Source organism: Elgaria multicarinata, chromosome 1, assembly GCF_023053635.1.
Source record: "Elgaria multicarinata webbii isolate HBS135686 ecotype San Diego chromosome 1, rElgMul1.1.pri, whole genome shotgun sequence".
Lineage (NCBI taxonomy): Eukaryota > Metazoa > Chordata > Lepidosauria > Squamata > Anguidae > Elgaria > Elgaria multicarinata.
The window spans coordinates 126,135,408-126,274,286 of record NC_086171.1 but is presented as its reverse complement, the minus strand read 5'-3'; the positions used below and the strand labels follow the sequence as shown (position 1 = coordinate 126,274,286).

The following is a 138,879-nucleotide window of genomic DNA, read 5'->3' as shown; positions in this document are numbered from 1 at the left end:
CAGCTTATTGTCACACAGGGTGGTGATAGATCTAGCAAATGGCAAATGAAGAGAGAGGTATTTCTGGGCTTCTTAGAAAGGTTTCTTAACTTGAAAGAAGTGTGCATTTGTAGATTCTTATTTCAAAATGTTTGTTTTACACAGTGAAATAGGTATGTATGTCAATACAAGATCTCATATTACCTTAAATCTATTTTTCTCTCTGTGTGTGTGTGTGTGTGTGTGTGTGTGAGAGAGAGAGAGAGAGAGAGAGAGAGAGAGAGAGAGAGAGAGAGAGAGAGAGAGAGAGAGAGAAGGAAACGGGTTACATTTGAACCAAAAAATCACGTTGGGCTCTCATTTTGGGATTTTCTCTATATTGTGCATCCTGGTTTCTTTCTTACTAGTTCCAATAAGGATGGAACGTGAAGTCAGACAAAAGTTTCCTTGTGCCAACATGTATGCCCAGAGCTTGGGGCCGAGTGGTGAGGTGCTATGGACTCTGTGACTCCTCTACTCTCCTCCAACCCTCCCAACATAACTGGTGGCTTCGCTTTACAGTAATTCAGTACATCCCAGCTGGCTGCATTTCTTGCTGGGAAGCTGCAGTGCAACTTTGTTGCACCACTGTGCACAGCAGTTGCATCAGGAGTACCCAGTACCATGGCAACAAAAACAATTAAGAACCCAGAAATGGCGTATCAGGGTAAAAGGCAGACAAGTTGGTTCTTGTTGGCTGAGAACAGCACACATGATGGAGGAGGAGTTGGGGCAGCAAGGCAAATTCCCTGGCAGGCTGTGAGGGTTAGCGTGACCTAGCCTGAGCAAAAAGGTGGGGGGAGGATAGGGAAATGTGGCTGGCCTGCCACTTGCCCATTGTATTTCATTTATTACGTTTCCTATTTGGGATTTCTATTGGGTTTGGGGTGGCTCTGCTGGTTCCTCATCTGTGGGGTGCATTATAGTCACACAATGCTTGGGCACCATATACGTTATCACTGAAATCTTTGTTTTGTTTTAAATTCCTGATTCCCATTTAGATTTTCTATCATGGATAGGCTTTTAATAAAGGTTGGTATTCATCTAGTGCCTTCTTCTTCTGTTGCATCGTCTATGGTCAGTTCAGGGGGTGGTCATCTACATACCAGGTTCATAGGAAAAATGTTCCCAAGTACAATGGGGATGTAAGCAAGACACAGCCTACACAACTGTATCTACCCCAGCTATCCAAAAGCCAAGGTTGAAGCCGGCTTGCACGACCACTACAATCCACTGTTGTGGGTGGCTATTTTGAATATTCAACCCCTGGTGGGAAGTTGCCATGGATTGTCATGTCATCTAAACCTAGGCGACAGGGGTTGCTAAACAATCTCAAATAACCCTCAACAAACCATGGCCCTTTCTACACCTAAGAGTTAACCCAGGAAAATGAAGGGATCGTCCCTGCCTGCTCCTGGGATCTCCTGTGTGGCATTTGGATGCACTGGGATGATCCTGGAGAAAAAGGCAGGTGTAGAAACGGCCCATGGGTTATTTGAGGGTTGTTTAACCCTCAACTCCTGTTCCCTGGATTCAGCTGACTTGACAAGTTGAGCCTAAATAGGGAAGCTGACACCCATGGGCATTGCAGCTCATTGTGGCTTGATAAGCCGCAGTGAACTGCAATGATCATGCAAACCAAGCCAGAGAGAGATGCCTTTAATAGTCATTGTTGCAATGGGTGCCCCTGGTTGGAATATTCAGTTTCCAGTGACAAAGTTCTAACAAAGACTGCTGATCAAAATGTCAAATTATACTAATGTGTGCATAACAAGCTGCTGCATAACGAGGGGATTGAATTTGGCAACTATGTTACATAAATCTACATTTATTGAAAGCCTTATCCAAGTACTGTGTAACATGCGGAATGCATTGGGTACCCTCATTCCAAATAAAGTTTTGTTTGAGTTCATCTCTTGCGTGAAGCTTGAATATAACAGTCGTCTACATTAGTGCTGACAATTAGTTCTTGGTATTTTCTGCCCTATTGTGTAGACTTCTCAATGTCATGGACTGTGACTTTAAGCAATGACATGTGTGCACATGCAAGGAAAATGCACAGGGGTTCACAACCACATACTACTGTGCTGTTCAAAATTCCTCTAAAAACAACCCTGCTGTGTAGCAAGAGCACTGTACTTTTGCTTGGGGGTGTGTGTGTCAGGCTCTGCTTTGATCCCGCACTCTGTATACATGAAGCAGCCAGGAGTACACCTGCATTTTATCCAAATCCAGTTTGTTTGACCCAGTAGAATATCTAGGGCTCCACCATGACATTTTTTCTGGATATACTTTAATCCAACTTGAGATATTCAATCCTTTTAATTGTAAAAAAAAAAAAAAGCTTTTTAGTAATGCCTCTTAGAAGCACAGCTTTTGAAGGATTCATAGAGTCTTCATTAATTTAACATTTTTGTTAGATTTAGTGGATTATCTTAATCTTACAAAATCCTTCTACAAAGAAAAAATTAAAGGGCACTTTCCAATGAAAAGAAAATACAAGAAGATAACACTAACAATAATGTTCCTGTTCAGATGACATGCTAAACCACAGTGGTTAAGCATTTTGAGCTAAACATGGATTAGTGTGTCACGTGAACCATTCCTACCATGGAGGCTACATAACCAGTTTAAACAAGCTCACTCTTTGCTGCAAAACAGTTAGCAGCCTAACCATGGTTTAGCGTGTTGCCTGAACAGGCCCATTAACTAATAAAACTTTTTTTAAAAAAAACTAGTCAAATATTAAAAATGGCAGAAATAGTAAAATGATCATGATCTAAAACCAGAAGAGGAATAAACATTCATTGATAAAGCCAACTCGAAAGATGTTGTGGAAGACCTGTGGAAATTCTTGTCGTTCAAATCAGCTCCCTGTGAGTAGCCACGCATGTCGACAAAAGAAACACTCCAGTGGTAGTTTGAAAGAAACTTTAGGAGTAAGCGACTTTCCATCTTCGGATAAGATGGCTCAGTTCAGTTATGTGGTCAGCAACCCATGAGGCAGGGAACAACAAGAAGAAAGAAGAGGGGAGGAGACAGGAAAGGGGGAGGGAAACATCCCAGTAACCACTCCCACCTTGTTCAGGTACACATTAACCCTTTCGCTCCAGGTTCAGTGACCTGCAGCCCGAGTTCTGCTAACAGAAATACAATTTGGTGCCAGACAAGCTTGCCTGGGGAAGATATTCCACGGGTGCCGTGCCAGACACAAAAAGACCCATTTCCCTGATCTCCTCCTGCCTCACTTCAGATAGTGTAGGAGATTTGGAGAGCTGTCTCAAATTAGGATCTTTGCATTCAGGCAGGCTTTTGTAGGCAAAGCTGGACAGATACCCAGGTCTTCAAAGGTAAGCACCAACGTTATGAATTGTGCACAGAAAGAAAGCAGTAGTCACTGCACTTGTTTAAGGGCTGGTGCAACGTGATCCATTTGACTGGTGCCACTTAGTTCAAAATATCATCATTAGGCTACCAACTTCTTTTGGAGAAGTATTCTAACGTACCCCATTTACGTATTGCAGCAGTCTAGATATCAATATAAGGTATGCAAATATTGGTAACTCATGTTTTTCCATTTTCTCCAGCAGTTAGATTCCCTCCCCCACAAAACAGAGGTGACAGACATTAGGATTTATTTTGCATTACAAACACATGTTTTGTGCAACGGGAAGGGAGAGAGTGTGTGTGTGTGTTAAATGTGCCTTTGACACTTTTTGACCATTTTCAAAGAACTAAACTAAACATTATTAATCAGACACTGAGGTCAAGTAGACCCCAATTATGTCGTAGGTTTTAAAAAGCAAGTGAACAAAAACTCAACAACCCCACCTACCCATGACCTCTATTTGACAATGACTCCAAATTAATGTAAATCAACCTGTGCCCCCTCAGATAATAGGCAAACTTTTCCCCAAAATAATTTGGCCTACAACTCACATCATCGCTCACCAAGTTTGCTGATGGGAGTTGAGGCTCCCCAGATGTTTTGGCCTACAATTTGCTCACCCCTGCCATAAAGAGATACAATATTGTATAAAGGATTGTAGTACAGGGGATATCAAGAATCAACCCTACCATTGTATAAAGTGAGGCAGCTGCCTCTGGCAGCAGATGGTATGAGTGGTGCTGAAGTTGTGCGGAACACAGCTGTGAGTGTCACATTCCCTGCACCCCTTAAGTAAGCCTGCTATCGTTGGGTGTGGTGGAGAATGCTGTCCCGTCAGTTACGAGGTGAGAGTCAACTACCAGTCTGATCAGCTTTGATACATGGGAAGGGACACCTTCGCCTTGGGCAACAAAATGTCTTCGGCCATCCCTGTCTATAAGACCCGCAATATTAATTCAGTATGGACATATAAGCCCTAGTACTTTTCTCTGGAACTTTTCCCTGAAACTGAATATCTCCTGGAGATAGGAAATAAAAGAATGGACAAGCAACTCTTTATCATAATAGCTGCACCCACATAAAATAACTTTTGATGTTAAATTTCACTATGTTAAGGGTCATTTAGAGGCATGACCACTCTATACTTTGGATGTGTAATCTTGTATTTTTCCTCTCTGACTGACTGCAGTGTCATTTTAATTAAATCATGACATTATACAAAAAAAAACTTTGTGGGAGTGAGTTGGAATTGAAACACTACAGGGTAAATGAACACTTAGCAGGAAAATACATAGAGTGTGAAGACATACAGATTGGGGAGTAACCTTTTTTTATGCCCTTGCCTTTAGTTATACTTTCAATAGCATGGGAACAGTTGAAGAGAGAGGATTTGGCCATTCAGACAAATTAGTTTTGCTCCATTCTCTTGCACAATTTCTCAACTTGTTCCTGGAAAGCCATATAATGAAGCAGAAACTTTGCTCCAATTTTCAAACTCTTTAAAAAGTAGGGGTGTGCACGGACCCCCAATCCGCTTCGTGGCCCAATCCGGAAAATCCAGATCGGGCCCGATCCTCTTCGCGCTGCTCCGCCCGTCTCCCGCTCCGCTCCGCGGAGCGAGATCCGGTTTCGCCGCTGTCACTATATGGGTGGCGGCGACTGCGCAAGATAAGCCAGCCACCCACCCCACCTCCTTACCTTCCTCCGTCACGGGCTTCAATTGAGGCCCTGGTTGAAGCCAGAAGAGGCCTCGGCCTTCACTTCCGGCTTCAACCGGGGCCTCAATTGAAGCCCGCGACGGAGGAAGGTAAGTGTCCCTCCTCCCTGCTCCCTTACCTGGTGCTGCCGCCGCCACTGCATAGATGGCGGCACCGGCAGCACCAGATTAACCCCCCTCCCCCCCCACTTACCTGCAGGCGAAGCTCCGGATTGAGGCGATCCTCTTCGCCTCGATCCGCAGCCCCCCTGACTCTCTTCGCCTCTGCCTTTTTCGGAGGAGAATTAGGCCGCCTCGCTCCTGCTTCTCTGAACCGAAGAGAAGCGGAGCACATCCCTATTAAAAAGCATTATGACATTTTTTTGCTTTAGTCAATGTTTTTCATTAATACCAGCTCACATACATGAACCTGCAAACTTGAAAAATGAATCAGCCTCTTCATTCTGTTCTCACCGACTTTTGGGACCGACTATAATCCTGCCCATGTAGGTATCATATGTTCTTCACAATTCAGCAGCATTATGGGATACACAGGTTCTTGGGTGCGATGAGGCCATGCTACCTTTACAATTACATCATTCTGAAATGGTGGGTGGTAGTTTTGTACGTACAGAGGCAAAGCAATAGTTTACTGTCCGCTCAACTTGTTTGCCAAGGAGAATTGATGAGGCAGTTTGAGAAAAGGGGTGAAATGTAGCAAAAATGCACATACCTATGGCAAAGGGGAAATAGGTATGGTAGTCGTCTTTTTGCTATGAGCAATGGTAAGTGGCATCACTGTGCAACTTCCTGCCCTTGTGCTAGTTTTAGTTTGACGTTAATTGAATGTGTATCTTGAAACAGTATATCATTCCTCCTGAAAAGCTGTGCTTGTGTGTTTTAATTTTGAGCTAGGAGATGATGGACATGCTGTGCTGAGGATCCCAAGGCCTAGGTCAGGGATGGGGAATATCTGGCTTTCCAGGTAGCACTAGAATTCCCATCATCCTTCACCATTGGCTATGCTGGCTAGGGGATGACCTCTGTCGGGAGAGAGACAGGGGGAGTGCGACCCTGTTGGTTCTCCTGGACCTCTCAGCGGCCTTCGATACCATCGACCATGGTATCCTTCTGGATAGGTTGTCTGAGCTGGGAGTTGGAGGTACTGCGTTGCAGTGGTTCCGCTCCTACTTGGATGGCCGATTCCAGAAGGTGGTGCTGGGGGATTATTGCTCTGTGCCGTGGCACCTAAGCCATGGGGTTCCACAGGGCTCTATCTTATCCCCTATGCTGTTTAACATATACATGAAGCCGCTGGGGGAGGTTATCCGGAGATGTGGACTGAGGTGTCATCAATATGCGGATGATACCCAGCTCTACCTTTCCTTTTCATCAAACCCAGGTGAGGCAGTGGCTGTTCTGAACCAGTGTCTGGGCACGGTAAGGGACTGGATGAGGGCTAATAAACTGAGACTCAATCCAGACAAGACGGAGGTACTGTTAGCGGGTGGTTCTTCTGTCCGGCGAGGTGATGTTTGCCCTGTCCTGGACGGGGTTGCACTCCCCCTAAAGGATCGGGTCCGTAGTTTGGGGGTGCTCTTGGATCCAGAACTGTCACTTGAGGCACAGGTGAACTCAGTGGCAAAGAGCACCTTTTATCAGCTCAGGCTGATATACCAGCTGCGCCCTTATCTGGACAGAGATAGCTTAGCTACAGTTATCCATGCTCTGATAACCTCTCGTTTGGATTACTGCAATGCGTTATACGTGGGGCTGCCTTTGAAAACGGTCCAGAAACTTCAACTGGTGCAAAACAGGGCAGCAAGGTTATTAACAGGGACTGGCCGGCGAGATCACATTACGCCAGTCCTTTTACAACTTCATTGGCTGCCAGTCCAGGTCCGGGCCCAATTCAAAGTGCTGGTATTGACATTTAAAGCCCTAAACGGTTTGGGGCCAGGTTATCTGAAGGAACGCCTCCTCCCATATGTACCTACCCGGACCTTAAGATCATCTACAGGGGGCCTTCTCCATGAGCCCCTGCCAAAGGAAGTGAGGCAGGTGGCTACTAGGAGGAGGGCTTTCTCCGCTGTGGCACCCCGGTTGTGGAACGAGCTCCCCAGAGAGGTCCGCTTGGCGCCTACACTGTACTGCTTTCGTCGCCAGCTGAAGACCTTTTTATTCACTCAGTATTTTAACACTTAATTTTAACTTAAATTTAAATTTTACTGTTTTAACTCTGTATTTTAATCCTATATCAACTTTGCTGTGTGGTTTTATCCTGGTTGCGCTTTTTATACTGTATTTCGTAATTGTGTTTTAAACTGTTGGGTGTTTTACTGTGGTTTTAATTTTTGTGAACCGCCCAGAGAGCTTCGGCTATTGGGCGGTATAGAAATGTAATAAATAAATAAATAAATAAATAAATAGGGCTGATGGTAGCTGCAGACCAACAACAACTGGAAGGACACATATTCCCCAACCCTGGTTCCCCAGACCTGCCTTATTGGCCTAGAGATCAATGACCCAGTGCTATCCAATGCGTGGGGAAATAAGAATCTAATGGTTAGAGAAAGGAACATGAAAGAGCACTTAACATAACTTCTAAGTGCAAAATGAAACAGTTTTACTCCTGAGGTATTGAATCATCGCTAGCTGATCCTTTGAGTTCCTTCCACTAGATCCTCCATCCTGAAGAAGTATGTTCCATATCCAAATATTTTCCCATCAGACTTTTACCTGATAGAAACATATGCTGCAATGCAGTCCTTTGAGCTTTACATGTAGCTGGGAGCCATAGCGGTATCACAGCATCCTGGCATGTGTCCTCGTATGTTTCTTGATATTTGTACCATAGGCTTGAATAATTTCCATAGATGCATACTGTATATACCTTTCACAGCTGCTTGAGGAGATGAAGGTTGAAAATGCATGTTAAAGTTTGAGCGATGTGCTTTCACATGACTGGAAGAACCGGACTTTTCCCGCACAAAAATATTTCGCTATGAGGGAAGGAAGAACCTCAATCACAGCAGGACATACTTGACGTCATCCGAGTCCTTCACAGCGAAAGCAGACTATAATATCAGCGTCATTTGAATATTTTGCATAGAATTCACTGCAGCAGCACAATATAAGGCTGGTGGGATGAAGCCCTAATTCAAGGTAAACTCTTATGACATGCTTTATATATTTGTAGAGATTATCAAGTTAATGTTGAAGCACCTTGAACATTTTACAGTGCTTTATAAATGCTAAGTATTAGCATTATTTACCAAACATGTCTCTGACCTTGGAGCCAAGAAACTGAACTAACCCGTACGTCCCTCCCCAAGACATAGGATCAGTCCCTTTATTATAGAAATTATTATAAATCAGCAGGTGCAAATTGATGTCCTCTTTTCTCCTTTGTTTAGTGCCTCTAGGCTGAGATCCAATACACAGAGGACCTACAACTCTGAAGAGTTAAACATCAGAAATTGTCTGTCTCCTCCAGCTTACACACAGAATAAAATTAAACAATGAATTCAAATTCACAACTATAAATAAGGGGAGGCAAATGTTCCTGTCTTACATGTCTACCAAGTGAAAAGTAATAGTTGCCACATTATTATATTTCCCCACCCCCATCTCGTTCCCACAATCACCACAGCCCACTGTGGCTTTTTTCACCCATGATGAGCCATGATGCCCACAAGCAACAGGTTTCATAGTCCTGACCCGTCGCAGCTTGTTGCGTTGTCCAAATCTGGGCTGCAGGAGTTGAACAACCTTCAAATAATGCATGGTTTGTTGTAGGGTTATTTAAGGGTTGTTTAACTGTCAAACAACCTTTGCCGCCCAGGTTTGGACACCACAACAAACTATGGCAACCCCTCGTGGGAGATTGAATATTGGCTGCCTGCCCACACTGCAACCCACCATGGCTTAAATAGCCACTGTGGGAGAACAGACAAAGATAGGAAAGCCAAGGAGATACGTAATGTAAAACAAACACATAAATAAATAAATGCCATGTTGTTAAGGCTGCAATCCTATACATAGTTACCTGAAAGTAAGCCCCATTGAAATCAATGGAACTCGCTTCCGAGTAGGCATGTATAAAATTGCACTTCAAGTGTATCTACCTATTTTCACATTTCTAGGCTTCCTGCCAAGCACACTACTGTTAGAAAAAAAATTGTTTAAAATTACAGGCTTTACACATAATCAGCAAAACAAAATATAATTGATCTTTTGTGAAAGCTTTGACCCTGCCTCCAAAGGGCTTTCAGCCTGTTCCTTGCATAATCTGAGTTTCTGTATTGAAAGGGGAAATCTGATACCGTATAATTTATTTAACATCATTCGCATTGATTTTTTTTTTTGCAATGCTTTAGATTGGAAGTGTACCTAACAAACATCATAACAAACAGTAACATACACCATTTTTATTACAACAATCTGTAGTAACCTTACTCCTTACCGTAATGTTCTCTACAGTTGTTGTTTTTAAACAACTGCTTGTGTAGATTACAGAGAAGCACCACTCAATACTTATTCTTGCATAATACTTCAGATGGGCTTTGTGGTTTTAGTAGTGATTATGCCTGCCAGCTAATATTTTAATAATTAGATCTTGTTTTAGTATTTATTTGTGCAGCTATGATGGATATAGCTACAGCAACAATCTATTAAGCAGGTCCAGTCTTTCCAAGGAACCTTGAAAACTAGTTTTTTTTAATGAGAACTGGGGAACTTGTTTCAGCAGGACAAGTTAAGTATGGGTTTGTAAGAAAAGAAATGGAAGGAAAGAATTGAGCCAAATCCAGAGTTCTGCATAAGGACCTGGTAATATTTCCATTGGCAGCAGAGTGGCTAGAAATCACCCACCAATAGAAAACATGTAGCAAGTCCTCTATTAATCAATGATAGCAAAAACTGTGAAGATAGCTTAATTTGAGAAACTGAAACATAAAATATGATCATCTCTGGGAGAAATGAAATCAGATACACACACACACACTGTGACAAAGCTTTATTTTAAAAAAAATAAAATTAATTCTGTACATCACATCCAGCCACCCACCCCTCTCTGCAGACTCTCTGGACAAATGTGGAAAGGAAAGACACACTGGGATGATGGAGAATATTAATTAGCTTGTTTCACATAACAAATGTTATTTCTCATATAAAGTTGGCATACTGATTTCTATAGGATTTGACCTCCATTTATGAACATTAATTTATTTTTGCCCCTTTATAAACAAACGTAAGCCATTTAAAGATCCAGATTTAGACAGAACAAGTTAAAAACAGAAATGTTCTATGATAGGCTCTTCATGCTCAAGTTGTAATGTCTCCCACTGAGGCGAGAGGGTTTTCTCACTGGTGTACATAGTTAAATGTATCTGTAAATGTAAAGTTACCTATTGACTAAAGTCTGTGTTTAAAAAGAAACCAAGAGGACTGTGGGAAACTCTGCAGGTGGCCCTGACAGCCACACTGCACTCCTTTGAGGGAAGGGCCCTCAAGAGCTGGGCCCAAAAGCCTTCCCCTATTCGCCAGGTTAAACGACAAAAGCAAAATATGCAAGATCACACTTGGACTCCATTTTAATTAATTTGGAATTAATTACAAAACAATCCTGGCTTTGTAATCACAATAAATTAACGCTGTTTAGAATTCTCACTTGTAAGTATATGATATTGAGTGGGTGGGGAAATCCTGTTTTTATCTATTTATTAAGTGCCACTCTTTTCTGACAATTCTGACAGAATAAACCTGCTCAATTTCTGCCTGTCAAGGTACTGTTATCAGTTAAGTAACAGATGAACTATTAAGTAATAGATTATTACATTTTTATTCTGCTTTTCCTCGGTAGCGTTCATGGCTTCTCATATAGCCCCATTTTATCCTTAGGATTAGTCAGGTCAGTTTATGGGAAGGCTTGAAAAGAAACAGGGAGGGCCCCTAGAAAATGGTATATAAGGTGTGGGTGTGGCTGTATGTGTGTTTCCTCAGATCTTCCAAAAAAGGGGGGATTAACATTGTTGTTATTTTAAAGACAACTTCTGGTCCCCCCTTTTTTCTGGTTTCTTCCTCAGGCCTTCACATCTCTAGGTAGGTTAGGTTAAGAAACAGCAACTAGCCTCAAATCACTTAGTGAGTTTCAACACTAAGCTTGACTTGAAGCTGGGAGGTGTAAATTCAATCCTGTATACACTTTATCACCCTGTTAAAGGCACAGTGCTTCTGTCAAATAGAAAATTGGGAAGCCTTGTCTTTAACCATCATAGTTGTGAGGTCAACAGAGTTGGAAATGTGAAGAGTAAATTAATCTGCATGAAGTGATCGTGCTATGTCCTCTGTACGCTTGGCTGAGTGTCGTAACATTTCTCTAATCATGCAAAACAGAGAGAGGGCTGTTTACCTACATGAAAAGGTGACCCACCTTGAATTACCACAGTAGCTTCCTGAGGCTTGCCTTCCAAATGTTACTGACAGCCTTGCTCACAGCTAGTTTTTAAACTCTGTGAAGTCAGGTGGCTGGGAGCCATACTGCTGAGCTGGGCCAAAGCTGTAAAACCTAGAAATATCTCCACACATTACAGTAGGGGAGCATATGTAATTTTGTGGCAGAATTTTTGAAAGACATATGTGGTTGGTTTTATTTGATCAGAAACTACCTTTAGAAACATAATTTCCATGGTGTCACTCTATGGGGTGTGGCATGTAGATCTGATGATGTCATCATAATGGCCACTCTCAAAATTCACTAAATCATCAATACATAACTAGTGTGATGGCCATGGGCATATCTTAGCACAAGGGAAGCCATGTTTTGAGCACAAGGGAAGCCATGTTTTGCTGGATAGAAAGGTCAGACATCGGGCATTATCTTAATAGCTGAGTAGTAACTTTTAAAAATCTGTCTGTGTCTCACAAGACACCCACATATGCACCTCACTTGCACAAACTGAAAGAATCTGTGGTCAGGCCACACTTCTCTTTTTTCCTAGATACCAGGCCAGATTTCCCTTTTTCCTAGTTGCCAAGGTAACCGGCCTGCTACAGGAAGGTTGTGGTTGGCTAGAATTTCCATCTTAGATTTCTGCGCATGCTCTATTTACTTTGCTAAACTGCACCCAACATTGGGCAGAAAGGTGCTCCTTGACAGAGGTGCATTTCTCTCCATTGCAATGAACAAAATTCCTAAAGTCGTGTTGAAACCTGGAAAGCGTCTTCATAATGTTTGGACCATGACACTAGTGGATGGATTTTAACTTATAAGGTCTCATTTTAAAGATAAATCAGAGAGCTACAGAATAACTGATGTGTGACACACAATATTGACTATTACTACTGGTGCCCCGTTGCCTCAAGGCAAGATTTAAATCAGCCTCCCCCAACCTGGTACCTTCCAGATGTATTGGACTACAATTCCCATCAGCCATGATAATTGGCCATGGTGGCTGGGTGTGTCCAACACATTTGGAAGACATCAGGTTGGGAGAGGCTGATGTAAAAGAGCAGAAGAGTTGGGACTGTGTTGGTGTGATAGAATTGAATGAGTGATGGCCAGGGGGTAGGCTTATGTTGGGGGAGATATAGGCCAATAAAGAGTTTGGAAAGGCAATAAATTTGTGCTGAATGAGAAAGACGATGGAAAGACAAAGGGAATTATTTGTATTATGATAAAGCTGCAGTCATATAAATCTCTGTCATTTGTTTCAATCCAGCAGTAATCATGCAATATTATACCTTCCCAAGGCACTTTTGTTTGGCTTTTACCATTATTTTCGCTATAATAATGGAGTGGGTGAGGACATCACTACAAAGTCACCTGTTACATTAGTGCTGTTTGCCAGGAGTTGGATCCAGAATTAATCATGCTTAGAGTAATTCCATTTAAATCAATTTAAATCAATGGGACTTAAGCTAGTCGTGACTAACCTGTCACAGTGATTTCAATGGGTCTGCTCTAAGAATGACCTATTCCAGATTGAACCGAACATGTGAACAATATTTCTTCTATTTTTCTCCTACAATAGGTAATGTTTCCATAAGCATTAGAAGATTGTTGCCGAGATTGTATTGCACAAGACTGTGTCAAAATGGCGGAAAGTGGTGAGCGAGAAAAGACACGATGGATTACAACAGTAATTGTGAGTTCATCGCTTCAGGTACTGTATACTGCCATTGGTTGTAAAAATTGTTAGAGCCGTGAGTCATCACTTAAAAAATAATCTCCTAGAATTAGAGCATTAAAAATACATGGGACCTGTGTGTTCCAAAACCAGCCAGCTTACAATTCTGTTCAAGAACACCTAACATGGAAGATACAGCCAATTTCCATAGCATCAGATCTTAACTTCAGCAATGACTCAGCCCTGAAAAACATGCATTTTAAACAAAATGAAGATTATACATGGAATAAGGAACACTTGGGAGTGTAGAAACTGTCTGGATAGGAGGGACAGTGGGAAGGAAAATGGGACTGCTCTACAGGAGTGATTACAGGTTGGGAATGGCATGGGATGGGAAGAAGGAAGAATCAGTAGTACAGGAAATATAGCTGGGTGCAGGCCATCTCTTATGACAAGATGGAGATTCTATGGGTGGGTGGGTCCCAGGTGTGGGAATTGATGAGTTTGCCTATTCTATACAAGTTTGCATTCCCTCAGAAAGGACAGATATGTAATTTAAGTGTGCTCCTATATTCATCATTGTCATTAAAAGCTCAAGTGACTTCTGTGGTGAGGAGTGCCTGTTACCAGCTCCTGTTGGTATGTCAGCTAAGCAGGGATTTTTTAAAGCAAATTTTCCAACTGCACAAATGCCCTGTCAGTCACCACCAACACCATCCCGCCCAGGCCAAACACATTATTTGTCTTTCACAACTGGACAGATTATCACCAACATTAGTAGCACCTTAAACTTAGACAGATTGACAGGGCCATACGGATACCCGGGAAGGACGACATATCAAGAGAAGTACTCCATTGATTGTCACCTATAGCCCCCAAATGAAACCACTGCAACAGGTCATCAGTGAACTCCAACCCATCATCAACACAGACACTTCTCTCTCAGAAGCCTTGCGGGGCAGACCAGTCCTGGCCTACAGACAACCTCCCAACCTGAAGCAGATGCTAACCAGCAATAGTACACAGGACAGAGACGCAGTCAGAGGGACCAGACCATGCAATAGACCCAAGTGCCAACTCTGCCCCCACATCTATTCAGGCAACACTGTCACAGAACCCAACAATATCAGTCACACCATCAAGGGCTCTTTCACCTGCATCCTTATATAATTTGTGTTACATGCCATCCATGACTTTGTCTATTAAGTTCTTAATAAACACATAACCTATGTCTTATTTTTTTCACCACTTTTTTCAACTGCACATTATCAGATTTCCAAGTGCACATTTTCCCCCAACTGCACATTTTGTGTCCATCTGAACACTAAAAAAAAACCTGCAGCTACTCTCTTTCCTGGACAAGGATAGACTGGTTCATGCACTGGTATCCTCATATTTAGATTACTATAATGCAGCTGGTGCAAAATGTGGCAGTCAGGATGCTGAGTGGAGCACCTGACTGTGCACATATTACACCAGTGTTGAAACAACTACACTGGCTCCCTATTAGCTGCCAAGCCAAGTAGAACAGCTTAGGACCAGGTTACCTGGCAGATCGCCTTTGCCAATACAGACAATGATGCAATCATTGACTGATGCAATCATTAATGACTGATGCAATCATTAAAATAATCAGAGAAGGCGTTGCTAGTTGTACCAAGGCATGAAGATTGCCATCTTACAGCAACCCAGAAGCAGGCAGACTTTCTCTGTGGTGGCGCCTACCTTATGAGGTGACCTCCCCAGTGGCATGCAGAAAGTGCCAACTGTGGCATGCCAATTAAAGACCCATCTCTTTATCCTGGCCTTCCCTGAGTGAGTGTGCTGCTCAGTTTGTTAATTATGGCCTTGTATTGGTTTTAAATTTTTTTATCAATATTTTATATAAATGTTTTAGCAATTATTATATACTTTAATGTATACCACAATGTATTTTAATATATTTAAATCTTCTTGTAAACCGCTTAGAGATATTTTTAAATATGGTAAGTGGTGTATAAATCTTTCATCATCATTATCATCATCATGTGTAGAGTGCATTTCTTGCACTATTGCATTAACCATGTCCCCACACGACTGGGATTACAGTCTACAGATTAGAGCCTTAAGACCACTACCTTTCTTTTTTTAGAAATTAAACATTTGGGGGTATGAAAGGATTGACTGAAGCTGAAGAATATTTTCATTCAGCCAAGATTGGTGGCTGCTGCAGAAATATGTCTGTTGAAGAGTGGGTCTATTCCACTTCCTATGCTGAGCTTCTTCTACCCACGCACTCCCACAAAACACTCTGTAGCTGTTCAGTTGTCATGACCTAAGAGCATCGACCGTATTAGCACCTTCAGTTCAAGAAAACCAAAAACGTTGGTGGCCTGCCTAGCACTATGTACTTTTGCCTAGAAAGTGATACATTGAGGGTTATAGGATTAGTGCAGTATAGCTAAGGTGTGTATCATTGCACCTTGTGCATTAAAGGATGGAGGTGTGAGTTTAAACATCCCCATTTAAACATTCCAAAAACTGCATCTGGGCGCTCATGTAAGCTGACAGAGGAAACAATATGGCGGTATTGTTGATGGCTCATAGTTGGGTACGAACATCCAGCCTTCTTGGGACATTCCTATCTTGTAAAAATGACAGAAAGTTAGGGTATGTGAGCCGGTATCTATATTTGTTGTATTTGCACATAGAATACCTCCATGTTAGGGTGAGGGAAGCACTTCCTTAGCATTGTTAAGTGCTTCTTCCTAAGGTGGAAAGGTGAGTCTCGTCGTCGTCTTCATGCCCTTCCAGTACCACCTCTGTGACATTTGGAATTGTTACCCACTGGAGGCCACCTCTGCTTCCTGACAAATAAAGTGGTTTTTGCATTGACTTTTCATCAGTACAGTTGATGCTCACCAATGTGTTGCCCTTCCCTTCGTTTCCCCCTGGAGTCTTGCTTTAGTTCGTTAATAGCAATTGCAGCATGCAGAGAGCAGTCATAATGACAAATAGGCGATGCAGAAAGTGCTACAGAGGGTTTTATCTGGGTTTTCCTTGCTTTCAGGAAGCATCCTCATCGATTAATCTATAATGTTGATCTTTGTTGTTGCTCTTTTTTTTTAATGCAGCTGAAAGGGTGTTTATTAGTTTTTCTTTTCTTGTTGGTGGGATTGGTTCTCAAAGGCAGTGCATTGTCATTGCCTTTAAAAGTTGCCATTCTCACTTAATTGATAGAAAAGAAAATAGATATCTAGGAACTTGCCCAGTTTATCCTAGGATGAAAGGAACTGATGGAACAATGGTATACCTATCCAGCTTGCAACTTTTCTTTTCTTTTTCTTTTTAATGGCAATGGGCCGTTCAAAGGACCCACCACATTGGACTGGTTTGCACGACACAACAGCCCATTGTGGGTTAATTTATCGTTGAATTGCTGTGGTGCATGCTGGATCCCATTATGATTATGCAATCCCTGACAGGGTGTGTTGTGTTGTGCGAACCCAGTCAACAGGCGTTATTTGAGAATTAAACAACCTTTGCATAACCCTACAAGCACGGGTTATATTTTTTTCTGCCGTCTGAAACAGGCCTTTGTCAAGTCTCTGATCTCTCAGTCACACAGGGTTGCCCAGTGGTATAGCTGAGGAGGAATGCAGCTCTGGCAATTTTTCCAGAGCAGGAGCAATGATATCATCTGCCAAAGCAGTATTTGTTACCTATGCTTTGCATCAAGTCCAGATAATAATAGTTCAATCAGGGCAAATGGCCCAGGGATGAAAAGGCCTGTTTAATGGTCTGTCTCCTGTCCTAAAGGCAGGTCCATCCATCAAGCAATCTGTATACTCCACACCCAAACGGAGAGTGGGTGCAAGCTGAGCACATAGGTAGACACATTGACTATGGAACAAATTGCTCCAGATAACGTGAATATGTTAACGAAGCCACACACACACACACACACACACACTGTAGAGTAGCTTTCTCCAACTTGATGCCCTCCAGATAGGTTGGACTGCAACTCCCATCACCTCTAGCCAACATGAACCTAGCTGGGGTTGATGGTTGTTGTAGTCTGATACACCTGGAGAGTGCCAGGCTGAGGAAGGCTACTATAGAGGGGAGAAAAAGAGAGAGAGAGAGAGAGAGTTACTGTAACAAGTGCCTTTGCAGTTCAGATTTAACTATAGAAGTAAGTCCTAAACAAATATGCTTAGGCCAGAAGCTTTCATTTGATGCTTGGGAACTTCTCTTTGTGGGGGTGTGGCTATGTGGACTGTCATGACAAGCTCCTGCACATCAAAAATTACCACTACACCACTGCAGTTGCCCGATTGCAACTAAGAGATCTGTACATGTACGTTTTAAAATCCCCCTGTTGCAGTGGGAGACAAGGCAGCCATAGCTTCTCCTCTTCATTCCTCCTCTTGTTCTGTGTCCACCTACTTCCCTTCATATTGTAATGAACAAGCTTCAGGTTTGCAACCCCAGTGGTGGAGGTAGAATGTGGATGACAGGATCAAGAGGAACTGACAGGAGAGGATTCAGCTGTTTTCTCTCCCCACTGCATTGCAGAGTTTAAATGTACAGCACAGATCTCCATGCTACAACCTGGTGACACTTACATTCCATTGTATGGCAAGCTGAACACAAATTATCCTAGAGCATCATCACATGGGGGGAAATTGCGTTTCCTTACTGTCACTTCTCTGCCCCCCTCCACGTGTTTTTCCCCTCATTGCTTCCTCTTTCTGTCCAGTGTATTGCATCACTTTTCCTGCACACAGCAGGAGATCTCGGCACATTCTGTTTTAAAAAAATAGTTGGATTAAAAGGGGTCTATTTTGCGACGGAAAAACAAGTGGGGGGCGCAGGAGGCAGAAGTTATCATCTAAAGGACGTGCGCACATCCATAAGTGGGCAGTAGTGAGCATGCAATAAAATGCTCATCTGATGAACCTCCTAGTTATAATGTCCAATATTTAAAATAAAAAAAAATGCATGTTCCATAGTGGCCCTATTCACACATAATACTAAGTCACTATGGTTAGAGTTGAGAAGTGAACCACGGTGGCTTAGTATGTTGTGTGTGTTTGTGGGAGGAAGAACCTAACAACAATGTCTAATTAACCACCCTGCGAAGCCACCCCTCTGCAGTGGGGTTAAGGAGCCCTGTGGTGGCTTACTGTATTGTCTGTCAGGCTCCGCATGGTTAAAAATGGCCACTCTATGAAAACAGTGCGGTGAACATAGAATTGGTTACCTAGAACAGCTGGTCAAGATCAACGTGCATCAGCTACAGTGTCTGGTATGACTCAACTCTGGCTGTTGAGGCTGCTGGGACACACGACCACAGGGACGGGAGGACGATGGAGTAACCACAAGTGGGGAGAGGTAAGGGAACCACATGGTGTGGCGTGATTCCACGTGTCATTGCTTCGTCAATTACAGTTTGATCCATTCTCTCATGCTAAATCGACTAAATGGGGAAAACCAGATTTAAAAATTGGAAAGAAAACATTTATGTGGAGGACATGAACAGATGGTTTTTATTTTGGATCAATTAATAGGCTCTGATGATGAGTTTTTGTCCTTTTCAGATTTGTGTGTTAAATATAATTTACCTGCTACGGCTCAATGGCAATACTTGCAATTGCAACACTTGCTGGAATCTAGCATTGTTAGAAACTTTTTCAACAGCTGAACTGGCACGTAGATCCACAACATACATACATACATACATACATACATACATATATGTATTTAATAGCAACGTGTAAATATGATACTCATAGTTTAACACTCAATTGGAATAGAGAATTGGAGTGCCTTATCTTGCCTAACCAATGGATGCTCTAGCATCTGTATCTGAAGCTTCTACGGATCTTAGGTTATGTCTTATTCAGCAATTTTTTTTGTTTTGGGTCTATTGGACTCCATAACGCCTTTTAAATAAGGATTTGTCTAACTTGCATAACTGTTGGAGATGTAATGCATCTAATGCTTCTTTAACTCACATGTTTTGGCAATGCCCAGTAGTTGCCCCCTTTTGGGAGGAGGTTATAAGGATGAACTTTGTACTGAAACAATCTATAATATGGAATAATGTAGTTAAGGGGGATTGAATTTTAGCTTAAATGCCTGAGTTTAAGGCAGCCATTAACATGTAAATCATCTTTTTTTGTTTGTTTGTTAAAAGAATGTTCCTGGCAAAGTAAAGCCATCAACCCAAAGTGCCTTCTTTTGTTATGATTATGTTTATGTCTGGCCATAAGCACCTTTGAGGGATGGGTGGGAAGATGACATGGTTCCCAAGCTCCAACTAGAATCTCTCCCAAGGGTATCCAATCACTACACCAGACCCCTACACAGAGGGTTATAAAAAGTGATGCTTGTGGGGAGCTCTTTCCATTTCCTGCACCCTGAAGACAAGATCCAGAATATCTGCTACATGTGAGTATTCTTTATACAACCCCTTCCCTGAACGCTGTAGCATTCTTGTAGATGGTTGCATTTTCAGATAATATAAAGCTATCTGCATCAAAATGTATGTTTCTTTCCCAATTAATTCCCACAGAAAAATAAAACTTCCCTCAGAACTGTTTTCTATAGAACAATCACTAAAAGCCAAGGGGTCAAGGGGTCTTATTGGGAAGTATGTGGCAGGTATTTTATTTAATGCTGAATGCTTTAAGTGTGGGTAATATCAAACAAGGTGTGTTCCAAAAAAATAAAAAGGGGCAAATTTTCTTTTTAATGGGGGTTTGAGACAGATATCTCTGTGTTACATGGTATGTTTTAAATATGGATGTAGTAGCTCTCTCTTGTGTGTAAGCAGTAATGAATCCATTTTGAAGTAGTCCAAAAGCCATGGTGTCTCTCCCCCCGCCTCCCAAAATTAAATATAGTAAAGGGAAATGCTGCTGGAATATTTTAAAATATTTATTTTCATACAGAGTTGTTGCTGGTAGCTCTACGCAGGGAATAACAGCTATTTTGGGGGAAAATAATGCTTGCAGGCAGCTATGATTTTTGTTACGTTGTAGAAGGATAGCCATGGTTTTCTGTCTTCAAATGTAGCCACAAATCCTTTTTCCTGCAATAAAATTAAAATGGTGTTTTGACAGAACATTATGGTTTGTAGCTAAATAACATATTACTATAGCGCCATGCTCACCATAGGACCCACCCAACATAGTTTCTTAAACAATAAAAATATTAAAAGAGTGCATGTATGTAGAAAAGCATATGGAATAATAATAATAATATTCTTTCTTACCTGCCTCTCCTTCTGGAGCGAGGTGGGGAACAACAATAAATACAATGTAATACATAAAACTGGTTAAAAGAGAATATTCATTAAACAAAAACCTACGGTTTACAAAACAACATTAAGGCTCTACAGTTTTCAACCAAGCACCAAAAATCAGGGAAATTGGGAATTAAGGCTGACAAGCCTTAATGCCACATCCTCCCTAAGGAGGCAGGAAGTGCAAGTGAAATTCTCATTCTCCCAAAGCAGATAAACCATGAGGAGAGGATGGAGAATATGATATGCAGAGGTGACTGGGGTTATGATGACGAACAACTTAGGGCCACCTACTTCTCTTTTTTTGTTTAGAGCAGCCCTGGTGCTCTCCAAAGGTGTTGGACAACAACTCCCAACATTGCAAATCAGTATGTCCCGTGGTCAGGAATGCTGGGACGTAATCTGTGTGAAGAAGTACCTCTTTTTACTTGTCCTGCATCTCCCACCAAACAGCTTCACGAACCTGGGAATCCAGTATTATGAGACAGGGAGAAAAAAAAGTCTCTCTATTCACTTTCGCCACACCATGCATAGTTTTATTATACACCACTATCATGTCTCCCCTCACTCACCTTTTCTGTAACCTAAAGAGTCCCAGATTTGATAAGCTTTCTTCATAGAGGAGTTGCTCCTGCTCTTGGATCATTTTAGTTGCTCTTTTCTACACTTTTATTTCAAAAACAACAACAACTGTAATTAAAGATTTGAAAGCTCACAAAAAATTAGGGTGAAAGTCCCCCAGACTTTTTTTTTATGCAGGGGGGTGGAAATTGGGGGAATTGCCCAGCTTTAGATTATGAAATATTTTTCTTTAGAATTTAATTTATATATTGTTGCCCAGCCTTTACTCCCTCCCAAAAGGATTTCGAACAAACGATATAATAAAAGCACTTTTAAAGAATGGCTAAAGATTTAAACTGCCTGGAAATAATAAAGCCATGGGGGGAATGTTTGTTCTTTTTAATTATCTGTATAAGATTCCCAGCATAGTTAATTCTTTCATTCCTTATTGAAATTATTGATCTAAAATATATTTTTACACACACACACACACACACACACACACACACACACTGCACTTCCCCGTTTCCCAACTCAAGTCACAACCTACCCAAAGCATGCTCCCACTCAGGAGGGAAACGACAGCAGCTACCTCCCTGCCAGAGAAGGAAGAGCGAGGTTGCTTTGGTGGTTATTATATAGTCACTGATAATATTAGCAAGATGGTCCATATTCTCTCTCGTCAGTGAGCTGCCTTGTGTCTGTAGCTTCTTTGCAATCAGTCCTCCAAACAGAAAAATGGTTAATATCTGACCCCAATTGATTTTACCATCACCAAATTCTGTATAGCTCACCAGCTTTTAAAACTCAGCTAAAAACTTTTCTTTTCCCTATAGCTTTTAAATATTGAGTTTGTTCTGACTCTATACTGTTAGCTTCACCCCACCCGGTACCTGTTTACACTTCCCTGTACCTGTTTGCATTCTCTTTCCCTCCTTATTGTTTACTACAACTTTATTAGATTGTAAGCCTATGCGGCAGGGTCTTGCTATTTACTGTGTAATCTGTACAGCACCATGTACATTGATGGTGCTATATAAATAAATAAGAAGAAGAAGATGAAGAAGAAGAAGAAGAGGAGGAAGAAGAAGAAGAAGAAGAAGAAGTTTGTATTTGAAGATTACTGATGAGTGGAGTTGGCATTTCTTCAACTTCATCTTGAATTTTTGAAGTTATTTTTCGTAATGATATTGTTTTGCATTCTGGTGTTTCATGGAGTATTTGTCCACAAGCCATGCTCAAATAAGCATGAACTAACATAGCTGTTAGACTCTCCATTATGGCTCAAACTGCTGCTAGAAATGAGTATAGCTCTCACACTCTATGTAGTGTTTAGGTGTCATGTCCCAACATTGCCTTAGTATCCATAAACTAGCAGACTCATCAAATCACCCTTCCTGCATAGGTACCCACGCAAATTAAGTGAAAGGATGGAAAACCAGCTAAACTGCATCCCAAGGAAATCATGTGACACAGATGATGAAGACTTGGGTATGTTGTTGTATAAATTTATTTTAAAATATTTCTAATGTAAAAGCAGCATGATACTGGTTCTGAAAGTGGTGAATATATGTTATTTATAGAAGACTTCATTACCCCCACTCCTCCTTTTAAAAAACAAGCCATGGCGGCCCCTACAGCAGCATCTGGTCATGAGGGTAAAGTTGTTGTTTTAGTAATTGTCCAATAGTTTGTAGTTCATTCCTGCATAGTTTAAAACGTTTGTTTTGTTTTGTCTGTTTGTTTTTAGAAAGTACCCCTGCTGCTCAGGAGACTGTTGTGATTAATCAACATAAGAAAGCTGCACAAAAAATGAAACACCTTATTGATAATGATAATGATGAAACAGGTACAGTAGCACGGGGTGGGGGGTTGGTGTGTGTGTGTGTGTGTGTGTGTGTGTGTGTGTGTGTGTGTGTGTGTGATATAAGGAAGCCTCCTGATGTTTACTTTTTATTTATTTATTATTTTTACAGTGGATACCCTATCTGATAGAACGCCTTTGAAAAAAGCACAGGCCACAGGTGTGCCAGTCTGCAAAAATATTGGTTGGGGTACGGGTTTGTATTTGGGATAGAGAGAAATTTGTACATAACTAATGTGCCTGTCTTTGGTTTTTAGACAAGAAATCTATGGCTATGAAAAGAGACTGTGTAGAACCTCAAGATGATGTGGGGCCAAAACCAAAGAAACAGAGAACTGAAGACCCCCTACGGTTACCGACCTTTGAACGTCTTGAAGAGATGTCAATTGCTGAGCTTGCTGCCTGGCTTGAACCTGCTGTTAAAATAGTGCGTGAAGGATGTGCGCTTCTGATACGTAGAGTTACTGAGCTCACCTCTCGCTTTTATAGGGGTAGCGTTGTGACAGATTCTTCTCAGAATATTAAAAAACATCAAAAGTGCTCTATGCATGGCAACACATTATTCAAACATGTACAAGTAGGTGGAGGCCAAAGGTTCTGGAAAAGTGGGCGACTGAAGAAGATCCTCAACTATCATTGGCCGTATTGGAGTAGCAGTAGTAAAATATTAAAAGAGCTTAAAAAACACTCTCTGGTTACAAAAAAACAAAAAACAAAAAAACAGTTTAAGAAAAGATGTTCTCAGGTTGCCACAGCCGGGGCTGAAACATGCCCAGGGGCTGAGGCTCCAGAGATACCCTCTCAAGATTCCTCACAGCACTCTGTAGCATTCAGGGATTCAACCAATGTGACCCAAACCCCCCATAACTCAGATTCCTCAGAGGAAGATGATAATGAATCCCCACAGGTATATGCAGAATGTGTGCGGAGCTGGGAATGAGAGCAGGGACAGTTCAGGGCCCTACATATTGCGGAGTAATTTAAATTTGTCCATCTAGCCATAATTGTACAATGTCTTCTGGTGAAATTCTCCTATTGACATCATCAAGGATTTGCTGTATAACGGTGTATAGCGCAGTTATGGCCTGGGAGAAAGATTTTATACGGTCTAGATAGACAAATCTAAATTTACTTACATCTCCTAAATTTCCTACCGGCTTCTTGGAAGTTGTCATATGGTCAGTGCAGATGGATCTTCAGAGCCCTTATGACAGCCAAAAGTCTTATATTATATTGGAAGGACAAATTCACACTTCCCATAATGCAATGGATTGAGGACCTAATATTATCAACTTTTGAATGAGTGTTATATAGACGCAGCTTGCAAGTGGATAAATATACCAATATTTGGTCTGCTTTTCTTGAAACCTTTGTATAACTTTCTCCCCCCCTTTTTTTTTTGAACGGTTCTTACAATGGAAATGATGATAATTCTATACACAATATATGGGGTCCCCCCCATTTTCATGATGTATTTTCTGTTTTGTTTGTTGATATTCACAATAAAAAAAGTTTTTTAAAAAGTTTTTTTTAAATGTGCTTTGTTAACTCTCCCCACTCTGTAGTTAGCCTAAACACCCTCTCCCTTTCCACATGGGAATAGGGCCACCATCTTGTTTATTATTTATTTATTTATTTATTGCATTTCTATACCGCCCAATAGCCGGAGCTCTCTGAACTCTCTTGGCCCTTGCATCGAGCGCATTGAAGATGGCCTTATAGGCAGGGCCAGTGCCAGACTATTTTGTGCCCTAGGCAAGGTGAGCCACTTTCACACACACACACACACCCCAAAAAAATGCCAACTTTGATTTTTAAGAACATATTAACAAATAAGAAGCACAAAACTTGAAACTGCTAAATTTATTTTAAAGTGCAAGAAATAGGTCATGCCAATTTTAGCAAACAAATTGGAAAGGAACGTCAATGGGTCTAAAATGCATTATTTAATAGGAATATCAACTCCAAATCACCCCCCCCCCCAATGCACACACACCCAGCATCGCTCACTCCAAACAAACACACGCATGAACACATGCATTCACTCAAAGACCCTATGCACTCCACTCACGTTCCGGAAGTCCAAACGGGGAGCCGCCCACCCCAGCGTCCCTGATTTCGCTTCGGTGGGCAAGATGGCGCCCTGTGCCCTCCCAGCTGAAGTGAAGCCAGGGACGCTGGGGTGGTGGGGTGGGGCAGCTCCACGTCAGACTTCCACGCTCTGGGAGGGTGGCTTCCGGACAGAAGGCTGAATGTGGAGCCGCCGCCCCCACCCCAGCGTTCCTGGCTTTGGTTGGGCTGGGCTGGGCGGGCGCTGAATCCTCGGCCAGGCTAGCTCACAGCCAATGTGTGTGAGTGCTGCGCTGCGCCCGGCACCCCTCTTAGCTTGGCACTCTAGGCGGCCACCTGAGTGGCCTTTATGGTAGCACCGGCCCTGCTTATAGGCCCCTTCCAACTCTACTATTCTATGATCCTATGATCTTACTTGTGGTGGGATGGGAAGAGGAGAAAGAAGTTTAAAAAATATATGAATAGTGCGAATTATTTCTCTCTCATAATACTAGGACTTAGAGTAACCCAATTAACTTGATTCAGGACAAACAAAAGGAAGTACTCTACAGAACACACATTTTTCATGTATAATTGCCTTCCATAAGATATGATGATAGCCACAACCTTTATTTGCTTCCAAAAAGACTAGGAAGAATGCATAGATAGGTCTACCAATGCCTATTATTTATGACAGCTGAATGAAATTTCCATGTATAGAGGCAGTGCAGATTCTAGAAGCCAAGACAAGAAGGTGTCCTTTGCCTTCATTTTCTGATTGTGAGCTTCCAGAATCTCCTGTTTCACAGCTTTTGGAATGCTGCAGTAAATGAAACTTGGACTGATACAGCACATCAGTGATTGTGGTTAAGTACATATTTCAAGTTTCTTTTGAATATCAGAACATTTTCTAATAGAAATTATATCTAAGGAACAGAATAGCAAGTCAATAAACATTTTTTTAATATATCTATAACAGGATCAAGAAATTTCAATGTCCCTACAGAACCAACAGCATCGGGTTCGATACTCAGAATCAGTGGAAGATGGATCAATTATTTTCTCTCTTTCTGGTATAGTATCTTAAATTGTGGCAAAGACAGACTTTAAAAAAATCCTGATGATCTGCAAGCATTTAAATTGGGAACAACTTTAAATTAGAATGACAAATGACAGACTATTGATCTGCATGGACTACACCTGCCATCATCTTCAGACAGCATGTTGCTGGCTGGGGATGATGGGGGTTGTAGTACAACACATCTGGAGGGGGTCAGCTTGGAAGGCTGTTCTACACTATTTGAGTTGAATTAAAAATACTCTATAAGAGGGGTGGGGAGCCTCAGGCCTTGGGGCAAAATCCAGCCTCTGACTCCTGACTTTTGTGCATTTCCCCCCTGTTCTAAAAGGTTGAAATGCCTTTCCTAAGTCTTAGAGCTCCATCACACCGCACGTTCGCCCTGGTTTACCTTCAAATTATCCACCCTCGTTTCCATAGCGTGTGAAAGCCTGATAAACTTACACCTTTGCACTTTTCCGTTTCAGTCATCTTTACACCTCTCCTCTACTGTGCACCAGCCTATTGCTGTTCTTCTGTTGAGATGCACATCCACTCCAGATCTCCTTTGTACCTCCCCCTACAGTTCATTGGCTGGTGGTAGTTGGACACCATGCCCTCCCTACATGGTTATTCCCTGTTGCCCAGGCTACGCCTGTTCCCCTCACCCTGTCTGGAAGCTTTGGAGCATGAACATACTAAAATCAGATACAGACTTATCTTTGAGTAAACCCCATTGAACAGAGAGAGACTTACTTCTGAGTAAACAGAAATAAAACCTCAGAAGTAAGCATGGGGTTGCAGAGCACTTCTTTCCAGTTTGCTGTTTTAAGACTTAAAAAAGAAAACTTCTGAGTGACCACACTATTAAAAATCAGTTTTATATGTGTTTACTCAGAAGTAAGTCTCTCTGTTCAATGGGGTTTACTCAAAGGTAAGCCTGCATGTGATTTTAGTATGACTGGGATGTAAATGCAATTGAAATAGGATTTACTTTTGAGTAAGGGAACCAGCAGATCTGTAGTTTATGAACTTGACGATGCACAGCTTTACATAATCAAATCCATGGAAGATAGATCCTTCGAACTTGTACACTACCAGGAAAAGGGTTTAAGGGGGATTTAAAAATTCATTAAAAAATCAAGGGATGACACAATCTGATTCAAACTTGGCATGCTGAAAGCCCTCCTTAAGAGCTATTACTGTGCCAGTTTTGATTTCTTTATCTTTAAAAATGAGGGAGCTGCTGGCAAGGAGGTTACATTTTCCACATTTCTTTTAAGTGGAAATGCCTACTCAGGAGTAAGAACATAGTGTTCAATGGGACCTCTTCTTGCTCCAGAGGGACTGCTTATAACTAGGGTGACCATATGAAAAGGCGGACAGGACTCTTGTATCTTTAACAGTTGCATAGAAAAGGGAATTTCAGCAGGTGTCATATGTATATATGGAGAACCTGGTGAAATTCCCTCTTTATCACAACAGTTAAAGGTGCAGGAGCTAGAGTGACCAGATTTAAAAGAGGGCAGGGTACCTGCAGCTTTAACTGTTGTGATGAAGAGGAAACCTCACTAGGTTCACCATATATACAAATGAAATTCCCTTTTCAGTACAACTGTTAAAGATAAAGGAGCCCTGTCCTCCTTTTCATATGGTCACCCTACTCAAACCCCCCTCCCGCTTTGGATACTGAGCTGTAGAAAGGAAGGGAGGGGGAGCCCAGCTGCTATCCTGAGTGCGCTTACTTGGGAGTAAGCCACATCAGAGCCTTGGATTGAGGGTGACTTACTGCCCCCCTTTTATTGAAAAGGATTGGGGAGAAGGCGCAGTGAGGGGGAGCAGAGGATCCCTGGCTGGGTCATGCGCAAGGCGGGCCGCCTAAAGTGGGAAGAGCTTGTCTGACAGTCCCGTCCCCCCAGTAGGGGTGCTTTCACTCCTATGTAAGCATGGCTCGGGCTGCAGCCCAACGTGAGTTGCATTTACTCGGAAGTAAAGGGCAGTTAACTGCCAAGTCCACGTGAATCTTTTGGGCTGTGAGAGACAGAGAAAGAGATGCAGGAGGAGGGAGGGATGGGGAGATGGGGAGAGAGGGAAAGGGGAGGGGAGAGAAGCTATGCAGCCAGCCCAGTACAGCTTAACACCTTGGTGGGGAAACCAGCCCAGAGAGCATGGCAGGTAGCCTCTTCTAACCTCCTAGAGAATGAAGGTGAGGAACACCCTCACTCACTCCGCCCCTCCTCTCTGATGTCACCAATGCATCCCCCTCTCACTTCCCCGCCCGCCCAAAGCAAGTCATGAAGCAAACTTTAATTCAACCCAGCAACCAGGAAGCAGGAGGAGGAAAGGATTTGAACTGGAATTTTAAAACACCTGCTGGAGAAAAGGCACACCCCTCTCTTTCATCATCAATATCGCCCCTTGAAAACATGCCCACAGAACATCGGCTTGAAAACGATGGATGAAAGTACACGTTGAACTTTGAGCAGTGTGCTTTCACATTACTGAAAGAACCAGACTTTCGGCACACCCAGAAACATCGCTAAGAGGGTGGGGGAAAGAACCGTGATCACAGCAGAACATGGACAACATCATCTGAGTCCTTTGCATACAATGCACAGCGACAGCAGGCTATAATGCTGGTGTGATGGAGTCCTTAGTTACTGGCAGCAAGAACTTCAAGCTACAACTTGCTGGAATTTTTGGCCCTACCCTTTTTGCCTTTGGCCCAGCACCAGAATGCACCCCCCTGAGAGCTTGTCCCAAAATTAATCTCACTCTCATGCTACTATATAAGAAACACACTAGGGCTTAGGGGAGGTTGGGAGCCTTGGTTTTCTCAATATAGACAGCATACTTATCTCACATTTGGGTTCTTTAAAATTCTCTGTGGCCAACAAACTTTGTGGTGGCTGCTATCCTCTTGTTAAGTAGGGTGACCATACAGAAAGGAGGACAGGTCTCCTGTATCTTTAACAGTTGTATAGAAAAGGGAATTTCAGCAGGTGTCATTTCACTAGCACCTGGTGAAATTCCCTCTTTATCACAAGAGCTAAAGCTGCAGGAGCCAAGCCCTCTTTTGTATCTGGTTTAACTGCTGTGATGAAGAGGGACTTTCACCAGGTGCTGCATGCATACAAGTGACACTGCTGAAACCCCCCTTTTTATACAACTGTTAAAAGATACAGGAGCACTGTCCTCCTTTCCATATGGTCACCCTACTTAACAAGAGAATAGCAGCCTACTTATATTTGAGCTTAGGCACCCTCATGTTATTTTGAATTCGTGGAGAAGAAGGCTATCAATGGCTGCTGCTCTTGATGGCTATGTGTTACCTCCAGTATCAGAGGCAGTAAACCTATATACACCCGTTGCTAGGGAACATGGGCAGGAGGGTGTTGTTGCACTTATGTCCTGCTTGTGGTTTCCTGGTTGACAGCTGGTTGGCCACTGTGTGAAAAGAGTGCTGGACTGGAGGGACCTTGGTCTGATCCAGCATGGCTCTTCTTATGTTCTTATATATTATTACATTTATATCCCGCCTTTTCCTCTCTTGCAAGGAACCCAAAGTGACTTACATGGTCCTGATCCTCTTCATTTTATTCTCAAAACAACCCTGTGAGATAGGTTAGGCTAAGAGTCTGTGACTGACCCTAAAGTCACCAAGTGAGCTTCAAAATAGAGCGGAGGCTAGAAACCAAATCTCCTGAGTCCCACTCTAACTACTAAACCACAGTGGTTCAGTGCGGACATTCTAGAAACCATGAGCCCAAGATCCACCTAGCTGTTCTTTCATCCCTGACTTAGAGCTCCATTAGACGAGCATTTTATTGCAAGCTCGTTACTGGGCACTCACACATTTTCGCAGGTCCCTCTCATGACGTTGTCTGCCTCCCGTGTCTTCTAGCCGTCTTCACGTGACAAAAAAACCACCCCAGTAAGTCTGACTTATTTTTTGAGATGGAACTTGCCACTATCTCCTGCTGTGTGCAGGAGAAGCAGCACAATGAAAACAGCCCACTGAATGGGCCACGTACACGTTGTGTACTCCCTCTTTCTTGAGAATGAGGAAGTAATGAGGGACAAATGTGCAGGTGGAGAAGCGATGTTAAGGAAACACAAATTTCCCCTGTGTGATGATGCTCTTAGACTGTCTGACTTGGTTATCTCATTGATTCCAGGCACATATGTTTAGGGTTTCAACAAACTCTGTATCAATAATTATAGTACATACCCCACTTAGATATGTATTTTGTTTACTTTTTTTATCAACAGTTAAAACTATCTTAATAACACACTGTCTTCTTTCCCAGGTGTTGCTTTTTTGTTGGCTGATGTTCAAGACTTGTTTTTCACAGACAGAGAGCTGTTTTTTGAAAGAATAAAGAGGTTTATGACTATACATAGGAATGGATTTTTGCTTTTGTCAGCTGCCCTTCATGGACCTAAGGAGTGGGATGTGATGTTCAAAGTTCAGCAGAGGTATGAAGTAAATAAATCATCAATCATTTGTTTTATTACTAAAGGAATGGAAACTAGCCAAGGAAGAAAAGCACTGTAACTTCACCTTGTTGCTATATTGCAGTTTGTAAGAAAATGTCATCCCTCGGTCACTGTGACATGTCCAAGTCATTTTGATTATATGAGGCAATTTTTGAAATGTATCAAGTTAATAGTCCCCAAGTACAATGTAATTCAATTTAGTGTTCACTTTTTATTTTATTTTTTTTTAGATCTGGAGCCCTGTCCTAGTAAAGTTAGCTTGGAAGTAATTCCTTTTGATTTCAATGTGACTTGCTTCCAAGTAAGTAAAGTTAAGACTGCAGCATAAATTTACTTGACCTATGATTTAAAAATTATAATTGTACTCCTAAACTCCAAGTCATATAGACCTTTATACCAACACCAACACAATCAAAAGGGGTAGTGCAACCTTCCAACATGGTACATGCCACTAGAATGGCAAGAACAGAAAAAAATCCTAATGATGTAACAGGGGTTGGTCAGCATAACATTTACATTCAAAGGGTAAATGTAGTGAGTTAAGGAATTGTCATCCAAGTTTATTTGAATATATAATTACATTCAAGATTTCAGAAGATCATGGATTTGCTGTACTGCTACTTTTAAATTACACAAGAGATTGCTAGCAGAAGCATGGCATTTAATATTTAAATAAATAAATAAATAAATAAATAAATAAATAAATAAATAAATAAATAAATAAAGGTAACTTGGACCAGGTCAGACTCTTTGTCCATCTAGGGCACTATTATGGTGGATCAAAGGTTGCATTTATGTGTGAGTAAAGAGTACGTGGATGAGCTTTTCCATCACCTGAGCCTTCTAATTAAAGATTCCACTTTACCTATGCAAACTGTGTGCTCTGCCACTCAGTTATAGTCTCTCTTATAGACATTGTTACTTGAGTAAATAAAAATGTAATCATTATTTATACACTGCCATCAACGTTCATGAACAGAATAATATAAGCAAAAAAAGGTAGTTTGCTGTTTCCATGGAGCTTGTAATTAACTTTTCATTAGTAGGAAGAAAAGAAAGGAAGAGGCAGTAAAAAAAATAATGCACAGCTAATAATGGATGGATGTGAGCACATGCATTTACATGTCTTTAGTCTTTCTTTTGGTTTAGGGGGCAGGGAGAGGTTGTGCTACACAGAAGGGTGTCTAGTACATACTTGTATACAAAATGCTGTTTTAAAAGTAATGCAACAATTATTGTATATTCTTGCACTGATAGACAGGAGGGATAGAGTATGACTTTACAGGAGCATGATCACCAGCTTTGAAAGCTGTGGAAAACCTGGGGCTTTCCAGGTGTTGATAGACTACAACTCCCATCAGCTCCAGCCATTATGGTCGATGGACATGGATGATGGGAGTTGTAGTCAGAATATCTAGAGGGCCACAGGTTCTCCATCCCTGTGCTATGGCTTCAGAGAAAGCAATAGATTCAGGAGACCCAGATAACATTTGCCCTGGGAAGGTATGGGCCTGTGTTGGATGCTGCTTTTGCCCAGACTCAGGGAGACCGTAATTCATCTTCTGACACACTGAGGGGACTTGAGCTCCCTACCTCTAGAAAAGGAGACAGGAGACAGGGGAGCGATTGCTCAAGGGCAGCACACGTCTTGAAGAAGGTCCCTGATTTGATCCCTGCCCTTTCTAGTCAAAAGGATTTCAGATAGTAGGACTGGGAAAGGGTTCTGTCTGATACCTTGAAGAGCCGCTGTCAAGCAAAGTAGACAAAACTAACTGGGCAAAGTGGACCAGTGGTCTAACAAAGGCAGTTTTGAAAGACATCTCCTAAAGCAAGTCTCTGCATCAGCTTTCCTATAAGTCAGGCCAGGGGTGGGCAACTTGTGGCCCTCAAGACGTTTAATAACTGCAACTATTATCAGTCATAGCCAGCAGTCCAACAACATCTGGAGGGCTGCAAGTTGCCCACCCCTGGCCAATACCAATGAATGATTTGAGAACTGTTGTCGACCATCTATTAAACTAGGGGCACATCTACACTAAGCAGGATATTTCACTATGAAAGTGGCATGAAAGTGATATATAAAAGGCAGGAGCCACACTACTGCTTTATAACAGTATTGAAGTGCACTGACGACTGTTGGGGCCCATTGACACAGACCATATACCGATTTCATAGTGTTATATCCTGCTTGGTGTAGATGTGTCCTGGGCCCCAACAGTTGTCAGTGCACTGCAGTACCACCTTAAAGCAGTAGTGTAAATTTTCAGTGCACCTCAATACCGCTGTAAAGCAATAGTGTGGCTCCTACCTTTTATATACTACTTTCATACCACTTTCATAGTGGAATATGTAGATGAGCCCTAGATGAACAGTAAAGCAACTTGGTTCAATTGTTTAAACATTTTCCAGTGATCTCCAGTAATGTCTGAATATTTAATTATAGCTTAGTATTTTGCTGCTGAGACGAACATCAAAACCATAAACATAGCTCAGTTCCAATTGTAGGGCACATATATTAGCAGTCCGGCTGCCATTTATGTTCTTCTCTGCATCAAAAGAAGCAACTATTCTAATGGAACGTTTGATTTCCAGATAGCTGAAGCTAGAACCAATTTAGATAAAAGTCTTGTGCAGACTACCAATTGCTGCAGAGCGACAGAATATGCAAAAGGAAAATAGATGGCTGCCATTGATACATGCAAGTGTTTTGTTCAGTTTAACAAGCAGTTTTTCAGAGACCCTTCCTAGCTCTTCTATAACCACACACATATACACATTTAATGCCTATGTAAGTGAGATTCTCAGAATCTAACCACGTGTTGCTTTATGTGCATGATCTTGTTTAATGTGATTCCTTTTTTTTTAAAAAAAAAGCTATGGCATAGAAGACTCAGAACATGATATGGAAATGGGGCTTAACCATTCCCCCATCCATACTGCAGTCCTAACAAAAATCCTTTGTTCCCAGAAGCTATTTGCCATGGGAACAACTTCCCTCCAATGGCAAATAACAGCTTGGGGCAATTTTCATCAGGACCACGGTATGACAGCGGAAGCATGAAAAAGCCCTCCAACAATTGCTCCACAATTGCTATTTCCCAAAATACCCAGATACATGAAATGCAATCTTACATTTAACATAATAGGTAGTTTAACCCTTCTTAGTCTGAGGCTATTCTCTGCTATGGGATAACATTATACCGAAATTCCTAAAGCAGCATCCTACTCTCCAAGTTGGTGTGAGGAACTTGGGTTAACTTCCTCCATTGCCAAGGACAAACAAGGACCCTCGTGACTGACTTTTAAAAACTCTGATCCGCCCAAAGGTCTTCCTAGCCAATTTGTTCCTACTTTTCTCCCAGGACAGAGCCAATTCCCATCTCCTTGTATGGACAACCATCTGTCAGGGATGCTTTAGGGTGGATTCCTGCATTGAACTCGATGGCCTTGTAGGCCCCTTCCAACTGTGCGATTCTATGATTCAAACCTGTACTTACCTGTTTATTTCCTTTCACCCTATTGCTATGGCCATGAGGATTACCAGATCTACTTTAGCTAGGTGGTTAAAAGCACGTATGTCTTTGTCCTGTGAGGCTTCACACCTCCCCAAGCTGTCAGAAGTCACAGCTCACTCCACTATGGCAGCAGCCACATCTGCCATCTTAAGTAATAATGATCCCTTGGCAGAAATCTGCAAAGTGGCCACCTGGACAAGTCCTAATTCCTTCATAAATTATTACAAAATAGACACACATGCCTCAGTGGACATCTCCTTTGATAGGAGAGTCCTCCAGCAGCTAAGAGCAATACAATAGACTCGCCCCAATATCTTTCCTACCCAAATAAGGGCTTAAGCTTTAGCATGTGCCATTGTGGGGTGCCTTCCTCACACCAACCTGGCGAATGGAACACTGGTACTTACTGAGAAGGTTCCGTCTGGGTTAATGTGTGGAAGGCAATGCAACCACACCCTGCAACACCACCGAATCTATTTGCATAGGTTAAAAGGACACCCGTCTATTCTGCTCACTTGGCTGGGCTGAACTTCTCCTAAAGATTCTGTGTGTTTTCTGACTGGTTTCTATGTATTTACTATCTGTTCCTCTGTGGTTCTTCCCTACTTATGATACAAAGCGATGTCCTTCTCCCTCAATTTCTGAGCTTTAGCCACAGACAGAATTGGCTAACAGGAGCTTCAGACCGATAGTGTGTTTAAAACTCAGTCACATGGGTCCCTGCTTTTCCTGGGCAATAGGGAGAGCTCACCTATTATGGGATGGCTTCTGCACACCAACCCAGAAGGAACTTTCTTGGTAAGTACCAATATTCCGTTCTGGGCAGGTGCGGGTAGAGTCCTTGTAGTGCCCCATTTGCCTCTTCCTTAATGTTTAGGTACCCTTATCACACCTTCTGACTACTCTGAGAGCTCTTAGAATGGACCACAGGGTGCTAACAGCTGTTCCAGCCCACGCACAACTTTGTGCTGTGCTGTTCAGGGGCTTCACCAGTGTTGCACAACATTGTGCCAGTGCTGGTAGCCCAGTCCTCTGCTGCCCTAGTGCAACAGGGTATATGACTGGGTTATTGGATGGAGCATGAACAGACTGTTGAGTGCAGTTGGTGTAGAAGCATGTTCCTTGTTTATCAATGGCTTCTAAATCTGATGGCTATATGCAGTCTCAGGTACAGAGGCAGTGTGCCACTGCATTAACAGCTGCTTGACGGCTTCCTTGCGACATCCACTTGACCACTCTGGGAAACAGGATGCTGAACCATTGGTCCAATTCAGCAGGCCTCTGTTTCCATTCGTATCCAATATTTATTTATTTATTGCATTTCTATACCGCCCAATAGCCGGAGCTCTCTGGGCGGTTCACAAAAATTAAAAACATTCGAAGTATAAAGTATACTTTTATACAAAGTATAAAAAAGGGAATCAAACTGTGAAAGTGACATAAAAAAAGGAAGCAGCTAGAAATATTCTCAAATTAAAATGATCTCATTTCAAGACGCTCCTCCTCCCTACTTTTTGTTTTTGTTTTAAAAATCACATCGCGTAAAGCTTACTAGAAGGTGTTTCATTCCAATTGTGCGAAGAGAGGAAAGCAGGACTGTAACCTAGGTTGATCAGCAATAGAGCTGCCAGGGAGGGGGCAATCAGATGTTGAGGAAGGAAAGTTGTTTGTACATTTACTGAACTTTTGCTAAACACACACACGCTACACTGTGAGTCTGCTTAGTTATACCTAGATATAATCCAGGAATGGTGGGTTGGGTAGTGGAGCAATATTAGGGAAGGGTTTGAGGGGCTTCAGCTTTTCCTTTGTGTTCCCACATGGCTTATAGCTGTCCTCAGTCTATCTTTACTACTTACCTACCTACCATTATCAGAAACCTAGCAACAAAGAAATGCCAGGTTTTCTAGCAATCCCAAAATGCTGCAATAAGATTAAAATGTATTTATTATTCATTTATTTAATGCCTCATATAATAAAAAGCACTAAGCTATTCTTTATCTAATTGTATGCTACTATTCAGGACTATTTTGTAAAATTGTAAATTCCTTATCTGGCATGATTGTCATTATGAGCATTCTGTGTCTCAGATTCTTAGGGAGTACTTTACGAATAATCCCAGTCCACAATACTGCAGAAGCTATTAAACTCATGCTGACTATAGCAAAGGTAAGTAGAGCATTTGTTTTGGCTAATTTTAATTACTTTAGAGCTTACCTTGCTGTGAGATCAGAAAAAATAATTAAAAGGTTAAGGATATTTTAAGCTATGCTCTAAAAATAGCTGCTGCTGCTTGTTTTAAAGCTACTTCAGATTAAACCCATGATGTTTCCTAAGTCACACCAATATGAACTCATAGCCAAGGTGTTAAATTTGGTGCCTGCTTAAACTATCAGTCACCTGAAAATGAGACATCTGGGATGCAATCTTATGTATATTTAGTCAGAAGAAAATCCTACAACAGCTAGCATGGTTATCTGGGGAATGCTAGGAGATGTAGGATTCTTTTCTGTCTGAACGTAAGTAGGATTGCACCCTTATAGACTCACTTCCATGACTGTCAGAATCATTAGGATACTGAACAAAAAGATTCTAAAGTCATTCTCAACTCTTTTGGTATATTACCATTACTATAACTCTCTCTCTCTTTCTGCGTAGACCACTTCAAAACCACACGTGGACAACATTCATTATAGAATGTTAATGGCAAAAACACAGATTGTAGAACAAAGCCCTGTTTGGAAAATGCTTCATCAGAGCCAACTGGATTACAGTTTATTAAATACCACTTAATGTTTTATTCAAAACGTTGGTCATGTTTATTTGCAAAATACAATCTCAATTCTGTGCTTTAAAAAGCTGCACCTTCAAAGAAATAAGCATGTCAGTTTGGAAAACACGTTTCAGTATCAGATACATTTCGAATGAAAATCTGTGTGTAATTTGTTAAAAGTTTAATTTCCTGTATAACCGCCAAGGCCTTAATACTGTTCACTTTAGGTTTATTTTTTTTTCAACATTTAAAGTATGAAAGATACTGTTTATATTTAAGCTTGAGTGGAAATGGGTATCCCAATATCTTTAAACAATACTATGGGAGAATAGTTATTAAAGAGCAGCTTTTGGGAGGGTCTTCAAATGTCATGGTAACAATGATGTAATTTATGCCAAAGTAGTTATTTACTCAGTTCTACTGCTGCTTTTCTGAGATTTATTTTTACTTGTTATTAGTTTACCTCATGAATGGAAATAAATGTATATTTGTTGTTCAACGGTATTATTTCAAGACATAAACACCATCTCCCAGTGTCTTTGTTCAGGACTGAGTGTATTGGGGAATGCTCTGGGTAAGACATGTTCAGGAATAATCAGGCAAATTTGCATGGAGGAATTTACTCCCAGGTGAAATCACTGTATCACCTTGGATAGAATCCAATGTTACTCCTATACAGAGTCGATCCTTTGAAGTAAATGAGACTTAAGTTGCGATCAATTTAAGTCCCATTCATTTAAATGGATCTACTCTACATAGGACCAACATTGGATACTACCCCTTGACTACATTTGAATGTGACATCGTAGTCTTAGGTTGTGGTGTCATAGATTGCGGACTGATCCAGTTCTTTTCACTGCCAGAAGACTTTAGGCAAGTAGTAGTTCAAGCTGTTCAACATGTGATCAGACTACTGTATACTATGCTGCTAGATACCCCAAACCATTCTCCATACAAGTTGTAAGACAGAATAAATTCCCAGTTTCTATACTAACATATACTATTTGTATATGACTAAAATGCACTCTTTCCAATCCATTCCCTCTCTGGGGGCATTTCCCTAACTGCTCCCATATTTTCCTTGTGGATATGAAGTGAAAGTAAAAGAACATATCAGTTACTGACTTATTCTTCAACCTTAATTTTTGCTGGATGCTTCTTTTTCCTTGCTGTTTTGCTGAACTGCTTGGAGGGTCTATATCATATACCTTTGGAATTCATTCCACCAGTGCTGTGTTTTGGGTGGTGAGAAGTAGAGTGTCAGCATATGGTGTGTATAAAACTGTGCCATCCAAGTTATACAAAGATAATATGCCAACCTTCTGTAGGTCTGTCCACTGGACTGGGGCCTAATTCAATAGGATTGGATACTTCCATTCACAGAACAGATTCAGCAAAGACTCCTTGCTGAAGGAGTGGGGTGGGGATATGGGGTGGATAAAAAGGGAGAGAGAATTTTTCCAATTCCTTTGTTCTCCTTCAGTCGCCCTACCCCCGTGGCTGCCTATCATATTGTGCCACAACCCTCCAGAGCAGATTTACAGGGGACTACAGGGGGAAGAAGGGACTGGCAAAAGTTTCCTCATTTTCCTTTAGAGTTTGGATCACCGTCAAGTGCACATCTGGTCCAACCCATTGAGTAAAACTGCGTGCACACTTACAAGTTTCTGTTCACATCCCCCATCATTGTTACAATGAACTGAATGTCTATGTCACATTTTCTTATAATCAGGTTGTGTTATGCAAAGCCTAGTATGTTAACACATGCCATGAAAACTCACGGTTATGCATGCTCCTGGGAGTTTTGCCAACCAAAAAACATAGCCCAGATCTCTGGCAGAGTGGTGTTTAATTAAACCTAACACACACTTTACATGTATTTTGCAAATATGCCAACCAAGCTAACACTTCCTTGAACTTCTGAAGGTGTAAAAATATTCTTGGGCCTTCTTTTCCAGCAGTCAGTATAATTACAACTTGGTACATATTTAAAGCTTGGTACTTTATATTTTCAAGTCATAATGTCAGAAGTATAAACGCAGTGCATGAAGTGAAACATTGACAAAAGGGAGACAAAATGCTTCATTTGATCCCAGTAGTTTCTCCAATTGCAGGCTGTGTTTTGGTTTCAATGAGTTCTTCTACCCTGGCCAGAACACTCTCAATTAAATCAAATGTGAAAAGGGCTGAATGAAGAACCTGAAATATTAGGGGGAAATTAACGTTAATTATATGTTAAGCAGTTACCAGTTCTCCTTCCCCAAAGTAATTCTAAATAAAAAGAAACACAAAGTCTGTCTTCATACATTTGATCTTCATAATTTGAACAGTTTCACCAAAAACAAGCCACTCACTTTAAGTTCCATTTCAGTTGTCATAGTAGGCATCTTTTCCCCAGGTACTGTTACAGAGCAAATCTTAGAAGTGCAGGATTCTGTAACAGGAAAGAAAGTTTATTACAAACACATACACAGAGACATTGTACAGTGTTCAGGATGTTGGAGATATCTGCAACAGACTAGCTTTTTCCAAGTTGTGTGGACTTGTTGTTCTTTTGCTTTTGGGTGGTGGATTTGCACTAAAGAGCACTGGCACAAGTGGAACGAAATTTTCATACATCTCTCTAAAAAAAAGAAGAAGAGTCTATCAAAAGTTGCCTGACAGTCCGCAAAACACTGACAGCATGGATTTAACTAATCCATTCATTCCTAGCAGTAATTGCTGCTGCCATCACTACCATTTGGAGGCTATTCAGACAGCCAATACCACCATCGCCAGCTTCTACACTGTTACCTGGTAAATATGGGGAGGGATAGGGGAAGGAAACACACAGGCCCCTTTTCCTTTCTCCCCACCACCAAACTTTCCATACAAAGGTGGTTGGGCATGTTCAACCTTTGCTGCACCCAACAACCACTGTAAAAAGTATGAAACAAGAAAGGAAAAGAGATTTATTTATTCTCTTCTAGCTACCTGAGAAGCTGTGAAGGTGAGGGCAGGGAGCAAGTAAGTGAGCATAATTTCTTACATGGGGTGGGGGAGGGGAGGGAGGGGAAGAGAAGAAAGGAGGTCAGAAAGAGGGTATCTTTCCTAAAGCTCTCAAGCCTGGGAGTGACACTTCATTTGGCAAACATGGAGGTTCCACAAAAACAATACTGAACACAATAGATGTTTTTTCCAAAGGAGCTAATGAAGGTGTCCTGCTACGTGTGCCTGGATCTTTCCACATTTAAAGGTAGTTGTATAGCTGTACTGGGTCCTTAGTTTGGGATTTTTCCAGGTTTTGAATGTGAAAACATGATAACACTAAGATCGCGTTCATATGCAGTCTCAGCATGTAAGATCTACATGCAGCTGGAGCATGGGAGAGAGCCCGATTTTCACATTTTCCACCCCCACCCCGGACCACACTTGAAACCTGCAGCCAGGCCCAAAAGAACCAGCCACCATTTTTTTTGTATGAAACTGTTCAACCCAAAGAGTCTTCTTGTATAGGTGTTAAGCAAATGTAAGCCACCAGTTCACACTGAAGGTTTTGTGCATAATGTAGGGTGGGGGAAGCACATGGGCCTGAAAGCTTGCTCTCATGGATCACTTTATCTAAAATTAACAAAATATTATGTTCTAGGGGCTCAGATGAACTAAATCTACAGCAAGCACAGTGCAACTTTCAGTATCCAACTATTTACCTTGGGAAGTAGTATACACCTAGTATTTTAGAACTTAAGCCCGGAATGTACAACCATGAAGGCAAAAACATGAAACAATGAGCCCTGGAAGTTACTACAAGGTGTACAGATAAATGAGCCTGGGATGCTGTTGAAGGGATGTACAATCGTGCGAAAAAGAAAGTACACCCTCTTGGAATTGTATGATTTTACATAACAGGACATAATAACAATCATCTGTTCCTTAGCAGGTCTAAAAATTAGGTAAATACAACCTCAGATGAACAACAACACATGACATATTACACCGTGTCATGATTTGTTTAACAGAAATAAAGCCAAAATGGAGAACCCCTGTGTGAAAAAGTAAGTACACCTTATGATTCAATAGCTTGTGGAACAACCTTTAGCAGCAATAACTTGAAGTAATCGTTTTCTGTATGACTTTATCAGTCTCTCTCATCGTTGTGGAGGAATTTTGGCCCACTCTCCTTTACAACGTTGCTTCAGTTCATTGAGGTTAGAGGGCATTTGTTTATGCATAGCTCTCTTAAGGTTCCGCCATAGTATTTCAATCGGGTTGAGGTCTGGACTTTGACTGGGATATTGCAACACCTTGATTCTTTTCTTTTTCAGCCATTCTGTTGTAGATTTGCTGGTGTGGTTGGGATCATTGTCCTGTTGCATGACCCAATTTCGGCTAAGCTTTAGCCATTGGACAGATGGCCTCACATTTGACTCTAGAATACTTTGGTATACAGAGGAGTTCATGGTTGACTCAATGACTGCAAGGTTCCCAGGTCCTGTGGCTGCAAAATAAGCCCAAATCATCATCCCTCCACCACCGTGCTTGACAGTTGGTATGAGGTGTTTGTGCTGATATGCTGTGTTTGGTTTTTACCAAACGTGGCGCTGTGCATTATGGCCAAACTTCTCCACTTTGGTCTTGTCTGTCCAAAGGACATCGTTCCAGAAGTCTTGTAGTTTGTTCAGATGCAACTTTGCAAACCTAAGCCGTGCTGACACGTTCTTTTTAGAGAGAAGAGGCTTTCTCCTGGCAACCCTTCCAAACAAACCATACTTGTTCAGTCTTTTTTAATTGTACTTTCATGAACTTTAACATTTAACATGCTCACTGAGGCCTGTAGAGTCTGAGATGTAACTCTTGAGTTTTTTGCAATTTCTCTGAGCATTGCACGGTCTGACCTTGGGGTGATTTTGCTGGGACGTCCTCTCCTGGGAAGATTGGCAACTGTCTTGAATGTTTTCCACTTTTGAATCATCTTTCTCACTGTAGAATGATGGACTTTAAATTGTTTTGAAATGGCCTTATAACCCTTCCCAGATTGATGGGCAGCAGCAATTGCTTCTCTAAGATAATTGCTGATGTCTTTCCACCTTGGCATTGTGTTAACACAACCTGAATGCTCCAGACCAGCAAACTGAAAAAACTTCGACTTTTATAGAGGTGGTCATACTTGCTGATGATCAATTAATCACAGGCATTTGATTAGCAGCACCTGTCTGCTACTGCTATGGAAGCAGTAAGGGTGTACTTACTTTTTCACACATGGCTTCTCCATTTTGGCTTTTTTTCTGTTAAATAAATCATGACACGGTGTAATATGTCATGTGTTGTTGTTCATCTGAGGTTGTATTTACCTATTTTTAGACCTGCTAAGGAACAGATGATTGTTATTATGTCCTGATATATAAAATCATACAATTCCAAGAGGGTGTACTTTCTTTTTCACACGACTGTAAGTAATCTCTGCTTTACTCAATTTCTCAGGGACAATGCATACAAGGTACTTATCATGTGGAGGTCATTTGAAATCAAGCTCTGCAGCAGCTCTCTCTATACAACAGTCAGTCTATATATGGTACCCAGAAAACCTCTCTTCCAAAGAAAGTACATAAGAAAATTCCTTGATCCCATGGTGAGCTATTTCACCTAAACATTTTGCCACATATGGTAGTCATTTCATGTGCACCGAAATGGATGGAATTTAATGCTGGACTGAGTTTATATTGGAAAAATATACAACTTTTCATAAGCAAAACTAGATTAACTCAAAATATCAGGCAAAATAAATTATTCTAAACTTTTTAAAACTCAAAAGTTATAGATTTCTGACTAAGAAGGAGTTACTTCTTTTTCATGGAGAAAGGCTACCATTCAGTGACAGAACATGTGCTTTGCAATCAGAAGCTTTCAGGTTCAACCCCTACATTTCCATTTAAAGATCTCTAGGAATGATCTCTGTTTGAGATCTTGAAGTGTTATTGACAGAGAAGACAATACTGTGGTAGATGGACATCAATACTACTGTGGTCTAAACCCAAAAAACAGCCATGAAAATAATGAAGTCAACTTACCTTTTTTGTTTTGTTTTTTGTTCTTTATTTCTGCTTCATAGTGTGCTCTTGACATATTAAGTCCAACATGTAAGGGCTTCAAGAAACTTCTCTCAATTTTGTAAAGTTCTGTCCACACACACGTCTCATGAAAAAGAAAAGAAAAAATCATTGTACTGTAGCAATGAGGTCCATAGGTCTAAATGAGTATTTTCTTCAGCTACATAACCAGCTAGTTTAAGGAAGGAAAGGAATTTAGATGTTACCTATAATGCTGACCTGTACCTTAATGTGTTGAATCCTTGTAGCCTTCCCAGACCTCATAATTCAGCATTTACCTTACTCATAAACTAGACCAGCTTATCTTCTCTGGTGTGTCATGAACAACTTATAACCCGCTACATTAAGTACAGCCGACTAATCTTTGGCTGTGGTGTGACAGATACTTGACAGCCACTTGGTTTTTGTAGTCCAAATGAAAAACAGGAGACCTATTGAGTCCTTGTTGGGCCACTGAACACGACTAACAGCCCATCAAACCAAGCACAGCCTACAAAGTGTGCAGACCTGTCATAGAAGTTACCCAAGATTCTCATTTTTGGATCAGCTTCCTTTGTAGGGGTTACTTTTAATTTACTGCATTTTAATTCTTGATTTATGTTTTAGACTGTCAAATGGAAATACTGCTCTAAGGCAGCAGATAATTCTTGCTATAGGTAATTCCAAAAACAAATATACACTGTATTAGACATGTAGTAATTCTTTCATCTTCAGTTTCTCTTCTATCACAGACAAGCAATATAGGAAATTCTGTAATATGCAAGCTACAGTTGCTCTCCTAAGTCACATCATTGTTGGGATGCTCTCCATGAGCAACGTGGTTAAGGAGTATTGAGCAAACGTTTTCTTGTAGGTATGTTTTAAATTTAAAAATAAAACCCAACATCCAGTGAAATAATAGTTATTTATTACAACTGTTCTATTTGAAGCATTAGGGATAAGACCAATAAGCAGTAAAATACACAGCAGTCCAAAGAGACAAATTTTCTTTTTGTTTGCCTTGTATTAACTTGCCATTTCCTGGTTAACTAGGTATTTGTCCCCATGCAGACATGGAAGTTACTGGTGCTTCTGGGGTAAGCGGCCTTCCCAGGACTGAAACAGCCAGAAAACTGAAGTTATAATGGCTTGTCAGTGTTTAATGAACCTCAGCTAGAACAGTGCATGCTCATAGAATATGAGAAAATAAAAAGCGGATGCTAAACCTGCTGCAAAATTTAAATATAAATTGCTCCCTTGACTATTTCAAACCATTTGTCTATCAAGATGCAGCAGCTGGATAGCGATATGAGCATGCAAAAGCCACCATATCAATCATAAGACATTTCTATGAAAAGCTACTATAACCTTTGAATGTTAAGTTACCAAGACTATGAATATTGGATGTTGCAGGAGGCATAAGGAAGGAGACAGGCAAAGAAAACTGGGGTGGTGAGAAATGGACTTTGGAGAGGGTGAGCAGTGGTAAATCACTGAAATCCAAACAGATTTTTTCTACTGACAGGGTTTGCCTACCAAGCTTCAACTGATAAAATCGGAAAATCTGTCAAAGGCAATATCTGAATAGCTTTTTGCCCAAATTATCAAAGACTAGTAAAACCTGTCATTTTCTATTGAACAATTCTACTTCTGTTTTGCTTTTTTTAACTGTCCTAGTCTACCTCTCGCTAAGTTAGAGCTCAAAGTTCAGCATTTATTCACCATCCATTTCCTTTAGGCTCTCTACTCTAGATATTTAGGAAATTTCCAGTAATGCTTATAGTCGGAGACCCTCTTTTGCTAGTATGAGTACAGCTTTGCTATATCTTCCAACACTCTACCTAAACTAGCCATCTACCTGAATATTGCAGTCTTACTCTTAACATTACCAAGTAGAGAAAAGAAGGCATTTTTGGATTCAAATATTGAACATCAGAAAAATGAGAGCAATGCCAAATGATTAACAATGGAGTAGAGCCTGTCTATTTCCATGAACTAAAGTTTCAGATGCTTTGAATGTACCATATACACATATGCCAGAGGCCTCCCTGCAGCCTCAATTTGTCTCAGTCTATATGGGACCATCTCTGTATTTTACTTACTGAGTTAGGAAACTCCCAACCAGGGCTAGAGGGGCTTGAAGCATTTATGCCACACCATACACTAGAAGCCACCCATGTTTTGATACTATGGCCCCTAGAATCCTGGCCACCCCTAACTCTTCCATGGAGTCATCCAGGTATGTGGGGGTGGCAGGGGCTAAATATATAAGCTCCAGTGTCACTGAGGTTGCAGCTTCCATTATGGAAGAGGAACACTGGGTAGGCAGGGGAGAGGGCAGCACATCCAAATGTGCTGCCCTCACCCTTCCCTTAACAGGTGATGTGCTCTCTGGTGGCCCGTGCAGTTGCTGCACTGCAGAGATAGAGTTGGTATATTTTGGGGGAAACTGGCAATAGCCCATGATTAAGGTCCCAGTCCAGGTTGAACTGGGGTTCCTTACAGGACCCAGTACAAAGGTCCTCACATCCGTCTCCTTCCTCGACATGCAGTGATCCGCTGTGTCCTGACTGAGCAATGTGATACTCCCTTCTCCTACAGTGGGCCTTGGGGTAGGTGGGGCTTAAGCCAGCTGGTGCAGAAGTGGCAGAGCTCAGGCAGCAGCTGAGCCCAACTGTAACAGGCTCACTGGCTGAGCTGTGATGGCAGCTATGCCAGGCCATTATAAGCTCACCGGTAACTGTGGGCACTCCTAATTGCCCAAAAGCACTCTGGTGGCTTTGGCAGGAGTTCAAGCAGACTGTGACGGAAACTCTAGTATACGTCACAGGCTCAGGCTTTCCCTTCCCCTTTGCAGATTTTCTGTCCTTTTCGCCCATTGCTGAGGAACAGAGGGAGAGAAGAGATTGGTGGGTGGGGGAGCCTTTTTAAAAAGCATAGAGAGAGAAGAATTGAAAAGAAGAACTGAAAGGGATAAAATTCAAGAAAATAGAGGTATACAAGGCCTGGAAAGAGTTGTTGGAGAAAGAAATATGTACAAGCTCTGTCCTGGGCAAAGGCAGAGAATGAACAGGAAGGAAGAGCCACCAAGGATGAGATCAAGGCATAAAGATCTTGGTCATAGGATCCCCGTGTTCCTGAATGGTAGGAGACATATCCCATTCTGATGCCTCCTCACACCAAACAGAGAATATAGAAGCTCCGATGTCATTGGGAGTGTACCAAGGCCAGGAGGTTATGATAATTTTAAAATACTGGAAAAAGCAGTGTTTGGGGGATATCTAATAGACCCTGTTAATTAAACCAATTGTTAAAGAGATAAATTTGAATGCTAATTATCTATATTAAACTTCAACTACAGAAACACCATAAGAGAATAATCCAAAATTAAGTGCACGACATCTCAACAAATCAATTCAACATAAAGCATGTAACTGTGCGCTTACATTCCATACATTCCCATTGAATCCATATTGTACACAATCCCTAAAATAGTTCCAACTCAGTAAGTCCCACTAGAGTCAATCAGTTTTACTTCAGAGTAAACATGATTAGGATGAGCCTGCTCAAATGGATAAATCTTACTTTCAAGTTAGCATTTTTAGTAAAGCATATGATTAGAACTGGGATGCAACATAGCTCACATGATTAGCATATGTTAACTGCCTATTTGTATTAAGCAAGGAATTAAAAAAAACAGGTCAGGGTGCAAAGCCTGCATAATGAGATGCAAATGTCCAGGGCAAAAATATTAAATAAACACAGAAATGGAGGTGAAGCTCTGTTTGCTGCTGGAGAAGCATAAATTGTCTGCCAGATCAGAATAGAACCTTCCAAGCTGGGTTGCCTTCAGTATGCTGAGAGCTATTTGCCCTCCAGCAAAACAGAATTTAGCTCAATATGACAGTTCAGTAAAGCATACCAGCAGCAATTATAATGCTGTGATCTGGCTCCATTGCTCTCTCCTTGTTTTTCTCCCTCATTGATTTCAAGAGCTTTGCCTGCAATGCTAAATTTAGCCCACTCCTTGTCTTGACACAACAAGCCAAGATTTCACATCTTATATAATAAGAGGTATGTTAAGCACTGCTGTAGAGGCTCTCAGAATAGAAGATACAAAGGAGCACTCCCAAATCATTTTACTTATGGGGTTGGGGGGAACACTTAAGATGATTAGATGGCTCTCCTGTTATAGAAACTGATGTTTTTCCTGTTATAGAAACTGATAATTATTATAAATAATCTTCATATACATTCAAAACAGACCTATCATTCCTGCTATTGCTTGAGCAGGAATATCCTAACAATAAGCTGAAATTCAGGTCAAATACCCCATAGTACTGATGACCTGTTTATAGAATGGAACTACAAGGAAGGATTAGAAAACCAAGGGACTTCATTCTAATGCAATATTAAAAAAATAATTTGAGGCAAAGTTGTCAAAACACTCACAAAACACCTGGACATTACTATAATCCCCCCCACATGTGGGAAGAGTACAGAACATTCCTTAAAGCTGTGTGATGAAGTGGCATATTTCAAAAGGGAAAGGCACACCCAATATCCAAATGGCTTGTAAGAGCCACATTGTTGGGAGATATTCAAAATGCAGGAGATTTTAAGCTTGTTTCTATCAAGGCAAGTTAAATTATTTGTAAGGACTGATAGATGTCAATATTCAGTTATTGCAAAGTTATGTAGAATTATGCATTCTGATCTGGGCTACTAGTATATGTAAATGACGAGAGCAAAAAGCATGATGGCATTTAAGAATAATTCATCAGTGTATTTCATCTGTACCAGTTTTCACAAATATGCAGTGGTGTTAACACATATTGATCTGGTCTACATGACATGCCCGGCTCACTGTGAGTTGTTTAACCCATGATGAGCTGCAGCGCGTGCAGCCACCATTATGAATACATAACCCCTAATGGGGGGGTGTTGTGTTGTGCGAACCTAACCACCTTGAGTTATAAAAGGGTTAAAGAATAACCTAGGGTGGCCAAGTTTGGATGACACACCGCAACCCCATTGGGGGCTGCATATTCATAATGGTGGTCACAGATGCTTGGCACACATTGCAACTCATCAAGAGTTAAACAACGCATGGTGAACCCAGCATGTTGTGAGAGCTAGCTCCTTGTCTGTCTCTCTCACACATACCCTTTCATTCACATGCCACTGTTAACAGAAAATAAATGTTTTTTACTTATCACTTACTCGATTTTCATCTTCTTTATCTTTAATGATTAAATATCGCAGTAAATTTAGTGATGCCATAATCCTGCAAATTAGAGAAGTTAAAAAAATAACATCAGCTGAATAAGACAATTTTTTTTTATTCACAGAAGGATGCTTGTGGAAGAATTAGTGTGAATTAGGTGCCAGAACACAAATTCCACAGTCTACAAGGAATTCCCCAGAAGTTGGTACAAGCAAATCTAGCTTCTCTGTACTCTCAACTTATAGCTTTTCCCCTGACTTTCCAAGAAAATCTAGTAGTTTCTCCTATTGACTTCTGGCAGATAGCAGGTAGGTCCAAAAACAATGCCTCATATAGGGTGAACCAGATCCTTTGAAGGTTTGCAAACTAAACCATTCCTGACTGACCAGAGATTCACAGATATCAGCTTTGCTTATAGCCAAGCCTTCATTTGCTACCAATACCTTGAGCCCTCAAGCAAGCACAAAGAGGTCAAGGGAAATGCCTGGAGGCATAGATAAAGAATAATAAGAAAAAGGAACCCGGAAGCATGCTTGCCTTGCCTTCTCCAAACTGCAGCACAAATGTCAGAGGCTTTTGAGAATCTCTCTCGCCAGATGGTAAAGGGTATTCGCTCCTAGCAATCAGATTTGTGGATACCTTCCCCCTCCTCCATAACCGTCCACTAAACCCAGCACAGGGACTTCATCAGAAAGGATCCCTAGTTCCTTTACAGGGAAAATTTCTAAGCAATTTCCAGTCACTTCGGTGGCACTTTATGCTGTCTGGGCACTCCCCATCAACACAGATGTTGAGTTCCTGTGCCTGGCATAAAAGTTCCATGCTCTGCTCTCCAACTCAAAGAAAAAGCTAAAATCTGGATCACATTTCAAGGTTTACAGTAATGATCTGAACATATGATATCAAAATAAGATACTTGAACCTATGAATACATTATCCCCTAAACAGTAGATTTCTGTGGCTATTTTGTAATTTTAGCGCTTCTGACCACCTGCAGATCTTAGCCTGCATGAGAAATCTTGAAGGAAGATTCCAGTCGACTAGGTAAGCTCTAGTAAAATGTATCTTAATTGTCAGCATTGTTGCAAAAACATCAATGGAGGCAGCTTGGGGTGGGTGGGTAGGGGTCCTCAGCAAAATAGTTCTGCAGTGACTATTAATCACATCTCACCTGTCGGAGTTCTGGAGAAGATCAGTTTCAGCACCATCAGGAAGGGAAAGAACTGTATCTAGTAGTGAGACCAAAGCAAACCCAGTAAAAAACTTGCTGTCCTCTAACCTCTGAAAAGCAACAGATGAAAAAAAGAAACATTTAGCCAAAACACTCTTTAAGCAGTCTGTACCAAGCCTGAGCAAGGTCCAGAAATGAAGTCACTGAATTTATATTCCAATTGAACAATATCATGTTTTGCAATGGTAGCCTTATATTATTGCTTCTCCAAACCTCTTAGTAAAGATTGTATTCTAACAATGTCATATTGGCCTTTGTTTCCCCTCCAAGTTACAATTCAGTTTTTACAAATAAGTCTGAGGATATTTGTTAGAATAAGCCTCCCAACTACAGAATGACCAAAGCCCAAAACGGCAGACAGAATAAGTTACATATGGGGGTCATAGATCTATTTTTCCAGAGATTTTTTTAAAAAAGCATTTCTTCAAAATCCTCTTAATACCAGGCATAGAAAGGTGAACAACATGAGAATATCTCTACAAGTGAAGGGATACGTGGAACATGTGCACCACTTGATAGTTGTACTATGTGAAAAAGACACCTTCTATGACCATTTGGATTTTTGTGAAGAACCACTTTCTACGTTAACAAAACTTGCATATTTTTGGTACGACTGTGTCGTTAGAAGTTTGCTTATTAAAAATAAAAGATGTAGCATCTGAAGATGCCATACAAGCTCCCAGTTAGGTATTCTTGTAGGAGGTCTTCAAGAAGGCTTGTCCTACTGCTGCTGGTCATATTCGTCATGCTCTTCAATTAGGATCCAAAAGATAATACGCAAATTTCCTTTTTGGTCACCCCCCTCCTACTGTCGTGAACACCCTTTCCTATGTGTGTCCAGAAGCAACGTGCACTTACAAAGACCTCTTTGGATTCCAAACCAAATGCAGACAAATACATTCCTCACTGTTTTACATTCAATAACCTTCCTCACCCGCAAGGCTAAATCAATTTGATTCTTAATATTTTGAATGATGTATCCTTCTACACCAGAATGGTTGCTTGTCTTCAACAAGCACCTGTAACAAAAGACAGAAGATGAAAGATTATGACCTAAAACAGCTTTTCCTAATCTGGAGCCCTCCAGATATTCTGAACTACAACTTCTATCAGCCTTGGCTAGCATGGCCAATGGTCAGTGATGATGGGAGTAGTAATCCAAAACATCTAGAGGGCACCAGATGGGGTAGGTCTGCCCTACGTATTACTTTCAGTTAGAATCAAATTTCTAGAAGATACAAAACAGTAAAAGGATTAAAGCTAGTGCAGTGGTCTTCAATTGCTCCATACCCGAGACCCACCTGGGACTCCCAAACTGCAACATAGGACCCACTTTCACAACTGCTCAACATGGTGGCAACAGTTTTGCTGCGACCCATCTGGACTGATCTCATGACTCACTTTTGGGTTACAACCGACTGTTTCAAATCCACTGAGCTAAACTATCCAAATTAAAGTACAGTTACAGTACTCTTCATATAGCTTACTTAATTTTTGGTCATTCTACAACACTGAGACATACCTGAACAATGTGTATTTTCCCTCTTCATCAAATTTATCTATATACAGCTGTAAAATCTTTAAACTCTTCTTTCTCTACAGAGAAATACAAGATGAAGGGAATGAATGAGATGAACTATACTTAAGAAATGACACTTTTAAAGTCACATGAAACTGTTACATACCAGAGGTTCAAAAGGACACAGTGTAATGACTTTGACCAAATCCTGTCATTAAAAGGAAAAATAAAAACACAAGTTATTCAAGCAAATGCAGACAAAACAAACCCTTTGCAAGCAAATGTGGTGTAAAATGCTATTGAAATAAACGAACTAACTTCAACTCACAAAAATAAAAGGAAACAGAGTAGTAAAGCTGTAACTCCATCCTTAAGCCACACTTCTACACACATACTTATTGGAGGGGACAAGGCAGTAAGTGATCTGCAATAGAGGCAGAGAGAAGTGGATTAAGGAGAGAGTGGCAGACATCAACTCAGATATAGAGCTTTGCCCAAGACAGCAGTAAGGTTATATAGCAAGGAGCAGGAAGAAGAAATAATAATCCAGGAACTGATTAACTCCCTATGAAACCTAATCAATTCCCTATGAAACCTACAGCATACATATGCAAGAGAATGGATTAGCCTCATTTCTATATTCCTGATGGAATCTTCTCACAGGATTGTTCTGAAGAAAACAATCATGTATATAATCCCATTCTGATGTTTCATTCTGGTTTTATAATTTCACTTTATAAAGTAATTACAAAGATGGGAAAGGCATCCTGCTCACTCTCTGGATTATCTGAGTGGTTCCTCTAGTTATAAGATTCTATTCTTTTGTTCTTATATGTCGAAGGCTGCAATTCTAACCACATACTTAGTAGGGAGTAAATCCTACAGTGGGAGTTACTTCAGAGTAAACAAGCAGAGCTTTGTGCTGCAAGTTTTATAAATAGTCAGATTCAATAGTCAAGGAAGTAATTAGCAAAGCAGTGCTCAAGTGTCTTTTATTCAAGAGTCAAAATACTATCTATTTTGCATTTCCTGAGAGTCCTTCAAAAACAAATGCAGAAGTCAAGCTGGGGTCTGTACTTAAACGTATGGAGTTGAGTTCAATCCCCACGCAAGCAGATGTCCATTTCACAACTGGACTTTCCTGTTCTCACCTCCTCCTCACATACCCCTCTTGAGCAAATTTGGGGGGGGGGTTGTGGTGGGAAGGGATGTGCGGAGGACAAGGTCCGTTCTCTGTCAGTGGTTCCCTTCCCCGGGTGGAACAACACCATTAGATATAACTGAGAGTTATTCTCTGGATCTGCGTGCTACCTTTCGTACTAGTTTCTCAGTGTTCTCGTTGCATTGTATCTTGCATTTTTTTGCCAGCATTTGAAAACTGGGGCAGGGCTTGAGATGCTTTCAATTTTGAAACATACAATACGTGTACCAAATCTTAGACTGGTGTCTCACTGTTCTTTGACATTATTGAGTTAGAATTAAAGCATCCAATGGGCTAGGTTAACCACAGACATCACTTTGCTTGGCCAGTTACCAATACTATGCAGGAGAATCGCAAATGGCTGGAGTCTAAGCTTTATTTTTGGTCCAAACACAAGTTTGGACAAAAGGATGATTTTACAATAAAATTACAGAAACAAAACCTGAAAAATGTATGCTAAACAATATTTTTCTAAAAAGCCACAATGGGTATATTTAGACATTTTTGTATCAGCCCATTTAACGTTTAATTACCTCCATTTAAAGTACTGAGTAAATACTTTCAGTCTACATTCTTTTGAAAACATCTTAGAAAGTGTACAATATAGAGCTAACAACATAATGTTTCCATCACATTACCTGAGGAGTTGTAATAAAGCCTTTGAACTCCAAGTGCTCAAGGAAAAGGCTTTTGTCTTCCAGCCTCAGCAGACAGTTCTCCAATAGAGCCTACAAATTATGTTTAATGTATTAATTTTATGGACCGTGGAAATGATCTACTTCACATGCCGGGAGTATTCCCCAGTTGACAGAACAGAGTAGCCAATGAGTAGGGAAATGCCGTGTGTTCTCATTACAACATTTTGTGTACAATAAAATGATTGGACCAAGGGGAACGTAACTTTGCCTTGGAGGACATATGAAGGCAGGACTGTACAATTAGTGGACAAACTAGAATACATTTAACTAGAAGCCCCCTTTTTTATCTTGCAAAATGCCAGTAACTATGATAGATGGCATGCATGTTTAGAGACAGGGCCTTTAATATACAAAGCAGCTCTGGAGCCAGGGATGCACTACATCATCAGTGGGATCCCCATCAGGGGGGATCAGGTTTCGCCTTCAAAGTGCCATGGTGTTGTTGTTGTTTTTGGCCATATTGTTTAGTTAGAAGACCTAAAAACAGTAGCGCTGGTAACTTCAAGGCTCAACTTCTGCAGTGTGCTCTACATAGGGCTACTTTTGTACCTAGTCCAGAAACTTCAACTAGTTCAAAATATGGCAGCCAGGTTGGTCACCGGTACAGCTAGTGGTGACCATATTATACCAACTTTAAAATCACTTCACCGGCTGCCAATTAGTTTCCGGGCGAAGTATAAAGTGTTGGTTATTACCTTTAAAGCCCTACATGGTTTGGGTCCAGGTTCCCTTCGGGATCGCCTTTTCCCGTACAATCCGCCCCACACACTGGGGTTTACTCCAGTCAGCCACAACTAGGGTGACAACAGTTACCCAGAGGGCCTTTCCTTCTGCTTCCCCCAGACTGTGGAATGGCCTGCGGAGATTCGTCGCCTTAACATTCTTTCTAAGTTTAGGACAGCCATAAAGACCAGTCTCTTCTGGCAGGCCTACCCAGATGAATTTTAAACCTAAGAATTTTAATATGTTGTGATTGTTATTTTAATATTGTATTGGTTTTATATGCTCTTTTAACTAGTTTTATGTATTATATTGTATTTAATGTTGTTCCCTGCCTCGATCCAGAGGGAGAGGCGGGTAATAAATAAATAAAATTATTATTATTATTATTGAGTGAATGGCAAGTATTAACTTATATGGAAGAAAGCAAGATAGTTATTTAGGGATACCACTAAGATGGTAGCGAAACCTACTCCCTAGTGATCCCAGCCATTGAGAATTAAGCCTCTTCTAGCTGAATACCCATACCAATTTTTTTGGGGTAGCCCCATCCTAGGATCTGTTTCTTGGGTATGCTTGACAGGTTAGGATGTTTGGAATTGGCAGATTAAATAAGACAAGTTCTACCTATTTCCAAGCAAGTGTAATAGTGCATGTCCATTTTCAGACCTTGCCACAATAGCCTTTATTAAGATGTCCCCAGGGTTTTGGACAATGCATGTAAATGACCTGCAAACACAAGGCAACCACAATCTCAATTTATTTCAACAGCAATCCTGGTACAGCTACTCAATAAGCCACATTCAAATCAGCAGTGACTTGTTGCTTAGCAACAGTGCTTAATGAATTAGGCAGGGAGGGACTGTAGTTCAGTAGCAGAACATGTGCTTTGGATGCAGAAGGCCCCAGGTTCCATCCTTGTCATCCCCAGTTAAAGGGATCAGCTAGCAGGTGATATGAAAGACCTCCACCTAAGCCCCTGCCAATCAGAGTGCACAATTCCAGGCTATCTGGATAAAGTCTACCCTGGTTCCTTCGTTCCTTTGGTTGCTGGGGCAGCCAGGCATACAAACTACTCATGTGCACATGCCAACAATATTTATTTATTTATTTATTATAGCACTTTTATACTGCCCTTTAGCCAAAATAGGCTCTCAGAGCGGCTTACAAAAATAATTCTTAAGGCAGTCCCTACCCACAGGCTTACGGTATACCCATTTCTAGTGATATAACCGAAGTTAGGCTGCAACTATAAACAAACTCCAATGAAACCCATGTGACTAATTGTCAAGAAAATTATATGTAGGATCAGGGTGATGTATAATAATCCTATACATGGTTCTAAGGAGACAAGTCCTACTGAGGTCAATGAGACTTAATTCCCAAGTTAAGTGTGTGTACAGTAGTCCAGCCTTAGTTATACATCTCATCCTTTAAGGAAAGAAAACAGATAGCCAGGTTGAGCTTATGCTTTCTGAAAACACAAGGAATAATGATTAATAAATAAATGTTATACTTACAATTCCTTTCGATAAAACAGGTTCTTCTTTCCTGCAAGAAATTAAGATGCTATCGGTTTTTAAACACCAAATGTAAAGTTTTGTTGCTTTTTCCAGAAACAGCTAAGATTCTTTGTCACCAGTATATTATATCTGTGATGTTTGCCTCAGATCTCCTTCCAAAGCCATTATCTAGGAAAAGTCTTCAGATAGGGCTTACCCACAAGCTGCTTTTGTAGGGCAGCTTACCAATTTATTTGAGAATCCTGTGTGAGTTGCACAATACTCTTGTAGGTCAAGTACCTACATGACTGCAGTACATTTCACCAAAGTTTCTCACACCTATTGGAATACAGTGCTGTGCAAACTGGCCCCAAACCCAAATGTATGAATGTAGGTGAGCTCTCTAAGAAGAGTAGTTATAGGTTGTTGCAACCTCGTACTTTGAAGTTGGAATTTTGACACTTTCACCGTGGTCGGGACTACATTGTCTCAAATACGATATGGCTTCAAAAATAACCTGAGCCATAATTAAGCTAGTTAAGCATGAAATAATATATCCCCCACCCCCAAACTCCAACTGTGTTGTTGTTAGTGTCTTTTACTGTACGTTTCTGGAAGTGTTGTTCCCTGCCCTACGCCCTTGAAAAAAATTGAGATAAAAACTGAAATAAAAAGGAAGAATAACCTTACCTTTTCAATAGAACTCTGATGTGCACCATGTTGCACTGCAGAATATATGACGGCCTACAATAGAAAGTCAAGCATTTCATTTCATTTATTATATTTCTATACAGTCCTATAACCGAAGCTCCCTGGGCAGTTCACAAAAATAATAAAAAAACACATTAAAATATATTATATAAAATATAAAAACCATTCATATAAGGACATAGAACAGGTAACAAACACAACAACAACAAGTATCTAAAACAATTTCAACAACAAAAACAAATATCTAAAACCATTTAAATCAGCCAGAGACAATTCAGGAACTGATAAAAAACACAAACTGTAATATGCCTGAGAGCAGAGTATAACTTACAAGACAGTAACTTGACATTTTTTTAAAAAAGACAAAACAAAACCTCAGTCTAGGTTATGTTAAGCGTATCACTAAATATGACAAGCCAGAATGTACAGGAAGTCATCCTCACAAGGTAAATTCACAAAAGTTATTAGCCCACTAAAATTTTTGCTGGCCTGTCCACCCACACACATACGTATATGCCTATGTTACTAATTTCTACCACAAAGGAGAACCACCTGCTGTTAAGTTGCCTTACTGGATCTCCTGGAAGAGAAATTCTTCCATGCCTCAGGCAACCAAGTGAATGGCTGTTTATAAGCCTGCAATTAAAAAGAAAAAACTTACTTGAAAACTACCGGCAGGCAGTCCATACCAAAGCAGTCCTGAACAAATACCAAATAAGACAGACAAGCCAAAGAATCTGCAGACTGTTCTTTGTCCATTTCCAGTAGGTCCTCATTTTCCCAGTTTTCATTTTTGTATCCATGCCAACAGAACAGTTTTGGAAACAATTCTTTAATATCCACCAAAATGTCCTGTTAAACGAGAAGTTTTTCCTCATGATTAAACATTGCGACATTATGAATATGTTTAAAAGCACACAGGGAGAAACATCTGAGAGATGGGAAGAAAACAGAGGGGGTTTGCATCAACTTGGTTTCTGTATATGAATATAATGAAAAATAGATGTAATTGAAAGGAGAAGCTAAGGTATATCCTTTTTGCTGCAATATTTTTATGCACTTTTAAGAATAGTTTGAGGATTTTGCAAGACAGGACAGGACAGGACAATTCCCATCATCCCAGGCCATTGGCCAGGCTGGGCTGATGGGAGTTGGAGTTCAACAATATATGGAGGGCCGCAGGTGTCCCAACCCGCTGTAATGTGTGTAGCAAGGTTTTATGTGTTTTTGCATAATAACAATAACAACAACGGCAATCCATGCTAATGCACCAAATACTTTGTAAGTGGCTATATGGTAGACCTACAACAGGTGAATACAGGTTTACAACAGATATGTAACCATCTATACAAAGCTGGAGCGTGTTCAGAGGAGGGCAACCAAGATGATCAGGGGTCTGGAAACAAAGCCCTATGAAGAGAGACTGAAAGAACGGGGCATGTTTAGCCTGGAGAAGAGAAGATTGGGGGGGGGGGGAGAGACATGATAGCACTCTTCAAATACTTAAAAGGCTGTCACACAGAGGAGGGCCAAGATCTCTTCTTGATCCTCCCAGAGTGCAGGACACGGAATAATGGGCTCAAGTTAAAGGAAGCCAGATTCCAGCTGGACATCAGGAAAAACTTCCTGACTGTTAGAGCAGTACGACAATGGAATCAGTTACCTAGGGAGGTTGTGGGCTCTCCCACACTAGAGGCCTTCAAGAGGCAGCTGGACAACCATCTGTCAGGGATGCTTTAGGGTGGATTCCTGCATTGAGCAGGGGGTTGGACTTGATGGCCTTGTAGGCCCCTTCCAACTCTGCTATTCTATGAGTCTATGAAGTACCATATTGAAAAATCTATCTTCGTTTACTGAAGTTAAAAAGAGCCAAATAGGGGGCAGAGTGGGGGCAGGGTTGTTAGACCGAATAAAGGTAAGCTTTGTGTGACTGAGGATTCTATATTCCTCCCCCTAAAATCAGACCCCTCCCACACCTCTTTTTCTACTTGGTTTGGAGAGATTTGCGTTTAAACACATAGGCATCCTGCTGTCATGTCTAGTATGGCCCTTAGCTTTCCTTTATTTCTGTTTTTTTTAAAAAAAGCGAGTTCCTAGCATTTAGAGCTGTCTGAAATATGTCGGTTGCGTCTGGTGGTATGTTAAAACTCACAGGGGGAACTAGAGGGAAATAAACGGCAATAGGAGAGGTGGGGTGGTGGGAGAAGAACTGTACTGGAGACTGAAACTTGCCCCACTTTCTACACGGTTATTGTATATTAGCTGTATAACCAAAGTGTCTAAAGCTCCCATAGACTTCCCTTCTTCCTCCGGTTCTTACAGGGAAAAACAATTCAAGTTTTTGAAAACCTAAGAAGCAAAATAAACAGATGTGGGGATTAAGAAGAATTTAAGAAACAGCAGAAATGACATTCAAATGGGATACTAATGCCTAGACAATTTGACAGCTATGATGGGGCATACATCCAGTGCTTCTATGAAGCCCTTGTTTTCAGCTTAAGGGCAAGTTAATTATACTGAAAGGAAGAGTAAGAGGTACACAGCCAGGCTTGAGATACCTACTCCTTGCCTCTGGTCAACTCCTGGATATAGGAATTCTCAGTTTCATTGGCATAATTTAGTCTAGTTACAGAATTAGGAGTGTGCATTCATGCACACAACACACATCTTAATCACCCACATGTTTAGTTGTTGTTTTTAACGGTTTTTAATGCTATATGTGTGTATGTTCTGTGTTTTAGAATTTTAAATTTTATATACTCGTTTTTATCTAAATTTTAGAATTTCTATAAACCGCCCAGAGAGCCCTGGCTATGGGGGCGGTATATAAGTGTAATAAATAAATAAAATAAATAAACAAGAGCCTTGTCAACTGGTTTATATTTCAGCAACAAATAAGCCATTTACAAGAGACACTGCAGATGAAGCAGCCAAAGGCAATTTATCACAAGGACTGAATTTGGACCATTAAGTGTAACCCTTCTGTAGCATTTAAAGTTTTCGGCTCTCTTTAGATGCTGTTCCCAGGCCTTTCCTGAATCAGCACTGCCTCAGTGAATCCAATACATGAATCTTGATAATCAGGACAGGAAGCCAATGTTTGTAAGTTACTTTGCAAGTAACTGTAAAGCATTTTATGACTGGGGAAATACACACACACACACACACACACACACACACTCTTAGGGTGCACTTACTAGTATGTCAGCAGCAAACTGCCTTAGAGGATGCTTCAGAATGACTTCAGGCAGTTGATCAAGCTCTGCCATTAACAGGGGGTATTTCAAGCTTTTCAGACAACTGTAAACAAAAGAGGTTGAGCATATTACAGAAGCATTCAAGATCTGCAATAATAAAAGCATCATTACAGGATCAAATGGGTTCACACAACACACTAACCCACTCAGTGTGGGTTGTTGTTGAACTGTGAGTTACCGTGTTATCTGAATGCAGTGTTTTTTTTTCTGCAGGGTGGGTTATTGTGTTGTCTGAATGCAGCGTTTTCCACAGAGTTGCTCATTAACCATGCAGTGTGGCTTGTTAGCCACTCTGAACAACCCAACAACAAGCCATGGTTTCTCAAGGTGGCTTGTTTGAGAAAAATAAACCACACTGCATGGTTAACAAGTCACCCTACGGAAAAAGCACTCCTTTCAGACAACACGATAACTTACCTTGTGGAAAACACGCTGCATTCAGACAACGCAATAACCCATGGTAGGTTTGTGTGCTATGTTGAGTCCACTTTAAAATGATTACCGTATTTCTTTGATTGTAAGACACCATCGATTGTAAGACGCACACTAATTTCAGTACCACCAACAGAAAAAAACCCCTAAGACACACCCGCGATTCTAAGACACACCCCGTTTTTAGAGATGTTTATATGGTGGAAAAAAGTGTGTCTTAGAATTGAAGAAATATGGTATATCATGTAACTGGGGGTGGGGAAAGGAAAAAAACCCTCTCAGAATTAGGAACTGGTACAATGCCTGGAATTTTGGTTTTTCACTATGATAATACAGCAGGGAAACATCCCCTCCAGGTAAAGGCTACTTGCTTGCCTTCATACTAGGGAGCTACCAGGCCTTGTATATCCTAACTTTTCCCCTTTAGTTTCTAAATAAAAAGAATTACCTAAAACAACTTTTTGGCTGTTTTTCCTAGTGGATCAGAGCCCACTGAGTAATCACAGAAGAGCAAAATTATGGGACTTAAGCAAAGATGAAGTCCACAACAAGTGTCTTTCTCTGCCCTCCAGCAACATATTTGGTAACGACTGTAAGGAAGGGGCGATTGGTACTGGGAATGGCCTGTCTTTTAATGTGTTAATTTTACTATGGTTTTATTATGGTTCATAGGATCTGGGAGATAAACGGCCCAGCTGCATGGCATGGGGGAGTCGGGTGAAGCCCGGAATCGCCTGGGGCAAGTTGGCCGGCCTTGAGAGAAATTAACATCTCAGGCGGAGGTGTGGAAAGATCTTTGCCTGGAAAGCCAAAGGGAGGGGGGAAGGAGTTGGGAAAAAGAAACTATAAAGCATACTTGAGTGGGGGGAGTTCGGCGCGGCTGGCTGACTCCAAGGTTGGGTGATGTATGAATTGTAACTTAGTTTCTGGCTTGCTTTCTCTGGGTTCTTATATATATGCATGTTTTAGTGATTTTAGTCTGCTATTCCTATGTAACCTACCCCTATCCTGAAATAAAGGTCTTAAACCTCCAAATTTGTGAGCTGTGTGTGTCCGTTCTGGGGATCTGTGCTAAATCCAGTCTAAGGGCCAGGTTGCGCTGGAGTGTGCTTCCTTTACAACGACAGGTGTAGCTGGTAACACCAACATGCACAAAACTCAGGCATGCACTCTTGAGTTTTATACTTCAGGATGGAACTACACATTCAGTGGCAGAACCAGATCAATGCCAAACAACTAAAATACCATGGTAAGGGACAATTTGCAGCAAAGCAAAGCAAAGTAGAGGGTGTTTAACTTTTCCTCGCAATTCCCCTGTCTTCTACTTCCATTCCATGATGTGGCAAACATGCATGAAAAGTAGTATGGGATGAGGGTTTCAGGGCAAAGGCCATGGGAAAAGGCTTAAGCACCACCCATCGCTTCTCTACTGCAAAGCACCCTATTGCAACTGTTTATGAGAGGCCAATTCCCAGTCTAAAGTATGCCAATAAACTCGTAATGCTGTGATTTATTACACAGCAATTCTAAGCAAAAATAAAGTACTTACAATCCTAGCAATTCCTCCTTCAGATCTTTGTAATCGTCACCTAATGAAGCCTCTATCTGTTGAACAACCTCATCCACAAAAGGTTTAACAAAATCTGCCAAAGCATTGCAACACTGACAGAGACCATGCTTGTCTTCTTGGAGTTGCTGTTTTGTGTAAGGTACTGGCAGATGTGACAGCTGGTTCAAAATGGTAGACAATGACAACCCCACCGAATACGCTTTCTTATAATGAAGTTTTAGAAGCACTAAAATACAAAAATAAAATAAAATAAAATACAAAATACTTCTTATAAAATTTACATTTTTACTTATTATTGATTGTACATACTATTATACATTTTTGCCATGTAGGTTCACTGTTGTGTTTCTGAGCTTCAGCAAGATCTGTCTCAGAGATAGAAAATAATCTTTTGTATGAGGATTTCTGCAAAGCTCAGAAACTTAGATGCTCTTACCATTAAAAGCTAGTACAATTTGGAATAAATTGCCTTTTAGCAAAATAGCCAGTTTTCAAAACTGTATCATCTCCCACTTACAAATAGCAACATCAAGCACTTATCCAGGGGTGCAAAACCTCTTTCAGTCACATTTCATTTTGGAGAAGGTTTTTGGAGCTGTATTCCAGTGGCGGGCAGAGCTAAAGGCAGTGGGAGAAAAATGCCAGCATAATTTAGGTTAAAAGTCTTATTGCCAGTAAGTAAGCCTTAGGAGATGCATTTCAGACTTTTTGAATGGTGGAAAACTGCACAAAAGCCAGGAAATCACCAAACGGTGGTTGGAAGAAAGAGGGTAGAGCCAAAGGAAGGGGTGTGGCCATTTGTAGAATCTAGAGGCCTGAATTTGGCCTCTAGGTCTGAGGTTCTGCATACCTGAGGTAACTTAGAAAGTGTCATCTAAAGCCCTGTTATGGAATTCTTGTGTTCTATTTTTGAACACAAACTCCACAAGCCATATACAAACTATTTTTGAAAGTCCCATCATGCAGTAGGAATTGTTACTCAGGTTCCTTTTTGGGTTCAAGTCCTGAGAACCGAGGTCTTATAAGGAAGCCATGGAATGGAATAGGAATAGAACTTTGGTTCAAAAGCAGACCTGTTTTTCCTTGAGGGCTGACAGTTTTAGCTGCCTTGAGTCTGAAATGCAGATACTAACAAAACTGTGGTCATGTTCGAGTATGAGAAGTTACAATGTTTGTTACTCCTCACAGCTAGCAGCTCCCCAAGTCCATAATGTTCTCATATACCCTGATAAGGCCTAGGGTAACATCAGCTGCCTAAATCTATGTGAAAAAGACTGTTTTTGCAGGTTTCTGCCCTCCCAATATGTCTTTCACCAACTCAGAACCAAGTTTCTAGTTGACAACTAGAAAGGAAAAAGGCCAATCAGAAGGCAGAAAAGTTTAGGGGCGTCAGTGAATTAAAAAAGTGTCTGAAGCCTAGGAGAGGAACTTCATTCAGTTCTTTCTTTTGTTTTCTCTATTTTGCATAGCTCTGATTTTTGCTAACAGATTTTTGCTAGTTTAGGACATGGTTTGCACACTTGCCTTCTTTTTGGGAAAACAGGAAATATCTTACTTTCACCATGCTCCTTCTTCAGTTTTAAGGCTGCAGCTAGCCATCGTTCCTGAATTAGTTTTGGGGGGCCAGATGCCTAGCTCTTGAGTAGCTTGATTCAGATTTCCCCCAATATTTTATTTTACTCACTGGTGAGGCTCAGCCCCCCCCCCCCCCATTCTATTCTCTTCACTTTTTCTAAGAGAAGTCTCTTCTCATTTTCCTTCGGGTCCACAAAAGTCTGTTCTTTCTCTGCTTGTGCCATTCTTACTATATATTCCCCATTCTTTTTCTTCTAAAAGTTTGGACTATATTGCTGAAATCTTCAAACATTGCATTTAACTAGTTTGGACTGGTGGAAGTTTAAGGAGAGCTTAATAACAATTCAAATTGCTGCTAGTTGGGCCTACTATAACTTTTGTAAGCCACAGCTATTCCATTTGATGCCCTAAATAGGCCTCAGAGTTTATTTTGTATGGTGTAATTTTTGCATATAAAAGTCGCACAGGTTTGTAGTTTATCAGTACAGATATATTTTCTCCGTAATCATTGCATGTTTCACATTTTATTTCTGCATATGATCTTTGCATTTCTTTTTCTCTATAAGCCATTCATGTTGAAATATTTCCTGTGTGGCATGTTCTCATTTGCTTAACGAAATAAAAGGCATTCACTGTTTTTCTACATGAGTTTTAAAACATTTTTTTCAAACATATTGGTCTTTTAAATAGCCTTAAGTCAACTCAGGTTACACTCTGGTCCATTGGAGCAAAGTCAGAACCTCATTTTCAGAAGTGACTGTTATTCAACAAATATAAGCCCCCAAGTCCCAAGGGGTGCATGCAACTAGATGCATGGCTCTTTGCAGCCCACAGTATTTTGGATTTGGGTTGAAAACAGGGAACATCCTGCAATGACATTCTATGTATCCTGCAGCTGCAATGGGGGAAGTAGAAGAAATCTGGAACTCCCCACTGTGTGAGCGGAAAGCCTTCTACTTGCCCTAAAACATCTTTGGGTCCAAGCCAGTGCTTCCACCCACAGAGCGGTAATGAGGGCTGCTGAGAAAAAATCTCTCTCAGCCTAATCTACCTACCAGGGCTGTTGTAAGGATAAAAGGGAAAAGGAAGAAACCCTGTCAGCTGCCTTGATCGCCTTAAAAGGCAGAGAAGAATTAAAAAGCAAGAAACAAGTATACTTCAACACTTATAACACAACAACTTTGTATGTCTTCCCACAGAGTTTCACAACACTTTCTGTGGCAACTAAAGTCAGCCAAGTTGCTTATTTCATTGTTCAGAAAATAAAATGTGCATTACCTTTTTGCAGGGGTTTAAGCAAAAGCAAAACGGTTTGGGATGTCTGTTCCTTAGAGGCTTGTTCAATCTGCTCCAGAAAAGCAAGAACAAGCTCTTTTGCACTGCATAGCTGCAAGACAGGAGAAAACTATTACAATGTGCTTGTGTATTTGTTTATTTTTATTTACATCTTAACCACAACCATCTCCTTCACAGTGCTAGACATATGGCTACTATTCAATAAAAAGACCTTAAATAAAATGATTTTGTCTTGATTAATTGATAAAAATAAATCTGCATAGATCTAAATATGAGGAAAAGGTCTAAAGAAAAAAAAAACTTTTTTGGATTATGCTTCCATGTATTACAGAAGAAACATTCTCCCTTCTATCACACACACCCTTCTTTCTCAGTCTTAGGATGGCAACATCTACAGTTTCCACATGTATTTGTATTAAAAAATCATTAAAAAATTAACTGCTGTCTGATCAATCAGGGTCAACATTTTAATCAAAATGTTTCTATTTGATATAGAAACGCCGCTATGAAACGTGGGATATAAATGTTTTAAATAAATAAATAAGTAAAACAGAACCTGTTCAGATGATATGCTAAGATACGGTGGTTAAGCATTTTGAGCTAAACATTATGGCATAGTGTATCATGTCATAGAATCATAGAAAAGCAGAGTTGGAAGGGGCCTACAAGGCCATCGAGTCCAACCCCCTGCTCAATGCAGGAATCCACCCTAAAGCATCCCTGACAGATGGTTGTTCAGCTGCCTCTTGAATGCCTCTAGTTTGGGAGAGCCCACAACCTCCCTAGGTAACTGATTCCATTGTCAAACTGCTCTAACAGTCAGGAAGTTTTTCCTGATGTCCAGCTGGAATCTGGCTTCCTTTATCTTGAGCCCGTTATTCCGTGTCCTGCACTCTGGGAGGATCGAGAAGAGATCCTGGCCCTCCTCTGTGTGACAACCTTTTAAGTATTTGAAGAGTGCTATCATGTCTCCCCTCAATCTTCTCTTCTCCAGGCTAAACATGCCCAGTTCTTTCAGTCTCTCTTCATAGGGCCTTGTTTCCAGACCCCTGATCATCCTGGTTGCCCTCCTCTGAACACGCTCCAGCTTGTCTGCGTCCTTCTTGAATTGTGGAGCCCAGAACTGGACGCAATACTCTAGATGAGGCCTAACCAGGGCTGAATAGAGAGGAACCAGTACCTAATGCGATTTGGAAGCTATACTTCTATTAATGCAGCCGAAAATAGCATTTGCCTTTCTTGCAGCCATATCGCACTGTTGGCTCATATTCAGCTTGCGATCTACAACAATTCCAAGATCCTTCTCGTTTGTAGTATTGCTGAGCCAAGTATCCCCCATCTTGTAACTGTGCATTTGGTTTCTATTTCCTAAATGTAGAACTTGGCATTTATCCCTATTAAATTTCATTCTGTTGTTTTCAACCCAGCACTCCAGCCTATCAAGATCACTTTGAAGTTTGTTTCTGTCTTCCAGGGTATTAGCTATCCCACTCAACTTTGTGTCATCTGCAAATTTGATCAGCGTTCCCTGCACCTCCTCGTCCAAATCATTAATAAAAATGTTGAAGAGCACTGGGCCCAGGACTGAGCCCTGCTGTACCCCACTTGTTGCCTCTCCCCAGTTTGAGAAGGTTCCATTGATAAGTACTCTTTGAGTTCGATTCTGTAGCCAACTGTGAATCCACCTAATAGTTGTTCCATCTAGCCCACTTTTAGCTAGTTTGTTAATCAGAATATCATGGGGCACTTTGTCAAAAGCTTTGCTGAAGTCAAGATATATGACGTCCACAGCATTCCCACAGTCCACAAGGGAGGTTATCCTATCAAAAAATGAGATCAAATTAGTCTGACAGGATTTGTTCCTGACAAATCCATGTTGGCTTCTAGTAATCACTGCATTGATTTCAAGGTGTTTACAGATTGACTTCTTTATAATCTGCTCCAGAATTTTCCCAGGGATGGATGTCAGACTGACTGGTCTGTAGTTCCCAGGTTCCTCCTTTTTGCCCTTTTTGAAGATAGGGACAACGTTAGCCCTCCTCCAGTCATCCGGCACCTCACCCGTCTTCCATGATTTTGCAAAGATAATAGACAAAGGTTCTGAGAGTTCTTCCGCTAGCTCCTTCATTACTCTAGGATGCAGTTCATCGGGCCCTGGAGATTTGAACTCATTCAAGGAAATTAGGTGTTCTTTGACCATTTGTTTATCAATCTCAAACCCTGCCCCCTCAACTTCTGCTTCACTTTTTCCAGGGGGGTCATAGACCTGCTTTTGGGAGAAGACTGAGGCAAAGTAGGAATTGAGCACTTCAGCCTTTTCTTTGTCATGTTATCAATTTGCCATCCTCATTAAGCAATTGAACAACCATTTCTTTCCTCTGTCTTTTACTACTCACGTGTCTGAAGAAAGCCTTTTTATTGCTTTTAGCATCCCTCGCTAATCTCAGCTCATTCACAGCTTTAGCCCTCCTGACGCCATTTCGGCACTTCTGTGCCACATGTCTGTACTCTTCTTTTGTAGCCTGGCCTTCCTTCCACTTCCTATATGTATCCTTTTTTGTTTTCAGGTCATCTCTAAGCTTTTTGTGGAGCCACATTGGTTTCCTCTGTTGTCTTCTATCTTTTCTCCTTGTTGGAATTGTTTGTAACTGCGTCTTTAAAATTTCCTTTTTAAAATATTCCCACCCATCCTGCACTCCTTTTCTCATTAGGCTCACTTGCCACGGGACCTTACTTATCATAGTTCTGAGTTTATTAAAATCAGCTTTCCTAAAATCCAGAGTACGTGTATAGCTACACTCAACTTTTGTCTCCTTCATAATCAAGAATCCAAGTATGACATGGTCACTTTCCCCCAGAAGGAACAGAGATCCTCTAGTTCCTTCCTCCACTTTCTGTAGGAGAAAGTTATCACCCACACATGTCAGGAATTTCTTGGGAGGGCCGCTTTTGGCAGTATTGGTCTCCCAACAGATATCAGGGTAATTGAAGTCCCCCATCACTACTACATCACACCATCTCCACACACAGTCTGGAGTGATATGCCCAGAATTCTAGCCTCTCTGTATAAATTATATATAAGTCTGCCTATCTCACTATGAAAATGTACAGATATTAAGATCTGCAGGAGAGGGACTTCTGGGTAGGCCATCATTCACAGAGGCCTGTTTGTCAGGCATGTGTGAAAGGCCTTTCTCCTGTAATACTCCTAAACTATAGAATGTACTCCCTCAAGGACTACAATTGGCCTCCACGCATCTTTTCAATGTAGCCTTTTAAAACGTGTAGTTCCATGCTTTTACCCTTATTAATGTTCTTGTTTTATGGTTTTAAATCATTGTACAGCCCCTTGATGACTTTTTAGTAGATAAGGCAGTATCCAATGGTGTCATTTCACAAATACTAATAGTGATAGCAGAACTCCGCTGAATCTTTCCATCGCACAAGTGGCCACGCAGCCGCAAACATAACCTTAGCTGGCGCCTCCTCTTGCTCATAGTTCAAAACCTATTTGGATGCTGCCCTATGCAATCCAAATCCAATCTACCCAGTTCCTTGTCTCCCACTTACATATGTTGTTTCAGCAGAATTTCTTTCCCACTTCAGCTCTCAAGAAAACACACTAAAGGGTTGCCATTCTCCCTATCCTCAGGCAATTCCACCCTAACTTGCTCAGTTAGCAAAAATTCTAGGAATGCCTACCTTGTCTCACCACTGAATGGCAAAACCAAGGAATAACCTGTAGAAACTGCCCCAAGGCAGTTGTCAGGATGCACACCATGACTTACCTCTGTCAATTTATCTAGTATTTTCAGGCAGTGCTCTCTCTCAACATCATCTTGCTTATACTTCAGTAGGCATCTGATTAAAGGGCCAACAAGATTCCAGCCCATACTTTTAACAATAACCTATGGAAGGGGGGGGGGGAAGTGTTTAAAAAATCAGTTTAGATGAAATCAAAAACTATTCAGATATAAAAAATAAGCACAATGAGTTAACACAGAGATCTACATTCAAGTTATTCCAATAGCAATACCTGAGGCTGCTTTTAAAATATATCATAAGCCCCAGGGCTACTGCTAAATTAGTTGCAGTCTGCATAATGCGCATAAGACCTAGTCCTTAACTGAAGTAGTAAGCCTGTGGATGGACTGTACTGCTTCAGACTGCAGGAAGAAGTTTCTATAACACAATTCTCCTCTATACAAATAAATAAATAAAAGTAAAAAAATCCATCCACAGAGTAAACTAACATGCCAGGAACAAGGCTAGGCTAAAAATCGTTCTTTATGTACTATTTGAAGTAGAGGGATTTTTTTATTTATTTTTTTGGATAAGGAGCATTCAATTATATACACACATGCACCCCCTCCTGCAGTCTGAAGTACAGCCCAGACACAAGCTTATTATCTTAGTGAGAATTAACCTTAAGCTACAGAATAGAGTAGCTCTAAACTTGTGGATGTCCAGATATTTTGATGTACAATTCCCAGCATTCCTGACCATTGGCTTTGCTGGCTAGGGCTGACAGGAGTTGCAAGTCAAAATATCTCAAGGGCCACAAGTTGCCCATCTCTTCTCTAAACTGAGAAATCTTCATTCAACCTTTAGATGCAGGGGGTTTACAAGAGTGTGCAATTCTCTGCTTTAGGCAATATTTCTTTTTAGAAAACAGTACCTGCCAGGCTGTAAAGTTTGCCAAGACTGACATCACTGGTTACCTAAGTTGGTGTGACAAACAGCCCAAGTACTGGTAACTCAAAACATTAAAAATTCTGAATGAGCTTCTCACACATGATATGGGCTTAGAAGTCATAAAACATTCTGTTCTCTGGTACAGTTTAATCAATTCTAGCTTCCAAGCATTGGGAACACATTTCTAGCATGCTTTCAAGTTTTTGATTCTTCCATGAGGAACACATATTTCTAGAGAGAAAACAAACATAGGCATTATTGATCCATGAAAAAAACCCTCCGGAATCCAAATCTGGACATTTTTAGCAGGACCAACAAAAACGAAATAGTGTGTAAGTTTTCTCCAGAATGCCTAATCAGGCCAGCTGGTACAAAGAGCAGGAGATGGAGGGGGGAAAACCAAAGAAGTGCTGCAGTGTTACACCAAGTTTCTGGGAAAAATAAGAAATGGCTGACTCCCATTTCTGAAAACATAAAGGCTAGACTGATCTCCTGCCACTGTTTATGCTTACAGAAATAGGAGTCATGCATTGCTTCTTTGTCCCAAAATCCTAGATATAACACAATGCCTGCAATACATATCAGTGACTAGGTAATTCAGTTTACAATCTCATTCTTGAAACAGGGTCTAAAATGCAGATCTCGTAGTACCACCTCTGGCCTAACGTTGCTTTTCCTTCCATCCCCCACTTTTTGTATCACCTGGCCTGATGAAGAGTTCTGGAGAATTCGAAAGCCTGAACACTATTTTGTGATAACTTCTAGTCAATTGCTCAACAAGCCAACTATAAACACTAGATTTTTGGTGGGGTGGTGGTGGTTTGTTTAACCAAGCAGGATTGTCTTAAATCACAATTCCTGGTATGCACATATTAACATGCCAGATAATGGAATCCTGGTTAATCCTGTGCAGGAGGGAAGAGGTGTTATCACAGTTTTTCATGACAAGGTACACAGTTTTTCAGGACAAAGTACATAACTGCACACTACTTCTCTGTGTTCACATTTTAAGCCCTTCTAGAACATGAATATTTGGGAGGAATTTAGCTCAAATTGTGTGTTGGGGAAAGCTTTCCCCAATGCAACCCTACTATATTCCACCAGAGAACAGCCGAATAGGTGTCCGATGGAACCTGGCCCTACCAGCAGGCTAAACAACACACAAATGAGCCAAGTGTGGGTAACTTTCAGATCGTTTAGCCTGGGTGGAGGAGTTGTCCTCATGAAGTACTCAAAAAGCAAAGAATTACAGCTTTGCCAGAAAATAAGTTTCTGCTATATTGAATATGACAAAAAAGCAATTAAGTCATTAATTATGAAATTCTCCAAAAAGGGAGACAGGCAGGGAGAAGTAGGGGTTGTCTGGTGAGTTGGTGGCCTGGCTGTGGAGTATAGCTTTGTCTTGGGTGAGAAGGTGGATAGTTACAGTAGGATTGAGAAAGAGGCAGGAAAATGAGCTCAAAAAGAAGCAAATTATTACCTACTGTCATTGTTTTTATGTGATTCAAAAAGGGAGCAATGATACAAGCAGACACCAATGAGGAACTCACAAACTTGGGGACAGGAAAGAGGGAGGTTGGGGCAAGCTGGTGCTGTGTCCAGGACAGCCAGGCAACAGAGAGAAAGGCCGGTATGTCCAAGCAGTTATGAACTTGGGTATTGACAACTTTACAAAACAAGGGTCCTGTGAGGGGAACCTTCCAAGCAGGAAAGAAAGCTGCGTCTAGCTTGAAGAACACAAAACAGGGTGGGGCGGTAGGTGACAGACCTCTCCTTGGAATGCCTTTGCAGTAGGACTGGCTTATCTTTAGAGTGTTGCCTGCCGAAGCATGCTGGGTGTGGAAAGGTGTTTCCTATTCACCTTTTGGCCATGGGGTGATGACCTTAAAAGGTGCTAATGCATTCATGGCATTGTTCTAGCAGGAGGTTTCACACAATGCTTCCTGCATAGTGTCTTCTACCTCCAAGGGCTCTCTCAGCCAATACAATAGAGGTGCCACGTGATTTGATTAGACTGGAGCCAAGGAAGAAGTAGGACATTTACACATTCCAGAGGTCCCATGGCTGTTCATGTGTCTCCTGTTCATGCTAATAGAGGAAAGCTACTGCATACTTGCAATCTCTTCTCCCCTTGGAGATAAATTCTGAATTAGATTACCTTCCCAGGTGAAATGGAGACTTCTTGAAACAAAGCTGCCACCAATGCTATGGTCTAATAAGAATGTAAACAGGGTGTATGAGAAGATCACTAAAGCAATATGTACATGGCAAAAATGGGCCTATTTGCCTTGAGTTGCTATTTGCTTTAGTACCCAAGGATTAAAGACAAACATATACGTTTAACTCACCATATTTTTCTCATTTTGAACAACTTCCAATACTTCAGCTATATAGCCTTCTTCCAAGCACTTTTGTCCAGCAACTTGAAAGAGATTAAAGTCTTCTCCTTTAAATTCCTGCTCATCTAGAATTTGCTGTAGGAACATAAATGCTTTTACTGTAATTCACAAGATACAAGTAGATAGAGACAAAACATTGTAACATACAATAACAATTTCAATTCAACATTAATATGCTTCTTAAAGATATGGCAGCAACTCCAGGAACTTGCCAGACACTTAGTATTTTGTTCAAGCACAGTCTTTTAGAAGCATTTTGTTCAAACTACTGCCTATCAATAAAACTTTTAAAACGAAGTATTCTTACTTTCACTAGGCAAATAGCAAGTAATATTATCAGTCCAAAATCAGAAGAGAACAGAAATGAAGATCCAGCTTTATTTACTGTGTTGAGACTTGTGAAGAACAACTTCTGCTACTTGGCATAGTTTAATAAGCAAATGAATTACTTACACATCTTTGTATTATGTCTCGAAGTTCCTCTTCCGCCATTTTCCTCCCGATTCTCAAGAGCTCTATCACAAGTTAAAAAGGACAGTCTTAAATGAGATACACTTGACCTGTATCAAAATTTGTTGAAGGCCTTTTTCTTTTTTCCTGGCTGTTACACATTCTACGAGAACAAGTTATGGAGAGCATCTCCAAACTATAGAAGCATCCCCCAAGCTGGTGTCCTCTAGATGTGTTGGACCACAACCCCCATAATCTCTTATTGGCTATGTTGGCTGGGGCTAATGGGTGTTGTAGTCCAAAACATCCAAAGGGCACCAGTTTGGGGAAAACTAACCTGAGACAAACAGAGGAGGGAGGAAACTTTGCGCTGAGTCAGACCATTGGTCCTCTAGTTTAGTATTGACTGTACCAACAGACATCAGCAGATCCTCACAGCTTCAGACAGGCCTGGCATCAGCACCTGGTATAGTGGGGCACCAGATAAATAAGAATTAACAACAAAGGTTAATTACTTTCTCTTAGCGGTTGGATTATATAAAAAGGGGGCAGGGGAAGAAACCAGGGCCAGATCATTTGAGAAACCAGGGCCAGATCTACGCCAAGCAGAATATAACACTTTGAAAACAGTTTGAAACCGGTATATGGAATGTGTCCTTGGCCTGAACAGTTGTCAAAACGATTATAAACTGTTATAAAGCAGTAGTGTATATCCTGCCTAGGATTCAACTTTCTACAACACATTCTAGAAATCTGGAACTGCTCTTCCAATACTTATAAAGGAAACTTTGACAGCCCAACCCTAATTTAATGTGTATTAAACAGGATATGCTTCTAAGTAAGTATGGTTAATAGCTTTACAGTAGACTATTAAGCATATTACATAAGAAGTTCTACAGAGTATAATGTGTTGACCCAATTAAAAAAAAAGAAACTTAAAAAACACTTCCTGTTTATTTAAAAAAGCAATAAAAATATACCTTAATTTGCTCTCATCTATATTATGGCAAAAAGTAAAGTTAAAACTAGGTTGGTAACCAGACAGGCTGATGAGGGAAACATGCATTTCCAAGGAAAGCTGCTCTTTGATGCAAAAAGGAGCATCCAGTAAACTGACTTTTCAGCACTTTTGAGGGCAAGGTTAACAAAACAGTGTTTAACGGTCTAAACCTAAGCATGTTGACTCAAAAGTAAGCCCCACTGAGTTTACTTGGGTTTACTCGCAAGTAAGTGCGCACAGGATTACAGCTTAATCGCTAGAGAAAGAAAAGGGCTAATGCCTACCCAACAGGCATGCAACCTGTCTTTTGAGAATTTCCCTTCCTGCGTAATTCAGTGGTAACGGAAAGTTACTCTGCACATGCCCAGAGGCATTTTCTTTACTTACACTTGCAAGGAAGTGGCTCAGTTCCCAAACCGAGCGAACTCTTGCAAATAAGGCTGCAAATCCAACGCAGGCTTGTTTGGAAGGACCTGACTTGCGAGGGGGGACGGACACGCATGGGGTTGTATCCAACATTAGTCCGGCTTGGAATAGACCTATTGAAACGAGTGGAGCTTAAGCTAAAGTAACACTGGGCACAACCTATGGAGTCGGAGTTGCAGGAGCCTACTCCACACACCCATCTGGGCATGAACTCCGTTGAATACAAGAGGGAGGGAGAGAAAGATTGACTTCCGAATAAACCTAGAGAGAGCCGGGATGCCATGCACTCTCTACCCTCGAGGTCCCGGTCCCTGAGAGTCCACATACATAGGATGCATTTGTCTCTTTACTCCGAAGCGACGCGCCTCACCCCCTCCGTCTCTCTCTGGTATATTGAGAAGAAGGGCTTCGTCGCCCCACTTACCTCTTGAGCCACCCGCTTGACTGCAGCCTCGGCTCCCCCGGCGGCCTTCATGACCACCTCCAGCACCGCCCCCTTCCCCAAACTCCGCCCGTCTCCGCCCACAGCGCAGCGCAGCGGCGGTTGAGAGGTCAGAGACGAAAAAGCTCATGATGATGGCGGAAGAGGAGCCGCCGAGCGCCTCGCAGGCCAGGAGTCACCGCAGCAGACGCGCAGGTCACACGAATAAAGGCATTATTAGACGGCGGGAATCCCACCGACCCCTCTCTTTTTCTCTCTTTCCATGGTCTGTTCCTTCCCGTTTCGTCCAGACGGATAACAAACGGGGAGGAGGGCTAAACCATCCCGCGCATTCTAGTGGGGTGGGCAACGCGGGTTCCATGGTGAGAGAGGAATTCGGGAGGAAAACGCTGTGCGGTACGACCCTACTCGCGCTGACTCGGAAGCGAGGCCCGCAGAATTCAGTGGGGCTTACTGGCTCGTAGGTGCTCGAAGGATGTCAGCCCTGCTGGTTTCCCTTTCACCAAATCCGGCGTGTGTTTCGAAAGTTAATTTCATTGAATTGATCCGGAACTTGGGTTTGCAGCTTTACGTCATTTTAAACCGATTCTAAATCGTACTTGGTTGGAAGTAATTTTTATGGTAAAATCAACATGTTTAGGATCTGAGTTTAAGTTTGGATTTTAGGAGATTTTAGGCTGGAGACTTCCTAACCATGCTTATTAGAAAGTAAGTGCCACTGAATACACTGGGATTGTAATGTTGGAGTAATCCTCTATAAATTTACTACGTAGTAAATCTTGTTGAAATCAGTAGGATTTACGTTGATATAAAGATTCATGAGTTTGTGCTGTGTATCTGCAGGCTTGTTCACACTTACCCTCCGAGAAAGCCTCACTGAACACAATGAGACTTACTTCCAAGTTACTAAGGACTAGCGCCTGAGTTCTCGTTTTTCCTCTTCCCTACCAATCTGTTTTCCTTTTGTGTTGTGTTTTTAGATTGTAAACCTAAGGGACTATGTTATTAAGCTGTTAGTTACGGGAGCCTTTTTCCAACTGAAGGGTGGGATAAAATGTTTGAAATAAATGGTGGGAATTTTCTTTTGCTTTCTGTGCCTTGGTTGGGCAACTTGTGGTATTCCAAAAAAAATAAAAAATTGGCCTACAACTCACAGCACCTCTCACCATTGGCTATGCTGGCTAGAGATGTGGGCAGTTGTAGGCCAAAACATGTGGAGGGCCATGAGTCGCCCACTCCAGATTTTAGAACTAATAAATAGACTCACACAAACTGTTCCCTAAAATTATGAAAAGCAGGATTTAAATGATTTAAATAAATTATAAATGTAAGTTAAGTTTGAACTGTGGGTTTTCATTTCCTCTCTCTGCCTCAGATAATGATATTAGAATTGCTCCAGACAATTACATTGTTCAAAACCCTGCAGCTGCATTAAGTGGTGACTTATCAATTCCCCCTGCCAGGACTTTTCTGTCTTTACTAACTGTACAATATGCAGAAATTCAACAGGTTGCAGCATTCCCACAGAGAGAGAGAAGGGGCTGGGGCTGAGTCCTAGTCCGTTCCTATTACCCCCACCTCTCTCTGATTAGCCTGTCCTCAAAACTCAGCCATGAGGAAAGCTGTCCCTTTTGAACTCTGCCTGGCATACAGCTGTGAAAGACAAAGAGGCTGGGTTTGGCTGATTGAGGGTGGTGGGGTGGAGGGGAGAAGACACCATGGTTTCTCCCCCTACCCCACCCCCCATACACATACATGCTGCTTGCCTACCTGCCATTTCTGTCCAAACCCAGTGAGGTGTGTGGCAGGGGTGGCTTCTAAACCACCCCACAACTATAGCTTGGTGTGGGGGCTGTGGGGTGTTTTAGAAGCCACTCCCGCTGCATACCTTGCTGGGTACAAACTATATGGTTACCCACATTTAGGATGGACAGAGTTCTTTCCTTAAGCATATACACATGAACTGTTTACTTAGGACTAATAAATAAACTCTAGCAAATTTTCGTTATCGTTGACCCATGCTTTTAAAACAGAATGGAATAATTTTAACAAGTAACACCTGTCACATTGATAAAGGGAAGAGCATCACCTGCTTAATTTCTGCATCTCAGGCTGCAGTTTACTGGTTTTTTATTATTATTATTGTTAATTGCATTTCTATACTGCCCAATAGCCAAAGCTCTCTGGACGGTTTGCACAAATTAAAGTTAAAGAAACAGGAGCAGCACTGATTTTTTTTTAAAAAAAATAGCAACTAACCATTGAATTAATTGGTCCTGTAAAGGGCTGTTTACACTGTGGAGTCTTATTCTGTTGGACCAATAGGCATGTAGGCTCATACTTGCAGCTGGTAAATCTAAAACTACACATGTACCAAAGGCAAATCATACTTAAACAAAATTCACCATGCCCTTTTTGATGTGCTTATGCAGGGCACTTAAGCCCCAATGTGGGCTAATTCTTCTGAGCATTTGCATGTGTAATTATAAAGATCCTCCATGCCCAAACATCTGTTATAAACTAAGTTGCGGCATGCTTTAAGTGAAAAGGTTCCCAGGCTATTGTTTGAGGAGCCTGTACCTGTAACCAACATGTATTAAAACACACCTTTCGAAAAGCGGGATTGGAAAGATATCCTACAAGTAAAAATAGGCCTTTCCTCAAATTTGTAAAAGCTATCCATGAGAATGCTATATGCCTTACATTGAGTTAATCCCTTATTTCCATGTTATTGTTTTTACTTATTTTGTCTTTTTTATTATTAGGAAATAAACAGTCCACTAGTTTGAAAAATGAAGATGATGCACAAAGGTATTGTTATCTCCAAACATTCTATAATTAAAATAATTTGTTTTCCCTATGTCTTTGTAGTTCATTTGTATTTTGTAGAAACTTCATATGTCTTTTCAGTGAGAGGTCTATTAGCAGAGGAGAAAAGTTCACTGACTGAAGTACACTCCAGTCAGTTCACTGGAATTTACTCCCATGTAAATGACCTTAAATTCTAAATCGGTTTGACCAGTTTGCCAGCCCATGGCCCCTCAGGGATGTGTAAATTCTTGATGTCAGTCCCAACATGTCCTGTGTGGGTGCGCCTTGGGTTGTCCTTCTCAGAAACCAACTGTGCAAGAAATGTTGCTGTTTTCTGAGTCTCTGACCTTCTTTAGGCTTGGGAGAAGTATGAGAACCCTCCCTTATGTAGCCCTGAACTTAAAACATGATCACCAGCACATTTGTAAACAAGCCTTGTGTTTGGCTGCTAGCAATTTTTCCAAGAATTTCACACCTGTTCAGAAAAAAAAAATGTAATGGAAGCAGGAGGATTTCATGTCATATATGAGAAAGGGGAACATCAATATTGCATTGAAATACACCAATGAAATTATTTCATAAGCACATGGGTAGAAGTTGCCAAAGGATTATCCATAGAGCAAAACAGGGGTGGGCTACCTTTAGCCTGTTTCCCAATTTTAAAAGTTCCTTGCATGTGGTCAGTTCAGACCTCTGACAAGAGTGACCTGTCCCTTCCCTGGCAGCCTGGTGGGTGGGAAGGAAGAGGGTGAGAGAGAGAAAGGGGTGAATCACCCACTTATGGCTTTGACCCTGCCCACCTCTGACATGTGACTCCTGATAGATTACCCTGAAGGAATGTGGCCCTTGACAGAAAAAAGTTTGCCCATCTCTGACCTAAAAGTTTCTTCTCCTGTAGGAAAGCTGTGCTTGAAGCTGCTATCAGAAAGAAGATTGAGTATGAGCGAAAAGCCTTGCAGGTTGTTGAATGCCTGTTGGAAGATGATATCAATGAAGAATTCCTTGTGAATTGTGTATGTCCTCTTTTTACAAGTTTTATAAGTTTTAGGGTGCAATCCTGTGCTAACCCCTGAAATGCTGGGAGTTGAGTGACTGTTTTCTGTATAAACATGCATAGGTTTGTACCATTTTAAGGTTTAGTTTTGCTCTTGGAAAAAGCTGATGATTTTGCCAACCTTCAGTAGTACATTATCCAGATAGTGTTCCCAGGCCAGAAAAAGTGAGTTATATTTTTGCATAGTGCTTCCAAGTGTTCCGAGCGCTTTACATGCATTATCTAGATGTAATCCTTATATTAGCGTGGTTGGGAAATCAGCATGACTGTGAGAGAGAAAGTCTATTCTCATGCCAAGCAATGTCGCCATGTGCACTGAAGGCGGACTCTGAGCATGTTTAACTGGATGAGCTTAGAAGCCTCCCCATTTAAAAGATATTCACTGTCCCCCTTTCATTGTTCGCTATTCCTGTTCAGTGTTCATGCTCTTCGTTTTCTCAGGCTGCAGTCCTCTGCACACATACCTTGGGAGTAATCCAATTGAACTCAATGAGACTTAACTCCAAGAAGGCATGCATAGGATTGCACTGTCAGTCGCCCATTCTAAACATTTCTTTACTGTCAGGTTTGGAGAAAGTCCTTTTTTAAAAAACATGTCTCTTTGTTTTTGATAATTTCAGGGGAAATTTATAACACCTTCTCATTATAAGGATGTTGTGGAAGAACGATTAATCATCAAGGTGTGCGGCTATCCCATATGTCGAAACAGGCTACAGAATGTAAGCATCTATGAGTAGTGAATATGTTATTTCTTTTTTCTGCAGTGTTTCATTCAAAATGTATTCCAGGGAACTGTCCAATAAGGATGGGGCAACCAGAGATGCTTCATCTCACTGTGATTCTCTGAACTCTACTTCGTATCTCAGTTCATCTCATTCCTGTTCTTCTTTGCTACCTGTTTTTCTTTTTGCTCGAATGGGGGAACTGCATTTCAAAAGGGAAAACTGCACATTTTAGTGTGTGTTTTTCAAAAGTGCACACCATTCCCTCATTGACTAAAGAATGAAAATGCATTCAAACTGTAAATGGGGCAAGTTCGAATGATTTGCTAATGGAAACAAAATTCTTGTACACCCCTGTTGTCCAGTACCTAGCTTTGATTTCCCCCCTCCCCCCCATAATATATCGGTATTGGAAACTGGAGTTTGATCCATTGATCTTCACTGATGCGTAGAAAGGAATCCTTGGCCATCTCTGTATAGAGGTAGTTACATGCCGAAGTTCATCTGTAAGTGAGGATTTGAATCTGGATCCTCACAGTCTGAGATTTCCTGGTATGCTGTATTGGCCTCAACAGGACATACCATTAAATTATGGCCTGGGCATTCCACAGGCTGGCATGCACCTCTTTTCAATTGTTACTTTGAGAATGAGGTCAGAAGCTTTTGCATAAAAATGGAAGCAAAAGCTTCTAATCTCCTTCTCAAGGTAACAAAAGAGTAGGAACCACAGGTTAGCTTTGACTCGATTCACATGGACAATTTGTGGGCATGCGTCCTTCCCATGAGCCATTTACATTTCTGGAAACAACCTCTGGTCAGTGGTTGTCAGCATGACGTGTAAAGCTGGAATGTTGGCTTGTTTGGGGGTTAAACAACCCAGGAGTTAACCTGTGGTTTGTTGTTGGTTTAACCAGTCTGGGTTCTCATGTCACACAGTCTCCAATTGAGTTGACTGGAGGTTGTTAACAGAAAATGGAAGTGGTCTGCATGTGGTGCTTGTCCCTGCAAACTGCAGCTTAATTAATTAAGCTCTGATTTGCCACTGTGATGTTCAAACAACCTCTGAACCCTGACAAACTGTGGTTAGTCTTAACTAGGTTTATGAAGCTGTCTTATTTCAATAAACTATAGTTAAGATTAAGGTTTGGTCTTAATCCCAAACTGTGATTAACTGAAAACAGAAGCAAAATCTTCTGATCACCTTACAGCTGTACCTGAGGGGAGTGGGGAGCACAAGAGCCCAAGGCTCATGCACTTAACAATAAATCATAAACCATAGTGAATTGTTACGTTCAAAATGTGTCATTGGCTTCCTTTGCCGGGAAAAGTTGCTGTAGTCTATTAAAATAGTTTAAGGCAAGAATGGGGAATTTCTTTATAGATCCGGGGACTTTTGTGGGTCAGATGATTTCACTGGATGTGGTCACACTGATTAATGTCATACCCCCTTTCCCCCACTGCCCATTTTGCCTTTCTCTGTGCTACATACAGCCTTTCACCATTTAAAAGTGACTCATGTAACACTGGGAGGAGTGGTTTATTTATTTATTACATTTTTGTACTGCCCATCAGCCGAAGCTCCCTGGGCAATGTACAACCAAAAACCATAAAATATAACAAGTACAAATTTAAAACATTAAAAAGTTAAAAAGGCAATCTAAAACCAGCTACATTAAAACTGGGGAAAGCTTGTGTAAAAAGGTATGTCTTCAGGAGGCGTTTAAAAGATACTACGTTTCCTGCCTCCCAAACTGCACGAGGGAGGGTCCTCCAGAGGGTGGGTGCCACCACAGAGAAGGCCTGCCGCCAAGGTTCTTCATGATGGCATTCCGTTCATCTCAGAATGGCCAGTAGGGCCTCCTCTGAGGATCGTAGTTGTCGTCTGGGTGTATATAAGGGAAGGCAGTCTGCGAGGTATCCTGGTCCTAAGTTTAGGGCTTTGTAGGATAACAACATAACCTTGTATGTGGCTCGGTAGCTGACAGGCAGCCACTGGTTCCTCCCAGCATCCACCTTCATTTGCTGCTCTTGGTCACGTTAGGGATGGTGAGTAGCACACAAAGAGACTTGGCTGGTGCTGGCATGTGTGGCTCCTCCCTGCACTAGCCAAGTCTCTGGCTTTGTATGCCACTCATCGTCCTGGTGGGGAAGATGAGTAGCACATAAAGAGATGCAGCCGGTTCTTCCCAGCATTGGCTGAGGGGGGATCTACACTACTGCTTTAAAGCGCTTTATAACAGTTTTGACAACTGTTGGGGCCCAGGACACACTGCATATACAGTTTTCAAAACGTTTTCAAAGTGCTTTAAAGCGCTTTAAAAGCAGTTGTGTAGATCCCCCCTGAGTCCCTGGCTCTGCACTTGCTCGTATCCCTACTGTTATCACCAAACTGTGATTGGAGATAACAGCGACGGTTTCTCCAGCGGTCCAAACTCTGCTCCCTGTAGGAATCCAAGGAGGTTCAGCAGGCTGGAGGTTTCCCATCCCTGGTATAGGTGGACCTTCATTGGATCCCTTGGGAGGGAATATCCCACATTTTATGCAATATATACCAAGAATGTTCTGCCTTAAGAATATTGTTTAATGTGTTCCCAATCTTCTGAAATACAATATCAGAAAAATAATTGAGCGATTTACATTGGGCTGCCTGTGATTGATTTGGTAGCTCGTAATACGCTCCACACACACGTGGAGAAAGGTAAACCTGATTAAAACACACAAATGCACTGCCAAGAGTGGAAGGGGCTGGAGAAAGAGTGCCTGCAGCCATGTTTACATGAAGATATGTGACACCTAGGTCAGCCTTCCTCAACCTGGGGCGCTCCAGATGTGTTGGACTACAACTCCCAGAATGCCCCAGCCGGGGCATTCTGGGAGTTGTAGTCTAACACATCTGGAGCGCCCCAGGTTGAGGAAGGCTGACCTAGAAAATTACTCTTTTCAAAATCAGGCCGAAGTCTTCAGTGTTTAAATAATAATTCTGCAAAATCTCATCAATTTATTGTTATTGTTATTATTATTTCATTCTTCTCATTGAGAAGATGACGGTATAACCTTTTTCTTATCCCTCGTTTCTATGAGCACATCTGTTAAGGCTTATTCTCCAAAAAGATGTGCACCCATGAAGGGTACAGTCACAAGATTTCCCCTTGAGGGGAGATCAACATTCCAGTGCTTGAGCCAAAAAGAATGTCTGGCCACATTAGTAGCTGCTATGGAGGTGGCTGAGAAGTGGAGAGCATCTTGTGTAGCATCAGCCAGCAAGGCAAAAGATTTAGAGAATCTGATCAGTCCCTTTATATAAAGTGGTCTGATTTATTATTGTTTATTATGTCTTCTAGCCATAAGATGGTGGTTTGGTAAGGAATAATAAATATGGAGGATTATTTCAGAGGAAAGAAATGCCAAAAGGTACATTAACTATTTCTCCAAATTAGGTTTGTGTTTATTTTTATTTTTTCAGGTACCAAAACAAAAGTACAGAATTTCAACAAAAACAAACAAAGTTTACGATATTACTGAAAGAAAGGTAAGTTTAGATGCTGTTTTTTTTTTTAAATTAGCACTTTATTTTACTGTTCACTAGACACTGATTCAAGATTGCAAAGAACTCTTGAGGATGGAATACTGGCCACTGCCTGTCATTGGCCACTTCAGCTATGTGCTCCTCTATCACTGCAAATGGATTCCTTTTCCATGCCCCAGTGATTTGGAGCCGGTTCACACAAGCAACTCTTAATATAATGAAGTCAACCCCAAGTTCATTTTTTCAGTGGATTTTAATTTATTGAGCTGAACATGTAAATTAGGGGTGGGCAAATAGTGGCCTTCTAGACGTTTTGGCCTTCAACTCTCGTCAGCCTCAACCAGCAAAGCCAGTAGTGAGGAATGATGGGAGTTATAGGTCAAGACATCTGGGCAGCCACAAGTTGCCCACCCCTGATGTAAATATTGTGACATGAAGCTAGATTTGAACTTAAGCTGCTGCTCCAATGACACTGGGGAAAGTCTGTCTTTCTTTCACTCTGTTTTTGCTGCTGGTGCCTGGAACAATGGGAAATGTAGTTTTCCCAGGGTGCCTGATGACATCAGCTGCCCTTAGGAAAACTACATTTTTCAGCATCACAGACACTGGGGTTTGGGAAGAAACAGGTAAGCTGTATTCAGCCGTTCTCATAAGCCCTATTCAGGGATTCTAAACCTGAATAGGGTAGACATGTGAAGGGAGGGAGGGCTTTAGCCTTGTTGCATTTTGTCATTCATGGAGGGTCTCCATGAGAGCTGGAATTCTGGAAAAACAGCCTTCTCCAGGTTGGTGTGAGGAAGGCATCCCACAATGGGTTATCTCCCCCTATCGCCCAGGAAAAGCAGGGATTATGCCCTCTATCTGTCTGAAGCTCCTAGCCAGTTCGTCCCTGCTTTTCGCCCAGGACAGAGCTAATTCTCATCTCCTATCTCAAGCCTATACCTATCTCTATATTTTTTAAACTCCTTACCTTTTTGATCTTCTTTCTTACAACTAGCCTTTATTTTTCACCTCCTCTTGCCAAAAAAGAAAAAAAAAGTTTCTTTTCTGCTTCTTTTTCTCTGCCGCTTGCCTATCATTCTCCATGACCCCTGCGGCAAAGAGAACCATTTCAAGGCCTGAAAAGAAAACGATGACTCGTGAGAGTCATTAAGGAGTGGCTGACAAAAGGACAATCTATCAGGGAGATAACCAGTTGGGCTGCCTACTGAGGCTTCCAGCCACGTAGGATCAAAGAGATCACCAGCCCGGAGGCTACGGCCCCTTGCTGAGTCTCTTAAGACACCAGGAATGGTGTGATCCTAGCCTCAAAAGAAGTGGCCAAGGCTGAGGGAGTCTCAAGGGCCCCAAGTACGCCACCTTCTCCACTCAGAGCAGCAGGAGGAAACAATCAAACAGTCAGACGCTCCAACAACATCAAGGGTGAGATCAAATCCATTTATTTCCCCCCCTCTCCCTCTCATGGAGGTTTCCCGCCAAACAAAGCAGGCGGCCATTTTAAGTTGCAGTTTCGATCCTGACTTGCAAAGGGAAGCCCATCCCCCCTCTACCTCCTCCATTGCTCAGACAGACACAGTGAGATCGTCCAAACGCCTATCTCAAGCATGGCTCAAATAGATAAATCAGTCTTCGCACAGATCACTAAGGCAGTACTGGACAATCTAACTGACCATTTATTAGATAAGGAAACCTTGAGATCAAGCTGTTCTGCAAAATGTGCCAGAAGCTTGCACAATTCCAAGAATTCCTGCTCTCCTCATCTGCACTTAGAAAACAAAAATAAAAATGAGGCTTCAAAATCAAAATAGCCCAATCCTTCCCTCAGTCTGCACTCAGCAGGTTCTGAGGATGACTCTCCAGTCCTACACTCCACAACCAGAGGTCGTGCTAACAAAATCCAAGACCACCTTGCCTGGGCTCCACCCTGACAGTGATTCCTCTGTAATATCACTGCAGGAGTCCTTTTCAGAAGGAGAGGAGGGTGGATGGTCAGACACAGAAATTGCAGACCATTTCTCATCTGATCTATTCTTTAACAAAGAGGACTTTTTACCTTTATTGTCCAAAGCAATTGCCTCCCTAGCTAGCGAGCCAGGACAACCTGAGCAGCAGCATCTAGAGGGGCAGCGATGTTTCCAGAGCCCAAGCCAGCCACCAAGAGTTACCTTTTTCCTAATTCCTTCAATAAATTAATGAAGGATGAGTGGAAATCTCCCTTCCAATGAAAAAAGGGAGTTAGTACAGCACAGAGGTTTTACACTCTTCCTCATGATGTGATAGAAGAACTAAAAATTCCCTTCGTAGATGCCCCTGTGGTGGCTTTACTTTCAGGTGCTGTAACACCAGAAGATGGTGACATTCCCCTAAAACACCATGGAGAAAGGAAATCGGATCCACGTTTTTAAAAAGGCACATGAAGCTTCAGCATTCACTTTAAATAAAACAGTATTGTTTTATTTTTGCTAGAGCTTCCATCTTATGGCTAGAAGACGTAATAAACAATAAGGAATTAAATCAGACCACCTTATATAAAAGGACTGATCAGATTCTCTAAATCTTTTGCCTTCCTGGCTGATGCTACACAAGATGCTCTCCACTTCTCAGCCACCTCCATAGCAGCTACTAATGTGGCCAGACATTCTTTTTGGCTCAAGCACTGGAATGTTGATCTTCCCTCAAGGGGAAATCTTGTGACTGTACCCTTCATGGGTGCACATCTTTTTGGAGAATAAGCCTTAACAGATGTGCTCATAGAAACGAGGGATAAGAAAAAGGTTATACCGTCATCTTCTCAATGAGAAGAATGAAATAATAATAACAATAACAATAAATAATAACAACAACCACCTCGCCCGGTCTTACATGACCTTTTGCTCTTTCTGGATCACTAACCGATCTTCCTTTAGATCCAAAAAGCTACAGGTTCCCTAAACCAACATGGTCCAGATCCAGCCTTCAGCCAAGGAGCGCTACCTCCTCTAGCTCTTCTACCAAACTCCCTCCTACTTTCCAGACCTCCAGGTCTGGAGAACAACAGTTCTAACATTAGGGAATCCATCATTGGAGGGAGACTTCAGCATTTCCTCCCATCATGTGAACATTCCACGGACAATTGCTGGCCACCAAGAATCACGTCATATCTACCGCAATACAGCATCTATTTCAATTAGGAGTGCAAGAACCAGTACCATCTAATGAAAAATACAAAGGAATTTATTTCATCTTCTTTCTGATTGTCAAAAATGTCAAAGGCTGGAGACCAATACCAGACCTCAAACATCTTAATAGGTTTGTGAGATACCAAAAAATTCCATATGCAGATTCTCCAAGCCATCAAGGAGGTCCTCCACAAAACAGAATATTTGACATCAATAGACCTCACTGAGGCATATGTGCATATTCCCATCTCACTGCTTAACAGAAAATTCCTACACTTCACCTAGCAGAACTAGCACTTCCAAATGGCTTATTCTTGGCACCTCACGTCTTCACCAAGATCACGGTGTCATTAATAGCTCACCTCTGATTAAAAGGTGTGCATATTTAGCCATATTTGGACAACCACCTTATCTGGTCTGGTTCCAGTCAGAAAGCCTTGCAGGATCTCCAGACAACTGTTGAATACCTAGAAAGATATGACTTTATCATAAACAGAAAACAAAAAGAAGGGGACAAAAACAAAAAAGGCCACCTCACACCCACCTAACTCCCTCATTTAGGAGCACTCATCAACACCTCCAAGGGGTTCGTTTTCCTCTCCCCAGAGAGAATAGTCAAGCCCCAGAATGGTTCGAGGGCAATTTATCGTCAAAGAATAACCAATTTAATGGACGCTACACGTCTTCTAAGTTTGTTGATCTCATGTCTCGGCATTCTCCTGTAGTATGGAGTGTACTCTTGCTCCCTTCAGTGGTTCCTATTACACTTCCAAGCTCAAATAGCATAGCAATCACCTCCCCATACATCTTCACATCGGACACTCCCTCAGGTGGTGGCAAGTTCCCCAAAATCTTCAGGTGGGCAGCCCCTTCCAGGAGCTAAAGAGGATCACATTGATGACAGATGCTATCCTCGAAGGGTGGGGAGCCCACTGGAACTTCCTCCTGGTCAAGGAAAATGGAATGCAGAGGGGAACCGCCACAGCATCAACTGGCTGGAGCTCGGGGCAGTTCACCTGGGTCTAAAAACAACAACAACACCATTCTCACGCTATCTGTGACATTCTCATATCCTAGTCAGAACAGACAACAATAATGCGAGCCCACATAACACATCAAGGAGGTTCCAAATCTTCCTCCCTACCCTAGAGGCCTAGTGCATGCTATTATGGGCCGAACGGAACTTAGCCTCCATATCAGCCCAACACATCAAAGGGACCCTGATCCATACAGCAGACCACCTGAGTTGGCAACAAATAGACCCGGGGGAATATTGCTTACATCCAACAGTCTTCCAGGAAATCATACAGTGCTTTGGTCCACTAATGCTGGACCTGTTCGCTCCCAGACACAACCACAAGCTGCCAAGATCTCTCCAGATTTCAGACTTACGGAGCTGAAGGAATAGATACACTATACATCAACTGGCTGAAAGAGGTTCTTTGCATTCCCTCCAATCCCTTTCCAAGTGAGAGTTCTGCAGAACATCAGAAAGGAGCAAGTGACTGTAGTCCTAGTAGCCCTCTTCTTCTGCGACGTCCCTGGTTCTCCAAGATCCTAGCCCTAGCAGTGGAAAGTCTGTGGTTCCTGCCCCAGATCTCGGACCTCTTGTCTCAGGGAGCAGTTCTCTACCCAGACCCAAATTGGCTCAAACTAACTGCCTGGCTGCTGAAAGGTCCATCTACTTAACTCTGGGTTATTCTGAGGATGTCATATGTACCCTGCTGGACTCCACCACCAGAATCTAAGAAACAACCTGGAAGTCTTTCTGCAGGTGGAGTGAAAGGGAGAAACTTAATCCACAGGCAATAGCTGTCAAGGAACTCCTAGCCTTTCTCCAAGAAAGTCTCCAGATGGGTTTGAAACTGGGTACCCTGTGCAGACAAAAGTCAGCCCTGTCATCAGTCCTTTCCAACCCTGATAGGCAGCCACTAAGTTCACACCCTCGCATCAAAATATTTTCTCTGTGGAACAGCATTCGAGAGTCCTCTCATAGTCCATAGGACTCCTTCCCGGAAGCCTATGAGTTGTAGTTTCAGCATTGACTGAACCTCCCTTTGAACCAATTGCCTCTATCCCGTTACACATTCTGTCATAGAAAGTTCTTTTCCTTGTGGCCATAACGTCTGCTCGCAGAATTTCAGAGTTATCTGCCATCTCAATCAGAAAGGCTTCATCACCTTCCATAGGGACTCTGTCGTCCTTCGAATAGACCTGACCTTTATCCCTAAGGTCAACATGCTATTCCATAGGTCACAGCAGCTTATTCTGCCATCTTTCTGCCCTAACTTTTCTCATCCACAGGAGAAGGCTTGGCACAAGTTGGATGTCCACAGAGCCATTAAAGTTTATCTAAGAAGGACAGAGTCCTTTCGATAATCTGACTCAGTGTTTATTTCCTTTCACCCTGTAGCTAGGGGCAAGAAGATTACCAGATCTACCCTAGCTAGGTGGTTAAAAGCATGTATTTTTTTGTCCTATGAGTCTTCATGCCTCTTAAGCCGTTAGGAGTCACAGCTCGCTCCACTAGAGCAGTAGCCACATCAGCTGTCTTAAGTGCTAATGCCCCTCTGGCAGAAATCTGCAAGGCGGCCACCTGGACAAGTCCTAATTCCTTCATAAGACGTTACAAAATCAACACATATGCCTCAGCGGATGCCTCCTTTGGCAGGAGAGTCCTCCAGCAGGTAGGACTCCAGGAGGTCTCTGCCTAAGATTTTCCCACTCAAATAAGGGTTTTTAGCTTTTGCATGTCCCATTGTGGGATGCCTTCTTCACACCAACCTAGAGAATGGAACATTGGTACTTACAGAGTTCCTTCTGGGTTGGTGTGTGGAAGGCATCCCAACCACACTCTGAAACACAACCAAGTCTGTTTGTATAAGTAATCAGGCCACTTGTCTCTGCACTTAGCTGGCCAGACCTTTGCCTAAGGATCCTCAAAGTTTGTACTCTCAGATTGATTTCTAAGTACTACTAACAGGTTATCTGTTCCTCTGTGGTTCTTCCTTACTTATGATACAAAGAGAGGTTTTCTTCCTCAATTTCTGAGCTTTAGCCACGGACAGAACTGGCTAGGAGGAGCTTCAGACCGATAGAGGGCATAAAACTCAGTCACGTGAGTCCCTGCTTTTCCTGGGCAATAGGGGGAGATAACCCATTGTGGGATGCCTTCCGCACACCAACCCAGAAGGAACCTTCTCGGTAAGTACCAATGTTCCGTTCTGGGTTATGTGAAGAGCCTCCAAAAATACAGGAGGCTTTCCACAAAGTTGCCCTCCACAAATAGAGGGTGAGGATCGTGACAACAGAGGGAGGACGGGTGAGAGCACTCCTGCTCCTCACGAGTTAAAGTCAAGCACTTAGAGACTGCCTGAATAAAGCTGAAGAGAACCAATTACCCCACCTCACACGCGCACACACACACACACACACACACACACTGCTTGCTCCTGTGACCAGAGCAGTATTTTGCATTTGGTGTTGTATCCCGCCTCAATCCAGAGGGAGAGGCAGGTAAGAAGAAATAGATGATTGATGGAGGAGGAGAGAGGGAAGAGAGAGATGCAGTAGACATCAGGTTAAGGGGATTGAGGGATGTATCAGTGGTGGGCAGATAGGTTTCAACTGTGAGCAAACACAGAACTTTCAGAGAAACCTTTTTATTAACTGTTCTCCACACTTGCCGGTAATTGCCAGTCCCAATTGAGCCTGGGGTATTTTACTTGTCTCTACAAAAACAACCCTGCCTTTCCTATTGTTGTGATTTCTGTGTTCAGCACCTGACCTTTAAATGTTTTAAGTATCTGTGCTTAATGTGTTAATTAATTCTTCATGTTTACTAATCTGTTAAAACTTGCACTAAGTTGATATCTATTTATTAAAGTAAGGCAATAACACATAATGTTGTCCCTTTTGGGGACAGTGTTTTTGCAGCAACTTTTGTTACAGAGCATCAAAATACTTCGAGGGTCAAATTCCCAAAAGTCCAGTGTGGATCCGAGAAGAAGAAAGGTAACTGGATAAATTAATAATACAAGTAGTCCTTCACAAACTTTGCTTCTCCAGACCATGGCTGGTAGTGCGGGTAACCTGTGGCCTTCTGGACATTCATGGACTTTAGCTGCCATCAGTCCCAGATAGTGTAGTCAATGGTTAGGCATGATGGGAGCTGAAATCCAACAACATCTGTTTCCTCACCTCTGCTCTAGGCACACAGTTCTGTTCTTTGGCATCAGTGGCAGGAAATCAATATTTTTATGTGTTTGTGTAGAAAAAAAGGCAGTATGCTTTTTTTACTGTGTGTTTTGTCAGAAGATGCTATATTTACTACTGAATAAGGTAGTTGAATTTTCTCACCTTCTCAGTATTGATGGCCAGTATGCTTACATTGAGACAGTATGCCTACTCAAACTTGTTTCTAAACTGACTTAACGGCAAAGGCAACCTTCCTTAGAACATAGGAAGCTGCTTTATACTGAGTCAGAAAGTTGGTCCATGGGATATGCCTGGTGTAGCCAATTGGGTGCCCTCCAGATGTTTGGACTACAGTTCCCATCAGCCCTAGCAAGCATGGCCAATGGTCTGGGATTGTGGAAGCTGTGGTCCAAAGTGTCAAGTTGCCTGCCTCTAGTCTATGCACTGGCTCTTTCAGGTTTCAGACCTGGGTCTTTCTTAGCCCTACCTGGAGATGCCAGAGATTAATTAGTGATAAAACAGTTGGGATAGGCAAACTGGTGAAAATAAAAAAATATGCAGAAATCCCTGATCATAGTATTTTATCTATGCAGGCTAAAAACATGCATTAAAAGAACAGAGGAAAATACAATACTGTTATGTACTTTCCTCTGTTGTCTTTTAATGTATGTTTTTAGCCTGCATAGATAAAATAATATGATCAGATATTTCTGTATATTTCTTTATCTTCACCAGTTTGCCTATTCCAACTGTTTAGTTCAGGATTGGGATACATTTCTCATTTCTTGTTTTGTTTGGGATACATTTCCTATTTTGTTTGCTGGAGATAAATCTGAGATCTTCTACATGCAACACATGTACTCTTTCCTCTAACAAGGGATAACTCCTGAAGCACATGCCAAATATAGGATACTGTCTCCCCCACCCACCCACCCCCAGACATATGCACACACAGCCAGTTTTTGTCTCCTCTCCCCTGTATATTTTTACAGCCATTTGATCCTTCTAATTGCTTGGAAAGAACAGAAGCTCTACTATTGACAGTTGAAGGATTAATCCTGGTATTTTACTCTGGTTGTAGCAAATTGAGAAAATGGCGTGATCAAATGCTTACGTTGGTGACTTCGAAGATGAAGTGAAAGTAAAATGTTTTGGAAAGCAGTGTAGAATCTTACAAAAAGGATGTCGCTCCTGCAGGAGTGTCATGGCTGATGGCTGTGCTATTATGCTTCACTGTCATGGCGCTGAGGAACTGTGGCTCCTACTGAGGACAGTGCAGATGTGATGTGTGGCTCTTATGAACTGTAGGGAACGAGGAGAGAGCAGCCTTGGGGATCAGAGGTGTACGTCCACCTGCAGATTCAGATCCTGCTTAGCCTTAACCGCACTCCGCCTTCCCTGATCTGGCACCCTCCAGCGGTTTGGGCTCTAACTCCCACCATCTGACTGTTGGTTGTGCTTTCTGGGGCTGATGGGAGTTCTAGTCCAAAATCTATAGAGGACACCTTGGGGAAGGTTGACCTAGATGTTCATGAACTGTGTAACAGCAGGTAAAGAGGTGAGAAAGGAATTTGCCCAAGAGAAGCAAGGAGCAGTGGGGAGGCCATGCGTGTCTCCAGGGCTGGCGTCCAACCGTATGTCTGCACTCTTGACTAGAAAGCCTTCTTCTGAGGTCCTGTCTTGGATTTTTTTTATTGGAAGGGAAGGATTATCTTTCCTAATCTTATTAGAACGGCTGTTCTAATTTGAGCATTGCAACCAAATGAGGACTCTTGATTCAGGCTTTGAATGTGTTCACTTGTGAATTAGACTACTGGGGTGCTTCCAGGCAAGGCTGTTATTGTGCAAACGCAGAAATTTACAAGACACCCAGAAAATGGTGTTTTCCATTTGTAACCCTCCCATGTTGTCCCACCTCTTTTTTATCTCTCTTTTTTTTTTAACCGCAGAAAATCCATTAAGCAAGGGAAAGGCAGAATCACTGCACAATGCCTTTTGAGTTGCATTGCTAAGAGGCCTCCCCCTGGAAGCACCCTTAGAGTAGACGTGGTAATACTACAAGGATGGAAAGGAACCTGTCTTCTGTTCCTTGTCTGCAACAGATGTGTTATATCTGAGTGGCCTAACTAGAGAGAAACTGTGTCTAGCAACTAACGAAGTCCCCACTGGGTGGCACTGCCTCATAGGGTATGTCTCTCTTAACAGGAGACATACAGGTCATACAGATTTAGCAAACAGTATTCAAAATCTGCTGCATACTGCAAAATGCTGATAACAGTTCTAAAATCAGAAATAATCTCTCTCCCACCACCCCTCACCCCCATATCAGTTCTGTTAAGGGGGAAGGGGTTAATTTGAACTTTCAAAACCAGAAAAGTACAGCTTTTTCAAATGGATTGTGTGAAAAAGAAATACTCCAAGGTAATTACAGTGTCCAAAGTTCACTGCTGCCTTTAAAAATGATAAAAACTTTGGAGAGTTGTCCCCGCTCTACTTCTTGTTAACTGCAAGAAATCATGTTGAATGACAAAGATCTACTCAGTAAGAACATAAGAAGAGCCATGCTGGATCAGACCATATTTCGTCTAGTATTCTGGCCAACCAGCTTTCTGTGGGAAGTTGCCAATTAGAGTGCCGTAGTACTCTCCAACTTGTGTTCCCCACTAACTGGTGTACATAGGCATACTGCTTCTGAATCTGGAGATAGAATATAGCCATCAGGATTAGTAGCCGTTGAAAGCCTTTTCCTCCATAAATGTGTCTACACTTAGGTCTAAAAGGCTGTGTTCAATGCAAGTAACATGTAAAGATGGCTTGTGACGTTTTGGTGCCAAGTTCAGAAAACCCAAATGGCATTGCCCAGTAGTGGCGATATAATAAACTAACGGATTGATTATTTTCTTAACGGAATGCCAAAACTTGCTTTTGGCGGCCGGGGCAGGCACCCGTCCTTGCCTAATGGTATGGATGGCTTTGGTTGAGGAAAAAAGGTGCACACAGTGACTCTCGATAGTGTATTAGGATACACATTCCTGCTCAACTCAAGTGATGGGTGGGTGCGCATGCCTTCATCTGGCTATGAGGATCACATTGGATGTCTCCCATCCCATTCAGTGTGGGATTTTGTGCCAGGTTCTGTGCATGGAATGTTGCCCTCTGCAACCCAGAGCTTCACTCATCTTCAAGGGTCTGCTGCCTGTTCTGATAGATGAACAGAGGGAGTGCTCTAGTTACATGTGTGAAGCTGCTGTGCCAATTGCTACCGCTGTGGCAAATGCCTGAGAAATTTGGCTTAAAGTTTTTTCAGTGATGAGGCCCTTCTAAAACAGCAAATAAATTCACAACCAATTATTCTTCCATGGAAACAGCTCCAGTGTCACCTTGTCCCACTGCTGCCATTACTGGCAGACCAATGAACAATTGAAGTGAAGGCACAAATATTTTGAGCTATATTAGAAGTACCTTTCTGAGAGTGAGGGCTAATAAACTGAATCTCAAACCAGACAAGACTGAGATGCTGTTAGTGGGTGGTTCTGCTGACAGGATGGAGGGTGTTCAACCTGTTCTGAATGGGGTTGCACTCCCCCTGAAGGAGCAGGTTTGTAGCTGGGGGGTCCTCCTAGAACCATCTCTGTCACTTGAGGCCCAGGTGGCCTCAGTGGCATGGAGTGCTAGCTTCAGTTGGTGGCCCAGCTACGCCCCTATCTGGACAGGGATAACCTGGCTTTAGTTGTCTATACTCTGGTAACCTCCAAATTAGATTACTGCAATGCACTCAACGTGGAGCTGCCTTTGAATATTTATTTATTTATTCATTTATTGCATTTATATACTGCCCCATAACTGAAGCTCTCTGGGCGGTTTACAAAAGTTAAAAACAGTAAACATTAAAAACAAATATACAAAGTTTAAAAACATAAAAAGCATAAAAACAACAGTATCCTTATTTGAAGACGGTTCGAAAGCTGCAGCTTGTGCAAAATGCAGTGGCCAAATTGACCACAGGGACCAGAAGGTTCAAGCATATAAGACCCACTCTGGAATGCACTGCACAGTTTACAGACCCACCTGGTGCACCATATTTATTTATTTATTTATTTAGAATATTTATATACCACTCCCCATTGAAAATTTTTCGAGCAGTGTACAAGATAAAATGAAAATAAAAAACAGAATAAAACACTTAAAACAAATTTTAAAAGAAGCAACTACAGAGACTCAAGGCTGCATATTAAGGAAAGGCTGCACAGCCTTTGTGAACATAAACATACAGTTATTGACTTACCTCAGCAGGGCATTCAATCCACCCACCTACCCCGCAAGTTCATTGAGTCTGCCTAAGTGGTTAATGCTGTTTAAATGAATTAGCACAGGATATGTGCTGGTAGTGTCATCAATTGGGAGATGCCTATATTCATATCTTTTAGAAATGTCCAAAGTTTAAAATTAATTGGTGGTCTATATTGTTTTATGTTGAACAAATTATAACTTGCAATAACTTCAGAGCAGCTCTTTAAAAATAGATTTGTTTTTTTATGGTGATGTAGAAAATGATGATGTTGAGATGATCTATTGACTGCTGCTAAAATCTCCCTTGCATCTTACTAAGAAAAGCAATATTCCCCCCAATGTTTTGTGTTTTTTTAAAAAATTGTGATATTCTGATAATGCTATAATTAGGGGTGCAATCCTAGGGGATTCCAGTAAGCTAGTGGACATAGGATTGCTCTCCAACTTACTTTATTTGCTCTAGAGAAAATCAAGTATATGAAGATCATTTTGTAAAAAGGCAGATGTTATTTATTTTTGGAATGATCAGTTTAATGGAGATCTACCCGCGTATTCCTTATTTACCATGTTATATTTTTAAGCCTCTCTAAATTTCTATGCAAAGTATGGTTATATATTTATATTATAAAAATAATAATAGATAATTTAAATCAGTTCTTGACTCATCAATGTAATCAGTTTTGTTTCTAAATGCATTTTATTTTTATTTCTCAAGGCCACCAGACATCGAGTTGCTAAAGGAAGGGGAAAGGTACAGTCAAATCGATGCTTTTATTTATGTATCCACAATCCGGTTTCACAAAGTCTTTGATTTCCTGTTCTCTTCTGTCATACAACTGCAGTTATTGTAGCCTCCACAAAGACTTGTTTGCCTTGATTGTTGTTGGTGATTTTTTTTTCCTTTTGTGATGGTGAAAAGTGTGTTTGATCTGTATGATTTTCAGCTGCCCCTAATACTGTAGTATATTTGAACCTGTTGAAATGCAGCACAAACACAGTGTTTGCTCATGGATCCGATGCATCAGTTTTTGTATATGGCTTCCTTTGTGAGTGAAATGGGACCAATTATATGTGCTGAAAGCTTGTTTACATCTTCAGGTAAAACATTAAATAAGTAGGTTTCCCGGTTTTGTATTTATTTAAAAAGTGAAAAGAAAGCTTTGACTAGATCTGCAATCTGTGCGGTTTTACTTATTAAAAAAGAAAAAAGCCTGCATTTGCTTGGGTCTCTAAAGGTCTTTTTTTTTGTCTAAAGCCTAAAGCAAATTCACAGTACTTGCTGTTCTTGTATAATAATGGGGCAGGGGTGTACCTGTGATGTGCTTGTTAGTGTGGTGTGCTTCTTCTTGTATAAATCATAGAATAGGATAGATTTTTTTAAGCTCTTCTGTATAGTAAGACAGATTTTAATCTTTCAAAATTCAGGAGTGTATGAAATTGTTATTGCCCAAACATCTGATAGCTGAGATGTTCAGTCTTATATCCAAAAACGCTTGCTTGTTTGTTTATTTCTTAGATTTATATATTGCCTTTCTGCCACAAATGGTGCTCAAGGTGGCCAACAATAATAAAATACAGATTAAAAGCAAAATCCTAATTAAAACATAACATAAAAAAGATCCATTAAAACAGAATTACAAATATAACAAAGACCCTTTTCAGACAACACGCTAAGCCACAGTGGTTAAGCATTTTGAGCTAAACATTATGGATTAGTGTGTCATGTGAACCATTCCACGGTGTAAACATGCTTACTAACCATTTGCTGCAAAATGGTCAGCAGCCTAACCGTGGCTTAGCGTGTCATCTGAACAGGCCCAATCAAAGAAATAGCACCCAACCAATTAAAAAAACACTAGAAACAGCTGCAGACCAGCTTACATGATAAGGGCCTGCCTGAATAAAAATGTCTTTTCCTGACAGCGGAAGGACAATCTTTGCCCAATCTAGCCTCTCTTGGTATTCCAGAGCCTGAGAGTGCCCAGCTCTCTCTTGCATGTATTTCCACCAAATGTGTCCTGGCAGTGGCGGGAATGAGAGAAGACCCTCACCAATGATCTTGAAACCTGGTCCTCCTCATAATGGAGATGTTTGTTGGGTATCCTGGTCTAAGTCATATAGGACTTTATAAGTCATAACCAGCCCTTCAAATGACTGGAAGCCAACAAGGCAGTCACGTGCTCCCTGTAACTGGCTCCCAAATTTTCCAAACATTTTTCAAAGGCAGCCCCACGAAGAGCATATTACAGCAGTCCAAATGTAATGTTACTAAGGCATGCATGGTCATGGCCAGACCAGACATCTCTCAGGACAGCCACAGCCAGGACACTAGCCTCAGCAAGTTGGCACACTTATGAAGAAACACTTGCTTCCACATCAGTCTGCCTGTGCACTGAAGTTGTCATCTGAGGCTCTCCTCCATATTCCCCCCTCCCATCAGAAGTGAGGCAGAAGAGGGAGCTTTCTCAGTAGTGAGCCCCGTTTATGGAACTCCCTCCGCTGGGACGTACTTTGCTACCTCATTGGCACCAGAAGAATACACTTTTATTTTCCCAGACTTTTAATAGATAAACTATGATAATTTTATCTGTCGGATTTCCCCCCTCCTTGGCCACTGTTACGCGTTGCAATTTTTCTTTTATGCATTTACAGTGCAGTGTATAGTGTTGCTGTTCAGGATTCCAGCCCATCCATTCCATTCCATTCTACCCCCCAGGCCCATTTTACAATGTTTTCCCCTTTAGAGTCAACATTTCATGGCCACTGAGCATGCTCAATTCTCACTGGGCTGTTTTGGGGAATAAATACACCAGATTTATTTGTTTTTCTGCAAACCTTGGGGTTCCTGCAAACCTACTGATACTTTCTGCGTAGGTGGTGCCATTTTGGCTGCATAAGCGACGGCACGCACCACCTAAACATTGGAAATAGAGAGAACAACGTTTGTTTTATTTTTATTGTGCAAGCCGCCTTGAGAATATATATATATTGAAGAGTTGCGTAGAAATGGTATAAATAAAAACAATATATGAAATCCACCATCAGAGGAGCCCACTCCCTGGTTTATTGTTTTGGGACTTCCTCTGATTGTGGAAGAAGCTATTCATGCAGAGAGCCTCCTTGCAGTGAAGATGGGTAGCTCTGCTGCATTTCTGCATTGCGAGTTATTGGATCGTTCAGAAAGTCTTTATAATTTCTTGTTCACAATTGAGGTTGATTGGAACGAGCAAGACAGAGGAGTGAATTATGCATAGTGACAACTGGCATCTTCCTCTCTGGATGTGGGTTCTTTAGACCCCCGGAAGCCTTCAGTTCTTAACAGTGCAATCCTATGCAATTCCTACCGTCGCCAGCTGAAGACCTTTTTATTTTCTCAGTATTTTAACACCTAATTTAACTTTAATTTAAACTTTGCTGTTTTAATTCCGTATTTTAATCTATATCAATTTTTGCTGTGTGGTTTTCTCCTGGTTGTGCTTTTTATATTGTATTTTATATTTGTGTTTTTAGAATGTTGGTTGTTTTATTATGCTTTTCATGGTTTTAATTTTTGTGAACCGCCCAGAGAGCTTAGGCTATTGGGTGGTATAAAAATGTAATAAATAAATGAATAAATATGCATGTCTACTCAGAAGTAAGTCCCACTGAGTTCAAGAAGATCTAGTTCTGGATAAGTAGGTATAGGATTGCAGCCTCAATTAATATATTTCTTCTGGCAGGCAGCTTACCTGGTTGTTATCCATACATAGTCTTCAGGATAGACTGCACCAATAATAATAATAATAATAATAATTTAACACTTATAAAATGCCTATAACTACTGAAGTGCTATACAGATATTGAAAGATAAGACAGTCCCTGCTTAGAGAAACACAATCTAAAATGCATAATGAAAAAGGAAAAAGGAACGGAGGGAGAAGAAAGAAAGCACTGGAGCAAATGGGCCATGTTGCCCTTCCCTTTGCCAGGATGTCCTTACTAGGAGGCAGGTGTTGCAGCCTTCCAGTGGCTTTGGTCTGCAGCCCCAGGGTTTCTCAATTAAAATCAACCAAGCCACTAAAGGTCACAGTAAACCCCAAAGGCTCTCTGTTTGACGCCCCAATATTTGAAAGAAAGTAGACATAACAAAATTGCAATCACATTTAGTGGGAGCTCGCCAGTCCTGCCATCAGATTAAGCAGATACATATTAATAACTTCCCAGAATGGCCACCCGTATCTGTCCTGGAAATAAAGTGCCTTATAAACAGACTCAAAGTGGGTAAAGCCCCGGGCAGTGATAACCTCCCACCGGAAATATTTAAATCTAACATAAACTGGTGGGCACCTGCGCTGGCAGCCCTTTTTACAAATATTGACCAATCAGCACGAATTCCAGATGACTGGGGCTTGGCTACCATTATCCCAATTTACAAAAAAGGGAGAAGAGAAGACCCTGGGAATTATAGACCTATTAGCCTCCTAAGTGTTATAAGCAAGTTGTATGCTAGCCATTTACTGGAAAAGTTGAGTGATTGGCTGGAACAGGAAAATATAATAAAGAGTGAACAGGCTGGGTTTAGGGGTGGGCGCTCCACGGCAGATCAGGGACTTATTCTTCAGCATTTAGTAGGCAAATACTCAACTCCCCCGGGGGGTGCACTTTATACTGCCTTTATTGATTTTAGATCTGCATTCGATCTGATATCTAGGGACAGACTGTGGGAAAAGTTAGAGGGCACTAACATTGACCGTTGACTGCTGATTCTTATTCGCAGTCTATATGAAAACACTAGGCTCCAGGTGAGATGTAACAGTGCTGGTCTTATGTCCCGGTCTATCACTACCACGATGGGTGTGAAACAGGGCTGTGTATTAGCTCCCACTCTGTTTAATTTTTACATTAATTCCCTGGTAGAATGTCTAGCGGAGCAAAGAGCACAACCACCTAGTATATCAAATAGACCCTTATCGATTTTGCTCTATGCGGACGATGCGGTACTGTTGTCATTGACCAAGTCAGGTTTGAGGAGATTGCTGAGGGCCTTGAAGAGTTACTGTGAAAGTGAACTACTGCAGATCAATTATGATAAAACAAAGGTTGTAGTTTTTTCCAGAAGAAGATTAAAATATAAATGGCAACTAAATGAACACCAAATCGAACAGGTGGCTTCGTACAAATATCTGGGAATAATATTTCATTCATCAGGAACGTGGAGGGTTCAATCTAAAAATGCAATCGCTAATGTGCAGAGGAGCGTTAAGGCACTCCTCTCCTTTTTCTACAACAAAGGTGGGCAGCATATTCCCTCTGTTCTCCAAGTTTTTGTTGCTAAGGTTTTAGCTCAAATGCTGTATGGTTCAGAGATTTGTGTCTATGAAAACCTGGCCCCTCTGGAGGCTGTACAAACTAAGTTTCTGAGGGCAATACTTGCGGTCCCGTCCTGCCTTCAAAATGCAATTGTAAGGCTGGAGGCAGGCCAGATCTCATTAGAGGCTCGTATATGGATACGTAAGTTCCATCTCTGGTTAAAATTACTGTTTGTCCCTGTGGGTTTAGCTCCGCTTACTCTAACAGACACTTTCAATTCAAGGTGGAAGGATACTTTGAATAGGAAGTTGCAATCCCTGGGCTACTCCATGGATGCAGTCCTGAACCTAGGATATGAGAAAGCGAAAATGGATATTGCCCAAAGAATTCAAGATATAGACTTTCAAGACCAATTGAGTCGAGCTAGCCTGAACCCGGGGTTCAGGGAAAATAGTAGTTCTCCAACAATTGCCATGTACCTGATAAACTTGACCGTTCCGAGGCTCAGAAGAGCTTTTACGTTAGCCAGATTTAATGTTCTACCTTCAGCATTGCTGGAGGGTAGATTCAAAAAAATCCCTTACAGTGAACGGCAATGTCCATGTGGGTCGGGGGATGTTGAGACAATAGCCCATGTTTTACTTTACTGCCACCTGTATAAAGACCTCAGAGTCTCCTTAATAACTCCACTTATAAAAAAATTCCCAGGTAGAACAGACAAAGTGTGTTTAGATTATCTTTTCTCAGGCATGAACACTCAAGTTACTGTAAAAGTCGCAAGATTTTGTGCTGCAGCCATCTCACGCCGTAAGGTGGCGAGACAATAATAATATTCACGTCCCACATCTGTAATGTAATGTAATGTGTTAAATGTGTTAAATTGTATGGTGTTTGATTGGAGTGCTGGTTGTCATACCGTAATAAACTTATTCATTCATTCATTCATTCATTCATTCAATCACATTGTGGGACGTTGGCCAAGGGGCAGATCTTATTTTCTTTCTTTCTAAAAATAATCCTTGCTGCTACTACATAAGCAAGGAGAATGTGGTCTGCTGTTACTAGTGCAAGCTTGCTTCAAAGGATACATGTGCCTTGAGATGTAAAGGCCTGGGGATAAAAACCAGAAAATGTGAGGGGGAAGGAAACAGAATTATATAATAATAATCCCCCCTTTTCAATGATTTTTGGAGAATTTCAGGAATTCCCCCTTTTTTCCTGGTCCCCCCCCCCAGGTTTCTTTGCCAAAGCTATTATATCTCTAGATGTTTCTGGTTGAACCCCTGCCTCTCTCCTTCCCGCTACTTGGATGCGCTCCATGTGACTGCATAGTCCGTGTCTTCTTCTCTTTCCTCCGTTAGCCTGTCAGCACAGTAAATAATAATCATGCTGGGGAAGGCGGGGGCTGGATGGTGGGCACACCTATCCCCATTTCACATGCGATCCCAGTTTCTTTGAGTAAAGGGCTGTCAACTTGTGGCTTTCCTTAAAACGTCATTTTACCCAGCTTTTTTGCCAGTCCAGTCCCATTCTCTGTACATTCCTAACTGTCATCGTCTTTGCATTTACAGTGGCTACTCTGGGAAGGAAGTAAAATTAGTCATTGAAGGCATTAAAGAATTAGATGTTGAAAATCCTATTCTGGTGGCAGTCCAAGATGACTCTGGCACTGAGAGCGAGAGCAGCAGTGATACAGAACAAGAATTTGTCTCCTCCGTTCTGCAAGGGAACCTATCAAGTGTGGACAAGGCAGCTCATTCAGTGCCCAGAAAGAGCATACTCAAAAAGAAGCATGCTGAGAGAGCCCAGCTCAAGCTGACCACAACCAAGAATGCAGTTAACGAGGCAGCAGAGGAGCTAAGTAGATGCAAATTAGATATCCAAGAAGAGAAACATTTCGTTCCGGGTAACATTGAGATTGCAAGAGCTCACACTTTTCAGGACAGTCTCATTCCTGAAACCGTACAAACCCCGGAAGGCTTTGGAGACCACTGTAATGACTCCCAAGTGGTTTTCCTGGGTGTGAGCCAGAAAGGGGCAGATCAGTTGAAAAGGTTGCTTGCTAAATCGAAACAGCCTGTCAAACATGGCCTTGCGGGTCCCGCAGGCTGTTTTATGGCCAAACGTAGCTTGCTCAAAGGCCTCAGGAAAACATTTACTGAATGGAGAACTGAGGAGACATTGAAATTTCTCTGTGGTTCCAACTTGGCGGCCCCCTGCAGACCGCAGACCGCCCCCCCAGCTGATGGCGAGAAGGAAGACCTTGATGAGGATGATTTAGATAGCACCAACAAACCAGACATCACTGCCACCACCCAAAGAGACACTGCGAACTGTTTGAACTGGCCATTGCCTTTCCAGGCCACAAGTACAGCAACTGAAGCTTTACCTAGCTATGAAAAATTAAAAGAAGAGACGTCACAGTTGGAATTAAAGGTGAGAGAATTTTACGGAGGAAAGTTCATCTTAGCTGAAGAAGACATGATGACACAGGTGGAAAGGGAGCAACGCCATAGCAGTGATCAAGTAAGTATATTGAAAATGAGCGGACAGGTTACCATTCCTCCATGAAAGCAATCTTGTTTTTTATAATGGTTTATGAAGTGCCCCATGGGATGTTGGACACAAATGTGGGGCGGGGTGGTCGTCGCCTAATGGTGGAAAGGAGCGAGTGGGATATCCCAGACAGTCTTCTGGCAGTACTCTGAACTGATCTCCTTTGGCAGATATTCTGAAATATTCCACAAACTGATTGCTGCTCATGCTCTCTTCCTTGAAAGCACTTCACTTGAAGTGCAGTGCTCTTGGCAGTGATGTGGATTTTCTGGGGGAAATTCCACTGCCCTGAATGGATGGAGATCTGATTTAGTATGTTTATTTGACTTGTGTTGAGTAAGTAGAACTGATCTCAAAGCACAGGTAGGCAAGTACGGACAAAGGCAGTCCTTCAGATAATCTGGTCCCAAACTCGGGGCTTTATAAGGTCTTAAATAATCTTAAATTGGACCCAGAAATGCACCAGCAACCAGTGCAACTCGTACAGTATTGTCAACACATGTGGCAACTGCCTTGCCCCCAACAGCAACTGACCAGATGCGTTTTGTACCAATTGAAGTTTCTGGATTGTCTTCAAAGGCAGCCCCACACAGCACGCCTTACAGTAGTCCAGTCTGGATGTTCCTAGCGCATGGATAACTGAGGCCAGGTCTGGTCTGTCCAGATAGCTTTGCAGTTAGTGCACCACCCTAAGCTGGTAAAAGGCACTCCTAGCCACTGCTGCCAACTGTGCTTCCAACAGATAGAGCCAAGTCCAGAACGACATGTTCCTTGAAGGGGAATGTTCCTTGAAGGGGAATGCAGTCTCTTTCAGTCCCGCTTGCGCACCGCCATCTAGATTTCCCTACACACGGCACTTCCGTCTTGCCTTGATTACATTTTAGCTTGTTCACCCTCATCCACCCCAAAACCAATTCCAGTCACTAGTTCAAAAGTTCCGCAGTCTTCCTGGGTTAAGTAGATGGAAATGAGAGGTAGAGCTGCGTGTCAATGCCAGACCAATGACACTGCAGTCCATTTTACTACCCCTGCTTACGTTACATTTGTTCCACATAGAATAAATTATTTAATATTTACTGGGCTGTATTTTTGCTGTTTTTAAATCCCATAGGATCAGCGGTTGGTTCCTGCTTTACCACTTGTAGATTCTAATGCTCAACAGCAGGTTCGGGTGAGGATCGTTCTTGAAAAGCTCCGAAATGTGTAAGTGCCCTTTCACGCCTGCTATTCAAATACTTTCAGACGAACAGAGTAACCAGCTACAGTTATCCCAGCAGGGATCATATGCCTGGATCCTCCAGGCAATATCTCTGTGCAGTTTGTGAGGAGGAGCTAAATTATGAACTTGAGCTACAGCCCAGCATAGTATTTACCTGTACCAGGGGTGCAGAATCTGTTTCAGCCCAAGGGCCAAATTACATTTTGGATAAGCTCTCGGGGGACTGCATTCCCATGGTGGGTGGGGCCAAAAAGGGGGCCTTCGAAGAGGCCTTCTGACCTTTTAGAATGGGGAAAGAACTGCATAAAAGATTGTTGGGGGGATAGGGGTGGGTCCAGGGGAAGGAGGAGTGGCCTTCTGAGGAACTGCAGAGCGCCAGATTGGGACCCTCAGAGGGCCAGACTTGGCTCTTGGACCTGAGGTTCTGCATCCTCATCTATATTGTTGATAGCCAGTAGGCCAAACTCTCTATTTTGGAGTGAGAACATTTGCTAATATCTAAAAGGAATTTTACTTCCTTTTCAGTTTGCTTGCTGTTTTGGGCCCTCTTCAGATTCAGATTGGTGATGTTTATCCTGAACTTAAAAATCTTGTTAAAACGTTCAGGTAAGTACAAAGGGCTCTTAGAGTTAACTAAGTAACGCCAATGGGTGGTGCTTGCTAATGTGTGGCAAACTAGGAGGAGGATGGATCACCCGTTGTTGTGAGAATTAGAATCCTAAAGACCCTGTTCAGACAACACGCTAAGCCACAGTGGTTTAGCATTTTGAGCTAAACGTTATGGCTTTGTGTGTTGTGTGAACCATGACTTAGCATGTTGTGTGAACCATTCCTAACCATGGTAGCTACCTGACCATGGTTTAAACACGCTCACTAACTATTTGCTGCAAAGGGTTTAGTGGCCTAACCATGGCTTAGTGTGTTGTCTGAACATGGCCAAAGTGTGGATGACACATATGGGCTATCCTGTCTAACCAACTTTGATAAGACTTTAAGCCTTTGATAAGGCTTAAAGCTGAACCTAGCTCATATGTCAAAAGTTTAAGAACATGGGTTGGCTTGGTTATTGCTTCAAGGGGTCAGGAGGTGAGTGTTCCATGTTCTCTGCCTTCTTATTCACAATCCAATTATGCTGAATTTGGATGGAGAGAAGGAGGGAGAATGTAAAGGTGGGGTAGAACCTTTCTACCTGCCCCATGTCTCATTGGCTTAGCTGTTTTGATGTCACAGAAGGTCTGGGCTTCTTAAGGCTGTGCAACAATATGATAAGGAAGACTTGGGAGTCTTTAGAAGTGGAATCCCAAACCCCATGTGATGATTGCCTGTACACCATGAACTTTTGGAAAAGGTTAACCAAAATGGACATATGTGAACCAATATGGAACATTCTAAGTTAGCAGCTTTTAAAAAGCATCTTCATTTAGTTTAAGATAGCATTACGTTGCTGTACTTCTGACCTACAAATCTGGCTAAACAGGCTTTTATAGGTTGTGATGGGCTATGGATGTGGTTCTTTATATTGAGGAGAAAATCCAGATTGCTTTTTCTTTTCTTCAAAGAAAGGGAAAGAACATGAATCAACATTAAGAGCCATACTGTTAGTGTACCCCTTCAGTGACCTTATGAAGTCGTAATACTGCCTGTTCACCTAACCCCTTTCTGTCATTTCAGAAACAAATCATTGTGCAACATTATATCTCATTTGGCATTTTTCACTAATCACGGTTACCATGATTAGAAATGTGATGTGCTAACCATGGTTGTAGGGAAATGTTGTACCTGGTTTACTCTGGAAGTTAAAGGGAGGGGGAAAGCGCACCCAAGTGAACATATTACTCTTGCTCTCCTTGTAGTCCAACATTTCTGGTGGACACTACGTTGGGGAGGATTGCCCCATAGCAGTAGTGGGGGGAACCTCAGGCCCAGGGTCCCAATCTAACCCTCCAAGTTTCCCCTCACCCCCTTTTCCAGCCACCTATTTGGTGGTTTCTTGGTTTTTGTGCAGCTTCCCTCCACCCTAATTGTAAAAGGTTGAAATTTCTCTCCTAAGGCTTACTTACTGACAGAGAGAGCTTTAAGCTACAATAAGCTGGTATCTTTTGTATTTTGGCTCCACCCCCTTTGCCTTTGGTCTCGCCCACCACTGGAATCCGGAACCCGAGAACTTCTCCAAAATTGAATTGGGCTCTCAAGCTGAAAGCAGTTCCCCATCCCTGTTCTATGGTCTCTTCTCTGGATTGGAATAGATTGCCATATAGAATTATTATTATTATTATTATTATTATTATTATTATTATTATTATTATTTATTTCATACCTGTCTCTCCCTCTGGATTGAGGCGGGGAACAACATCAAATACAAAAATACTATAAAATACATAAAACTGATTAAAACCATATAAAACTAATACATTATTAAAATAACATTATTATCTCTCCTGAAGAGGGAATTATCAACCCAGATATTTTCCCCCAAGGTCGTTGCACTCAGTCATCTTTCTCATCAGAGCATTGTGGAAATCAAGGTTTCAAACCTGTGCTCATGAGTATCTTGGCCAATTCATATACAGCAATAGTCTTCATGAAGACTTTTCATGAGTAAAGATAAAACTGTAAGCTCATGTCAGATCAAAAGCCTTAAATAGCTAAAACGATGGGCGACTAGTGAGTAAAGCAAAATTAAAATCCATTAATTGATAAGTTTTTAATTTTTGTATATTGTTTTAAAATGTTTTATCTTATGTGAACCGCCCAGAGAGCTTCGGCTATGGGGCAGTATATAAATGCAATAAATAAATAAAAATATTTATTGCACACACAGAAGTGTTCCTTCTGTGTGTGCATGGGGTGGAACATACTTCAAACTAAATTTGAGAAAAGGCCTGTTTCAAGAGATAAAACACATGGTTATTATGTGAGGGATTTCAGTTTTAAAAAAAAGACAACAAGAAAAAAGCATGTGGTGAACTCAGCAAGAGCAATTTTCAGCTCCATTGGGTTTTAAAGGAACACTTGCAGTTCATCCTCTTCTGTGCACCATTTTATTCAATCACCACTGCTGGGAAATACACTAAAGAGTTCTCTGGAGACATTTTAGAACAGTTATAGTTCTTCCTAAGCAAAGTCCCTCAGTGCCTGTAAGCTTTTGTTACGAAAACTGAGATGTCAAATAATCTCCAGAGTCGTCTTGGAGCATTTTGTTGGAAGAGCGTGGTTGGGGGTGGGGCGGAGCACGGAGATGACATAGAAATCCAGGCTAACTAAAGAAGTTGACAAGTCTGATTTTTTACTTCAAGCTTGATAATTTTGGACTCTGAATTTGGTTGGTCTAGGGAAAGGAAAAAAGTGTATCGCTTTAGATCTTTTTGGTTGGCAGCTGGTTTTGTTAGTAGGCTGCTGGGGCAGCCACTGTAATTTCAGGTCTTGGAATAGCTGATTTTCAACTCACCACATGTGCGTTTACCTTTTCTTTTCTTTAAACCAATTTCCCCACATTGGGACCATGTGTTTTGTCTGTTGGAGAAGACAATTTTTTTTTCCTTTAAAAATGTTTGTTGGAAGCACCTTCCAGCCAGTGTTATAAAATATATATGCAGTTTGTTATAAAGAGTGTACATTTGGGGGCTGTTTTTTAAAAAATGCAGAGATGCCACTTAATTCCCATATGAGCCATCTACTAGACTGACCTATACTGTTTATACGTTTATCATTTCAAATGATGAGGCTGCCTTCTTAAAGATAAAGTAGGTTATGCTTTTAAGCATAAGAGTCAAGTGTGCCTCTAATTTTAACCAAGAAGTACAACAACCCTATGCCTCATGTACCATAGGTTTAAGAAATGGTGCTTTGGAATTTTGGTTTCAAGATTTTACCAACTTGAGTTTCTTTTTTTAAAAGCAACAACAGTCATTAATATTTCTTTATCTCCTTTCCACAAATGTTGCCAAGGGGGGTGTATACATTTCAAATAAAAGCAATAATACCTAAAAGCAGTGAACCACTATTCATAATTTTAAAGTGCCAAAATCGTATGAATTGTTCATTATTTCCTTTTTCTAATTGCTGTATGTCTATTAGATTTTATAGTGAATCTGCAATTCTGCCTGGGGGTTGGGGGCAGTAGGGGGAGGTCTAATCTTCCTCCTTTGCTAACAACTAGTTTTGTGTTAGGCTATGTTTTATTTATTTATTTAAAATATTTGTCCCCCTACCTTGTCGTCATGATGACAGAACCCATGATGGTTGACATTAAATGAGAATGAATGTGTTATAACACATATTCAGCTTGCAAACAATGTACATGCTCCTTGCAGAATCGCCACTTTCCTTGCTGCCATCACCACCACAAGAGCAAATTATGGTGAAGGTGGGGTGGGGGTACAGCTACTGGGGGAATTGTGGTCCCCCCCAACCCTCAGAAATTGCCCACCTGTGATGTATAAGGAGCAATCAGGTGGTCCTTTCAAAAACAAGTGACCGCTTAACCTTTATGTGTACCTCAAACTTTTCATTATTTTCTTTTTACCAAGAGAATCAACCTTGTTTCTCTGTTGCGCCTGGACCTTTTATACGTAAACAATGCTGGTTTCTATATGCAATTCCTACATATAGTTGGACTAACTCTTCCTTGACCATATTTATTTTTACTTGATTTGCATTAATTCTTTTTTTTAGTGTAGTGTGTGTATAGTGTGTAGACACTACACTACTTGCATTAATTTAATCAGCATACTGAAAAGGTGCTCTTGTTACCTCAAACAACCATGATGTCCAACGGTGGAAACAGTGTGGAGACCTTCATAAGCTTCCCACATGCAACAAAATGCTTGGCAGTTTCCCTGCATGCTTTTCACCCGACACAGCAAATACTCCGCAAAACATGAACGAAATTGACTTTCAAAAATCTTTTTCCACCCTGTTAATTTGTGTTTTGGTGAGGGGAAGAGAGTGCAGTGGTATGTGTTATCTGAAGAGAAGACATAGAATTAGTGAACCATTTCTCCACGGGACATGCTCTTGACTGTTTTCTGAAAGCTTTGTTCCCTCTTCTGAGGCCTCAGCGTTGACACACAGCTTGTTTCTGAAAGTGACTGCCCTTTCTCTGCTCCATATTATTCAAGGCATCACACCTGTAGGTTGCTTGCTTCGGTCTGAGATGGCTTCTTAGAGACCCTTGTGCAGGTGAGAAACTTGCTCTGGGACTCATGCTGCAGCCAAAGGTTTTCGACCGTGGATCCCTGGCCACTCCCCCAAACGCCCGACAGCGTGGCAGCACATCGCCTGCTCTCTGTTGTTCCATGGAGCAGATTATTGGTGTCTTCTCCGCTGTAAGCAGCATATTGATGGCAACAACTAGTGTTGAGACCTTGCCAATCAATACTGACATTGAATGAGAGTTAATTGACACAAATAACTGCATCTCTCGGTTTGTGTACAAGAACGATGCCTTCTTGAGCTGTGATCAATAATGGCTCCTTGTAGGGGCATTGAAACAAAGCTACTTTTCTCTGCTGTTTGACAGAGTTCTCCCCAGTGATTTTGGACCTGTCTCTTCCATTGCCTCTCATGAAGGCAGATTAACTGGAAGGTTACATATGAATTGCCTGTCAGGATGATTCCATCAGGCATTGCTTCATAAGTGTTTACTGCTGTCATCAGTATCAAGTCTAGACCGTCAGCCTTTGTTTTGGCTCTTATTCGCAAAGCCAGGAAATATAATGGCTTAACTGCCTATGTTCATCACATATGGAGTGGGTCTTTGCCCCCTACTTCCACAAACTCTCTGTTCTCTTAGAGAACCACTTCTCAAGATGCACACTTGGAAGTAATTTCTGCTCAGTCCAGTGGCACTTACTTCCTAATAAATGCACATAGGATTACAGTCTTAATTAATGTTATACAGTTTGTTTCATAACTCAGGAATAGAAAGCAATGATCTCCTAAGTGTCAGGGCTAATGTTAATTTTTTTTTGTCTGCTTCGTAAAAACAATGCATTTTATTAAGGGTTCCACCTTTTCCAAGTAGAGTAATGCCATGTCAGGAGTTCATTTTTTAAAATATTTATCAAAATTGAGTGGAAAAGAGTCATGGGGGAAGAAAGAAAGAGCTGGTTGGTGTGAAGAACGGCCAAAATGGCTGTGGTCTTGTTCAGTTAGTTCTGCTCAGTTTGGCTCAGGCCTCTGGGCCAGTAGGAGGGAGTTTCAGGGGACATACCTCAAGATCTATCTATGGCTTGGGTGATTGGCTGTGCCAAGCACTCCCTATCTCCTGCAACAGCACCTCTGGAGTTATCAGCTTAGCCCAAGGTCGTGCTAATTGGGGTGTTGATCTATTTCAGCTGTGGGAAGAAATGCTTGGTGAAAGGGGCCCCACCTACGAGGGAGGGGGCGCCAGTTGCCCGAGTGGGGCATAGGGTTGGCTGAGGCAGGTCACGATACTTGCTGACCTGAAAAAGGATAAAGAACTGAGTAGCCAGGGGCCAACCGTCTTCCCGGAGGCTAAACACATGTGGAATGGAAGATCAGTGTCAAGCTAGGGTGATGGATCGGCTCTGGCAAGGTTTTTTATGTTTAAGTGTCTGGATGCTCCGGGAGGGGGGGGGGGGGCTAGCCGCCATTGTGGCATGTTTTATGGTGGGGCTAATGGTTTTAGGGTATAATCGTTTGCTGCTAAACATTCCTCAATATTCTACCTCATTCCTCCCCCCTTCCTTCCTTCCCCCCTGCTTTCCCCCTTTTTGCTTTTATTGCGTGACTGGAGCCTTACGAGTTAGATTTTAGTTTGTGTAAATAAACTGCTTTGGTCCTTAATGTGTGTGTGTGTGTGGTTATTCTTTGGAGGACTAGCTAATACCATTTTGACACGGGATTAGGGAGGTGGCGGTCTGGGAAATCAGATGATTAATCCAGGGCCTTTGCAGGAAAGTTGTATGGACCCCAACTTTCCTTCACAGTTGATAGTTAAAATGACTGTCAAATGAAACAGTACGGAGTGTTGCTCTTCCCTTTGTTTTGTTAAATTGTTCTTCTAACTAGAAAAGCATGGATTACACAGTGTAATTACAAATGTTGGGCTTGTTCAGACGACACGTTAAGCCATGGTTAGGCTGCTAACCCTTTTGCAGCAAATGGTTAGTAAGCATGTTTAAACCATGGTTATGTAGCCACCATGGTTAGGAATGGTTTGCATGAAAAGCTAAGCCATAATGTTTAGCTCAAAATGCTTAACCATCTTGGCTTAGTGTGTCATATGAACAGTGTCACAATGTTCTCATTATGTTTTCATATCTTCAGGTATAGGGGTGACTCTGCAGAGTAGACTTACGGCTTTTATTTGATTAAGACTTAATATGGATCCCGTCGATTTTTGTCCAGCATTCAAACAGCCTTATGGGGGCGGGGACAGTTTCTGTGTGAGTTGCAGGAATCCTGGATCTCTCTTTTGACTGTCGCAGGGGTGGGCTTGCAGGTATTACTTGCAGAATTTTAGCTCTGTATAGATATTTTTATGGGCTGATGTGAACAAGCCCCATGGTGCACCAGGGCAGCAGAAATTAAAAGGTAGTTTTTGATTGTTGAACTAGCTTTTCCGTGTGAGCAAAGCTGATCCATTGTGCCGTCAGTGCTTTACAAATAACTGCCAACTGTTAATGCTGGCTTTGCCATTTGTTTGTTTTTTCAGGTTAACAAATACAAATATTCTCCACAATTCTCCAGTATGGACCGTAATTGCTGTTGTGTTGCTGTCTGTGTAAGTATTCTGATGGAATTCGTTTCTTCCCGATCTTTTATTAAGGTATTTACGAGTGGAGCAGGGGTGGGGAACGTCAGGCTCGGGGGTCAAATCTGGCCCAGTCTCTAGGGCAGCCTTCCTCAACCTGGGGCGCTCCAGATGTGTTGGACTACAACTCCCAGAATGCCCCAGCCTGCTGGCTGGGGCATTCTGGGAGATGCAGTCCAACACATCTGGAGCGCCCCAGGTTGAGGAAGGCTGCTCTAGGGGTTCCCCAGATGACTCCACTCCTTTCCCCTAGCCACACCGCCTTCTCCAACCACCAGTCCTTTGGTGGTTTCCCAGCTCTAAGTTAAAATACCCTAGAATTTCTCGTAACTTTTTCGTATGTTGGGTCCTTTCCCTTTTGCCTGTGGCCCTACTCCTAGCTCTGCCCACCACTGGGATGCAGCCCGAGAGCTTTTCCAAAATTGAATTCGGCCCTTGGGCTAAAAGAGGTTCCTCACCCCTGAAATAGAGACATCATAACTGTACTGAAGAATATACAGTATTGCCGAGTGGTCAATTTGTTACATAAAATAGGAATATTCTTACTTTGCTTCTTAATTTGGCCAGCTTGGTTGGAATTCTCTTGTCAACAGCTGCAATGGTGACAAGACTTGAAGAAATAGTAGGTAAAGGGTGGGTAGGGGAGTTGAATAGTCAAAAAGGGCAAAGCCCTTCCAGTGAGGTCTGAGGAAAAGTACCTTGAGGCCATAACTGGAGATGGCCTAGCCTTGGCCTGCAGAACTTGCAACCAACCAACTAAGCTGTAATTGATTTCAGCTATACGTTTTCAGCAAAACACTATCCAAGTTCATTTGGTTTATATGTTTGTGTCTCTTTAATTATGCATTTTGTATGGTTTATACAAGCATTTTGATAAGGTAACAGATGTGTTCTCCAATTACATTTTAGTCAGTACTTTTTTTCTAAAAATGGGAAGGCCTGGATTTTCTACACCAATCCCATATATGGGTTTTTTTAGCACTCTGTGCATGCTCCAAATCACTATTTTCTTCTTTTGCTTCATATATCCCAGGCCTAAGTTGTGGCTTTCAAAACAGATTCTGCAGCTAAGCTCTAGCGAGACCTGGATTGAATAAGCAACTGATCTTTAGCTCAGTCTTGCTAAATTAGAAATGTCATTGCTACTCGAAATCTTAAGTCTTTTAGCACACATGGCCTGGAGACCACATCTGTAGAAAAGTGTCCTGATTGGACGTACTTTCCAAATTAGTCCCTTTAGTTTATTCTCCAAATAATTGTGCAGACGTTGTGGCACAACCTACAAAAGGGTAGCTAATGCACACTGCAACTGAGCACCAGCAGGCCCCAGACATACCTGGAAGCCTGATACTGTGTTCCACAGGCTATGCAATGACTGGTGGTGATATTTTCTTCCCAGCCAGGAGGTTTTACAACTATGGGGATTGCTTACAAAATCTCCTGACTGACAGCAGAAGGAGAGGAACATAACACCAGCGCGGTGCTTCTTTTCATGGATCGTGCCCTTTAAAGTGAAATGACAGGAAAAATACTTTGCAGCATCAAAATACATTTTGTAAAGTCAACTGCATTTTAAAAATCGGCGCTGTTTGTTCTGTCTTTTTTTTATTTTTTCAATAAAAAGGAATCGCTGGTGGCTTTAGAAGTGTGTCATGGTCTGCCTTTTAGTGGAGTCAAAACCATCAAGCCATCTTTGTCTGGCTTTCAAGCTTGAATTACAAGCTTGCAAAAAATCTTATTTCAGAGGCCCTTTATTACCGCACTGCTGCCTCTGCTGCTTGTTCTTTTGGGCTTGCTAGGTCATTGGAGTCTTTGGGACAGCGAATGTGCTTACCAGCCATTCACAGATCAAGATGTGTTGTAGGCCAACCTCGTAGCATCCCCGGAACTGCACTTACTTTGATCTTGCTTCAGTCTGACACATTGTTCTGCTTTTGTTGTCCCAGGGAAGGCTATACCAGTAGGCATTAGCTCAGGCTTCAGTGAGCCTTACATCAGTGTCACCCTAGCCAGATACTGCTCAAATGATTCATTAAATCAGAACACAGAAAGTAACTTTACTTGAATGCCTTAGTATAAATTTTTCATCAACTATAAGAACAAATCTTTTGTCATTTCTTTCTTTCCTTTTTTCCCTTTTTTTTTTTTTGGCTGTACACTTTTCTGGTTGAATTCCTAATGTGTGAAACAGATCTTATGAATTTTTCAAGTGGTGTCTTTACATTTGATAAAACGGTGCCTGTTTTGTTCACAAGTAAATATGTGTGTCTTGGCGATGAGCCATAAACGTTTCCAAACCTAAATTGCTTTAAGCTCAGCAACTCTCCCCCCCCCCCCAACAAAAAAGAACGTGCCACCAAATATCCTAGGAATAGTCTGTACTACTTTCATCCCTGTACTACTTCCATCTTCTCTTTGCAGCAGATGTTGCAACAATAAATAAGAACGCCGGGGTGGTATGTTGGACTTCAGCTAGGAGGATCTGGGTTCAGATATCTGCTTAGTCATGAAATTCATTGGGTCACCTTGGATCATTCACTGCCTCTTATTCTACCCTACCTCACAGGGTTGTTTTGAGGATTAAACAGGATCATCCCCATGTATACCACATCGAACTATTTATTTATTTATTTATTTATTACATTTTTTACCGCCCAATAGCCGAAGCTCTCTGGGCGGTTCTTTTTATTGCCCTCCCCCCCGACTTTTCAGGCAAATTACTGCCTTCCAAAGTGGCCCACATCAATAAAAAAAAATTAGCAAAATGGGCTCTGCTATCAGGCTTACAGGGAAAAAAAAGACAAAACATGGAAGGGAAGGGTAGTGCAGGGAAAAGGGAAGAGGAGAGAAAACAGTTATTCAAGACCAGAACAGGCTGGGGAGCTCCAAGTGGGCATTTATAAATAGTTTGGGCCAGGCTGATCCTGTAGCTCGAATAGTAGTGGATGGCACTTGTTCCTTTTCTGTGGCTTCTGCAGTCCCAGGGTAACATGCAATTGGAGCTGAATGTCTCTTCTGGCAAGGAGGAGGAAACGAGTTTCCTGCAGCTGCTCATTCTCTGGCTGATAGATGTGGCCAGGTTGGTCTCCCCAATTTTTCTCCCTCTCTCATAATACTAGAACCCAGAGTCATTCCATGAAGCTGATTGGTGGGAGATTAAGGACAGATAAAAGGAAGTACTTCTTCGCACAGCGCATAGTTAAACTACGGAATTCACTATCACAAGATGTAGTGATGAATACCCATTTGGATGGCTTTAAAAGGAGGTTAGACAAATTCCTGGAGGAGAAGACTATTAATGGCTACTATGATGGCTATGTATATGCCTCCTTCAGTATCAGATGCAGTATGCCTAGGTACACAAATTGCTGGGGAACGTGGGCAGGAGGGTGCTCTTGCACCCTTGTCCTCCTTGTTGGTTCCTGGTCAACAGCTGGTTGGCCACTGTGTAGACAGAATGCTGGACTAGATGGACCCTTGGTCTGATTCAGCAGGGCTCTTCTTATGTTCTATGGGCCCCAACCTCATGGACAAAGCCCTCTGTTATTTGTAAGAATCTCTGAATTGTGATTTTGTGTGTGTGTGTGTGTGTGTGTGAGAGAGAGAGAGGGCGGGGGGAGAGACAGCCTGTGTGTTTTTGATTTAATGTTTCATTTTAGAAAATATCCCTGACCACCAAGCCCCATGCAGGTGCTTTGTTGGCCTTCTAGCTGATTCTAGTGATTTCTTTGCTAAGGATGAGCAATCCTTCCTGCTAGGCGTTTGAGAATGTTCTTCCAGTTTTCTATCATAGTATTAAAGCCTTCATATAAGAATACTTATTGCAAATACGACTTTCCACCCAAAGGTCTTTGCTCAATATCAAATGAAGTGACTAAATAGATACAAATACAATATTTGGAGGAGTTGTGTATTAGGATTTGTGAAGGGTTTCTCCACACTAGCCTGGGCACTTGGCTGTTAGTGAATACCCCTGGTACAGTCTAATGGAAAGCTTTCAAGATAATTTCCAGGAACGTCCGCTTTCATTTTATTTACCTGATCAGGCTGGTTCCAGTGAACTGTGGTCAGCTTCATCTACGAAGCCCCTGCAACAGTTCCCTCCCCCATTGCTTAAAAGCTTTAGAGACTTTCCAAACGTTCTGGGAGTAGCGTGGTAAAGCATTGGGACTCCATAGTTAAACAAACTCGAAAAGCCCACAATCGCTGCAGAAAAGCCATCGCTAGACATGTGCACTTTAGGAAGATGTGTCATGTGGAGATAGACTCTAGAGGTTTGTTTTGCGAGAGGTAGCAACGCAGACAGGACGATTTGCATACAAGCCTATCTTTCCATCGCTATTGTCCCCCAGATGGAAAAGCCTTCAGGAAACCTGCTGAGTGCTTTGGAAGAAGAGGCTGCTCTCTACCGTAAACTTTATCTATCTCTTGCAGTCAAGTTTGTAAAGAACATACATTCCAGATAGGCTCCCTTCCTAAGAGACTATGAAGAACTAGGGATGATTCCATGATTAACTTAACTGGAAGTAGCCAGATTAAATGCAATTGCAAATAATCTTACTTCACTAGTTACACCCACTAGTTACACCCAATTTATCTTAAGGATCAAGGTATATTCACTTTGCAAAAAAGTAAGACCTCCCCGCCCCCATTTAAACTTCTCAGAGGACCTGTTTCCTCTTCACATTGGCAAGTGGGGCGGGGTGGGGGGAACCAAAGGGACTACGTTATCTTATCAGGCCATTGTACAAAAGGCCAAAATCAGGACCATAACAAAACTTAAAGGGGAAGAGGTTCCATTTTAAGACATACAAATAACCGGTCGAAAGATGGGAAGCTTGTGTTTTTTCTTTATTAGCAGAGGAAGATGTTGCAGCTTTGGAGAATGATGATCACTTTATGACTTGTTAATTTATATTTAGTTTCCTTCCCTTTTTAATATTCACCTTCTTTCTGTTTCTGTGGGGTTCTGTTCAATCGGCCAAGGTGAATCAAGAAACAGTGTTTTGACCCTGTTCAGACAACATGTTAAGCCATGGTGGTTAAGCATGTTGAGCTAAACATTATGACGTAGTGTGTCGTGTGAACGATTCCTAACCAGAGTGGCTGCATAACCCAGCTTTAAAATGCTCATTTGCTGCAAAAGGATTTGCAGCTTAACCATAGCTTAGCATGTTGTTTGATTGTGTAATTCCAAAAGTCCATTCTCCACCCTATGTAAGGACACTAATCAGAATTGTACTGAGAAAAAGGTATGCTGACATTAGGGCATTTCTATTGTGGCTGATACCAATAGGACTTAGACATAAAAGTTTGGCATTAGAGTTATCTTGGGATCACCAGTTGAGCAAAACGGGTTGAAATACTATCAGAGGGTGAATTGCACAGCATTTGTGTGATCTGTGATTGGAAACAGCTCTTGAACATGTATCCACTTTCTTTTAATACCTAACCTTATATATTCAATGCAGACATTTGGGATCTGTTGAAATGAAAATGTGCTGGCTAGCCAGAGCCTTTTAGTTCAAAGCATTATTTGTATTATCTAACTTTCTAAGAAAAGATAATCTGTACTGATGACAAACACTACATTAACACTACAAACACTATTTACTCCCAGTAGTTGTTCATTGGATATAAAATTGGAAAGTGTGTATGTTGTGCTCATGGACATCTTGATTTCTTACGGATTTTTTTACCTGGGATGTTGGCATGCTGCAAAACAAGTGCTGTCCTCCGATTTGGGTTCAAAAGAGTGGTTTGATGTTTTGGAGCTCAGAACCCATCTGTACCTTGTACTTCAGTTCTGGGACAGGTTACTTTCTTTTAGTCTCACCAGTTTGCCTTCTGAAAAATGAATGTTATGTAATCAGCCATGCCCACCATGCAGCCATCTTAAGAATGGGCAGCCCTACCATATCAGCCATTTTGTGAGAGCACCCACAACACATTTGCAAAATTCCAAATGTACCCAGAGTCTCAAAAAAGTTGGGGACTCCTGGTGTGTACCATTCTTATGCATGCGAAAGTCTTCCAGAATAATTTTAAAAAAAAATGCTACGGATTTTTAAAGCGCCCTATAACTATACAGAACTCCCAAGTTGTTCCTCTTCTGCAACATTGGTGTGCATGGGGTGGAGAGGCTTACACATAGAGGAGCTGTTTTATTTACTTCTGGATGTCTTCCCCCTTAATTCTGGAGAAATATCCCAATCAGACACAAGGATTTCCCCCTTAATGCTGAAATGAATAGATCAGTGCCACTCATCATGACCACCATGGCTTCATCAGAGCCCAATGAAACTTTGGATTGAGGCAATTTACTTATTGATTAATTAATTCATTCATTTATTTAAGGATATTTGCACCCTGCTTTTTGGCTTAGAAAAGGGCCCCCAAATACCTTACAGTACAGTACAATTATACAGATATCCAGTGCAAGGCCTACTGAAATTTATGGGAGTTGTGTTTTGCATGCTACTAAAAATGACAATAAGACATAATGTTTCTAAATAAAGCATAGGACATGTAATCAGAATAAAGTATTAAGCCATAAACCAAATATGTACTCATAATTTGCAAAATAATTTAATATTGAATGTATTTAAATGTTTGTGCTAAGAAGCTAACAAGGTTTTGGTTGCGTGTGTCCCGTCCCCCGCCAAATCATTCATCTCTTTATTCAGCTGCTTTATTCCAGGTGTTTGGTTTGTGTGTTGGGCTAGAAATGCAGATAATCAGATTATTGTTTTAGGAAGTTTTAAAGTAAGCTCTGATCAATTTTATGGTCATAGTTTCCGCAGTGACTGAGTGCAGGTGAGTAAATTCATAAAGTCGTGTATTGATGACATGTTTACCTAAGAGTGGCATTCTTTCACCTGCTGCTCTCTCCCTCTGAATCCATATTTCCCTAAGTGTTTTCCATAACGTTACTTATTTATTACTGAATTTATATGGCTACCTATCATCATATGCTGTCTGAACAACTCACATTAGCAAAGAATATAATAAAATATTAAAATTTGCAATACAACAATTAAAATGCAAAAACAGAAACTGTATAATGCAGCTTAAAAAATCCATCTAGCAGAGGAGAATAAAATCAAAATAGCAGCTCAGTGTACAAAATGCATTAAAATGCTGAAACAATTTGTAAAATACTACAAACAGTATATGAAATCATTTTCATGAAGAATACACGTATAATTTTATTTTTATCATTCTAAAGCTAGAGATTTCAGTGCCTTTATGAATACTTTGCTTTATTCCATATGCACTTATATTTCATGTCCCATTTTATTTGTAGGCTTCATACAAAAAAATATGATGCAAAAAAGCCACATTTACTCCAGTACAGAGAAGCATTGTAGTGTAGCAGACAGGGCACTAGAATTGGACAGGGAGACCTTTTCAAATCCTCACTCAGCTAGGAAGACCGCATATTGGTTACTGTAAACCTTGTGTGCCTTGTCTGTTTGTTGTGATGATAATATTGGGGGCATCGTGTATTTTATGATGAAGGATGGTTGAATAAAAATATATTCATGTTATTTATTATTAATCATCACCACTACCACCAAATCACAATGCATGTTCAAGTTATAAAATGTAATTAAATACTTGCTAAAAGGCCCTACAGAAACACAAATTTTGTTTGTTAAAGGAAGATTTGACATATTGATAAAGGAGTAAAGAATCTAACTGTTCCACTCTCCCCCCCCAATATTATGGGTTGTATCCAGACTAAATTACTCATGCTTTAGTCCCTAACTTGTCATTGGGTTGAGTTAGATTTCAATGGGACAAAAGCATGACTAACAGTCTGGATCTAGCCATGCATTTTTACCTCTGAGTCTGTAATATAATCTAGTTGAGAGCCACACAGCAGGTGAATCTTTGATAAATCAAAATTTTTCATAACTTGTTCACTATTCATTGTTTTATTTTTAGATTAATGTATTTTATTCCATTTATTTATTACATAGACTCTACCCTTCTTTTTTCTATTCATCAAAACCCCAGGTTAGTCTGAAAAGATGTATTAGTTTGTTTCTTTACTTTTTAAAATTTATATCCTGGCTTTTCACACAACGGTGTCCAAGGCTATTAACAACAAACAAGATTAAAAAACACACCATAAAATATAAAATAGTATATAAAACAAGAGGTAAAAAAAAAACAGTTCAATAAATCAGCAAGTTAAAAACAAAAACAGCACCTGATAAAATAGATTTGTTTGACAGGTGAAAGGCCTGTCTAAATATAAAGGTCTTTCCTTTGCCTGACATTGGAAGACCACCAGAGAGGGGATTAAATGGGCCTCCCTACAAAGAGAGTTCCAGAGCTTGGGTGCAGCCACCAAAAAGGCCTTCTCTCAAGTTGCCACCAGATGCACTTCAGACATTGGCAGGACAGACAGAAAGGCCTCTCCCAGAGAGAAGGTGGCCTTTCAGGTAAGACTGGTGGCCAATGAAGCTATTGTAACAAAGGAGTCTCATGTTCCCTTGTTACTGGCCCTGAATTTACCACCTTGGCTGTAGCATTCTGAACCAGGTGATGTTCCAATAAAAATGCCAGGCTCTGATTTGGTACTTCAGCGGCTTCCATGGACTTAGATCAAAAGGAAAGATAGAGTTGGCTGTCCATCCATATACTGGTGGCACCAAAGCTCAAACCCCAGACAATCTCTCCCACCAGTTTCATCTAGATGTTAAAAAGCATAGGGGAGAAGATGGAACTCCGGGGGACACTACAGGCCAATGGGCCAAGTGTTGAGCAAGTGGCCTCCAGCACCACCTTCCAGAACTGCCTCTCCAGGGACCATAGCAAAAGTGTGCCTGCTAGTCTAATCCAAGCAGGCAGTCGAAAACTGCAATCCTATACACACTTGGCTGGGAGTAAGTTCCAGTGAACTCAACAGGGCTTACTTCTGCCTTGTTAATTATTGACCCTGTTCAGATGACACACTAAGCCATGGTCATTGTTATCAAAGAACACAGAGAAGTCCAGCAGAACCAACTCCAGCGGCCTAATTACCAGCATAGCTAACCTACCTAGGCCACCAAAGTTCTCTTTCGTATAACCGGACCTAGAGCTGGATTGAAATCGATCTGAATAATCTACATCTTCCAGGAAAACATGGAGCTGAGATGCCACCACACATTTGAGCATGTGCCTGCTGCTGAAGAACACTAGCCTATCTCCATTTTAGATTTCCACACTACCATTTTGTTTTTCAGGCTTCCGTTTTGTCTGGAAATGTTAGCTGGCAAGGTCTAACAAATTAGGACACCTCTCCTCATAGCACCCTCTGTTCTCTATCTGCAGAATGGCTGCACCCTGATTTCCCCCACCCATCTTAAACCACATTCCTCCAGCCACAGTGAATGGCCTCAAGTCACACAGTGAACTTCATGGCTTAGGAAGGTTTTGAACTTGGGTTTCTCCAGTCCAAGACTGACACTTATCTTCTACACCACCATCACTCTACCATTTCTGTTATGTTCGACAGATAACCCCTTGTACCTGCCACCATAAATCACTTGGTATAAAGATTTCCGCCTCTTAAAACAGTGTGTGGGATCATCCTGTTAATAAGCATCTACAACTTCTTATGTGGTAAATTTCTAGTTCGTGGCGAGGAGGATTGTTTTGGAGGGTGTTTTTGTGTGACTTGTGCTGATTGTTTACCAACTTATATGATTCTCAATCCGTTAATAGTATGAGGAAGTTCTTCTGTCTAATTCCCCCACCCCGCTCAGCTGTCTGTTGATGGAAGAATTTTTATTATGATGCTCCATTGATATGACATCTTTGAAGTAATCTCCCTGTATTTGTTTTCAGTGATAGCTGGCAGCTAGCAGACGCGAAAGGGTTGCTTTTAACTTAAAGGAGAAACGGCCAGGTGTAGACAGCGTGTCTGCCCCACTGTAGTTGCTCATGCCTTTGTTCAGTTGCTATAGATGCACATCTAATGGATTCTATATTTATTACCTTAAAAAAATCTTAACTAAAACTTTAGTTAAGAAACAGAACTGCAGTCCACAGGTGGTACTCTCTCTGCAGAGCAGCTGCACCCTAAGCCTTTGAGGGAATACAAGAGGAGTCCAACCTAGTTTTTTCAAAGGGGGGGGGCGTGTTCATGTGTGTGCAAGCCTGTACAAAATAGGCTGAAATCCTATCGTTGGATCAGCTGACCTACTGATCAATTACACAGTAAGGAATTAATGAAAAATCCATGAGCCATGTGGGGGGGGGGGGGAAAACACTTTTCTGGCTTCAGCAGCCACTGTGTGGCCAATGACACCATTTTGACCCATGAGGGGAAAAGACTTAGCAAGGTTTAAATGTGGATTCCTGTATTGAGCACTGAGCAGGGGGTTGGAATCGATGGCCTTATAGGCCCCTTCCAACTCTACTATTCTATGAGGTTTGCTCTTGGAAAGAATCAGGATTAAATTGTGTGTATGTGTGGGTAAAAATACATCATGCTCTTTGTAACACATTTGGTCAAATGTTATTCTCCCCCCTTCCTTTTCACATAATAGGATTAAACCTTTGGCTTGCATACCTTAGATAAAAGCCCATTTTATTGTTTATATGGTGATGGACTATTACAAAACCAATAAATTGGCCAGAGATGTAGGTACCTTGGAAAGTGGGGAGGAGAGAGATTATTATTATTATTATTATTATTATTATTTATTTATTTATTTATTTATTTATTTATTTATATAGCACCATCAATGTACATGGTGCTGTACAGAGTAAAACAGTAAATAGCAAGACCCTGCTGCATAGGCTTACATTCTAATAAAATGTAATCTGAAAATCAAAGGGCAATTGGGGGAGGGGTGTTTTCTCTCCCCCCCTCAACACCTACATGGCACCCATTAATGCCAAAAGAGAGATGTGGGGAGAGAAGGAGAGAAAGCTGGTCTTTCAAATTAGCAAATTATATGAATTGTTTGAGTTACAGAGATCCAGTAGCCATATTAAATGAAAGGGACCAAATATATTCACATCAGCTGTGAGCTGGGCTTGCATTCCGGAAATACTGGGCTTGCACTTCAGAAATGAAAAGTGAAACCAACGGTTCCCCCCCCCCTCTCTTCCACTCACCCAGACCCCTTTTTCTTTCTTTTCTTTCTTTCTCTTTGCTTTCAAGGGTTTCTGAAAATAGCCAACCATTTGTGTGATTAAATCAGGGCTTGGCTAGGCTGCATGAGGTGAGGCTGCCAGCAGTGGGAGCAGTCAGCTAAGTTAACATTTGATGGAACTTTCCTCTTTGCAGGATGCAAGGAGCATGAGTTGAAATCGTTCTATTATTATTATTTTGGTAGCATTGATTTAAGCGTATTGCCTGTAAGTGGACTATGAATCATTTAGCTTCTGTTCCTATCAAAGGATAAAAGAACTTGTGTCAACTCAGTGCTTTTTTGGGGTGTGTGAATCCATCAGCATACAAGAATAAAATAATTTTTTTAAATAAAACATAGGCAGCACTCTATTTGCCAAATGTATCTTTGTTATAAATAAAGGAGCTTTGGCTGGCACTTAAAATGGAAGAGAAGTAGCCTTTGTCCTGTGTTCTTTAAGAGGATTCAGCATCTATTAAAACAGATGTCAAATACTATGAAAATCGAAATGTAGGCCAATCTGTTCTTATGGTTCATCAAAGTAAATAGAAGCAATCAGAATTTTGGGGAAGGGGGTCAAAAATTGGCCAAGATATTTCTCCTCATTTGCTGTTCTAAGGCCAGCGTTAAATCATTTGATGCAGATATTTGCTCTTAAAACTTTTAGATTACTTTTGTTCAGATAAAATTGGGTTGATTGGGAATATTAAACTGTGCTAAAACCTTGTACTGGATCTGTCTTTAAAACATGCTGCATGTTGATGGTGGTAAGTTAGATGTTTCCGACTCACGACCATTCATCAAATATTAATGCATTCTAATGGAAAATCTTCACTCTAGAGGCACCTCTTTTTGCTTTTAACAAGATTTTTTTCCATGTGTTTTGTCAAGCTTGCGTTTAAAACTTGTACGCAAGTTATAAGCGGGGAGTCTTTTAAAAACTAGCTCCTAATAACACAAATGAAGGAGTATACTCAGCAATAATTGGGAGAAACACATATGTATTTCAACATATATGTTTCTGTAGTGTCCGAATAGATATTGTAGTTGCTTTTTTAAAAAAACACAACAAAAATAATAATTGTATTGCCCTGCAATAATAATAATAATAATAATAATAATAATAATAATAAATTATTATTACATTTATACCCCACATTTTTTCCTCCAAGGAACCCAAGATGGCGTATATAATCCTCCTCCTCTCCCTGTTATCCTCACAAAAACAACCCTGTGAGGTAGGTTGGGCTGAGAGACTGTGACTGGCCCAGTCACCCAGTGGGTTTCCATGGCCAAGTGGCAACTAGAACTGAGATCTCCTAACTCCCAGTCAAATGCATGCATACTCCAATGAGTCATAAAAATAGATTGTCCGGCATTTAGTTTTTCATAAGGAATGTATTTCATTTCACTCTTGGTCCCTTCATGTTAAAATAGAGGATTGTTTTTAAAAATCAAACTTCCATCTTGTTCTTGGATTTACAATACAATTATCTTAGAGAGTACATAAAATTTTCTTATCACTGAATCCTATGCATGTCTACTCAGAAGGAATACCCACCAAGTTCAGTGGGACTTAATCCCAGATAAGTGGGTATAGGTTTAAAGAGTTTCCTGAGAAGGAGAAGCCATTTGATTTTTCCCTCTGTGGAAAAAGTTGGAAAGGTATTCTGCTAAGATTTCAGTGTACTTTACATATGATTCTTTATTCGTTTGTTTCTTTTGCTATTTAGGTCAGTGCATCAAAGCCATGCTTGGGATGTATGTGTGAACAATTTATAGGTTCTACAAGTGTCCAGCTATTTTAACCGGCAACAGCAAGGAAATAGTATATATACTTATAAATACAATTACCTTGGCTTTATCTGTATTGCTTCCAATACAAATGAAGGCAGAATTATTTCTGCTTTCCCATGCCTGCATTTTGAAATGGGAATGGGAAACTGACACTGAGGTGCTTAATACTGACATCCTTATAATGTATGAAAAATTAGGTGAGATATGCATCTGCCAGATTTTCCTAGGAGTTTCATCCCCATCTTTCACCATGCATACAGAAGATCACCTTTAACATGAATTAACCCTTAAATTCTTCATTGTGCTCTCACTCCTGGTAATAAAAAGCTGGATTGACAGTATGCCAATTGTGTGGGAAACATTGACCCAATCTTAATGTAGGTCATATCAGGGGGAAACCGCTCCCATGCTGCTGCTGGTTCGTGAGTGTGTTTCAGGGAAAGAGAATTTTTGCACTCTTTTATGTCTTGGTTCAATAGAACTTGCTCTCAGGTAAATGTAGTTATTATTTTTTCCTAAACTAAAAAGCCATAAACGTTTAACTCTTTCCTTATCAGGAAAGCATTCCAACCTTTGGATCATTTTAAGCTGCAGCCCTATCCTCTTGGGAGTAAAGCGCATTGAACTTAGTGAGATTTCGTTTTGTGTTTTGTCCTGTAATGGTGTTTTCAGACAAGGTTATGCAATTGCACAGTCTCGTTCACGGAATTTTAGGGGGGTCCAGACTATGCTGTCTTCAATTTGTAGCCTTCCATGTTATTCCATCACTTCTTCCATCTTTTCCCCCAAACAAATCTGCTGTGAAAGAAAAGATGGAATAGCTGCCCAGTGCCTTTTGAGTGGTAGCGCTAGGAGACCTCTGTCTGGAAGCACCCTAAATTGGCCTTTTCCTGTAGCTTTTGCAGCTCTATAATAGCCTTTTTGGAATATTGCCCCCAGAGCAGTTCACAGTGTTCCAAGTTGGTCCATGCCGTAGATCTGTAATGACACTGTAATAGCTCTCCTCCGCCTATGGCTCAAGGGTGCTGTGGAAAAACCAGAACTTTTAAACATTAAACAAGGTGCAGGATCTTTTTCATGACAACCCTTTAACATGATTAAGTCAAGGCGCAATGGGTCATTTGGGGTTTAAGTTTCACTTTTGCTTCTTGGGATGTTTCTAACGAATGTCGTGATGTCAGATTTCAGATGGCAATGTGCAATTTAAGTAAACAGGCCTTAGAAACCTTCCCCATGCTATTGCTTAACCATTGGTAGGGGAAATGATTTATTGAAGCTCCTAGGTAGGAGAACATGGTCGAACTTGTTTTTTTTTCCTGTTTATGCATTAAAGACTACACTGAATTCTTAATATGTTTTTATCTTAAACATGCACAGATAAATGCCATGTGCTGAGGAGACATTTTCTGCATAATCAAATTTCATTAAATATTTAGCTTTGTTTTCTCCAAAGTCACAATGTTGTTGACAGCCTATATTATAGGACTGCTGCAGACGAAAACTGCAATCCTATACACACTTGGCTGGGAGTAAGTCCCAGTGAACTCAACAGGGCTTACTTCTGCATTGTTAATTACTGACCCTGTTCAGATGATACACTAAGCCATGGTGGTTAAGTATTTTAAGCTAAACATCATGACTTAGCGTGTCATGTAAACCATTCTTAACCATGGTGGCTACCTAACCCTGGTTTAAACACACTCATTAACCATTTGCGATGAAAGTTTTAGCGGCGTGACTGTGGCTTTGCATGTTGTCTGAACAGGCCCACTGTGTGCTAGATATTGGATTGGATCCAGACTAAGTCATAGTAGAGTAGGCCCCTTAAAATCAATGGGACAAGTTAGTCATGACTTGCTTGTCCCATTGATTTCAGTGGGTCTACTCTATGCCTGGCTTAACTTTGGATTTAACACTTAAAGTTGGGTCTGCAACAAAATGTTACAGTGTGCAGAGCTCCTGTTTTCAAGTGGCTGGCTGGTACCCTGTCCTTTTCCAGGTTATTCCATGTTGGCTGGGAATGCTGGCACTTGCAGTACAAAGTATCTGGAGTACACCAGGTTGGGGAAGGCTACTCTAAAAGTCCACCCATCATACACCCTTTGTGTGTTCATTGCTCATCTCCACACAGCCTGCCATGCATTGTGGGCTGATCTTGCGTCGCTACTTTTGTAGCATCCCTGGAAAATCAAGGTTCTTAATCACGCGGGGAGCCTTAGACAAGCAAAGAAGGTTCCCTGCTGCAGAGCCATCTCTTCAATGTGCGGAGAGAGAACCAGCAACAGGGATGCAACAGTGGGGCAATGGGCTTCTCCCCCTCATGTGATTCTAATTGCATTGGGGGTGATCTTCTGAATAGGGCGAGTGGTCCATTCCTTAGCGGCACAGGCCAACCCATGCTCCAACAGCCGTCATCTGTCCCATGCAGCAGTTTCTCATGGTAGCTGCCACCTCTCCAGTCCTATCTGACACACTAAGGCTGCAATCCTAAATGTGCATCCCATTGAACACAGTGTCACTTACTTCCAAATAAATATGCATATGCAGGTCTATACATACTTACATCGGAGTAAGCTCCATTGAAATCAGTGGGACTGTAATAAACATAGAACCTCAGTAGATATGCCTAGAAGTGTACCCTTTAATTGCTTTTATTATACCACCATAAAATCAATAATAGTATAACATATGGATTGAGCTCAAGACGTGCCCTCTGTCCATTGCGGCGTATGTGCCCTTATGGTGCCCAGGTACTTTGACACAGACTAGTGGATTAAAGTTAGGGGAAACAGCGCAGAAGGCCGACAAGATTTTGTTTGAGGAAAAATAATGAAACTATTCTAATACCAGAGTACTTGAGTGCATGTTATTACTGCACTGTCAATTTTTTCTTACAGGGAAACTATTTTATTAAAAGCTAGGGATTTCTTATTTCTTCGTTTCAGTAAGGAGAAGGAGGGGGATATTCTAAATGTTTTTCAAGTTAACCAGATGTCATTTAATAGCTTATTTGAGAATAGCTCAACACTGTTGCTTGTCTTAACATGAATCTTCACTTGGCCTTTTCTCGTCTAGCATATGTGAAGTAGCCAGATTAATAGGGATTTATCATTCTGATGTGCTTTAGACAGCCTCTCTCTCTCTCTCTCTCTCTCTCTCTCTCTCTCTCTCTCTCTCTCTCTCTCTCTCTCTCTCTCTCTCTCAATTTTATGAAGACCTATTTACCATATGTTGAATGGAAAGTTGTGGAGCAGGGGTGGGGGAACTGTGACCTTCCTGATGTTCAACTCCCATCAGCCCTGTCAACATAGCAAATGGTGAGGAGAGCTGTGATCCAGCAACATCTGGAGGGCTACAATTTCCCCATCCCCGATGTTGAGGCTGAACTGCCCTTCTATCTGTAATCTACATTTTTGTTCTATGATCCAAACCTGGAACTTGGCCTGGCTGCTTAAGCGGCTTCTTTCAGGCAAACTTTGAAATACTGCCGGACTCCACGTAAATAATCAGGGGGAGTTTGATGATTGCGAAGGAGGAGAGGCAGTTCTCAAAGAGTTTCTTTAAGCCAACATTGCTCTATCACAGCAGCTGACAAACACTGAGTAGTCTGCAGATGAAGAACTGCGTGTTACAGAGGGTTCTTGGTAGTGTTTTAGGAGATGTCCACTCAGTTCTTGCTGTTGGGCTGCCAGAGTCCCTGAAGTGAACTTAAAGAGTGCACTAGAACATTCCCCACTCTCCTTGGTGATTGCACATTACAAAGGGAAATCAGTAGAGGTGATTGAGTTGTTTGTTCATTTGTTTTATTTCATTAATACCCACTTTTCCTCCAAAGAGCTCCAGGCTATCAACATGGCTCTCCTTCTCCCCTTTATCCTTACAACAACCCTGTGAGGTTGGTTCGACTGAGAGAAGATTACTGGCTGGGCCAAGGTCTTTCCCATCCTTTTTAATGAGTTTCACCTTCTTGGTTACAGATCAATCCTAAGTGGGGGTGGTGGAGGAGCAATGGGGTGCATCCCCCCACCATCCAAAGACCTGCTAGCTCATGCCAGCCTGGGTGGAAGTTGGGGAGGCTGTCTTTGTCCCCCTTCCACCACCCCATGGTGGAGTGGGTATTTTAACAGGGCTTGGAACCTGGGGGAGTTCTTAGAAGCACTTTTGTCCACTATTGCTGCTCTTCTGGTTGAGAAATCCCTGCTAAGCTTCTGAAGAACCGCCGAGTTCCCTGAAAACACAGTTTGAAAACCACTTCCCTATGGTGTCATTGACTCTCCCAATATGGCCAAAGCCCACTACTGAACGTGAATGTGGCTGAATCAAAAAGCAACTGGGTATTTGCAAAAGCCTCCAAATGTTGCTTCGAAAACTGCTTATTCCGCAAAGGTAAAAAAAAATAGCTGCATTTGCAAAACGGTGTGTCTGCCATTGATCTCATGGGATAATGTTGTTCCTATAACTGAGACATTTCCTTAAGAACGCCTAGGCTGGAGGTGCAAATGAGATCACAAGAACATTCATCTACTGCGAGATCTACCATTCTGTCTCTGTTCATTCGCACATGGCAGACCTGATTCTCTCCTCCCATCTTTATTTTTAATGACTTTTCACCTTCAGGGTTACAGAACAGTCCTAAGTGGGGGTGGTGGAAGAGCAACGGGTTGGATCCCCCCACCATCCAAAGCCCTGTCAGCTCATGCAAGCCTGGGTGGAAGTTGGGGAGGCTGTGTTTGTCCCTCCCCTGCCCCCACCTCTGTGACGGAGTGGGTATTTTAACATTCTCACAACAGGAGAGAGAATTTTCCTGTGCCATCTCCAAGTTGGCATAGGTGAGGGGCTTGAATCAGTTCCCTCTGTGGAAAACAGAGAGGCTTTTGAGCCAGTGCATTCAGGGTTTGGTGCTGGTGGGAGAGGCACCGGCAATAGCTTTCTTCCTTTCTGCCCACCAGCAGACCTCTCAGTAAACAGAGGCCGGCACAGGGCCCCTACCAGCACTAAACCCTAGATCCCAAACCCCTCCAAGCCGTTAAGGAAGAGAGTTTAGAATTGCCCTGCCAGGCACCTTTTTTAAAACAACCCTTTACTAATGCTATGTGGTTAATGGAGAAAACAGCTGCAGCTCTGGGCCTTTTACAATACCAGCCTATTTTGTTGTTGTTGTTCCTAGCTTCATAAAACGAAACCTTGAACTGCGTGTCCAGTTGTCTGACCGTTTTTTCTCTTGCTATGGCTATTTCGAAGCCGTCACAGGCAGTGTGCATCTTTATTCATTTTTATGTTCACTTCATATCTCCACTGCATGAAGGAATGGTGGCTCAGCGGAGAAAATGCACTGCTCTGATTGCCCACCCGCACCCATTGATCTGCAGCTTCCGAGAGTTATTTTATCCATATTTTATGTGCCCACTGGCAATGGGTAAAGTTAAATTAAATAATCATCTGAATGGCCTCTGTGGTAAAGCATCCAGGCATTTTGTAGAAATCATAACACAGAACAAGGCAAGTTCAACATATAAAAACTTTTGTTTCGCCTTTGTTTCACACGTACGATGGGTAGAGATTGAGCAGCTTCTACTGCTTTTAGGCAGGATATGAATAAAGAATGTGAACGCTTATATATTCTCCTAACATGAGAGAATACAAAATAGATACGGGTTAGAACTTTAATTTCTGGGTGAAGATGTTGTCTGACTTCTCTGTTCTACATATCTCCATTGCTCTACTTCACTGGACCTGTATCCCCTGATTTTTGTGTTTGTGTGGGTGTTAGATTACTGACTACCCAGAGCTGTGTGTTGCAGTTTAACTAAAGGGCTGCACCAGCACATTCATTGGGTGGCCTTGATGTAGCTAACCAGCCTTTGTGTGAAGCACACTTACTACTAAAATGAAAGCTCCTAAGAGTTTCTCTGAAACTGAGTTCGGTCCTCGAGCTGAAAGCGGCCCAATGCCCTGCTTTAAATGGTTAGGATGATAGATTTAAGTCCTTAAGAAAATTCCATAGTTCATGTGCTGTGTCAAGAAGTACTTCTTATCTACTGGATTGCCCTTGTTAACATGCTCACTGACATTCTCCAAGAGCTCTGAAAGGTTAGTGAGACAGGATTTACCTTTGCACAAGCCATGTTGATTCTTCTTGAGCAAGACTTGTTCTTCTACATACTTGATAATTTTAACTCAATTTTAACTTAATTTTAGCTTTCTGCAGTAGATGTTAAGCTAACTGGCTTGTGATTTCCTGGATCCCTCCCTAGATCCCTTTTAAAAAATGTTGTTATATTGGCTGCTTTCCAGGCCTCTGGTACAGGGGGCAATATTGGAGGTCTTATGGATATTTTGTTGGAAGATAAGCAATTTCACATTTTAATTCTAAGAACGCTTGGGTGGATACCATTTGGACTTGGTGAATTGTTAACTTTTAATTTGTCAGTAAGGCCTAGAACTTTGTTTCTTGCCTCCATTATTTGTCTTAGTCCTACATACCCCCTTTCTGAAAAACTCAGTTCAGCCACAGGTATCTACTCTATATCTTCCACAACGAAGACGCTTACAAAGATTTAAGTGCCGCAAAATTCTTTGTTGTTCATCCTTATGTGTATCCTTGTGTGTTATCTGCTACACTTTTACCACCAACTTACTAACTATATGCAACACCTAATTGCATTATTCTGTTTGTATTGGGCCCTTGTTCTTAATTATCAAATCCTAGTAAACAGCCATTAATGTATTATATGTATTTGCACTTGACTTGGGTCTGGAACTACCTTCGGATGGATGTGCTTCTGCTGATGTAGCAGTTGCATTTGACAAGTGATCATTTGGTATTCAATTACTATTGGGAAGCATAGTAGGACTTTACTATTTCTCTGGGACTATTTAAAAGGGAACATGCTGCCTGTTCTGTTTTCATTTAATTATTTCAAATCATTGTTGGAATATTTTCATCATTCTTATGGAAACTATACATCTAAAGAATACTTTCATACAGAAAGGGTATTTTTAACCATCTTTCCTTCAGAACTATTGATTAAGATTTGACATTTCTTTGTACTGATTTCCAATGTTTCCCCACCCCAAATCCTATTCAGAATTGTATTCAAAATTGTAAAATTACCTATATGTATATATTAACATTCAACATTGTGTTTCAGGTTGTCAGAAAATATTTCTATCTTCACCACGTCCGAGCAGTGTCAAGGATATACACAGTTCCTGGCTACTTTGTTTGAAGAATTACATTTTAAACGCAAAGATTTAGAAAGCTTAACAAGAGTGTTTAGAAGTGATTGTCTTCCTCACTGGTCAGTTCATTTTTTTCTTCTTCTGGCAACTCTCTTCTTGCTTTGCTTCATGTAAGATCCCCAATGAACTGATAGCAATCCAGACTGTAGATTTCTTAGCAGAAAACCAATGTAAGGAACCTTCTTAAAAGTATATTATTTTCTGACTAAAAGCCAGAAAATGACTTATTGTTATTTAACTAGAAAGAAGTGTGCCCAGTCCTTGTCGCTGTTTTTCTCTAATATTTTGCACAAAGGAGTAGAGTTTCCGGTCCTGTTCACTGTTGGTAAATGTACTGGGAGGGACTGCAGACACAATATAGGAGGACACTATTTGATTTAAATGTGAGTTGAAGAAGTTGAAGTAATAGGCTGAGGATAATAATCTAATGTCCTCTGCCACGATCCAAAGCGCCCTTTGGATGTGCTGAAATTCTTCCACATTCCCCCAGCTTTATTTATTACATTTATATACTGCTCTATAGCCGAAGCTCTCTGAGCAGTTTACAAAAGTTAAGAACAATGAACATTAAAAACAGATATACAAAATTTAAAACCACCAAAAGTATAAAAAACAACAATATCCATTTAAAACAACTATTGGTGTTAAAAACTTAGCAAATGTTGTTAAATGCCTGGAAGAAGAGAAAAGTCTTGACCCGGCGCCAAAAAGATAATGATGTTAGCGCCAGGCGAGCCTAGTCGGAGAGATCATTCCATAATTGAGGGGCCACCACTGAGAAGGCCCTCTCCCTTACAGCTAACTTACACACACATAAACATACACAGACACACAGAGACAGCTTCTCATGCTGTGTCAGAGGCTGTTTCCAAACCTCCACCAACAGTCAGGAGCAATTTGTCAGGTGACATGCAGTTGGGAGGCACTGCTTTTAAAAAGCTATTCACCATAACCTTACTGTGTGCATGGGCCTCCCTGTATGGCTCTTTAGATCCAGCTTTGATTCAGTGCCTTAGCTCCCAACCAGAAAATGTGGGAAGAAGTGTGAAGGAAGGAGCGAAGAGATGTTATTTTGTTGATGTTCATGGTTTAATTTATAGCAGCCTTCCCCAACCTGGTGTCCTCCAGGTGTTTTGAACAACTCCCAGCATTCCTGACAATTGGCCATGCTGGCAGGGGTTGATGGGGACTAAAATCCAAAACATTGGGAGGGCGCCAGCTAGGGAGGGCTAGCTGATAATATTAACAAATTCATAGACCTTGCAACAGCTCTGCAGATGACAAGGGAATCTAGATCAGGACAGCTTGTGTGGTTGCAGGAGGACACCATTTGGACATGCTCTACATACAATCCAGCACAAGTGCAAACAAGTAAAATAAATCCAGAATAGAGGTAGTACTGCTAGGGAGAAATATCTCTGAGTCATACTAGAAAATAAGGTTGCAGAGAAGAGTTGGAATCCTACAAATGGCAAATATGTTAGTTTCACTCTTAGCTGCAGGATGCCAAAAATTCACACTCTTGGTTTCCTAGTCATAGAACAAAATTAACTTATTTAGAAAAAACATGTCATCTTCCCCCCTTCCTTTTCAGTCCCCACCCCCACCCCACATGGATGTGTGATCTCCATGTTCAATATAGTATGGTCAATTGCTCCTAAAAGCCAATTTCATTCAACTTGTAAACATGCAGTTATATTAGAGGGAGGAAAGGGGAGGAAATTATGGGGAAATGGCTGGACTGGAAAGGTCTGATTAGTATGTTTACCGAGATGATTCCAGTTGTCTATTAAACATGGGTCATCATTAAAACTATTTAAGTTTGGTAAAGGGGTTTTAAGTAGGATTAGATTCACCCAAGGCTTGTTAACATCGTCAGAGAGAGAGAGAGAGAGAGGGAACGAACACTTTGGAACAAGTTGACAAGCATTGTATTTAAAACAGCATCACTCTGGTCAGCTGTTGGGCTTTAGCTAAAGTATTATGTTCAGTTACATGTTACCACATTGTAGGAAGGATGTGGACAAGCCAAAGAAAATTCAGAGGAAAGGAACAAGGTGATAAAAGTTTCAGAACCCAAGACTTATGAAGCAAGATCGATAGGGCCATTGTGTGCGTGTGCTTAGCCCACAAAAAAGTAGATTTGGCAGGAAGCCTTGAGGTAGTAAAGATTGCCTCCCAAAAAAATTGCCTTATGTTTTGGCAAACGGCTTTTTTCACTGAGACTGAAGAAGGTTAACAGTGCATCATATGCATTTTTACTCAGATGTCCCCACAGTGTCCATTGGGGCTTTACGCCTTAGTAAGTGTGTTTGAGATTGCAGGCTAAGTTACTACAACATCCATTTGAGATTTGAATATTGAGGTGTGGGAGAGTCTAACTGTAAACCATATTGTCAGAGGGAGTCAGCAATCTTCTATTGCTGATGTAAAGAGAAATGTATAGAAGGATCTGTCTGGAATGCCAAAGCTGGCTTGTATTTTTTAATCCAAAACAGGGAGTTAGAATGGAATATGTGATGGATCTCCTAATTTTAAGATTCTCAATTACAGTGTTGGAATCAGTTGTAGCATTTGTAATATTTTGACACAAGTCATGAATTATTTATTATTTTTATGTTTCAACATAATTATGAACTTTCGGCACAATAAGGGTGCATTACAGATTCGGATGGAATTTTATATTTCATTATTCAAATCAAATGTCAGTGAATTACATGAGATTCTTCCTGTTAAGTAAGAGAGAAACTTTAAACAATCTTTTTCAGATATATGTTTTCAGTCAGGCTCTTTTTATTTTTCATATGTAGACTTTTATCCTTTTTTTTACTTCTATAGCTGATAAATGTTTGCTTTGATGATAATGCCTTCATGGTGTTGATGAAACATTGTCTTGTGTCTTCTTTTCCTATAGAGTAAGAAGATCATCTTGCACTTCTTTCCTTATGCCAGGAATCTGATCAGGATTGAAAAAAACACTATCAATGGCCAGTACACCATATGGAGGGGGGAATTCACTGTGCTATCATCAGTCTTCGTTCCTATGAATAAGTGATGTGAAAGTTTTCTGAGAAATCTGAAAATTCTACCATTGATTTTTTTTTTTTAAAAAAAAGCAAAACTGAAGTTCTCTTATGATTGAAAGAAGACCCGTTTAAATAAAAATATATGATATTTTGGTCTCTGTTGTATAACTGAACCACATTAATTTTGGGGCACCATAGTTGAATACCTTTCCAACTCTTTCAGCGTTTTCATCAAATTGTGCCAATGGAATACTGAAGGGGTTTCAAGTGTGTACATGTTCATAAGGAATTGTTAACATTCAACATTTCTGAAATTGTAAAGCAACTGTTGATGCAGTTAATTATTTTGATTTTTCAAGGAACAAGCGCTTTGAACTGCCTTTTCAGTTTTCTTAGTAAAGTATTAAAGTCACACCATTTGAACTTTTACTTTTCAGAGTAACAAAATAACATAATACCTAGTCTTAGTATGCTACAGAACTCATCAGTGAATTTATTTGTTAAATTCTTTATACCCTATGTTGCTTGATGACAATTTCCTGTTAAAGCAGCATATCATTTTTCTTCCTTTGTTTAAGACTATAGAACGAGTACTTGATTTGCATCTTCAGAAGCCAGAGAATACGCAGTACTTTCCAAGATATACTGTTCCACATAGCATTGAATCATAGAGCTGGAAGGATCTTTGGAGATCATGTTGATGCAACCCCTTGCTCAATGCAGCATCTGCAATGCAGGGTGCAACTAGAGCAGTGCTGGGAAAACTTCCGGTTTGTGGGAACTACTGTTTTCTTTACCAGAATCCCAAAATCTACCCACCAGAGCCTGGTGCAAAAGACAGACACTCAGCATTAATAAAAATTAGGGGTCCAGGAATTAGTTTTGAATATCAGAGCTGAATAGAGCTCACACTCCCTCCACACACACACAGAAAGCTGTACTCCTGGTTACGCCAAGCTTTCTTCATTTCAGAAATATAATTTGGAGTGGTAGCAGCAGGGAGGTGGGGGCGGGGGTGTTAAGTTGCTGCTATTATTAAACAATTAGAAGTCAGAAATTCATGCTGATGTACAACAGATCATCCAGAGATCGACCAGTAGGTTCACCTTTCGCTCACCCTTGAACTACAGCATCCCTGGCAAATGGCCATCCAGCCTCTGCTTAAATAATATGTTCCGCAAAGAAGAACCTGTCACCTCTTGAGCAGTCTGTTCCCTTGTTGATGAGCTCATATTGTTAAGACGTTTCTCCTAATCTTTACCCAAAATCTGTTTCCCTGCAATTTCCACCCACTGGTTCTAGTCTTGTCCCCTGGAGCAATGTTATTGCAGCTAAGCTGGCTGCTCGGCAGTTTAGTTTGCTAACAAAGGTACAATCCTGCTCCTATTTACATGAGCAGAGGGGCTCCACTGCAGAGGGCCAAGACTGACTCGATAATCTCGTAAAAAGGCTAACTCAGAAGTAAGCTCTATTAAATTCAGTGGGACTTACTCCCTGGTTTGATTGAAGCGTGAGTGTAGTGGCTAGAATGTATGGACATGCAAAATACTGTTTTTGCCCTTCATTTTCACAGGGGATTTATTTTTACATTTCCTGTCGGGTTAGTGGCATGATTTTTACAGGTTTATTTTAGGCTTGCACTTCAGCGTTTAGTCTCTTGAAAACATTTCAGCTTGTTTTTATAATGAGAATGTCTTCTACTAGGCTGCATGTGTCAGGCTGTAACTGAATCATAAATTACTCGTTTAAACCCTCTTTCTGCCCCCCACCCGCAAAAACCTTTCTTGCTGATCATGGGAAACCTAACTTGACTTGACTGTTCCTTTCCATCTCCTACAGGTGTGTGTGTGCGTGTGTAGGTAGGGCGGTGGGGTCTTCGTTTCCCTACACTCACAACAGCTAAAGATGAGAATTGTACTCCCAACATTATTTGGAAGGCTGCGGGATCCTCACCCCTGATATAAACTACTAAGTATGACAAAACCCTCTAAATTCCTTTTAAAACATTTGTGCTAAGTACAGAACAAGCTACTAGACACAAAAGACAAAGGTAACCATTAAGGATGTGTATCAGATTTGGACAATGCCCACTTTGGTCTGATTCTGGTGCTTTCTGACATAAAGCTTCATTACAAACATGTTTTGGAGATAAGGAGATTTTATGCCTCCTTTAATTTAGATTTGGTTCTCTAAAACACTGAGTTTAGGGAGGGAAGGAGTGCAGGTCCTTCCCTCCCTAGAGAGACTGGCAGGTCCACCTAATCCTAGGGGCTGTTTTACCAGGGGTCCCAACCACTGTCTTTGGGTGAGGGATTGAGTACTAGTGAGTATTTCAATCAAATTCTTGCTGTCTTCAATTTTCTCTCAGTTGTACCATGTAGCAGCTTGGGAGTAGGAACTGAGGTGATCTGCTCTGGCTGGGCAGGAGTGGGGATCACTTGGCTTCAAATTTTATTTATTAATGATTTTGTTTTTTCTGCTTTACCTTGATCCTTCTCAGATAGTTTCCTGCAAAAGCTTTCTCTTTGAGATACCTACTGATTTCTCCATCATTTTGTGTTGTCTCTGTGTGTCTTTGTGTATAATTAGGTAGTGAATCCATTTTCCCTCCCTAGTTAGGAAAAGGAAATTAAATAATTTGAATTTAGTTTCCTGTTGTTCTGCAGTTTTTCGTGTGCGTGTATGTTGGTGTTTTTGTATATTATACTATCTCCCTGTTTTTGCCTGCATCTCTTGCTATCTCACCAGGCAATTCATCACATCTTAGTTCTTTTTTTTCTCTATTGAGTTTTGAAAAAGAGTTTTGTTTGTTTTCTCACTTTTTTTTTTTAAAAAAAAATGTTTTTTACTTTTTGATTTGATTTGATTTGTACCTTGCCTTTCTACCAAGAAAAAATGGTACTCAAAACAGCTTACAATCATAAATAAAACTTCATTAAAGCACAATAAAACATGCCAGTAACAATTAAAAATAGCATTTAACCCAAAATACTCTCTAGCACATCAAAGTCCTACTTAAATAAACCGGTCTTTTCGTGCTGGTGGAAGGTCAGCATAGTTGCATTCTCCTTTTCTTCCTGAATTCAATCAGTACATTTTGCATTATTTATTTATTAAAACATTTGTATCCTGCCCTATATCACTAGGATCTCACTAGTGAATCACGTATTCATTAGTTTTTCTCCTGAAATTCCCTATTTTGTATCTCTTGGTCAGCTCTGTCCAACAGCGTAGGCTAAGGATGGAACCATGAAATGGCCATTCTTCAAATGCTAGCATACTTACACTATGAAAGAGCCTTAGATTGGTTTTCCAACATCATAATTCTCTAGCTCCTTCTCTTACCCGTCTGAAAACTTGCAGGTTTCTTGCCGAGGGGCACCTCTGTGATGTGCACCATTTTCATATAAATTGCCCAAAAGACCATGGGTGGAAGGGATTAAGAAGTGAATAACTCCTTCCCCAAAAAAACTTTGAGGATACCCATTGCTCATGAACCTCTGCATCTATCCTTCTGAAACTTTGTAGGTTTCCTACTTGGGGCCACCTCTACCGTTTCTATCATTTTCAAAACACTGGTCCACAAAGAACAGGGGCGGGGGGAAATGGTAAGTGCATCTTCTTTTGGATAATTTCAAAATATCAATGGTGCTTTTGCACAACCCCCTCTTCCCTGCAGCTACTTTTCTAAAATTTGGCAGACTTAAGGTACATAGTACAAAGCCTCGTAATTTTTTCTGAAATTTGGTAGGCTTTAATCGCATCCTAAGGAACTACTATGCCTGGAAATATCCAATTCTGACCGGGAGGGGGGAAAGTTATAGCTTTAATATATCTATATCCAATGATAATGAGTCTCAACTCAGGTTCAGTATCCGAGTCAAAGTGGAGGGCCTCCAAATTGGTCTGAGCTGAAGCAAGCTGTTTTCCAAATCAGAGCCCCAAGTCAAATCTTGGGGTCAGTGCACACCTCTAGGAGCCAAGTAGGTAGAATAGAAAATCTTTAAAATAGCTTTATTTACAGGATAAAGTCTTTTATTAGAACCCATTAAAATGTCACAAAATAGTAAGCAAGCATTCAAGTATTCCATAAATCTTTTTTCAGGCTGAATCTTTTTTCAGGCTGAAATCTTTCTCAGCAAAAGGCGCGGGGCGGGGGGGGGGGGGAGCGAAAAGGCTGGATGTGATGTTGGAGGCCAAAAGTTTGCAGTTTGTATGAACATTAAGATGGAACATGCAGGGGGGTGCCAGGCAAACGTACTACATAATCCTATGTGTGTCTACTCAGAAATATATCCATTTGAGTTCAGTGGGGCCAAGAAGTTGAGTGTAGGATTGCAGCCTTGGTTAGATTAGTCTGTTGGATACCAAATGATTTAGGTATCAATTGAGGAAAAGAAACAATTATTTATTTATTTACAATATTTATATACAGCTCCCCATTGAAAATTTTGGAGCGGTGTACAAGATAAAATAAAACAAAAACAGAATAAAACACTTTAAAATAGATTTTAAAAGAAGCAAAATGTACAGTGAACCATGGCTGGTCATTAAGGAAAGGCTTCCTGGAATAATGACGTTTTCAGGAGACGCCGAAAGGAATACAGAGTTGACACCTGCCTGACCTCCAGAGGCAGGGAATTCCATAGGATGGGGGCCACCACACTGAAGGCTCTTCCCCTGGTGGACTCCAATTGGAGGATGTGTCTATGTGGAACCACCAGGAGCAGACCCTTGGATGAGGGACTATCATTTGTCGCTAGCGACCAGAGCTGCCTGAAATTAACTCTACACAAGGTCTAATCTCTCCTTATGGATATGTGGTCCTGGCCAATTAGTAGAATCCAACATTAGTCCTATTTAGAGTAGACCCATTGAAACGAATGATTAACCTAAGTCACATTTATTTCAACTGGCCTACTTTCAGTAGGACTAACATTGGATACTACCAATGCTTGTATTTACCCAACAAAACAGGCTTTTTTTTTCAAAATTAGAAGAAGAAAAAAAACCCAAGGAACTGCGATCAGACACATGCATATTTGTATATTTTTATAAACTTTACTCCCACTGTAACATTTAGATTTTTGTGAGGGACAGAATTTAGGAGGTCTCCTTTTAAAATGCAGATTTCTTTTTCGCTAAGCCCTTGGTGTCTCTTAAAAACGACAGGCCAGTTACTTAGTGCTGATCTTATTCTTCCATGTTCCTTTAGCTGTGGTTATGTTTGACCTTTATATGAACCAAGATGATGCAGTCAGTACTCTCAAACAAAATACGCCTGCTGACAGCACCGAAAGCTGAATTGGTTCACTCAGAGTAATTTCAGGAAAAAACTAAAGTTATAGAAACATATCTCTCACAACGCATGTCTCAAGGCGGCCACAGCAGGAGCCTCTTTTTTCTATTAATCCTGCAGCAGCAGCACAATATGCACATAGCTGATGTGAGGATTCGTTTTCCACGAATGGTTATATTTCATCTCCTCTTAAACCCACCACGACCACATACATAGTGGCACTAGGGTTCTGACTTGCTGTATGAGGGTTTTGTGTGTGTGTGTGTCCAGAGTGTAATCCTAGTCAGGTTAAAAAAAAAAAAAGTCCTACAACTCCCAGCGTGCCCCAGCTAGCATGGTGGGAGTTGTTAGCATGGCAAAATCCAGCAGGGAAGTCTGTCACACAACTATCACCCTTTGAAATACCACGGCTATTTTTGATTTCACATTTTGTACCAATGTATTGCCCCCCTTTATTTAAACGGATCGCCTGAGTACTTACAAGTGGAAGTGTTATGTGGGGGACTGATGGAACAGTT

General features: G+C 41.3%; 2 protein-coding genes across 2 annotated transcripts; one reads left to right on the top strand and one right to left on the bottom strand.

Moving 5' to 3' along the window:
• Window positions 1-37,976: 37,976 nt before the first annotated feature.
• Window positions 37,977-73,263, bottom strand: GLMN (glomulin, FKBP associated protein). The gene is made up of 19 exons (XM_063136402.1): window positions 73,240-73,263; window positions 71,393-71,454; window positions 70,889-71,014; window positions 67,634-67,753; window positions 63,828-63,936; window positions 60,954-61,200; window positions 58,913-59,015; window positions 56,377-56,567; window positions 55,695-55,748; window positions 55,023-55,053; window positions 52,723-52,812; window positions 51,050-51,091; window positions 50,887-50,960; window positions 50,299-50,383; window positions 49,305-49,414; window positions 48,130-48,193; window positions 42,889-43,012; window positions 39,196-39,275; window positions 37,977-39,040 (listed from the first exon to the last, which is right to left on the bottom strand). The coding sequence occupies exons 2-19, from the start codon at window positions 71,429-71,431 to the stop codon at window positions 38,924-38,926; spliced, it is 1,806 nt and encodes a 601-aa protein (XP_062992472.1). The 5' UTR covers window positions 71,432-71,454; window positions 73,240-73,263; the 3' UTR covers window positions 37,977-38,923.
• A 111-nt stretch (window positions 73,264-73,374) lies between these two features.
• RPAP2 (RNA polymerase II associated protein 2) lies at window positions 73,375-133,215 on the top strand. The gene is made up of 13 exons (XM_063136389.1): window positions 73,375-73,452; window positions 76,023-76,068; window positions 76,967-77,081; window positions 77,743-77,841; window positions 81,308-81,373; window positions 88,454-88,542; window positions 93,731-93,766; window positions 99,876-100,830; window positions 101,972-102,063; window positions 102,605-102,685; window positions 109,761-109,829; window positions 129,946-130,095; window positions 132,951-133,215. Coding segments are annotated over exons 1-13 (1,866 nt in total). The 5' UTR covers window positions 73,375-73,385; the 3' UTR covers window positions 132,952-133,215.
• Window positions 133,216-138,879: the final 5,664 nt, after the last annotated feature.

Excerpts from the sequence above, each read along its gene's own strand:
- GLMN (XM_063136402.1), bottom strand. The coding sequence starts at position 71,431 with ATGGCGGAAGAGGAACTTCGAGACATAATACAAAGATGT. Across the intron at positions 67,754-70,888 it reads TTCAAAATGAGAAAAATATG|GTTATTGTTAAAAGTATGGG; the intron begins GTGAGTTAAACG and ends CCCCTTCCATAG. Across the intron at positions 49,415-50,298 it reads AAATTGATTTAGCCTTGCGG|AGGTTAGAGGACAGCAAGTT; the intron begins GTGAGGAAGGTT and ends GTTGCTTTTCAG.
- RPAP2 (XM_063136389.1), top strand. The coding sequence starts at position 73,386 with ATGATGATGGCGGAAGAGGAGCCGCCGAGCGCCTCGCAGGCCAGGAGT. Across the intron at positions 93,767-99,875 it reads TTGCTAAAGGAAGGGGAAAG|TGGCTACTCTGGGAAGGAAG; the intron begins GTACAGTCAAAT and ends TTGCATTTACAG. Across the intron at positions 109,830-129,945 it reads GCTGTTGTGTTGCTGTCTGT|GTTGTCAGAAAATATTTCTA; the intron begins GTAAGTATTCTG and ends ATTGTGTTTCAG.